This window comes from Rhinatrema bivittatum, chromosome 3 (genome assembly GCF_901001135.1).
Source record: "Rhinatrema bivittatum chromosome 3, aRhiBiv1.1, whole genome shotgun sequence".
NCBI lineage: Eukaryota > Metazoa > Chordata > Amphibia > Gymnophiona > Rhinatrematidae > Rhinatrema > Rhinatrema bivittatum.
Window position 1 is genome coordinate 364734646 of NC_042617.1, and position 144179 is coordinate 364878824.

Sequence of the window (144179 nt, forward strand, 5' to 3'; positions counted from 1 at the left end):
ATCAAACAACTTCCTCGCGCTCAACACTGCTAAAACAGAGCTCCTCCTTATCTCACCACACAACATTATCCCGACTCCCCCGCTGGTCAACACTCCTCCCTCTAACATCACATTTCATCAACACATACATAGCCTCGGCATCACCCTTGATAATCATTTTAACCTCAAAAAATTCATCAACGCCACATTAAAAGACTGTTTCTTCAAATTGCACACCTTAAAAAACTTAAACCCCTACTACACTTTAATGACTTTCGCACAATACTCCAAGCCATCATACTATCGAAAGTTGATTACTGCAATGCATTGCATCTGGGCTTACCCAAAAGTGCAATCCAACCTCTTCAATTGCTCCAAAATGCTGCCACTCATATCCTCACTAATACCCACAAAAATGACCACATTACCTCCGTCCTCAAGCATTTGCACTGGCTACCTGTTGCATCACGAATCATATACAAATCCCTCACTCTCATCCACAAATCTCTTCACAACCAAAATATGCACCTTTCGTACCCCTGCCAGACCCACTAGAAACCAATATCTAGCAACTATACACACACCTTCACCCAAATTCACAAAGCTATGTTCCACCAAAGAACATGCATTTTCCATAGCTGGTCCTGCCCTATGGAATAATCTACCATCTTCACTCCGCCAAGAATCATGCCCAAAAAAATTCAAGCAGAGCCTCAAGACATGGCTCTTTAAGCAGGTTTACACCTGACTGTACACTTCCACCACATTTATATCCAGGCAATGTTTACACCGATCTTCACCCACTAATGTTTACACCGCTCTTCACCCACCGATTCCCCAGCCTCGCCCCCCTGCACCCCGCCCCCTTAATGTATTACTCTCTCCACGTGAATACCATTTCTTACCCCTCCTTTTTTTCTATGCCTCTTTCTTCACCCTGTTACACTTGCTTCCCACGTTGTATTCGTCCTGCATAGACATCGCAACATTAATCTCCTTTGTAAGTGAACAGAAATTTGTATGTCAATTGTAACCTAAATTGTAAATAATTCATCCTTGCTAAAATTTGATTCTTAATTGTATGTTTCCTTTAGCCTTCAGATACTTAATCCTCTTCATTGTAATCAATCTTCCAAGATCACTTTCCATTGTCTCCCCCCTCTTTCTAGCTTTTATTCCCCACCCCCCAATACCTTCAGTACATCTGTGAGTTCCTTGTTCATTGTAAAGCCTGTTGCTGCTTTTTGTTTCTTGTTAACTGATGAGATGTTCACAATGACCACCGGTATATAAAAACAGTTAAATAAGTAAGGAAATAAATAAATAAATAAATAAATATAAGTGTAGGGTGGCTGATATAACCATGGACCTCTAACACTGTGTATGAGACTGTGTATTGTTGATAATATTTTATATTGAATTCTCCAATGCAGAGCTACCCGATGCAAAGTTAACAGGGTCAATGTAATATGTTCAAGTAGTTTTTTGCTAGTTATTAAATGAGTGGCTGCATTTTGTACCAATTGGAAAGGTCTAATGGTCATTTGGAGTAGACCAATATAAAGAGAATTACAATAATCAATTCCTGTAAGTATTAGTGATTGGAGTACAGTTCTGAAAGCAATTGGTTTGAGTAAAGGCTTGGGATGTTTCAAGAGACGTAACTTGTAGAGGATTTAGCTACTGATTTGATGTGAGTTTGAATATCCAGCTTGGTGTTGAAGATATTCCTAGAAAGTGCTTTCTCTTGTGAAGGACATTTCCCTGTCCCTGGGTGGGTAAAGCCCTACATGCATGCAATTGATTGCAACCAACACATTTGGTAGACTGGCAATGGTATAGAATTTCTTATTAAGGTCCAACTATTGTGATTCCGGGTTGAGAATTTGATGCAAATCTTAACTCATGGCTCATAGACCTTGGTTCAAACATCTGGAGAAGCTGGGTCACCACATTCCTCTGACTATTGCCACTATGGTTGGAAGAGAGTCCAAGGCTAAAAAAATGGACTGAGTTCAGGAGTTTGACAAGACCACGTATGGTATGAGGCCTGCCTCTCTGAGGACTGAGGTCATTTTTAAGACCCACCTATAAAGCCATAATGTCACAGAGCTCATGGCTCACGGTCTGAAATTACATTACAAACTTCAATACATGCAGCTATTTACATTGGTGATTTTAACAGCCACTATGACATGAGCACATATATCCTAACAGCATGTGAAGCCCTGGGATGAATTTAAAATCTTGAGATTAAACTATAATTTGCAATTATAATTTACAATGAAGATATCAGAAAAGCAGAAAGACTAACTGGATGATTAGGAATTATCCCTTTCCTATATTTATTAGAAATCTAAAGATAATCTATTATATGCCTTCTATCCAACAGGCTCATTTTTTCTAGCAATACCCAATGCTTTCCTGGCTTTCTCTGACACCAATATATAACATTTTAAGTCAATTGGCATAATAATATTTTTTTATGTTGGATAAATCCAGACCACCTATTCCTTTATCCTTAATGAGAACAGCACTAGCTATTCAAGGCTTCTACCCATTCCACATAAATCCAAAAATTGCTTTAATAAGCATCTTATAAAGTCACCAGTGCACTAAACAGGAAATATATTATGAAGAAATACAATGTGAAGGAGGATAATCATTTTTACTGCCATTATTATTCCAAATCGGATAATATGGAATGGAAACCAGCCCTCTAATTCCTGTTTAATTTTCCTTAAGACAGGAAGGAATTAGCTGAATAGGGTTCACACAAGTCACTAGACAGCCAGACTCCTAGATAGTTTAATACTTCAAATTCCCACTAAACGAAAATTGGGAAAATACAATTGGAGTAAGAATTTTGCAGGCATCATTTCAGTTTATTTTTCTTTATTAATCTCATGTTTACAAATTTGACCAGACTCAAAAAGCATAGAGGTAGGCTAGAGCTGGTCCAGAGAAGGGCAACCAAAATAGTGCTGGATCTGATGAAATGAGGGGAGAAATGATACAGACTTCTTAAATACCAGAAAGGTATTAAAATGCTCACGAAACAAACCTGTTTTTGAATGGAATGGAAAGGGACGCTGTTTCCATTAGGCAAACTAAGCAGTCACACAGAGCACCAAAATTTTGGGGGCTGCAAAATCTCGCCGGCATGAGGCCAAGAGAGATGCTGTGCTAGAGCCGATACTGCCAAACTAGGGAGCCTTGTGCTGGAGCTGCCGCCAATAGGTAAGTTGGGGGAGGGGATGCATGACCGAAGGTTTGCCTAAGTTGCCAAATGCTCTTGCATCAGCCATGGGAAAGTAGGTTGTAGAACTAGGGGTCATGATATGCAGTTCTAAGAAGACAGACTCTGGAACAGGGTCAGGAAATATTTTTTTTTTTTCACAAAATGGGCGGCAGATGCCTGGAATGCCCTATCAGAGGAGATGGTGGTGACAAAAATGAGAATGGAATTCACGAAGGTGTTAGATGAATACAGAGAATCTGTAGTGGTAAGAGAATGGAAATGAGGCATTGGGGTATTCTGTGGCATGTCAGAAGAGCATGCTTTTCTACTATAGAATTAAGCAGGTTGGGGAGTTGGTCCCAAAAGCATTAACTAAAACGTTTCAAATGTAAATTCTTTAAGGTGAATGGGTACCAAAGGCAGAATAGTGCATGCATTTTGGTATATAGTACCAATGTGGGATTCATTTGCATACCATTATATTATTACATCCAAGCAGGGCCACTGGGTTTTTACAGCAAGTGGTATTAAAAATTCAGCACTAAAAAATAGCAACGGTTTTGGTGCAGTTTTTATTATATCGGCCCCTTAGTTTGTCAAAAAAAAATTAATTTCCATGGACACTGGATAAAGTGTACTGCACCAGATGTACTACAATCAGTGCACCACTTTAAAGCTAAAGTTTGTCCTGCAATGGGTTGTGTCCATGTCATGCCTTGTAATGTAGTGGAAGATCATTTCTTATGCACAGAAAGATTTGATTTTTCTGCTGCATTTCATTGCTTTTTCATTCCTAGTGCCATACAAGATAAGTACAATTCCAGTGCTTGTTGAAAATTGAAAACTGATTTATTGACATATGAAAGAAAAATGCTAAAAAAATGGATTTGATTTAAGTAGCACTAAGGAACTTTACTTAGCACATTATTGAACTCACTTCTTCATATGGTTACTCATTTAACCACTATGTGATCGATGATTATAATTGTATGAGCACTAAAGTTGGGTTTAAACATAAATATTGTTGTGGACCCAGTGCGGTATGAAGGTCACAATTTATTATAAGATATAATCTCAGTGGAAACAAACCTTTTTGCTTTCTATTCTTAAGCGAAAATGAGATGGTTAGTGATTTGTAATGTAGTCTAGCACATCAAGCAATACCCACAGGATCTGTGGCCCATTGTGCCCTGGCCCCTCAATCAGCTTCTGGAGGTAACATGGATCTAACTGATATATATCACTCGCACTGCATCCTCTAGAGAAAGCTATCTGTAAGGGACACATAAAAATCTGATGTACCAACAAAACATGCCAGTGTTGTTAGATAATATTAGCCTCTTCCAGCTCCACTTTTATTAGTATATCAGAGTGGGGATTCATAGCAAGGGTTACACATGGACTGTCTCTTATGTGTTTTTCTATAGCACTGCATACATCGAGTAGTGCTACAGAAGTGATAAGTAGTAGTAGTAGTAGTAGTAGTAGTAGACGTAGTAGTAAAAATGCTTTCCTTAGAGTGGCCAAAACTACACATGGGCTTCTACAATGTGCATGCTTTAAATTGGTAAAAACGAAGCATTCCTAGGGGTACGTTTAGGTTAGGGAGTAAAACAGTGAGTGTACATAGGATTTTCTAAAGGCAGCATGCTGTTTTGCTCATGCCCCATCCTCCCTTGGCTACCCGCACAAAGAGCAGGCGCAAACTACATGGGCATTCTTAAAAGTGAATTTTAAAAGCCTGCTGTGCACATTAATTAGGGAATGTGTGAGTATGTTGGGCGCGTGTGCGCCGAGCGGATTTTAAAAGCTGCTTGGATACACGCGAAAATGCCACAGTGTGCACATCTCAGAAGTTTTCAAAAAGGGGCAGGGTGTGGGCATTTTAGGGCGTGAAGCTGAGATGTGTGCAGAAAGACTTATGCAAGAGGGTACATGCTGATGCCACCTGCCCCGTAACTATGGATGCCGGGTAAGTTATAAAACTAAGATAAATAGGCAGATCTGCGGGGTTTTAAGGGTTGGGGATAATTGGGGGGAGTGAAGGCTATTAAACTACGGGGGTTTTGGAGGACCTATCTCTTAACAGGATAAACTGGGGATGAACTGATAGAACTTGAAACGGCGTCAGTGTGCACCCCATTTAAAATCCCCTAATTTACATGGCAGAAGCGGCATTTGCGCACACTTGCCCACGCCCACTTAAAATTTGGCGCACATGCGCGCGCATCCAAGCTATTTTATAACGTGCACCGAAGTTATAAAATAGTCGCGTCTCTCGGCGCAGACCAATGAACGCGCTCACATGGGCACCAGCACACCAGTTTGAAAGTTACCGTCCGAGCATATGTACATTGCACTCGCAGGGACAGTATCTTTATAGTGAGCACGTGGGTGCCCATACATGTGTGTAGGGTGCGCGAGCAGACATACACAGGAAGTTTAAATCATGCACGCAGTTGAGCGCGTATGATTTAAAATAGGCCTACTGCGTGCATGTTTGCCCCTATTTTTAAGCTGTTATTCTGGCAAATGTACTTTGTGTATCTTCCTTAGGACTTTGTTGGCTTTAACACACACAGGTAAAGCGGATTTTAAAACGTGTTCGCACGAAGGACATTCTCAGTTTTGCCAAGTAGTCCACCAGCTTGCCCAGTCTATCTCGAGGTCATCCAAACCCCTCTGATTCTTCAGCCTGCACTCCCCCAGTTGAACCAAACCCCTCACCTTGGCGTGTTAGGACTAAAATGTGATTTCTGCAAACTTACACCTCATCAGGAGTAGCAGTAAATATACATGGCTAGCAAGCTGCTGTGTGCTGGGGCTTCTAGTTTTAAAATATGGATTTAGGCACATAACTCAGCTCAAAGTTTCAAAGAGAAATTACTAAACACTTTTAAAAACAAAGTATTAATTGGTAAACATGTCTGTGCACTTTGTAATTATGCTGCTCTTTGAAAATTACCCTTTCATTCTCTGAATGTGCAGGTATGGCCAAAGAGAACTGCTTGGTAAGTGTTTTTTAAGGTTTGTTCACTCTGTCATACACATGCCAGGGATATCTTTCCAGGCAAATCTGATATAAAAACCATCCTGCTTATCAGAAGCAAACTCTCAAGCCTGCATGCTGCATTGCACTGACATGTTAGGAATACCTTTAACCAGTTGGCATCCACAATAGGACATTGTCCTCTATCCCATGGCTTTCTAATTTCCTAAGCAGTCTCTCATGAGAGACTTTGTCAAATGCTTTCTGGAAATCCAGATACATTATATCAAGCAACTGACTCACCTTTATCCACATGCTTATTTACACCCTCAAAAAAAAAGTAGATAATTGGTGAGGCAAGACTTCCCTTGACTAAATCCATGTTGGCTTTGTCCCATTAAACTATGCTTATCTATATGTTCAGGAATTTTATTCTTTAGGATACTTTCTACCATTTTGCCTGGCATAGATGTCAGACTCACTGCTCTGTAGTTTCCTGGATCACCAATTGATCTCTTTTTAAAAACTGGCATTACATTGTCAATCCTCCAGTCTTCAGGTACCATAGATGTTGTTAATGATATTTTACAAATTTCCAATGCAGATCCATAATTTCAATACTCAATTCTTTCAGCAATCTGGGATGTATACCATCTGGTCCAGGTGGTTTGCTATTGTTTAGTTTGTCAATTTGCCCTAATACATCTTCAAATTTCACTGATATTTGTTTCAATTCCTCTGAATCATCACCTTTGAATATAATTTCTGGCATGGGTATCTCTCTTACATTTTCCTCAGTGAATACTGAAGCAAAGAATTAATTTACTCTCTGCTATGGCACTGCTGCAACTGCAATCTCCACACTGTCTCCCACATTGACTCACCCCCATTGAAGAAAAAAATCAAAATCAGCAGCAGTGCAATGCGTTGCTATCTGGCATAGTGAGTGTGTGACAACACTGCAGCACAGAGAAGAACAGAAGCAGCTCTTTATCAGTGCCAAATCCTAACGTTTGTAAGCTTTTATAAAACTTTGTGAGAGCTTCTAGTAGCATGTAGGAATGTGCAGCCAGAAAATATTTTTTATTTTCCTTTTGTTTTATTTTTACTCTTTTTTTTCTGTTTGTTTTTGTTTTAGTGCACACTAACTCAATTTAATGCACAATAAAATGAAATATAATAAAATGAAAGTGCATCCCTAAAAGCATGTTGTTCTCTGTAGCTAGAGAGGAGCTACAGAGTTTCTTTGACATACTCAGACTTTACAGTGGGTCAGCGTCACTTCATCCATATAGTTGCTGTAGGATAGTTAAAAAGATGCTGCACCTTCATTTGTCCTCTGGCTAGTTTTCTTGCCAACTTATCCTGCCTCAGCTCCGACAAGATGGTGAGGTCATACAGTCAAGAGCTGGTTGCTATAGTTATCAGGTTTTTTTTCTCTGCAGTACACAGCCATGGCTTCAATAGGGCATAGAAATGAATAGAAAACATAAATGGATGGAATGAATATTATTTATGGGGAGCTTGATGATAAAAATCATGAGTATTTTCTAGGAAATTGCATGTCCCCCTTGGATGTGAATTTTGATATATGAGTAAAGTAGACCTAGGAAGAAGATTACCTGCATAAAGAATTTCAAAGATAATCTTGGGGCATGAACCCTATTCCTGTCTAGAGTGTTGAGATGGGGTGTGGCAGTGTAAGCTGGGAGTGTGGTGCCTGTCCCATATGAGACAGGGAGGGTAATAGTATAAGAAACAGTACCTATCAAAATGAACATGGGAGAGATGTAATATGGGGAAAGCAAACAGTATGTTCCCGAGGACTGGTATTCGGGAAACCGGAGTGATTTTCATGTGAAGACTGAGCGACTAGTATTCTATGCCTTAGAAGTACCCTCAGTGACAAGAACACCACCAGTTACTGAGGTATGGCAGCAAGGAAGAGTTACAGAAAGACTCCCATGGTGTTGCATGAGGGTTATAGCAGCAAGGCAGAGTGGCATGAGAGATGTCTGTCTTCTGTTGAAAAACTTGTCATTTGTCAGAGTTAGTGCAAGAGAATGATATATCATCAGTATCACTTTTGTGACATAAACTTTTATTACATTTCCTCCTTGAAATTGATCTTGCAGCTGGGTGGAATTTTGGGTTTCTTGTGAAATTTGCTTTCCAGTTGAACCTTTGCTGTGTTGATTCCTCTCTTTGTGCTGCTTTGTCCGTTTATCAGTGCCTTGGGATTTTTCCTGCCATCTTTTCTGCTTCATTCCCTCTTCATGGTGCCTTAGGATGTTGATGCCACTCTTAGTGCCACTTTGCCTCTTATGCTACCTTCTGAAGCCTTGGGATGTTCTTCCCAATCTTGTTGCTGCTTTGCTTCTCCCGTGGTGCCTTGGAGAACTCCTGCCACCACTGGTACCCCTTTGCCCCTTTATGGTGCCTTAGGTTATTCATGCCACTTTCGATGTCATATTGACATAGTCTTGATGCATTGGCATTCCTTCACCCTTCTGATGATGTCCACCCATCATTTTCATTCAAATTAATGAGAAAACTCCAATTCTGAAACTCAAAATAGGCTCCAGTGATCCTCCCACTGACTTTAATAGTAAACAAATGAACAAACAGAACCAAGACATGAACATTTCAGGTTTTTTGTTTTTAACAAATGAACCGAATGAAGGTGCCTTCTGAGACAAATTAATGAACCCATACAAAAATGTCTCCTCTGCACACTCTACGGGATACCAAGAAAGCAAGTTATACAGTTCCTAATGAAAGATTCCTCAGGAAGTTAAGAGTTATGGGGTGGGAGGCAACGTCCTGTTGTGGATCGGTAACTTGTTAAAGGAAAGAAAACAAAGAGAAGGACTAAATAAAAAAGGTAAATAGTGAAGTGAACAGACAGAGCAGCTGCTGGACAAAATGGCGCACCAAGAAAGGTTTGGGTTTGGTGTGCCCCTGCTCTTTTGGGCTTGTGTGCTTGAGGTCTCTCAGACTGACTCAAAAAGGTGGTGTGGTACCCCTTCCCTCTCCCTCTCCCCCTCCCCAGCTTGGCACCCATGATGGTCACCCTTCGTGTCCACTCCTTGCGATGGCCCTGGTCCCAGGAATCTGTTGTAGGATCTGCGTGGCTTAACTTAGTCATTATCGATCAGGAAATAGGAGCAATGAGTAAGGTGCTCAGATTTGCAGATGACCCAAAATTATTCAAAGTAAACACAAGCAGACTATGAGGAACTGCAACAGACCGAGGCAGAGCTGGTATGCATATGTAATATATAAGTATATGTTATTTTGTTTTGTTTATATTTGCAGTTTGTGTCACATTTGTACCTTGTTCAAAACTATATTGTGTACTAGCAACTGTATCTGATGTACGCCTGGGCGGCGAGCCTTTTTATTAGCACTCTGCTCTTGTTTTGAGCAGAATTTCCCTAGAAATTCACTGTAAGAGTGTCCCTTCCAAATACACCTCATACAGGCTCCCTTACTCTCTGGCATATACACACATCCCCTCATATAGGCTCCCTCTCTGAAACCCACACTCAAGCATCCCACGCACTCCCCCTCTTACCAACCAAGCTGTCTCTCGCACTCCCCCACACCCTCTCTCCTCTCTCACACACACATTCTCCCTCACCGGCATCCCCCTCCCCTCATATAGGCTCCCTCTCTCTGAAACCCACACTAAAGCATCCCCCCCACTCATCCTCTCTTACCTCCCATGCTCTCTCTCACACCCTCCCCACCCCCTCTCACCAACCATGCTCTCTGTCACCCCTCCCTCTCTCACACACACATTCTCTCTCACCGCCACCCCCCCCAATGCTCTCTCTCACACCCTCCCCACCCCCTCTCACCAACCATGCTCTCTGTCACCCCTCCCTCTCTCACACACACATTCTCTCTCACCGCCACCCCCCCCCCCCCCATGCTCTCTCTCACACCCTCCTGCTCTCTCTCACCCTCCCCTCCCCGACACACATTCTCTCTCACCGGCATGCCATGGAACCCGTGCTGTACGCAGTGAAGATGAAGGCCTGGCGCGCCGTTCGCGGCACACGGGGGCCTTCCCTTTTCGCCGCAAACGGCATGCCGGGCCTTCATCCTGGCAGCAAACGGAGCGTGTGCCGCGGGACGTGCTCCGTTTGCAGCATGCCAGGGTCTCCTCTGCTATATTCTACCTGTCCCGTGATAGCCACTGTCCTTCGTACCTGTGGCGTGTTTGAGCCTCCAAGACGGCCAGGGAGCCACCTGCGCCATCTATCGGCGGACTGGGGAACATGCGCGAGCACTGACAGACATACTACCAAGCCCGATATATTATAGCGCCATCTATCGGCAGGCTGCGGAACATGAGTGAGCACTGATGGACACACTACCAAGCCCGATATATTATGGATTCTATGTTATATTTGTTCTCCACCCAAAGTTATGCGGCTGGGTGGACAATAAATTGAAGGTATAAATAAATAAATATTTGGTATATGGGTAGAGCTGTCACCTCAGCTTTGTTTTTGGGCTTCTGGTGTGATTGCTCTGTTCCTCCTCATAGTGAAAAAAAATTTAAAATCACAATTATTGCCTTATACTGGCAAAACAAACAAATGTTTAATACATGGAATGCTTAAGTTTATAACATAGAAATGGTCTAAAATCTAGCTCATTCCGTATTGACTTGGACATCTACAAACAAGTTTGGATCTCTTACTGGTCTTATTATAATGGCTTGCCTCTGATAGCTTGGCCTATGTGTACATGGTTGTAATTTGCTACTCTTGTTCTCTTACCTTGCGGTAAACATCTAAATGGCAGATGAAATTTAATGTGGACAAGTGCAAGGTGTTGCATATAGGGAAAAATAACCCTTGCTGTAGTTACACGATGTTAGATTCCATATTAGGAGCTACCATCCAGGAAAAAGATCTAGGCATCATAGTGGATAATACTTTAAAATTGTCGGCTTAGTGTGCTGCAGCAGTCAAAAAAGCAAACAGAATGTTAGGAATTATTAGGAAGGGAATGGTTAATAGAACGGAAAATATCATAATGCCTCTATATCGCTCCATGGTGAGACCGCACCTTGAACACTGTGTACAATTCTGGTCGGTGCATCTCAAAAAAAGATATAGTTGCGATGGAGAAGGTACAGAGAAGGGCAACCAAAATGATAAAGGGAATGGAACAGCTCCTCTGAGGAAAGGCTGAAGAGGTTAGGGCTGTTCAGCTTGGAGAAGAGATGGCTGAGGGGGGATATGATAGAGGTCTTTAAGATCAAGAGAGGTCTTGAACGAGTAGTTGTGACTCGGTTATTTACTCTTTCGAATAATAGGACTAGGAGGCATTCCATGAAGTTAGCAAGTACCGTGTTTCCCCGAAAGTAAGACAGCGTCTTACTTTCTTTTTACCCCAAAAAGTCCCACTATGTCTTACTTTCAGGGTATGTCTTATATTGGAAAAAACCTGTAAGACATCCCCCGAAAGTAAGACATAGTGTTCAAAAAAAAATAAAATTTTTTAAATACCTGTCGGAGGGCCGCGTGGGTCCAGGCGGCCGGCGGCGGGAGCCGGGTGGTCGCGTGTTAAATCTAGGCCGCGGGCGGGTGGGCGCTTGTTCCCGGGGGGGGGGGGGGGGGGCGTGTGGACGCGCGTTAGTTCGAGACGGCCGGCGGGCGGCGGGTGGTCGCGTGTTACATCTAGGCCGGGTCGCGCTGTGGGCCTGTGCGCGCATTCATTCACTGCCGGTGGGGGCTGCCGGGGGCTGCCGAGGCAGCCCCCACCGGCAGTGAATGAATGCGCGCCTGTGCGACCCGGCCTAGATGTAACACGCGACCACCCGCCGCCCGCCGGCCGTCTCGAACTAACGCGCGTCCCCCCGCCCCCCCCCCGGGAACAAGCGCCCACCCGCCCGCGGCCTAGATTTAACACGCGACTACCCGGCTCCCGCCGCCGGCCACCTGGACCCACGCGGCCCTCCGACAGGTATTTAAAAAATTTTATTTTTTTTTAACACTACGTCTTACTTTCGGGGGATGTCTTACATTAGCCGACCCCCCTAAAATTCCCACTACGTCTTACTATCAGGGGTGTCTTACTATCGGGGAAACACGGTAGTACATTTAAGACTAATTGGAGAAAATTCTTTTTCACTCAACACACAATAAAGCTCTGGAATTTGTTGCCAGAGGATGTGGTTAGTACAGTTAGTGTAGCTGGGTTCAAAAAAGGTTTGGATAAGTTCTCGGAGGAGAAGTCCATTAACGGCTATTAATCAAGTTTACTTAGGGGCGGATTTTCAGAGCCCTGCTCGCGTAAATCCGCCCAAAACCGGGCGGATTTACGCGAGCAGGGCCCTGCGCACCGGGAAGCCTATTTTACATAGGCCTCCCGGCGCGCGCAGAGCCCCGGGACTCGCGTAAGTCCCGGGGTTCTCTGAGGGGGGCGGGCCCGGTCGTCGCGGCGCTTCGGGGGCGTGTCGGCAGCGTTTTGGGGGCGGGTACGGGGGCGTGGCTATGGCCCGGGGCGGTCCGGGGGCGTGGCCGCACCCTCCGTACCCGCCCCCAGGTCACGGCCCGGCGCGCAGGAGGCCCGCTGGCGCGCGGGGATTTACGCCTCCCTCCGGGAGGCGTAAATCCCCCGACAAAGGTAAGGGGGGGGTTTAGACAGGGCCGGGCGGGTGGGTTAGGTAGGGGAAGGGAGGGGAAGGTGAGGGGAGGGCAAAGGAAAGTTCCCTCCGAGGCCGCTCCGATTTCGGAGCGGCCTTGGAGGGAACGGGGGTAGGCTGCGCGGCTCGGCGCGCGCCAGCTATACGAAATCGATAGCCTTGCGCGCGCCGATCCAGGATTTTAGCGGATACGCGCGGCTCCGTGCGTATCTACTAAAATCCAGCGTACTTTTGTTTGCGCCTGGAGCGCAAACAAAAGTAGGCTATTCGCGCTCGTTTTAAAATCCGCCCCTTAGGGAATAGCCACTGCTATTAATTGCATCAGTAGCATGGGATCTTCTTACTGTTTGGGTAATTGCCAGGTTCTTGTGGCCTTTTGGCCTCTGTTCGAAACAGGATGCTGGGCTTGATGGACCCTTGGTCTGACCCAGCATGGTAATGTCTTATGTTCTTATGTGTTTATGCCTTGGCTTACAAACTGGCATTACATGCTGTAAAATGCACACCTAACATTTTACTTTAAATAAAAAGGTTTTAAAAAAAAAGGGGGCTGCTCATGTAGAGAGGTATCCAGTCTCCTGCATTTTCTCTTATGCTGCAAAAACAATATTCTAATGGTTTGGGGCAAAGGAGGCTTGATGACATGGGAGTTTATTGCTGCACATAATCTTTTGCACATCTCCAAATTTTGACGAAGAAGCCAAAGTGTTGAGTACTCATAAATCATTTTTGGCAAGGAAGAAGAGGTTTTAATGGGGGATTTACTAACGTTTGAGAGAAATTCACAAAACAGCAAGCCCAAAGCTAATGTAGCAATACAAATACAAAGAAATTAAGCCAAAAAGGAACACTCACACTTAGATATCGTACCATCTGGCTGTGAGATAGACGGATACAAGCAGCCACCATCTGTACTTCTGGAAACAAATACAGAGCTCTGTCTAAAGTCTGATTCACAGCCAAATGAAAACAGCCCATCTAGTTTATGAAGGCCTTGGCAAAGAGAAATAAAGCATAATTGAGAAGTTAAAATAGAAGTTACTAAAGAAAAGGAGACAGTATTAGGAAAAATGGAAGGCACATGGCCCTGGGCATTGTAGTGCTGAAAACTGACCAGTCAGCATGAGCTAGCATTGTCCAGCGAAAATTACAAATGGCTACAGAGTTAACACAGGGTAAATTAAGAACTTACATTCTGAGCAGGGGCACAAAGAAAACTCAGTCCCTTCTTAAAGTAGCTATATATTGTAGCATATTCTATTGTAAGATAGCAATAAATAAATAAATAAATATATATATATATATCACACATCATACTCATACCCAAGGCCTCTTGTCTTTCCATGGCAGCTCAGGGGTAGATTCTTTTACAAGGGTTAAAAACAAAACAAAACAGTGGCACACTGTCAATTATCAGTATTTTTGTTTAAAATTAGTATAAGATTTGTTTTGGTTGATGTGCACCTGATAAAGCTACTTTTAATAAAGAATTTTTCAATTTTTTAAAATTTTAATTTAAACAACTGTTCACCCTTTCTGGTGTTGGAATAATGTTTTATTTAGATCTTTCCTTTCTAAATAATTTTTTCCTCCTTCTTTTCTATTTCCTCCTTCTTTTCATTGACTCACTTTTCTTGACCCATCCTCTCACTACAGCCTATTTTCTACCTGTCTTATCTCTCTCAAAAAGTTCTCCTCTCTCCATCTACTCGAGTCACTTTTCTTTCTCCTCAAACCACCTATCTAATCTCTTCCACTCTTTTTATATCTGTTCTCTTCCCTCCACATATCTTCTTTCCACCTTCCTCCCTTCTATCCTCCATTTGTCTATGGACCTCCCCCTCCCTCACTCCGTGTGCTCCCTTTATCCTCCTCTTTACATGTACCTCCGCTGTCCTCCACCCCTTGCACCACAATGTCTGCTACACCTCTTCCTCCCTCTCACCGTGAACATTCTGTCTCTTCTTCCCTGATCCTGGATCCCACCCCCTCAGCAGCTGCAGATCTGATCCCGCCATGTCTTTTGTTGTCTTCTCAATGGTTTATCATTCTTCTCTCCCACCCATCGTGGACTGTCCCAGCATCCTCCTCACCCAGCAGCCACAGGTCCATTTCTGCCATGTCTTATTCTCCTTCTTGTCTACCCGCCCTCTCCTAGTGGACACAGGCCCATCCTGCTTTTAGCTCTCCCTGCTAATGTGGCTGTCGGCAGCCCTCCTTCACTGATGCTGGCGGTGCCATTCTGCTGGTTCTGAGCCTCACAATCCAGCAATGCCGCCAGGCCGCCAGAAGTACTCAGAGTCATGTGAGGTCCATAGAGCAGTGCTGTAAGCAGCAGCCAGGGATGGTCGCTGGCAATCATAACATCGGAATAACAGGCTCTGCTCTTGCCTGGTTCAAATCATTCTTGGGAAACAGAGGATATAAAGTCAAAATACATAACAAAGAATCACAGTTTTACCCTTCCACGCTAGGTGTTCCACAGGGCTCCTCTCTCTCCCCCACGCTCTTTAACATCTACCTCCTACCCCTATGTCAACTATTAACCAATCTAAACCTCAAATACTTTCTATACGCAGATGACGTCCAGATTGTCATCCCCATCAAAGAATCCCTTACTAAAACTATCAAAATCTGGGAAAACTGCTTTCAAAATATTGACAACCTACTCTCCAGTCTAAATCTTATCTTAAATTCCGCAAAAACCGAACTCCTCATAATCTCCCCCGAAAACAGCAACCTCACCTCAAATCCACCAACCGGCTTTCAAACTTCACATGTAAGAGACCTAGGAGCCATTATTGACAATCGGCTAAATCTAAAATCTTTTATTAATCAAACCACAAAGGACTGCTTTTATAAATTACATGTCTTAAAAAGAATCAAACCACTTTTCCATTTCCACGATTACAGAACAGTTTTGCAATCGATAATCTTCTCTAAGTTAGATTATTGCAATTCTATTCTATTAGGTCTCCCGTCTTCTCATACTAAACCTCTTCAGATGGTTCAGAACACGGCGGCCAGAATTTTGACAAACACAAGAAGAAGAGACCACATATCTCCAATTCTCAAAGACTTACATTGGCTGCCAGTGCACTACAGAATCTTATATAAGTCCATTACTACCATCTACAAAGCATTCCATCAACTCTCTCCGCTTAACCTCCAAATCCCTTTCAAAAAGCATTCCTCAGCCAGACCTATCAGAGAGTCCTACAGAGACTCATTACAGGTTCCTCCTGCAAAAACCTTTCACCATATGACACTCAGAGACAGGGCTTTCTCTACAGCAGGACCTACCTTGTGGAACGCCATCCCACCAGAACTGAGACAGGAACCTTGCCTCCCTACATTCAGAAAAAGACTTAAAACCTGGCTTTTCATGAAAGCCTTTCCAGATACCAACTAAACCTACTCCCAACTCAAGCAATTAAGATCTCCCGTCAGGGTAATCAACAACCTTTGACAACTCCGTAATGTTCTTCTCATTTAAATTGGCAGGTTTTTATTTACCTTGGTTATTATCTTTTATCTCATTGTTAATCTTTCTCTCGCCTTCTCTACATTCCAAGTTTACATTTTATCCCTGTTTTATTGTAACTGCTACTTTATTCTTCTATCACATGTTAATGTTCTAAGTTTTTTAAAGTATTTATCCTTTTATCACACCCTGTTATTTGTAAACCGGCATGATGCGACTCCCATCGCGAATGCCGGTATATAAGAAATTCAAATAAATAAATAAATAAAATAGTAAGGAAGGAGAACCGAAAGAAGGAACAGAACCATGACTGTTGGGGGAGGAGTTAGCAGACAGGGAGGAGGAAAAAAACATGGGAAGAATGCACTTGTGTCTGCTGGAGTTGGGGGGATGTTAGGAAGCAGAGTGCAGCGGATGGAAAAAGGGGGGGGGGGGGGGGAACACTGCAGTGAAAAGAGCAAGGGAGAGAGCAGCAGAGGCCAGTTGGCAAAATTCAACATCAAAATGTCTAAAAAATCATAGCAAATCAGAAGCCCTGTTCATAACTACTGCTTTTACAGGCCAAGAAAATCTGTTATATAGAGCTCTAGTAATTAAATTAACCCAGCAAAAGTGAGAAAATCAACTCACCTGACTTCTCTAAGGGTTTGATTCCCATGAATGAATATAGGAGAAAAGGCAAATGAAGATTTTTAAAGGAATTTAGTGGGCAAAAAGTGCTTTACTCACGTTAAATGGCTGTCAGAAAACTGCTCTCCCTCCTTGAGAAGAGGCATTCCTGGCGCCATGTTTAGATCGATGAAGGAAAAGTATTGCATTGTGTAATGAGGCACAACCTGCCCGGAGGCAGAAAAAGCAGATATATATAAAAAAAAGAGGAAAAGCAACCTCAGGGTTGGACAGCAGGGGGCCTATTTCAGACCGTACAAGAATGTGCTGGGAGAGGGGCATCAGCCCACTCTCCCTACAAGGTGATAATGCAAGCAACTATCGGTACCCTGCATGCCGCAGGACACACAATGTGGCGAAATCAACTGTGTCCTGCATCCCGCAGGAAACACACAAAAACGACCTGAAGAGAAGTCACAGAGTCGTGACATGGCTGTCCAGAGGTGTCCTTTCAAGCCCAGAGCTTTGGGAAAGAAGGGGGGGGGGGGGGAGACACGACACGACCCCCGCCAGGTATGCACCCGTCAGGCTTCGTAGGGACACTCGGGAAGAAGGAAAGGGAACCGTAACCCTGGCGGGGGGGGGCTTCGGGGTTGCTCCCGTTTTGGACAGCAGGGGGCGGTAAAGGACAGGATTAAAAACTACAACTCCCAGGTTCCTTAGGCAGCTAAGAGAACCATGGGACCAGGAGGCGGTGGAGTCAGCAGCTGAATCGAGTGCTTGGGAATCAGATTCAGCTGAATCAATGCTGGTCAATGAAGAGGGCATGCCTGAGTTGGGGAAGGAGTATGAAAAGAGCAGTTCTTCTGAGACAGAGAAAGAGATGGATGGGGAGTTGCTAACAGAGGAAGCTGCCTTATCAAGCATGGAAACAGAGTGAGTGACCTTGATAAGGGACGGGAGGACTTAAAGCTAAGAAAGAAGGTGTTTTTCCTTAGCGCTGGTACAAGGTGTTTTATGTGTGTTTGGTAAGAGAAGACTGCTTCCTGTGGCACAACCAGAGGGGAGTAGGGGAGGGTTGTGCAAACTCCCCAGCAGGGCGGTGATTTAGGCTGAGAAGGCCTGGTGACAGAAGTCTGTTCCAAGAGGAGTTTTTTTTTTCTTCTAACACTAGAGACTGCAATTGAGAATTGGATTAATAGACTGACATGAACTATCATTGAACTGTTCTTCTATATTTATATCTGGGGGAACTTGATGGGGCATTAAGTCACGCAGTTCCTCGGTGAAAGGCCAGATCACTTGGACACTCAAGGAAGCGTAAAGAGTGCACAGCCTAGAAGGCAAAGGATAGCAGGAGTGCCTCATGGACTTCCAGGACCGAGTGTGCTGATTTAGCTGGAGATTTGATGCTGGAATGCCCATTCTGCAAGGACCTCGGAGGTGAACTGTGACAATTGTCATATCTACACATGCACTTTCCCCAGTAAAAGTCTTCCTGCAGAAAACCCAGCTGCAAGTTTGAAAGCAAAAGCACAGGCACACTTTCTCTTTGAAAATTAGCATCAAGCCTGTGGGTAAGTGCGTGTGGTCTTTGTCCTAATATGACAGCTGGAAAATCAGCCACTCTATAATCCTGTGATGGTTTCTGAAAAAAAACAAGCAGAAATATACATTTTAAAAAGGTGCTCCAAAATGTCATCACCATGGGGTACATTTTCAAAAGCTTAGTCGGGTACATTAAACAAAACGTTATGCGCATAAGTTGCTGGTATGTGCTTAGGAGGATTTTTAACTTCCTAAAAGAATGCACAGAATTGGGTTATGTGCATACTTTTATGCATGTAAAAGCCATGCAATTTTATAAAGAGCTGTAAACAGCTTTGAAAATGACCCTCATGATGCATTGCGATAGCACTAAAGCCTGCATGTCTGTCTTTAAATCAATGGTCTCTATGAAAGAGCTGAGCTGACGGACTAGTCATAGTTTTTGAGAATCTAATGTTGATGACAACATGAGATCCCATGTTCAAGGTTGATCCTAGTTGGATTCCTAAACTATGAACCTGAGACTGGGATGTCTGATCTAGCCCCTCAATGATAGGTGCGATCTTAAATTCTGGGGCTCTCTGAGACTGATCCGTGATGGTTTCACTTTATCAGGATTCAGCTTCAGCCTATGTATACTCATCTAGCTCTAAATTGCTGTCATGTCAACCAATTATTTACTGATTCTTCAGGTCTACGCGATGAGAGGTAAACTTGAATATTATCTGTCTATGAATAACAAGATGGTAAATCAAAGGCTTGATTATATGATCATGTCTTATACCTGGTGGAGTCTGGAAGCATAAAAGTTAAGGTCTGTCTAGGAGTTTTGATTTTTATTTTGTGTGGGAAAAAAATAGATATTTAACCAGCTCAGAATTTCTGCAGATTAATATCACTACCCAGCAAATATCACACTGGCTGCACCATCATTGGTCATTTTCTGAATGCCTTTCTACCACTAGAAGCATCAATTAGCATTTTCTGTGCTTTTAAAACCTCTATATTATTGTACCCAGTTGGCTTTTTTTTTTTTTTAAATAAATAAATAAAACAAACCAATATACATATAATTATTCTATCCATCTAATGGTGCAATTAGCAAACATTCTTAGAACAATAGCTCTGTTATTTATGGCGTGCAGCACTGTAACGGAATTCAATTTATTTCTAATGAGCAAAAAGATACGAAACTATAAATGAATCAAAGTTTAGTCATCAATGGTAGCAGAAAATCCTGCCCAGGAGCATCGTGAAATTTGATTGCAACCCCACTGCATACAAGAGAGAGAACTGGAATAATAATGATGCATGCCATCCACGCCACACTTTTTACATTTTTAGGCGAAAGTGGGCTCTTGATTCTGAATGGGTCACTACAAGGACAATTTTCAAAAGGGATTAAGCCTCCTAACCAAGGAGTTAAGGAGCTAGATTGTTTGTTAGAGACTACCCCATTCAGAATGGCTAAATATAGCCACCTAATTCACTAGAAGGGTAACTTTCAAGTCCTGCATGGAGCTAACAGGCCCATAGGCACGCTGTATGGTTGTATCACTTGGGACGTGTAAGCTCTTTTTCTAAGAGATACTCTACCAAGTACTTGCACAAAAGTACACCCTGCGGTTTCAAAATGAAATCTCCATGCGTACATTCCTTTGCCTGCCCCTACCCTGCACCCCCCCCCCCATGTAAACTTTAATTAAATTCCCCCCCCCCCAGTGGTTTATATTTAGCTACATTAAATGCAGGCACTCCTGGGGCCATAACTTAATAAAGGGGAGAAAAAGATGAGCATATATTGAATATTACAATCTACGTACATGGTCACCTTCCCCGACCTTAGCTCCATCTGCAGAAAGAGCAAATTTCATTGAGGATTTTCTGAAAGATAAGAGGACACAAAGGTACCTGCGTACTTTGCCACTATGCAGCTTTGTAGCTCTTGTGAAAATTACCTCCTTGTCGTGCCGTTGGCCATTCCTTTTGAGGATTTGAAAGAGAACTGAGTTACAAACCTGCATCAAAACCATTTTTATTTCTGCAAGGAGGTGATCTGCTTTCAACATTCATTTAGACAAGAATAAAACAGGGGAAAAGAGATGGCTGTGGAGTTGTGCCCATGGTTTAAAGAGGGGTTTTGGCGGGTCAAATGTTGTCTTAAGAGCACCGGTGCAATTCCGTACATATATTTTCTACCATTATTTGCCTCACAATCATTGCATCTTCCTTGCTAAGTAATGAAATTACAGCTTCCTTGCGGGCCGATACAGAAAAACCTGCGGGAGAGCCGGCGAGCGCCCGCTCTCCCAGTGCGCCCAGGCCACTCTCCTGGGCACACGTTTCATAAAAAAAAAAATGTAAATAATGGCCCGCGGTAAAGCCGCTGACAGCAGACGCTCAATTTTACCAGCATCGGTTCTCGAACCCGCTGACAGCTACGGGTTCAGAAAACGGACGCAGGCAAAATTGAGTGTCCGTCTTCCAACCCGTGGGCAGATTTTTAATTTTTTTTTTTTTTTAATTTTTGCAGCCTCTGGCTTAATATTGCTATGATATTAAGTCTGAAGGTGTACAGAAAAGCATTTTTTATTCTGCTTATCTGTACACGTTTCCGGTGCCGGCTGAAATTAACTCCTGCCTTTGGCAGGCGTTACTTTCTGTATCGCGCGGGAATGACTAATAGGCCCATCAACATGCATTTGCATGTTGTGGGTGCTATTAGTTTCAGGGGGGTTGACTGCGCGTTTTCCACGCGCTATTACCCCTTACTGTATAAGGGGTAAAAATAGCGAGTCAAAAATGCGCAGCCAAACGGGAGCTAACAGTGCGCTCAGCCTGAGCGCACTTTACTGCAACAGCCCGTTGGTAAGTAATGTGTTAATTGTTCCTGTGGAGGTACTTTTTAGCTTGTGAAAATAGCTATATTTTCTTTCTTAGGCTGAAAACAAAAAACTCATTTAATTCCTTTTGGTGACCTTATTTCTCTTATGGCCCTTATTCTGAAAGGACTTTATTCCATTCTGTTTCTATGGAAAATAATCTGTTTTTGCACAAGGCCCTATGAAGGCACATGGGACTAATACTCTTAAAATAAGATTACAGTATCTCTAGGAGCCACTACTCTAGTTTTGAAAACTTCAAGCAAGTGGAGATCACATGAAAGGGCATTAATAGAATAATTGTGAAAAACAGAAACGTCTTCCCTGTTTGTTAATTTATTTTAATATTTATCAAATCCTTCCAAGATTAAGTGCAGGTTACAGTAAAACATTAAAAAGCTAGCTTTTAACAGAAGTAGATGCACAAGACATAGGATGAACAGCAAGCAGCAGTAAATAAGTGTCATGACTCGGGTCCTGGCTTGTTACAGGGGACCCCGTCCTAGGAGTGTTGCAAGACTGCAGGGCAAAGCTTTGGCCGGTCTTCTGCCTAACCAGCCCCCTCCCCCACAAGTTGAGGCCTGCTGTGACTGTGTAACATGGTGAACCTAGAGCAAGGCTTGGACAGACTGGGACAGGACCACACAGAGACAGGACTGGACAAGTCAAGACAGGACAGGACCAGACAAAGACAAGGCAAAACAACACAGAACAAGGAACAGAGATGACTGAAGCAAGCAAAGCTGAAGGCCTGTAGGCCTCTAGGATTAGAGAAGCGCTGAAAGGCAAGGCCAGGAAAGGCCTAGATAGGCCACAGAGCAAGGTAAGGCAAGGAGCAAGAAGGTCCAGAGGCCACAAGGCAAGAGTAGGTCTGGGTAGGTCACAAAGTCGCAATTGGTAGTGGTCAGGACAAGGAGCCAAGGGTGACTCCATGCAAAGGCATCTTGGGTGTGGGCTTGACCTACTGAAAGCCCTAAAACAGCAATGTATTTCCTATTAGGAGAATATCTCGCCTCAGTCACACATGTAGAATATAAACAGGCTCTCACCAAAAACAGAATAAAGCAACCATAAAGTAGAAACACCAACGTGCAGACAAATCCTGAACTGGAAGCCACAAGAAGTCAGACGCTCTATGCAGTGCAATAATGGAAAAAACAGAGCCATCATCATTCCTCAAACATCAAATAATAAAATCAAGAAATAAAGTTATCCTCTTGTGGCTGTATAATTAGCTACTTACCCGGATATCTTCAGAGATGTCCAGGTAAGTGCACCAAGCCATGGGCCTCCCGGCCCTATATCAATCCCCCCACCACCTGTCTCAACCCTCCACTCTCCTCCGCTCACCAAAAAAATGGGCTCCAATATTTAAAAGGCACACTAAAGTGCAAGAAGTTGAATGCCGATGTCCTGGGCCTCCAGCCCCCCTGTTTCCCCCTCCGCTAAAAAATATTAACTTTATCCCTTCTATTCCCCCCCCCCCCCTCCAAACATCCACTCACCTCCCCTTCCAGCCAGACACCCTTCCACCCACCCAGTTATCTTGCAAATCGCCCCTTTTGATCTGCTGGAATCACTGTCCTAAGCGATCCCGGCGTATGCTTCCAGCTCTCTCTGAAGATATCCGGGTAAGTAGCTAGTTATTCGGCCACACAAGGATGGATAACTTTAAACCTGCTTCCAAGCAGGTCTTAAGTTATGTGGCTAACGTAGCTGGTTATACCCGATATTCAGCTAAAGTTAGGAGGATAACAGGACCGCTCCCCAATACGCCCCATAACGCCCCTTTTATATCTGGCTAAATTATAGCCAGATAACGACATATCCAGCTATAATTTTTTTGTTAAATTAAAGTTTTTTATTGGCGATAACAATCATAGCCAGAACATAATAAAACATAACAGCAGTCTACAGTGATAAGAAACACTGATCAATGTATAGAACCCATAATCAGCCAATATACATTTTACCCCCATTTAATCCCCTATCCCCCCCCCCTCTATTATACCGCAAGATGGAACATCCCACCTTACTGAGCACTATGGAACAAACCTATAAGTATTCCCAATCCCCAACGTCCAAAATCTCCCCTGTCGGGGTGCTCCCAATCACTTTCCATAATGACAGAAGTCGAAAAAGCCAAAAGTAAAGAGTCTCAGAAAGTTTTATACCAGCGTAGGAATGGTTCCCATATTCTAGTATGATGGGCTATCTTGTCTGTCTGCGCAACTCACAAGTAGTACCAGTAATTCACGGACCATAGCCTTTCTGCAACTGATTCCGCAGTGGTGGTAATTCCTTGCGCCAATGAGAGGCCAGTTCCTGCCGTGCTGCGCTCAGAATATGGTTGATCAGAATCCGCATATATGATGGCCAAGACACAGGATATGCCGACAGCGAGTAAATCTCAGGAGTGAAAGGTACCAACACCTCCAGCATCTTTACAAGAGTGTCCGCAATCCATTTCCAATAGGGTACCATGATAAGAGGCTGAATGTACCATATTAGCCATTTAGATGGATAACTTGTGAGTTATCCGTCTAAATGATTTTTTAATATCTACCCCATAATAATTACATAATCATAATAGTAAAAACATGCTGATAATATTTCAAAAATATCTGAATACAAGATCAAATAATTAAAAACTCATAAACATTTTTTTAATGTCCCAAACACCAATAAAATATTTCAAAACAGATACATAAAATAACACCCAAAAAAAAGCTAAAAAAGATTTAAAAATTCACATTCTCCATACCTGGGAACTTTTGATTTCCAGAAACATTGAGATTGTTGTGGATTAGTGGGAGTGGGGTGCACAAACTTTCTCCTCTCTTTTGTAAATATACACACACAAGCTCACACACACACACACACACACACACACACACACACACGCTCCCTCTCACACTCACATAAACTTATGCTCTCAAACACACCCAGGCATCTTCAGCTCGTTACTTGGTATGTTAGACCCCTGAGGCACTCCACTACTACATTTTCTTTATTTGGAAAACTGATCATTTAGCCCTACACTTCCTGTCTTTTATCCAGTTACCAATCCACAATAGGAAACTGCCTCCAATCCCAAGACCAGTGCCGGTACAAGGTCTGGTGCCATCCCAGGCAGTAATCATGTGACACACACTCTCTCTCTCTCCCCCCCCCTCCCCCACACTGACTTGCTCACTCATGTTCAAAAAGCTGAAACACAAATAGCGCATGCTTGCCATCAACACCTCCTCATCCACCACCCCTGCACCAAATACATCAGAAACGCACAAGAAAAATCTACCGTCCATTCCTTGCCAGCTTTTCCTCCCTCCTTACCTGCCCTCACATACAACTCCGCCACCCTGCCCACTTCTGGTGTCCTAGATGACCGCCTGCTCCACCTAATCCTCCCACCGGCCCTGCCCATGACAATCCAATTTCCTGAGGAGTCTCTCATGAGGGAGTTTGTCGAATACCGTCTCAAAATCCAAATATACACTCTCTCAATCGGCTCGCCTTTTGCACATGTTTACTTATATCCTTAAAGAAGTCTAGTAAATTTGTAAGGCAAGACTTCCTTTTGCTAAAAACTTGTTGACGCTCCCTCATTAAATCTTGTCTATTTCTTGGGTCAGTAATTTTAAGAATAGTTTCTATCATTTTGCCCAGCACTGGTCAGCCTTACCATCTATAGTTTCCCAGATCACCCTGGAACCCTTTTAAAAAAAATTGGCTTTATGTTGACCATGCTCCAGTCTTTTGGTACCTTAACTGTTTTAAATGAAAGGCTGCAAATCACCAGAAAAAAGGTCTGCAATTTTATGTTTGAGTTCCTTCAGAACTCTGGAGTAAATACCAACAGGTCCTAGTGATTTGTTCATCTTTAGTCTAACAATCTGAGTTATTACATTCTCCAGATTCATAGTGATTCCATCTAGCCTCTCAGAGTCGTCATCATCAAAAACTGTTGCCAATGTGGGTATGATTCCAACAACCTCCTCGGTAAAGACAGAGGCAAGGAATTCATTTACGGCCGAATTTTAAAACAGCCACGCGCGTAACGGTTGGCACTTACGTGCGTGGCCGGGCCCTGCATGTGCCATGTGCATTTTCAAAAGAGCCCGGCCACGCACGTAAGTGCCGATATGCACCCAAGTGCTGGTTCTGAAAAGGGGGAAGGCTGGGAGTGTGATCTGGGCGGGACAGAGGCCCACCGGGACAGCGGACTTTAGCCGCTATCCCGGGGAAGTACGTGCCGGCAGCTGGCCAGCACTGCTTCAACTCCCAAGAAGCAGTAAGTAAAAAAAATAAAAAATTTGAGGTAGCTAGATAGGCATTAGGGATCGGGGTGGAGAGGGGAAAGGGAAGGAAGGTTCGGTAGGGACGTTCCCTCCCAGTCTGCTTAATTGGAGCAGACTGGGAGGGAACTGGGGGAGGCCCGATTGCATTGCCACAAGTATTCATGCAAAATTCGGCCCCCGAGACATGCCACCTGCACGTGCACGTGCGGATTTTAAAATCCGGCGTGCATGTGCATGCGGCCATTGAATTTTATAACATGCACGCAGTGGCACGTGGGCCCGCGCATGTTATAAAATCAGCACATCCATGTGCGCGTGCTGGGAACCGCACACACCTTTTAAAATCTACCCCTTAGTTTTTCAGCTATTTCCTTGACCTCCCTCACCACCCCTTTTACCCTTCAGTCCTCTAGTGGCCCTAATGACTCCCTCACAGGCTCTTTACTTTGAATGTACTTGAAAACGGTTTTATTACTTGTTTTTCCCTCTATGGCAAGCTTCTTTTCACATTCTCCCTTAGCCTGCTTAATTTCTTTTTTACATCTAACTTGTCATTGCTTATGCTCCTCTCTACTTTACTCATTTGCATCTGCTTTCCATTTTTTGAATGATGCCCTTTTGGCTTTTATTGCCTCTTTCATCTCACTATTAAGCCACACCGGCATTCTTTAGGTTTTTCTTTGACCCTTATTAAGACCATTTTGTTTGGGTCTCAAGGATGGCAATTTTAAACAGCATCCATGCCTCCTGCAAGTTTTTAACCTTCTGGATTGCGCCTTTTGGTTTCTTTCTAATACATTTCTTCATTTTATCATAATCTCTTTTTACTAAGGGAACGTATTGTCAGGGTCAGTAAAACACTATGCAGAGGCTACGCTTTTCACTGAAGTTTAATGAAAGAAAAATGCAAAGATTAGAACATAGCATTAGTTCCCTGTCTTACAGATCGCAGGAAAACAACCCAGAAATAATTAAATGGGGGAGGGGGAAGGATTCAAGCAGCTAAATGTACTCCAGTCTTAGAGGTATGGAAGAGGCGCCAGTAGGGAACATCCTGCTGGTGAGCACCTAAAACAGCTGGGAGAACAGGGCAGGTCTACTTACAACCAAAGAATTCCGGGCCGCGCATAACCCAGCCCACCACACCTGGAAAGTTAACACTGCTAGATCTTCCTCCAATTCTCCATGGGTAGGGAAGCTCTCTGTTGCGCCCGTCAGTCGCAGGCGGCTGTGACCTTTGCTGCTCTCCTCCTTTCTCTATGCAGCTCTGAGTCTGGGGAGAATGGCGGCCTCCGCTTCCACACGCCGACCCTCATGGGTTGCCCGGGATGGCATGGGCACTCCCGGCAGCCATCTTACATCTGGGGTTACCTAGGCATGCGCGCGCACGCCTGCCCCCTTTTTGAACGCGTCACGGCGGGAACCTCGGGGGCGTCCCCACCGCATGACATCATCCGCTTACCATACTTAAGCTCAGCTGACTTCTTGCAATACGAGTTAGCAAGGATTCCCGTCCTGCTAGTTCCGCCTTGCTGGGACTTGCCTCACTGACTTCTGGGTGACCTAGGTACTCGCTCCTCGCGGGCCTTGCCACACTCGGGGCTATCTGCTCCTCGGAGAGCCATCTCTTTTTGGCTCTCTCTTCCAGTGAGTTCCTGCATCGTCCTCAGACGACCCTTGCTGTTCCTGTTCCAGACCCCCTCGGTGCCTGATCATCTATCTACTTCCACAGTGCCTGTGTGAGTATAGTATCTGCTCCTCTACCTTTGTGGCACGGATTCTCGGGTTACCCCACTTGCGGGCCACTACCGGATTCCTCCTGTTTTGTGAAACTATACCAACAGCTTCCGGCCTACCCAGAGCTGCGAACCACTACTGGAGTTGCCAGCACAAGCTACGCCTAGAGAAGGTATTCACCGGACTACTCTGCGCTGCTGATTACTACTGGACACCAGCTACAGGTCACTCTCTGGACTGACTCTATTGCTCCGCTCCTCGGATCACCCTTGGCTGTATAATAAAGTTATTTCCTCTGTTGTCTTATATTTCTGAGATCTTGCCTGTTGTGGTGAGTGCCCACAGGGCTCCTCCCTGTGGGCGGAGTCTTCACTCGCCATGACCCAGGGGCCCACTACACTGAACATAACACTCTCTCTCTGCAGAGCTTCAGCCCACCATTTCCAAGGCTGGTGGTTTGAATCCCTGGACACCGCCCAAGAATGTGCATGGTCTTGAAAACTCTGTTATGGGCCTGGTTTTCAGAAGGATTTATATGCAGAAACCCTGGTTTCTGTAAGTAAATCGCTGTTTGAAAATCAATTTGGGGTCTATCCAGCCAAATATGATTCCCTGCATGCTTGTATGTGCATGGGTTCCAGGGGTGAAGTTGGGAGTGGAGAGAGGATTTACATGCATACCTTTGATTTTCAAAAGGATGTGTGTAAATACACAAACGCAAAGTTATATCGACAAGTTTTGTAAATGGATTTATGTGCATAAATCCACTTTGAAAATGTGAGCTAAACTGTGTGTAAAAAATTCCTCTTGACCTGCACGGATCATTGGAAACTACCGTCCATAGGCATTAGGAGCATCCTAGGTTGTAATGCCTCCCATGTGGTGTCCTCTGCGTTTTGATTAAATCATGGAGTTTCTCATTTGTTGAACAGAAAATATGTCAACAACGTAATAGTTTTAACTTTGCTTTTATTATCATTTGTATACTTCCATCAATGTACAGAGTCCTGTACAAGAAAAGGAGATTGAGCGGATGAAATACAGTAGGTGCAAAAAACATTATTGACGGAAACACACACACAGAACTATCCTCCCTCGCTCCCTCAATATAAAGGATGCGCTAAGCCTATCGGCTTTCACGTTGAAAGAAATGGCATCCTGGAAGGTGTGGAAAACACGAGGAGAGGAATGGTGCAGAGTCTGGCAGCTAAGATTTCATGCTAAAAATGACAGAGTCGTGAATTCGGACTGCGGTACAATCGAGGGGATGAAATTCTTCTCTGCACGAAACAAAAGCAGGATCAGGGGGGGTGATCTCATCTGATGCTCTTAAGGAGTCCAAACAGTTAGACAAAGGGAAGGAAAAACGCAAGCAGAAAGTTTGGCTTGCTAGGGAAAGGAATAGCCAGCAGGAAAAAGGAGGTGGTGATATCCCCTGTATAAATCTCTGAGATTTCATTTGGAATGCCAGAAAGATATAAACTGAATAGAGTCAGGAGCTGTGGATGGGCAGACTGAATGGAGCGCATGGACTTTATCTGCGGTCACGTTCTCTGTTTCAATAAATCTAAGACACAGCGACATGTAAATAAGTAGCCCTCAATTTCAACTTTACAGTTCAGAACATTTGAGTCTTGTTCATTCCCACATGATGCCTGTGCAAATGAAGAAGTAAGCCACTAAAAGCTAGAGATTCTTAAAAATGAATTTTTTTTAAATTATTCTGACTTCAGCTGAGCACACAGAGAGAACAATGCAGAATTAAAATGAAAACATAAGGAGCTAGGGAGCCTGGAGCTGTTTCCTTAAGTTTCAGTGGAGCTAATCAGTAGCTAGGTTCCCCCCCCCAGCTATTTGTGATTTGTCACTTCCTAGTCAAAGAGCCACATTTCTTATATAATGATCTTTATGTACTTTATTTCAAAATTCAGTGCATTTCAATAAACCATAAATCAGTTCTAAGCCTGTGCCCTAGCCATGAACACTGCTTTTGAAGTTCTGAAGAGCCACATGGATCCTGCCTGCTCATTTTACTCCTGTTTTTGTTTTCTTTCGTTTTAAATTTCATACTGTGATATTTTTTTTTTCTTCTCCAAAGGCTGCTTGGGGTAGACACATGCAGGAATATGTTATTAAGTCAACCCCAGCTGTAATGATCAGAGATTTAAAATTAGATCAAGAACAGACCTGCCCACAGTATCATTTCTAGAAACAAAGGCACTGTTTAATCTTCAATGCTGGCTTCACTTACACCCACCGCTGCTCAGCAAGGAGGGAGAGGTAAAAAAATATCGCATTGCTTAGTATGCTCTGTGGGGTCAATTCGCCAACGTTCATATAAAATATGTTGGTCTCTTTTTTTTTTTAATTTCACTTTATTAGATTTTATTACATAGGTAAGGTAATATTTACTTATTTATTCTCTTTTTATATACAGATATTCGTAAAACTTCATATCGGTTTACATCATAAGACATATTAAAATCCAGAGTATAAAACATAAATCATAGGTAAAACAAACTAAAATAATAAGTAATACATTTTAAAATAAATTGCTATAAGTTTATTACAAGTTTATTGTCCTTGTTTAATGTAACTTACTGCTCTCTTCTGATTATTTTGTACTGTTCCATTTTCTGTTACAAGTTTCTCTATCCCCCGTTCGATGTAAACTGATCTGATATGGTATTTAACCATGAAGTTCGGTATAGAAAAATGCTAAATAAATAAATAATACAATCAGTAAAATTTAACAAAACTCTAACTGCCCATTAAACTAGTATTTAAATAGGTAAGTAATTACAGTAAGCTAAAATTATAAAAATTAGTAGACAACTTCAATGTGAAAATGCCTGTTCGAAAAAACATGTCTTAAGTTTTTTTTTTAAAGTGTGTGGATGTGGATACTCAGTACATAACACCAGTCATAGCGTGAAAATAAAAAAAGCACCAGTACGAATCGGAGCCAGAAAGAAAACAATCATAACTCTAAAATGAGCACTCACCCCCCCCCCCCCCCAAAGGCAGAGGGAAGGTGAGAGAAGGAACGCACACACAAGCGTAAAACACCAAATAACTGCTAGAGTGTGCAGAGCCAGATTGAAAAAAAGAAAATGCAAAAGAAAAGAAAATAATCAAGGAAATCTATGCTGTAAAATATTCCTCTAAAAAAAAAAATTAGGCAAAAGACAGTAAGTCTAGAATCTTCTGTTGTTCAGGACTTAGGTCAATCCAGGGGCTGGCTTCCGTAGATATTGTGCCATGCTTGGTAACAAGCTCTGAGAGTTGTACAGGTTTCCAAAAGAAATACTTATTTCTCCAATATATATATGACAATACACTTTGTGGGGTACTTTGTTGAAATGTGCTTCGTTTAAACATTTCGGTTTGGGCTTCGGATCGAGCGCTCCATGGGAAATTTCGGTTTCCCACAGTTCTTTTTTTTTTTTCCGGCAATTTTCAACAAAGTGCGTGCGCACTAATGGGCCTTACTGTGCACTATCTCTGCATTAGTGCGCAGTACACCGTCAGATAATGCGCATTAACATCTAGCTAGTGCTCACTAAGGCCCATTAGTGCGCATGTTAGTTAGTGTGCCCTAATAGAACTTTCAGTGCACTAAGTATGTAGTAGTGCGCTGTAACTAATGTTAGTGTGCATTAAAAAAATGCTACTTAAAAATTAAAAAGTATCAATTCATGAGGAGTTTGTTAGCTAGAAACAGTGCGCACTAATTGGTATTACTGTGTACTAAGAGATATGCAGTGCGTAGTAACTCCGTTAGTGCGAACTAACAGGAAATATGAATTTTGCCGAAATTTCGGCAAAAATTGCTTCGTATATCGGTGCTATTGAACCATGACGAATTAGACAATATCATTGACATTGTCTAATTCATGAAAAATGAATGCACATCCCTAGTACTTTGATAAAAAAAGGGACCCCCAAGCTTAATTACTTCAGTCCGTAGAGCCAGGAAAAAACCCTATCCTTTAGCCTGTCCTGGGTTACCTGGGTAACATCAAGGAAGAAATATCTAAGAAGGCTTTAGAATTGTTCTGAAAGAAAAATCTCCTAACAGTGCTCTAATCAACATCCTAAGATGTAAATAACCAAAAGCGTTCCTTTTTGAGTCGCATCGGACTCTGATGGCTGCAGCTCCTGGGCCGAAAGTACATCCTGAAAGAGGGCATATGATCTTGAAATAGAGAGAGCCTTAGATATAGGTGGCAATGCTTCCTTAGTAAAACCCACACAGTCAGGTTTTTTTTAAGGTCCACTCCAGAAAGGAAAAAGATCTTGAGGAAAATGTAATAAACCAAATATTTCTCTGACAAACATAATTTTGTAGTGTTTCAATTTTCCTACCAGTAGAAAAAGCTATCTTTCACCCCAGAAACTTTAAAACCCTCTATAAATTCCACTTCTTGATCCACTAATTAGACAGAATAAAATAACGATTTTACCCCAGACTGTTGAATGTCCATTTTATATCCCAATATTCCCAATTTAGATTATCTGGGACTCTGGTGACAAATCTGTGGGCAGTTCAGCAATAGCTCACCTAAGCCTTCCCAAAGTGACATTCTCGTGCAGAGCATCTGTGTGGTACGTACCCCATTAGTTGCTTGAAATCTTGCATGTGTTGATGCTCTTCCAACTGCTTCTTCAGATATAGCTTTAAGCAAGGCCAACCTCAACAGATGGGGGTTTTCTTCATGGCATTTTTTTGCTTCCTACTACCTTCCCCGCAAGTGTTTCTGAAATTGTCGCCATCAGTTCAACTGGAAGTCATTTACTCCCACGGCTGCTGGCGATATCGTGGCAAACTTGTCCATGGGCCCCTTTGCAGAGGGAAAGTCCTATGGAGTCTGCTTATGCTTAAGTAATATCACAATCAAATTAATTCCAATGAAGCAAGCAATAGGATATTGCTCCCCAATGTGCTCATCAAGGAGCAAACTCCTTGATCATGCCCTTTCGGCAGCAACCCACCATGGTCAGTGCCCCATCTCCCATGGTGCTGTCTCTGAAACATCAACCCCGAGTGCTGTCAAGATCTGGGGGCAAGGTCTATCTTTCCCTCCTTCAGCACCTGCTTGTGAGTGCTGGCTGTCTCCATGCTGAAAGGTTTTTTTTTTAATATATATGGTAAAATCACAGTTAACTTGGCAATTGACTAGGCTATGGATATGCAGATTGTGCGATTGCCAACACAAGGTGGTCAAATTTTGTATTGTGCACATTAAAAATTATGGAGTAGATTTTCCACTCTGTGCGCGCATACACATGGACGCGCCAATTTTCTAACATGCGTGCGTCGGCGTGTGCATGGTAGAAAATCCTTGGGCCGCATGCACATGGGCACTGGATTTTATAATTCATGCGCGTTTGTGTAGGCGGCGCGCGCAAGAGGGGGAACGTTTGTAATTTCCGGGTGGCGACGCATTCTGGCCTTCCCCAGTTCCCTACCTCCCTTCCCCTTCCCCTCTCCTCTCCATCCCCTAAACCCTACCTTTTTATTTGTTATTCTTTGTTTCTCAAATTACTTATTTTATTTATTTTATTTAAAGTCTTTTCTATACCGATAACCGTTCGCACATCGTATCTGTTTACATCAAACAATTAACTTTTGGCCGGGGCCCTTACAAGTAACAGTCGATTAACTGAGTAAATATGAATACATGGAACTATAATAAAATAAAATAACTACAATGTACAGTATATTTACAGCATTCTTAATCATATTCGGCGGATGGGTAACAGTTCAGCTACTTCAGCTCCCGACCGCCCACCCCTTCAAAGAGACGTTTATGAGCGTCGCCGGGCCTCTTTGAAAATTTGCCTGGTGCACTCAAGGCCTGGCCACATGCGTAAACGCCAAGATTTATGTGCGTGGGCCATTTAAAATCTACCCTTAAAATGTTCATGTTAAAAATTTAGCGAGATAATTTTCAAACTACCCACACTGCAAAGTTTGTGGGCAATTTTTACCCAAGCTTTGTGTGCTAATTTTCAAAGGAAAAGTATGCATGTATTTTTCCTTTGAAAATTACCTAGGGAAATATATTTGTACACAATTACACCTGCCATTTTATAGGTCTACCCTGCCATTTTGAGTGGCTAGTTTTCTGACTAAAAATACATGCATATTCTTGAAAATTCAAAAGTATGCATGTAATTGGAAATCCTGATCCAAAGCTGCCCCCAAGAAGACATTCACCTACTGGGGCTATAAGCCATGATGAGTGTACTTTGACCTGAATTGGGTGTAACCCCAAACTAGGGCACATACAATGATGGGAGTTTTTTTTTCCTATTGAGAGAAGGCTCTGTCTCCCAAATTTAGTGGGTTCCAATCTATGGTGAAGTGGACCCAAATGGAGACAACAGGGGTAGCTTACAAATTTCTAGACTGGTCAGGGAGAACCACTTCCTTCCTCCCATCCATGAAACCTGGCCCTTAAACAATCCCAAAGTGGTGGCAGCAATAAAGAATTAAGTGGAGTCACACCACTTTTAGACAATCACACCCTCTTAACTTTATTTCTGGTTTTGATCCAGCCTCTATTTACAGGAATAGACTCAGGGTAGACATATATAAATACGGAATACTCACTCAGAATACATCTTCCCCAAGGTCCTTCATATGGGAGTCCACAGGATGAGTGTACCAGTCACTCAGCCTACACTTGAACATCAGATAGATCTCTCAACTCCACTTTCCCAACATTTTACAGGAATATAAAGGTTACACTTCTCACAATACAGTTTTCTCATTTCCACAACTGAGCACTCTTACTTCTTTGTATCTCAAACTCCCTCTAAACCACAAGGGACATCTTAACATAGAAATAACAGCAGAAGAAGACCAAACGGCCCATCCAGTCTGCCCAGCAAGCTTTCACACTTTTTTTTCTCATACTTATCTGTTACTCTTGGCCCTTATTAGTAACGTTTTGGTTCTAGTTACCTTCCACCCCCGCCATTGATGTAGAGAGTAGTGCTGGAGCTGCATCTAAGTGAAGAATCTAGCTTAATTGGTTAGGGGTAGTAACCTGCGCAATAAGCAAGCTACTCCCACGCTTATTTGTTCACCCAGCCTATGCCATTCAGTCCTTGTTGGTTGTTGACTGAATATAGTTCCTCTTTTCCTCTTTCTTCCCTGCCGTTGAAGCAGAGAGCTATGGTGGATATGCATTGAAAGTGAAGTATAAGACTTATTTGGTTTGGGGTAGTAACCTCCGCAACAAGCCAGCTACTCCCTGGTTTTTTGTGAATGCAAATCCTTTTTACCACATTTCCTCTTGCCGTTGAAGCATAGAGCAATGCTGGAGTCGCATTGACAGTGAGAATGTTTATTAATAAGGGTATTAATCTCCAGGTAGTAGCTGTTATTCCCGCAAGCTACCGCCATGCCTCTTCTCTTCATTCACATCTACAACACTCCCGGATTCCTCTTCATTTTAAACACCAATTTCAAACCCCTGAGGGAAATGAGGTTCACCTTCTTAGGATTTACTCATGACTCCCTCTTCACTTGACATTTCACTCTCATTTCTTCACTCCTTTCCCGATATGTGCAGATGAAACCTCAGTTGTCAGTAGCCTGGACTGTAATGGTATTATCACTTTATTTCCACACCCTACCTGTTTATTCAACGTCTTCTCTTTGTTCTGTAAAAATTAATTGGTTAGACTATAAGGTGCCACCCGCCTCAAGTCATTTTTGCTACACCAGACGAACATGGCTATCCCTCTCAATATTATATGTTATATAAAACATTAAACAATAAGCTCCATGGATCTCCCCCATTCAAACTGTCTTGTGCTACTAAAATAGAGAATGATACACTTTAAGGGGGTCCCCCCTACACCATAATGGGCAACTGAAAAAATTCCATTTCTGTTGGTAATAGACCTTTTTACCTAGAGAAATTCTTTTGAAAATTACCCTCGTTATGTGCACACTAGCAAACAATGCATGTTCAATAATACCATCTGTGTGGCACACAATTTATTGTCTGAGTTCTATTTTGCAAATGCACAGTTGGGTTTTCCTGTCAGTTCCTTCTCCTTCCGCCAAATAGACATAAAAAGAAAGCTAGCACCCTCTCTCCTCTTGGGTACCTAGTCCACACAGAACTCGTCTCTGAAAGAGTTGCATTTGCAAAGCCATCAAATGCAGCTGATGCTAATTCCATGGACAATATGACATAGAAAATGAATCAATAATCTGATTGAGAGCAATGGACCATGGACAGACTGACAACAGCCATCTCCAACCTTTGCCTCACCCTCTTCTAGAGTTTTTTATTTACAGGTGCCTAACAAGAACACCTTTGCCTAGCACCTTCTCCAAGTCCAAAACAGCTACATCTAAGAAGTGAGTGCATGAGAAGGTAAATGATCAGAAGTAGATGGCCTGGAGCTTGCACATTGATTCTGTGGGGGAAAAAAGGTCACATACTGCACCCCATAGTAGAAGACTGAATGGAGCATGAGAGTGACCCATAATGTTTTACTACTATATGTCTGTATCTTTTGCATCATCTCAGTGTCCTTGACTGGCAAGATCCACCATGTATGTATTTATTTGATACTTCTGTTGTCTTGAAATTTTATTTGGTTTTTGGACAATTTTTTAAGTTTTTGCCAGATGTTTTGAAATAGTCATTTTCATTAGTATGGTTCACTATTATGAGTGATATTTCATATTTCTTGATTTTGTTTTATGAGGAAACAAAATGCTTCTGTTTTTCCATTGTTGCACTGCATATAGGGGCTGGCTTGTAGTTTCCAGTTCAGCTTTGCTCTGCATGTTTTCTATTTATACTTCTTGGTCTTTTGTTTTGTAGTTGGTGAGGGTCTATCTGTGTTCTGAATTTGTGACTGAGGTGACATATTTTGCTAGCATGTAGTTTCTGTGTAAGGATTTTTAGCAGCCTGGCTTGTTCTATTTTCCTAACAAGAAGTGTATTGGTGGTTTTGGGCCTGGTGTATTATCTGCAGTGTTGCTTTTTCAAAGGTAGGGTATTACTATTTGAGGGCTTGCAGTTAGTTCTATTTTGGTTTGGGAGGTTTACTATATTGTATTTTTGCTTTCTGAGGGCTAAGCCTATACCCAAATGCACCTTACAATAAGCCTAATACCATATAGATTCCAAGTGTCTTTTTTGCCTGATTTTCTGGTTTGGCATCACAGCAGTGCATGTAAATATAATACACATGTTGTAAGTGATGTTTTTTTTTTATTCCAGAAGACTGTAAACAACTTATTAATTGATAGGTGGCATATACATTTTTTAAATATTTTGAATGCCCTTTTTCATATAAAATCTCCTTTTTTGGGTAGGGGAAGTGGTTATGAAATTTTAAAATAAATGCATAATTTTGAATTGTGTGTGGGGAGAGCCAGAGAAGGAAATGGAGCAAAGCTATAAGGTTCACACACTTGCACCAGCCTTTAGAGGGCGCCACACACAAACTTCCACTATTCACTCATCTCCCACATCCGCAGGGGGTGGCTGCTGGGGAAGGGTGGGAGGCAGGTTGTAGGGTTCCTGGGAATGTGGCAGGGAGTATCTGCCACTCCTCTGGGGAAACCTGCAGCCTCTGTGTGTGTGTGTGCCTGTGCCTGTTTGTGCATGGGGGGGGGGGGGGGGGGCATGTTCCTGTGTGTGAATGACGGTGCCTATGTCTGTGTGTGTGTGTGTGTCTGCCTATGCATGTTTGTATCTGTGTCTTTGCATGTAGAGATTTCAACTCACATGTTATAACTACTACATGGTGGTCTGACATCTCATTCTCTGCTTTTGGTATCTTTGGAAGGTCCAGCTGACTGGGTCTGGTGAACAAAGGTCCAGGACTGCAAGAGGCAGAGGAAGTGGCATAGCCACAGGTGGGCCATGGCCTGCACACTTTTCACTCGGGTTCACCCAATTATTTTTAAGGGGGTAACAGGAAGCTGCCTGAAGCTACTCACAGTTTTGAAGGAGTCTATGGAGGTGGGAAGAATAAACGAGGGGAACTGGGCTGGTGGAAGAAAGGGAGCACCTTGCTGATTGTCTCTGGCTGCAGGAGATAGGAAGATCTCAGCATAGCTGCAGCAGCCTAGGCCAGGAAGGGTTAAGTGGTGGTGGCGCGGAGGAGTCTGCGCAGAGGCGTTTCAGTGGCAACACATGGCAGGCCCTAGAGGAAGCGAGGATCAGCAACCAGCTGGGCACAGCACTGCGCCCTTGCACCACTGCGCTGCCCAAGAAGCTGTGGAGGCACTTTCAGTGGTGGCACTGCAGCAGGGCCGGAAGGGAGTGAGAATTAGGGTTGGTGTGACTCATTGAGTGGAGGACCGAGACTGAGGATGGAGTCAGACTGACACAGAGGTAGAGGTACAAATAAGGCAGAGTGAGCATGAGGCTATTTATCAAAATTGTCATTATTACTGTCTTAGTCTACTGTAGTAGTCTTTAGTTTGCCAGCATGTATGAGGAGACTGGGGCTTTGGGGGGAGAGGGGGGAAGTGAGTGTGAGAAGGCAAGGGCTTAGGGGGAATGAGTGTGAAGAGGCTGGGGATAGGGTGGGGGGGGGGGGGGTGAGTGTTAATTGGCTGCATGTGGGCAGAGGGCTGGGGAGCAGGGCCAGGCTTGGAGTTGAGGGATTAGTGTGAGGGGATTGGGGGCCAGATTTGGGCTTGGGAGTGGAAATGACCGAGGGGGCTGGAGGCCTGAACTGGGCTTAGAGGAGGAGAGAATGAGTGTGAGGAGCTGTGGCTGTGGCCAGGCTTGGAGTGGGGTGAGGGTGATGAATGTGAGGGGGCTGTGGGCCAGAGCCAAGTGAGAGTGAGATTGTTTGGGACGGGTGGAGGGCCATAGAGGGGATGAAACTCTTATCCCCTTGCTCCTCCTCATCCAGAGCAGTTTCTCAAGTCTCAACACTGGTCCCATTCCCCCCCTGCCCCCCTGCCACTAGTTTTGTGCACGCTCTCTCCCTCTTATCATGGGTAGGAGAGACATTGAGAGAGAGAGACTCCTGCTAAAAGCGGTTACATTTTGAAAGAGATTCAGGAAACCTGATTGGCATGGCAATTTGTACATACATTGCCAAAGCAATCCAAAAATTAATATTTGTGAAAAAAAATACATAAGTAACAGTAGTATAATAAAATTACAAGTTAAAGAAAGGTCAATAATGAGTTCTTTATCGCATCTATCCAGGCTGCATTTATAGCCTGGTGGCAGGATGCAGCATATTTTGTTGCTATAATTGGTCTCTCCTGCAGTAGAGGATGGATACACTCTTGGATTAAAGATTGTATTTTGTAGAGTTATTTTGCTGATGTATTTTTAGATATTTTATGTTTATTATTGCATTAGGTCTGCTTCAGGTGAGAAAGGTGGTATATAAAAGTGAATATCATGCTCTCCCAGGAGTTTTTCTGCTCATTCTTCTGTGGGAAGTGTTTCATTTTCTCTCTCAGTTTTGGAAACCGGCATCTCTTGATACCGTTGCATTTTGCACTGTACAGGAGGAAATGCATTTCTTTTTTCTCTGGTGTTGCACTGCAGGCAAAGTCTGGCTTTTCGGGACTTCCAGTTCAGCTTTTGCCTGCATATTTCTAATTTGTGGTATCTTTTTCTGTGTTTGGTAGGGTCTCTCTTTGTTTTGCATGTGCGATCTTTTTCTGTGTTTGGTAGGGTCTCTCTTTGTTTTGCATGTGCGACCAACATTAGGTGATCTGTTTATGCGTAGGGATCTGTAGCAGTCCAGTTTGTTCTGTTTTTCCAATCTGCTTCTCCCAACAGGAGGGTGTATTGTCTTTTAGGGTGTTGGTTCTTTCCTATTCCAAAATGTGTGTTGAGTGTTAATACTCCAAAACCCGCACTATTTAGTGCAGGCCCCATTATTTTCAGTGGGCCCTATTTACTAATAAAGCACATGTTGGTGTGGTAGCACTAGGGGCCTCTATCTTTACATTATAGTGTAATATTTGGGATTGTATGCTTAGTGCCCACCCCTGTTAACCTTAGGCCCATCCAAAAAATCAGTTCTGGCTTTGCTTGAATGCTGCGCAGAATCGTGCAATGTGCTTCGCACGTGACTCTGCTTGAGTTTGTGCAGCATCTGTTCGATATAATTGAGTCTGCAACATTTGCTGGTGCAAACAGCTGTTAATAATAAAAAAAAAAGTGTAAGACTGTTTCAACACGGCTTAGAACAGAAATGGGTCAGACAGATTTTCCCCCCTTCCTTGACAGTTACAATGTTATTATGGTATTTTTATGATTGTACACCACCATGGTCATCCCTATGGGTTTGGAAGAGCAGATTATAACTAAATAAATAGATGATTATTATTCTTTTTCTTATAACCAGCCCCATCATAAGTATGCCCATGCAAAGGTAATAATTTAGCTACCAGTGGCAAAATATCAGCCACTTGGAACTTAAAAAAACTTAATTACAGAGTCTGCAAGTTTTGTTCTGATCAGGCAGGGCACCCAAGGGTCTCACCCTGGTTTGGGTCAGAAACTTGCATAGGGAGCCGTCAGCTGGGTTCCGGTCTCATCACTGCCCTTCTCAGACAAGAGACTACCAATGATTTCTTTCTGTCTCTTATGACTGGGGTTAAACACAAAGGGCAGCATTACAATTGTTTCCTGTCCCCAATAGGCTCACAGTCTAAGGCCTAGATTCCCAAAGCCATGACATAACTACAACGCGCATTAAACAGCGTGATAATTATTGTAAATTGTGCAATACCTCGGTGATATTGCATGATTTTTCACCATGAAACCGTTCCTATTACAGTGATATTCTTTGCATGGTAGTTGCATGCATGAATTTTGCAAACCCGTAAAGCAGCTCATGCATACCTAATTTTATGCAAATAAAATAACAGTTGACTTACAATAACAGGGTTGATTTTTTTTCTATCACGTTTGAGGAAGGTGGTGTTTTACCACAGGATCATTGGGACACTAAGGCGATCCCCGATTGTCCCATGGTAAAATTTAAAGAAGCAAAACGGCTTGAAATTCACTCTTCCAAACCATAGCAAGTATCCCCTGTGGCTTGTGCTCTTCCTTTCTTCAGCCGCCGCCAGCTTAGGCTCCGGCGGCAGCTCGCGGCCCCTTCTGCCATTTTTTTTTCAGCCACCGCCAGCTTGGGCTCCAATGGTGGCTCGCGGCCCCTCTTCCTTTCTTCAGCCACTGCAGGCCAGGATGGGCTCTGCCACAGCCCTGCAGGCCTCTCTTCCGGCCCTGCACGGCTGTCTTCTGGCTGTGGCGGGATGGGTTAGCTGCAGCCCCGCAGGCTTCTCTTCAGGCCGCAGCACCAGCAGCCCCTCTTCTTCTCTTCGCCCGGGAAGTAAAAAAAAATGTAAAAAAAATCACATGATGGGGTGACCTGCCCACTGGGGGAAGCTCGATCCCCCGATAGGGCAATCCGACCCCGGCCAAAGGTGCTTAAGATGCTACGGCATGAGCAGAATTACAGTTCCTGTCAATAATTCTAACAGGGTTGCCCCTCTTCAAACTCTAAGAGCAGGGATAATAAAGTCAGGTTGAGGCGGCTGTGGCAGGAAGGTTTCAGGGGGTAATTTTGCCACTCAAAAAATCTTGCTGCATGCCTTACCCTGTCTCATTATAGAACCTCCCCTGGTGGGAGGGAGGGAGGGAGAGCGAGGTTGCACTGTCAACAATTATTAGTCTTTAGGTAGTAAACAGTGTAGTCTGGCTTTTATTTTTATGCTTAGCAACTACCTTTTCTATCAACAGAAACCAGCTTGCCTGGTTCTTCCTTTCTTAACTGTTCTTGGACTACTATAAGTGGAAAAAATACCAGTGGTTCATGTTCTGGTCATGTCCTCGGTCACACGGCCCGTCATCAGCCCTCCCCACCTCTGTGTGTATCTCTGCGACCTGTTCCGTGATGGCTGTCAGCCTGACAGTTACCATTTCTTCATCCAGATGGCTCTCGGGATCAGTTTCTCTAGCATTAATTACTACAGAAAACATCAATTATAGTGTGCAGGGCACAATAAGTGTAATCCAGGTCTATTTTGCACACCACGGATTAATTACGTGGATCTCATCAGCCCAGCTCCGCGCTGTCCTGAGGCCAGCAAAGCCTTGCTGTTTTTAACTTGAACGCAATGCAGTCCCATAGACTGGCAGCACCACTATATTTATAACACTTGGGAACAAAACTCAAACTGATTTTTGTATTTCTTTCATTCTCTTTGTACACCGGTCCAGTCGTATCCCGCTGGAGTAAGTCCATGACACTGTTGTGGGATATGGATTTCCTCCTACTTTTTCAGAGAACCGGTCAGGTCCGCCTCTTGCTTATTGCGCGGACCTGCGGCTCTCTGCTGCTTTTCCTTCCGTTTCTCCTTTCAGATTGTGACCACTGGTTTCTACAATTCTCCAGTCGGGCAATTTATTTTATTCATCTTCCCAACCCATAGCTGGCTACCCTATTTTTTTTTTTTTCTGCTTTAAAGATTAGCTTTGAAGAAAGATGTCCCATAAAGGGTTTACTTTCGTTCTTAGTTCTTGCGCCATAATTTCTAATTTAGCCCATGAAAAACTGATTTCATAGCAATGTTCCTGCGCTCCTTGCATGGGGAATGCAGAAATGCATCATCAATAAGCGCTTTTTTTTTTTTTTTTTTAATTGCCCCTCATTTGCTGTAAGTAATTTTGCATCCGCGTTGAATGCTGCGCAGAATAGTGCAATGTGCTTCGCACGTGACTCTGCTTGAGTTTGCGCAGCATCTGTTCGATATAATTGAGTCTGCAACATTTGCTGGTGCAAACAGCTGTTAATAATAAAAAAAAAAGTGTAAGACTGTTTCAACACGGCTTAGAACAGAAATGGGTCAGACGGTTTAAAAGTAAAGGTTATTCTGCACCCCCAGTGTATAAAAATCATTTTTATTTATTTCAAAATTGTATATTCTGCCTTATTCAGCTATTTGCTGTTCTAAGCAGATTACAATTGAACATACACAATAAAAACCTGGATAAATCAAGAAATTGTCCTCATGAATATCTCATGCATATAAACTTACTTGGCACAAATTCATAGACCATATGAAGAAAAAACCTGCTTAACATTTATTGTCATAAGCTTTTTAAAATTTATTTTTATGAATGTTGAACTAGCATAAAAAAAATAAATTAGTAGGAGGTCTGCCAGTCTCTCTAACGTAACAAAGGCTGCTTCACTAAAGCGCAGTAACCTGAGTTACTGTTGATGTGGTTAGGGTGCACATTAATCATTGTGGGTAGGATTGCAAACTGGCTCCAGATTTTCAGGAAAGATTGATTCAGTCCTGGTTTTACTCCCCTGCATGCAAGTACTTATAGTCTTTTGTTTTTCATAGGGAAATCAGAACAAGTCCCAGCATGCAGTAGGATAAAGTCAGGACTGGATCAACCTGTCCTGAAAACCTGGAGCCAGTTGGCAACCCTAATTGTGGGTCCCATTATTTCCAATGGGTCCAAGTCACTAAATAGCATGCTGCAACGGTAGCACAGGTTACTGTCTGTTAGTCAATCACTTCCATAGTAACGTAGTAGATGATGGCAGAAAAAAAGATCAGTTTTCCCATCCAGTCTGCCCAGATATTCCTCTCCACACTGCAAGGGTACATCCCAGCTGCCAGCCGTAGAAGCATGACCACTTGTAGGCTATTCTTCATCCTTGGTTCTCTAGCTTTCTCGGTGGATGAGCATACAGGACCCCATACTTAATTCAAACACCCAGGCCCCCTTCCATGTATTACATTCAAGTTTTGTAATGATCTAAACTCTTCCTAAAACTAGAGGGACTGTTGCCTGAACATTCAGCCTCCTAGGTATATTTTATTTATTTTATTTTTTGGTGGGAGGACTAAGAGAGGGAGAGAGAAGGGAGACAAGCTGGCTCTGTCTCAGCTGGAAGACATCTACTAATCTTTGCAGGGATCCTGACAGCCAGTCTCCTGCTTAAGTTGGACAGTTAAGAAAAAAACAGACAGCCTAAGAGGACCTGCAGAAGGAATTGCTGAGTCTCTGAGGTAATACGCTGCATCTCTGGAGGCACAAAGCCTGAGAGAAAGGCTCTAGGATTCTAGAGTGGAAATCCAAAAGGTTTCCAGTAGTACTTGGGAGCATAAGTACTCTTCTGACACAAAGGAATAGACTTTGGTACAGGGCTCTGTGCTGAAATCTGAGCAGTTATTTCACTATTGTAACATTCAGCAGTATTTAAAAAATAATCATCTGCATCTAAAAGCCTGTGGATTACAAGTAGATCTAGTTCTGCATTGCATAAATGTTAACCTTTGAACCCTCGGCTCTAAGGGTTGAAGGGGCATTTTCTTTTGCTCATCCCAGCTGCACCAGCATTGTGCTTTTATATTGTCAGTCACCCTCAGGCCACTTCACGTGGCTGCTAACTCCTGTGGGTGAAGGAGGGCCTGGGGGGCATTTGAGCATGAGTAATACTGGGCCCAGTGATTTAGCGTAGTGATTTTTATTTACTTATGTAAACAGATGTCTATCCCGCTTCTTCAAAGTTCGAAGCGGGTTACAATAAAAGCAATCATAAAAATCACTTAAAACATCAGTACAAAATTATCATACAACTCAGCGAGTCATACTTCACATGTATACATAATTAGGCTCACATGCTGTTTTTTTTCTGTAACCCTTACTGGGGGGGGTTAAGTCCCATAGGAACACAGACTTATTTTTCTTTTTGGGGGCATGCCTCCAGCTAGCACTTCTCCCATGCTTAACTCCATATCCTAGGGTGGATTCTTTCTGTGGGGGGAAGCTCTCACTTATGGCCCAGACAGTGGTGGTGTTATTATTCCCCATGTGTTGTAAGTAGTGGCATCCTAAGGGGTGAGATGCTGGGATAAACCAGGCAGGACCAGGCTCTAGGTGTTAAAATTGTTGTGGCCCGCAGCCATCCGCGGGCGCGGCCCCCTACCTCTTCTGCCGACCAGGCCAGCGGCAGCGTCTGGGCCGACTACCCTGCTCCGAGCTTGGTGCGGCGGCGCAGGCCTTCGGGCTGGCTGCCGGGATTGGAGCCGTCCCTGCTCCTCCCTCGCGGCCGCTGCTGCTCTCCTCCGCGGCCCAGATCCAAGATGGCCGACGCCATCCTTGGGCACGAGGCTGCGCTTCTTCACTAGATTTAAAGGGACCAGCTGATTCCTATCCAAAGCTTATGGAATGATCTTGAGTCTGGCAGCTAAGATTTAATGCTAAAACATGCAGAGTTATGCATTTAAGATCCAAAAAAGCAAATAGAGAGATATAATATAGGGGGTAAAATTCATCTAAGCATGAAAAAGGAGCAGGATATGAGTGTGATTCTATCTGATGATCTTAAGTTGGTCAAACACAAGCATAAGGTGATGGTAAAACCAGGAAAGATGCTTGGCTGCATAGGGAGAGGAATGGTCAACAGAAAGAGAGGTGATATTGCCCCTGAATAGGTTCCTTGTGACATGAGACCTCATTTGGAATACTGTGTATAATTCTGGAGACCACACCTTCAAAAGGTTATAAACCAGTTGGAGTAGCTACTAAAATGTTCTGTAATCTTCATTCTAAAGTATATAGAGACAGACTGAAATATCTAAACATGTATACTCTAGAAGAAAGGCGAGAGAGGGGAGATAAAATAGAGACATTTAAATACCTCCAAGGTTTCCATACATGGGCCTCTTTCAATGGAAAAGAGACTCTAGAGCAGTGGTTCCCAACTCTGCCCCGGGGACCCCCCAGCCAGTCGGGTTTTCAGGATATTTGCACATGCAAATTCTCTCTCATGCATATTCATTGTGGATATTCTGAAAACCCGACTGGCTGGGGGGTCCCCGGGGCAGGGTTGGGAACCACTGCTCTAGAGTCTCTTTTCCATTGAAAGAGGCCCATGTATGGAAACCTTGGAGGTATTTAAATGTCTCTATTTTATCTCCCCTCTCTCGCCTTTCTTCTAGAGTATGTATAGACTAGAGGTCAAATGGTCTTTTTCTGCTGTCATGTGTCTTATATATAAAACCCCTGGACAAGTGTCCTCCTGAGGGACTCCAAAGACCACACCTCAGATAAAGGTGTAGTTAACAAAGTTCTCTCCTGATGTAATTATTCTCTAAAAATCCAAAATTCCCTATTGGGGGGGGGGGGGGGGGGGAGAGATTACTTCTTAGGCCCTGAACATTATTCAAAAGTCTAATTCAGTATTAAAGTCTCTTGTATACAGCACTAATAATCACACTGGAACCAATTTGTGGTTTCCAACTTAACTTTTACTAATTAATGATGAAAATGTTCAGTTTCAAGTTCTTGTTCTTTATAATCCATTTACTTTCCTTTTTCAGCTTTGGATTTCTATTGAGTTTGTGACTTTCAGCATCCAGTTAATGTATTCTGTTACTGATGTAAATTGATATATTTTATTCTTATTCCTAATCCATTCCAATGAATAGGAAAGTTTTGGAGCTTCCTCCCAGAATTTGGTGGCTAGGATACTTTATTCCCAATTTAGAGGTTCTAAGTCAAAGCCCGTATTTCATACCTTGGTCCAGTCTTTCTCCTTACTTCCCTGAATGGTACTTCTTTACTCTTCACTTCAACATGTTGGTAGTTAACTCCAGATGGATGCTAAAGATATTCTTCTCCTTCTCTCCCCCAGGAATAGACCCAGATCTATTACTCCACTAGGACTAGCTATAGTCCTGCCATGCTTCCTGATTGAGAGACACCGCTCCTCTCGATGGCATACAATGGAGACCCTAGAGCCTAAGGTACTCAGACCTGTTAAAAAAAGAATTCTTACAAGAGGGAAAACAAAAATAGAGAAATGAAGGGTGGAACAACTTCCTCCTCCACAAATAAACAGTTTCCGAGGAATCATCTCAAGGTTAGGTAAAGGCATCCTTTCCATATTTCTTTGCCCAAACCTTAGCCATAGAGGCCCAAGGATCCTTCATTAAGTAAATTAATCAAAACTGGCATCTGAAGAAAATAGGATAAAACATAAGCATTGTCAAGTTAAGTGTAAAACATTGATAAGACAGGCGAAGAGAGAATTTGAAATGAAGTTGGCCATAGAGGCAAAAACTCATTATAGAAACGTTTAAAAATATATCCGAAGCAAGAAACCTGTGAGGAAGTTGGTTAGACCATTAGATGACCGAGGGGTTAAAGGGGCTCTTAGGGAAGATAAGGCCATTGCAGAAAGACAAATGAATTCTTTGCTTCCATGTTTACTAATGAGGATGTTGGGGAGATACCAGTTCCGGAGATGGTTTTCAAGGGTGATGAGTCAGACGAACTGAACGAAATCACTGTGAACCTGGAAGATGTAGTAGGCCAGATTGACAAACTAAAGAGTAGCAAATCACCTGGACCAGATGGTATGCGGCCTAGGGTACTGAAGGAACTCAAAAATGAAATTTCTGATCTATTAGTTAAAATTTGTAACCTGTCAGTAAAATCATCCATTGTACCTGACGACTGGAGGGTGGCCAATATAACCCCAATATTTAAAAAAGGCTCCAGGGGCGATCCTGGTAACTATAGACCAATGAGCCTGACTTCAGTGCCGGGAAAAATAGTGGAAACTATTCTCAAGATCAAAATCGTAGAGCATATAGAAATACATGATTTAATGGAACACAGTCAATATGGATTTACCCAAGGAAAGTCCTGCCTAACAAATCTGCTTCAAGGGGTTAATAAACATGTGGATAAAGGTGAACTGGTAGATGTAGTGTATTTGGATTTTCAGAAGGCATTTGACAAAGTCCCTCATGAGAGGCTTCTAAGAAAACAACTAAAAAGTCATGGGATAGGAGGTGATGTCCTTTCGTGGATTACAAATTGGTTAAAAGACAGGAAACAGAGAGTAGGATTAAATGGTCAATTTTCTCAGTGGAAAAGGGTAAACAGTGGAGTGCCTCGGGGATCTGTACTTGGACCGGTGCTTTTCAATATAATTATAAATGATCTGGAAAGTAATATGATGAGTGAGGTTATCAAATTTGCGGACGATACAAAATTATTCAGAGTAGTTAAATCACAAGCGGATTGTGATACATTACAGGAGGACCTTGCAAGACTGGAAAATTGGGCATCCAAATGGCAGATGAAATTTAATGTGGACAGGTGCAAGGTGTTGCATATAGGGAAAAATAACCCTTGCTGTAGTTACACAATGTTAGGTTCCATATTAGGAGCTACCACCCAGGAAAAAGATCTAGGCATCATAATGGATAATACTTTATAATCGTCAGCTCAGTGTGCTGAAGCAGTCAAAAAGCAAATAGAATGTTAGGAATTATTAGGAAGGTAATGGTTAATAAAACGGAAAATGTCGTCATAATGCCTCTATATCGCTCCATGGTGAGACCACACCTTAAATTCTGTGAACAATTCTGGTCGCCGCATCTCAAAAAAGATATAGTTGTGATGGAGAAGAAACAGAGAAGGGAACCAAAATGATAAAGGGGATGGAACAGCTCCCCTATGAGGAAAGGCTGAAGAGGTTAGGGCTGTTCAGCTTGGAGAATAGATGGCTGAGGGGGGATATGTAGAGGTCTTTAAGATCATGAGAGGTCTTGAATGAGTAGATGTTAATCGGTTATTTACACTTTCAAATAATAGAAGGACTAGGGGGCATTCCATGAAGTTAGCAAGTAGCACATTTAAGACTAATCAGAGAAAATTCTTTTTCACTCAACGCACAATAAAGCTCTGGAATTTGTTGCCAGAGGATGTGGTTAGTGCAGTTAGTGTACCTGGGTTCAAAAAAGGTTTGGATAAGTTCTTGGAGGAGAACTCCATTAACTGCTATTAATCAAGTTTTCTTAGGGAAAAGCCACTGCTATTAATTGCATCAGTAGCATGGGATCTTCTTAGTGTTTGGGTAATTGCCAGGTTCTTATAGCCTGGTTTGGTCTCTGTTGGAAACAGGATGCTGGGCTTGAGGGACCCTTGGTCTGACCCAGCATGGCAATTTCTTATGTTCTTGTATAGTGACATGCTGCCCCTTCAAGGGATAACGAAAAAGTCCTTAAACTAAGATGATGGCAGGGGTTGATATACTCTGGAAGCTCACCATCTCAGGCTCCCATAGAGGGGAGCTATAACCCATAATAAGCTACTTCCGTTCCCTCTGTGAACAACAGAACAATCCTCTTTGCAGAGAGATCCTTTACTCTTTCTCTCTCTCTCCCTCTCTCTCTATATATTTATATGTGTGTGTGTGTGAATATATGTATGTATGAATACATATAGGATTGCTAAAGTACTTTTTTTCTGAGTCAGACATGAAAAGTAAACAATCTCTTATTTTTGTTGTCAGACTGTACCATCTTTTCAAAAGTGTAAATAGAGGACAAAATCAAGCATATCAGCTTATTTGCAGAATCTCCCTTTAAACATTTCTGATTTCCCATAGATTCTATTGAAATAAAGAAAGAAGGTATGGTTTCATGGTTGGGGGACTGTGCTAGAATTCCTAAAGCTATCCCAGATCATGAGTTCACCTCTGCTACTAACTTTTTGGGTGAACTTGGGTAAGTCACTTTTCTGGCCTTTGCTGCAAGATTCAGTTGCAAATAATTTGTTTTAATCACACAGTGAAAAACTTGGGCAGGCAGAGGAGTTTTGCCTCAGATTTCAGTCCAGACTTCCACCAAATGGAGAAAGAATAGGAAAAAGTTAAAATACGATAGAATGACTTTTAGCGCTGTAAAGATGTTACATGCACATTAGCAATATTTACAGCGTGCAAGGGACTATCAGAGTGGATTTATGGCTGCCTTAGGCCGGTGCAAAGTATTGTTTCATTTCTGGCTAAAACAATGGACATTCATTTACATGTCCAATGGAAATGTTTGTACCAGAAAAATGTAAACACAATTTCTATTCAGTTAACCTCACAGTATGAAACACATGGATATGTTTGGCATAAAAATGAGAAAACAACCACAATGAATAGGATCACATTACAAACCCCCCCCCCCCCCCCCCCCCCCACAGACTTGATAACCTGTATTAGTCTAGATAGAAAGGATCTAATTTAAATTTAACACCGAATGCAAGTGAATTTGAATTTGTCGCAAAATCTCCCAATTTTTTTTTATTTTGCATATTGCAATTTAGATAATTGCTCTGTTTAATACTGATGTCACATTAGCATATTATAGCCGGGATCTTTGATACTAGCTGGAGCACACGGGGAACTGCTTGCCTGGATATTTGACGGCTGTATTTTTAGTCTCTGCAGCTGCACCTTGTTAAGATGCTTTTCTGGTGCTCTCAAGTTGTTCTGTTGAACTCCTGCATCATTCAGCTCATAATTACAGCTGCTGTGGTTTGACTGATTTCCTACCCTCATAATCATTCACTTCCTTCGTGTTACCTTTGGTTCTTTTCTTTCTGGGTTTTTTTTTTTTATTTTATTTTATTTTCCAGGGTATCGCATACGTGGCATAATGACCAAAAATTCAAAATTTAAATCACTGTACTATTTTTTTAGCAGCTTTTCAGACAACGTTCACTACATTTTATCTTGCGGATTCATTAGGACCCCTCCATTCCCCTAAAGTAATAATATTGCCCATCATTATCTTTTATATACTAGAGTTTTACAAATAATGCTTTTTAGGTGCTTTATATATTCCTGTGTGGGCTCCTTATTAACTTGCTTGTTGTATGTGCAGTTTGAAAAATGACTGAATTCAAGAAACGGGTTATACTAAGAAAATGATCAAATGCAGACAAAGGGAACTTTTGGTTATTATTGGCATACAAGAAACCCTCAGAAGAATATGCAGCTGAAACCCTAACCAACATATTTCCAGATCACCCACACAGTCTAAATTGGAAATCCTGCTACTATTCTGCCCTTCCATTAAAGCCTTCTTTATGCTACCCCAGATCCACAGACCTGAAAATCCTGGCAGACCAAGTTTATCAAATATTGGTAGACTCTCAGGAATATCTGGATTAGCACATTCTCAAAGCCTAACAGCTTTATTTTATATAGGTAGCTAGATAATAGATAGATAGATAGAGATATCTTTATTTAGAGAGATAGATATGTAGGGATCCTGTTAACTCCTTACTAGGATTTAGCTAGCAGACTATACCATTAGTGTGGGGAGAAGATATAAAATTAATTTTGTGGGTGCGTAGCTTCCCCATGTGGAAGCTGGTAAATGGTAAGCTCCTCTGGTTCGTAGAGTATTGCCACTTTCTTACTGTGTGGATTCCCTGTTTTCTTTTGTAGAGGTAGCATGTCTTGGTTGTCATCTGATCTTTTATATTGAGTTGATGTCTCCCTTGAGCCTTTTGTTTGGAGCCTTTTGTTTGGGAATTTCCTTCAATACTTCCAATCCACTTTCTATTTGCAAATTGATTTATTTAAGTTTGGAGTTCCCAATAACTTGGGACTCAGTTAAGGTAGTTTGATTTATAATTTACAATCAAATGGGAGAGGTTCCCTTCATGTAAGAGGGATCTGAGATCATCAAAATCCAAGGAGAAGGATTACTTTCAGCTATCCTGATAAGAAGAAGGAGAGAGAGGAGAAAAGGAATTGTATGGATCCACAGAAGGGCCCAGGAAAAAGTACTGGATATTTAGAGAAGAGGAACAAAAGGTATCATGCTGATACTGAAAAGGAGATTAGGAGAAGGACTTGTGCCATTCGGGTATTATCAAGAAATTAAGGAGAGTGAGGAGACAGCATGGAGGAGGTAGGAGATAAATGATTGTATGTATAATATGAATTCCATCTTTGATACTTCACCTTCATTGGGAGGGAAGAAATCATCAGCTTAAAGACTAAATCAATTGGCTTTATCACCTTAAACTTTAAACAAGAACGTGAGAAGTCTCAAATTTAATTAGAAGCACTGTATCATCTAAAATTGAATCAATCAGCTATAAAGAATTGTATTTCATCATCTTATAGTATTGGTGGAAACCATTTGAGCCTTCACCTCCAGAGTATTTCCTTGATATGGTTAATGACTTTAATGCTTATTTATGTTGTAATCATCACTACTGCATCCAAGAACTTTGAATTGGGAATTAAGAGTTGCAATGTGAAGGGCCTTGAAAGAGATTTTTCCCCATTCAGGGAACTCTGCAATAATGCTTTAACCATTAGCAAATGAATTGCTTAAAACTGTGATTTGAGATATGGCCTCTGGTTCTAATAACTGGGTTCAACTATTACAGTGGTAGAGCACTGCTATAAAATCTCTGAAGTGGGATGTCCATTCCAGCACCCTCAAGAGGAGGGGCTGCACATAAATGGCTCCTCCCCTTATTATTTCCTCACTAACTGCACTACCAAGATACGTCCCAGGGCCTACTGGTAACCTGACAGAATGGTTGGGTTACAAATATATTTAGGAGATGATAAACAAGCATTAAATACCCTCATTGTCACTATGCAAGTTGAATTGTTATACCGAAATATTGTTAGTGGCACAGTTGTATGTCATACATTTCTGAGAATATACATTTTGGATCATTTATATAGCAACATACACCAGAAACTATCACAGAATGAATTCAGCTCTTCCTGACTCAAAATTACTTTAGTTTCAAAAATGAAATCAATTTGCAGATTATGGGAACTGCTTTAGGCACTACAGAATGTCAAAATTCATGAATGCATATACTTTTGGCAAGCTAATATCATTTTGATGACAGTCTGAAAAGAAAGACAGAATGTCTGAATTTAATTTACATATCTAGTAAAGAGTTCCCTCTACCGATCAAATTCAGTTATTGATAGGAGAAACTAAATTGCAGGATACTACGATCTCACCGATAACAGACATACACAAATGTAAGGTTCCCATAGGGATCCCTAGTAAGCTGTGGCCTGAAGAAAGGCTAGGCATTTAAAGAATGAAAGAGGAAAATACCATCTATGACACAGCAACCCCATGTGGAGCTGCTGCAATGCTTGTTTCTTGTGTTTCTATAAGACAGAGACCCCTAGAGGAGTTGTGGATTTTTGAGTTGAAATAAGGGAGAGTAGTGTATTTTCAGTTCCCTTCTTCCTGGAGAAATCCTAGGCCCAATTCAGTGGGACATGGATTTGTAGAGATATAAGAGACTTTCTGATTGACTTTACCTTTTGAGGTTAAGGAAGAGTTCATTTTGAAAGAAACATTTTTCACCCTTCCTTTCTCTTTTTTGGTTGGGAGCTTGCTTATTTCCCATCTGGTTTTCTCAGCCCAGTTGGAAAAAATCTTGGAGAAAGTGAGGATACTCATCTAGTATCCAACAAAGCAGAGAAAGCAGGAAATAGGAGAACTGCTACCCACAAGGTGCTTACTCACAGCCTTTACCCATCTCGTATACACTAGGGATGTGCAGCCCTCAATTTTTCACTAAAGCTGTATAGACATCTGGCAATAATTTTACTGGTGCATGGATAGGAACTCGAGTTGATGAGGGAGCTGATGAGGAGTTCACCGGTGACAGAGCTGACACTAGAGCTGTAGAGAGAGCCGGTGCTGACTTCACCTCCGCCAGAGCAGTGCCGAACTGTAAAATAAAATGGTGCCATCCACTCTGGAGGAAAGCACTGCAATAATGTCACTGTGGCACAGCCTACAGGTATGGAACATCATTGTTACTCAACAAATCAAGAAAGAAGATCAGGCCTACTACTCCTGGGTTTCTGAATCTAGGCCTCAGACCTGGGCCTAGCTTAAGCTCTGGGAACTGGGACCCAGCCTCTGCTAAGCCCTGGTGTTGGGCCCAGGCTTCAATGACCAGAATAGTCCTCAGTCAGGCTCTGGCATCAGACCAGAGCCTGAACTTTAGGCCTAGGCCTCGGTGACTGCGACCTAGGTCCCAGTGTCTGGCACAGGCCTCTGTCTCCTGTCAGTATTTGTATCCTGTTTTTCTGGAATAAACTTGTCATTCACTTACAACGTTGGGACATTTTTGACAAGTTATATTCTATACCACATCTCCCCTTTGATTTTCCTATGACTTGATGGTGTGGTCTTTCTCCTTTTTGATTTTGTGCTTTGGCTGATATTCATCTTTTTCTGCAGAAAGAAAATATGAGCTGAGTTTTTCAGATATTTGCCATGGGGTTAGTTTTCAAAGAGTTTAGGAATGTAATTTACAACCTAATTTAGTCAGAGAAAATATTTTATAAGTGAAAATATATTTGTACTCAATACATATTTAAGCTCTGGAATTCATTAATAGAGGATGTGGTGAAAGCCATTAGTGTAGCTGTGTTTAAAAAAGGTTCAGACATGCTCCTGGAGGAAAAGTCCATTAACCATTATTAAAGTGGAGTTGCAGAAATCCACTGCTTATTCTTGGGATAAGCAGCTTGGAATCTATTTACCCCTTGGGATCCTGCCAGGTAATTGTGACCAGCTTGGCCATTGTTGGAAACAGGATACTGGGCTTGATGGACCTTTGGTCTGACCCAGTATGGCAAGTCTTATGTTTTTATGTTCTAAGACTTTTTTCCCATTCTCTGTCTATGGGGAGAATGCTTAAAGGCTGATATAAAAAAAATGAGCAGACAATATCTAAAAAAACCCAACCCTAAAATGGCTAACTTTATCCAGCTAAAGTTAGATGAATAATTTATCCTGGATATTCAGCACTGAATATCAGGATAACCAAATATCCCACTGAGCAACCCTGAATAAAGTTATCCAGCTACCTTTAGCTGGATAATTTTAAACCTAACTGGATATCTTTGAATATTAGTAGTTAGGTTTAACGTTATCCAGGTAACTTGAGGCTTAACTGGCTGTATTCAAAGGAATATAGCTAGTTAAGTGGCTATAATGTAAGCAAAAAAAAAAAGTGCTACGCAGGCCTACAGCTCGATTCCCTGACTCCCTTCTAATACATGAAAAGGAGCTCTGCTGGGCTGAGCCACTCCCCACTCCCGTCTCAATAATTCCCTTCAAGTAAACTTTAACAGTTGCAAATTCCTAGGACCGGTCACTGGCCTCAGTTCCCCTTCCCCCCCCCCCCCCCCCCCCCTGCTCCCAGAATGGCAAAAATTACATTTGAAAGACCCCTCTTCTCCCTTCCCCAGCAATCCCCCCCCAGAATACGAACCCTGCTATCCATCCGGTACCTCTAGAAAACCCTTCCAGCCGCCAGGATCACAGTACGCTATGACTATCCCCAGGAGCATTCAGCTTTGCTCCGACAACAGCGCAGGAACTAGCGTAGTATCTGTTGACAGAGTAGTATCCCTCATGCTATTACTTACTATAGCATTTTCCTTCAACAAAAGTTTGACCCAAAGCAATTCTACAACAAACAAAATAATACAGTAATCAAATACATCATAATAGTAATCCCACTAATAAAATACAATTATCTGTGAGTCATTTATCTCCTTGCTTCCATTCTCACAACAATTCTTTTGTAATTATACTTTTCAAGCTGGTATATATTTATTTATGAATATTTTTATCCTGCCTGTCCAAACCACTTTCTCCTGGCGGGTTGTACATTTTAGGGACATGAAAATGTTTTTGGTTTGGTTTCTTTTATGTATACTGTGTATGTAAAGTAGCTGAACCCCGAGTGTTCTTTATTGTCTGCTAATCAGAATACTAGATATCTACACACGATAATCTTCTGCAAGTGCATGGCTGAATAATTCCTTTCATTCTGCCTTCTCTTTGCCTGTTGATGAGCTGGAAATACATAATGGTGTTGCTCTTCTTTGTCACATCTGTCACCGAAGGAGAAGGCTTTAATCATTGTCAAATTTAATAAACTTGCTTTATTTCACTATTTTTCATTCTGATGTTCAACATAACTTTTTAAAACTTTAATTGCCAAAGAAACCATGGTAGCATATACTAATTTTTTTTTTTTTATCACCATGTCCTGTGATTTCTTCTGGTTTGAGGTTGCGAGTGAAATTGTCTGGCACTTGAATGCCGATCGGGATGGTCAATATTGTGGCAGCTGGGGAAAAGGGGCAGCCCAGCTTCTTTTAAACAGCTCATTAATTGGACCACATATGTTAACGTTGGCCGTGGCGCTGTAAATTTCCTGCACGCCTAATGTAACACCCGAGCATACAGAAGCACTATTCTGCACTGCACCCGGCACCCTTTAGCACCAGTATTTTATATATAAGCTCTGAGATTTACACGGAAGAGAATTCAAGGTAACATCCTGGGCTATTTTATTTAGGGAGTCATTTTAAAAGGCTTATTGCGTGAGATAGCATGCTGGGGCGGAGTAGGGGTGGAGCGGAGAGGAGTCGGGGCGGCGAGGAGGCATACTCTGCGGTGTCTTCGCTGGCAGTGATAAGGTTAGTAACGTTATCGTCGCCAGTGGTATGCCCAATAGCACCACCTTTCACAGTGGCACTATTGGGTGTGAAAACCGGCAGCGAAAACACCGCGGTGGTGCGAAGGCTGCCGGCTTTCACAGACCCGCCCGCCCCCTGTTTTCGCTGGATTCCCCATTCTGTGATAGAATGGTGAATCCAGGCCTTAGAGAGTAATTTACAAAGGCAGTTCCATGGGACAAAACAGTGTTTTACGGGCAGAAATGGGCTCCTGGAAAATTGCTTACCATCTCCGTGCGTAAAAGCATGTGCAGAGTGCCAGTACGCGCAATCCCTTCTGCACAGGGAGGGGAGACGTTCCTGAGGCTGGAGTGAGGGGAGGGGACAACGTTTGTGTACTGTTCTGCATGTGGCAACCCCTACTGAGTCTGGCCACTAATTGCCACTATCCCTGACCTTAGAACACACTTAGAAAGGGAGCCATCCATGCCTCCAGTCCCTCCCACCTGGAGTTTCTGATTGGATGACTCAGTGTCATTTAGCCCAGCCAATTTAAGACGCAGGGGGTGGAGTTAGAGAGAGCAGCCTCAGAGTAAACATGGTTTTTTTACTACACTCTGGTAGGTCTTCCCGGCCTTGCCCAAAAGAGTTTTCTTTTAGAAGAGCTATCTCACCGTGCACTCCCTGCCTGAGTGCCCTTCTTATAATTTTCAGCGAGATAGACTTTTAAGCCTGATACCTCTTTGGGGAAAAGGGCTCTCACCGGGGGACCAGAGACCTGTGAGCCTACTCTACTCCCTAGGTAGGCAAGCACCAGTGATGGATCCTGCTGCCAGAGACGTTGAGGGCAGAAAAGCTATCCAGATTAAGACCTGAAGCATTTTTTTGGAACTACAGAGTAGCGGGAGGTTTTTGGATCCCCCTTCCCCGCTGGGATTTCAGTGCTGTGAATAGCTCTGTCCCCAGATTTTTCCACCAGAGAAAGTAACAACTAAGGAGAATGAGCAACTGAATCGAAGGAAGGAAGAGCAAGAGAAGGAGATCCCATCCGGATTTCCACCCAAGGAATCAGGACAGGCTGGGTGTCCACGGGAAAGAAGATGTCTAAAGGTAGGATTTTTGCAAAGCAAAGGGGTCCCCTCCATTAGGATTCCCATAGCACAGTCCCTGGGAGAGTAAGCGCATTTAAAATCACCATGGGCTCTACCCAGAGGTCTGTAATAAGGACACCTACCTACATAGAGAGAAAATCCTGTAACTACAGTCAGATGTACACTCATCAGTTTGGACAAAAAGACTTTAATAAAGTTAAATAATCAGTAAACTTTAATTTCCCTCAAGATTGCTCATCTCACCTGCACGAGGGAGCGAGCTCTCTCAGTTGCTGGACCCACCTGTTGGAATGCTCTTCCCACCGATCTCCTCACAGAGCCCTGCCAGTACAAATTTAGGAAAAAGCTTAAGACCTGGCTCTTTTTAAGCAGGCATTCCCAGCGTAGATCTTCCAGCTTCTCCCTTGATCACCCTCCCACGTTTATTATTATCAAGCTAATTTATTTTATGTCATCTCATTGTTATCTTCCATGTGATTATCGTTATGCTTACTACCTCATGTTTCTTTTATATTATGTTATGTTTGTTATTATTATTATAACTTTCATTATATAACATTATTTCTCTTGTTAGTTGCATCCATTACTTTTCTTCTGTTATGCCTTTACCCTGTTATACCCCCATTTCTTCCACTCCCCTCCCCCTCCACCCCCGTTCACTGTATTTCTCTTAGTTCCATGTAAACCGATATGATGTACCCACGAATGTCAGCATAATAAAGTTGTCAAATAAATAAATTGATTTAACACCCAGACTTGGTCCTGTCTAATTATTGCTACAGCCTCTCACCTCATGGGAATCACCTAAAGTACAGTGCACACACTGCCGGCCTTCTTTCATCGTCTGAGCCATAAGTGAGAGCTTCCCCTCAGGGATTAAGAGATAGCGTGGGAGTGAATGGCTATCCGGAGCAGCCCCAGAAGATATAAATAAGATTATGTGCCCTTGGGACTTAAAACACCCCACTAAGGGCCGGATTTTCAATGAGTTACGCAAGCCGGGCCTATTTTCAAAAGGCCCGGCGATGCACGTAAAGCCCGGGGATGCGTGTAAGTCCTGGGTCTTTACTAAAGGGGCAGGAAGGGGGCGGGGAAGTCCAGGGGCAGAGTGGGGGCGGGGCCAGTGGCCTCCGACACAGCGGCCATTTGCCACTGTGTCGGAGGATCATGTGTCGGCAGGCTGCCGGCGTGCACAACTTGCACCTGCCCAGAGGCAGGCGCAAAAGGTAAGACAAAGGTCGGGGAGGGGGAGGGTTAGAGTAGGACTGGGGGGGGGGGAAAGGTTAGGGGAAGGGGTGGGAAGGTCAGGCTAGGGGGAAGGGAAGTTTCCTCACAGGGAGGGAACAGGGGAAGGTAGTGTGGCTCAGCGCATGCAAGGGGGTGCACAATTGTGCACCCCCTTGCGTGCACCGACCCCTGATTTTATAACATACGCACGCCTGTTATAAAATTGGGCGTGCATGTGTGCGCGCCGGGTAGCGCGCGCAACTTTTAAAATCTACCCCTCAGTGTTACATGCGCAATCGCACAAAATTTCACTGGGAAAAAAAAGTAACTGCTCAAATAGCAGGTGCAGGCCTGCGTGCGTACTTTATCTAACACAATTCTCAGTGGAAAAGTTTGCCCTTTGAAAAAAAACACCTGCATACTTTGCACTTCTACACACAGTCTGAACGTTGACCCTCCTTTAAAGAACAGCTTTCAAACCGTGTGGGGAGATCTAACGTCTTTGGCTACTTTTGAACTGCAGACTTCACATCAGTTTTCCAAAGGAACAATTGACTTGGAGAACGTGCCCACATCAGACTTGCAGCCGCTGTTGGCGCTGGCACCTTTTCTGGTGGAATTTATAAACATGTTTTTGGAAAAGTTATAAAGTGTGCAAGTAAGTCCTGACTCTGCCTCCGGACCTCCTCTCCTGATGCGCGAGTATATTTGCGTGCATAATCAACGCGTGCCCACAAGTGGGGCAGTTTCCAAAGCTGGGCGCAGCTCTGTTTTGCCTGCCTAAATGCCTTTGAACGACGTGCTCCCCCATAAGACTCCTGTAATTCATGGGCCTTGCTTCAAGATCTTGCACCGTTCTTCAGTAGCTTTTCCGTAAAGTGCCTTCAGCGGTTCCAAACCATGCTGTGGTACTGAGTTTCAAAAGTTAGCCATGATCTGTGTGATGAATAAATGCAAGTAGCCATGTAAACATAAATATCTACCTATATTTGCCCCCTTCCAGCCAAAATTACATTGGGTGGCTCCAGCTCTGTTTTATTTTGCAAACTAATACATTATTCAGTGGTTCATTATTCATAATATAGAAACACTAAATACAGCAGAGCAACTTTTATCAGGAATTGTCAGGATCCAGGCCATTACGCATATCAGGTTTTTCTGGATAATGAGAGTCACACACCCCCACTCCCACAGGTTGACCAACACTCCCTTCGCTCAGCTTCGTGGCGGATATGACTTGGTTGGGGGCCCTGGGCTTATCAAACCTGCTCCTCCAGTGCTTTCCCTCCTGCAGGAGTCACTGGCTTAGCTCAACTGTTTGAACCACACAATGCTCCATAGATGAACTGCAGAATGCCACTCAGTGCAAATTATGGGCCCAATTTACTAAGGTTTTTTTTTCCTCATTCCAAATGTAATATTAGAACACGACATGTATCAGTAAAGACTACGTAATGCCAACAGGTACAAACTGAGCCCTTTCAGATACAAACAACCTCCTTGACTGTCCATAATTCAGTAAAACCCCTCTCTTGTCTAATCCAAACCTTTGAAAGTAATTGGTTGCATACTGAATGATGTAAATGGCAGCAGGTGGATAAGTAGCCATTGTAGAGTTTCTAAAGCTAGACACAATGAACAACCTAATTTAAAATGTAAAGTTTGTTACTAGAAAAATGCCAATTTTGCTACTGTTTAGCTTTCTGTACCCCTTAGTAAGATTGCTGTGAAAAAATAATATATACATATACTTTTAGCTATTCCCATTCTCAAGCTGCAAAGAGGTTTTGTTTATTTTATTTTTATAAGCAACACTTCTATACCTTCCTCACATTCTGATGTTAATATCACACACAAAGTCTACAGGTCACTGCTGGACTCAGCAAAAGTTCTCCTTTATTATTCCTGGCTCTTCTTATTTTAAAATTAAAATATTTTTCCCAAGAATGTAGTGCTTAGAACAAAGTTGTTTCATCTAACCACAAAACAGACATAACACGAGTAATGGCTTTGCAATGCCATAGGAGGGAGCACTTATGGGTAAGAGAGGTTAAGTTCAGTGTCTGATCCCTCTACCGTGTGATATGGGTGTGTGTGTTGAGACTTGTTGTGCACTCTTTCTAATTTGGAGGTATTAACTTAAAGGTGAATCTAAAACCCAAATCCATGTACGGTAAATGTTTCTAGCATATCCTCTCATTCTTGTCTCCTCCAGGGTACAAGGAGAGGCAAGAGAAGGGGATATGATAGAGACATTAAAATACCTGAAAGGTATAAATAATGCACGGCATGAAATGATGGCAGAAAAAGATCAATCGGCCCATTCAGTCTGCCCAGCAAGCTCCCACACTTATTTTCTCATACTTATCTGTTTCACCGACCACCAAGTTCTGCATTAGGCTTAATGGTTGCAGGTAGTAACCGCCGCATCAAGCAAGTTACCCCAATGCTTATTTACCCAGACTGCACAGATCCATGCCTTGTTGGATGTTGCTGAATGTAAATCCTCTTTTCCACATTTCTCCCTGCCGTTGAAGCAGAGAGCAACGCTAAAAGAAGTATCAGGCTTAATTGGTTTAGTGTAGTAACCGCTGCAATAAGCAAGCTAACCCCATGCTTATTTGTTTACACAGACTGTGTAGTTCAGTCCTTGTTGGTTGTTGTCTGAATGCAAATCTTCTTTTCCACATTTCCCCCTACCGTTGAAGCAGAGAGCAAAGCTGTATATGCATTCAAAGTGATGTATCACGCTTAATTGGTTTAGGTTAATAACCACCACAATAAGCAAGCTGCCCCCACGCTTATTTGTTTATCCAGACTGTGTAGTTCAGTCCTTGTTGGTTGTTGTCTGAATGCAGATCCTCTTTTCCACATTGCTCTCTGCTTCAACGGCAAGTGGAAATGTTTGAGTTGCATTAACCGTGTGAAGACTTATTGAGTAAGGGTAGTAATGACCAGGTAGTAGCCTCCATTCCAGCAAGCCACCCCCATGGCTCTTCTCTTCATTCCCATCTTCTAGCCTTTAAGGATCCACAGTGTTTATCCCATGCCCTTTTGAAATCCTTCACAGTTTTAGTCTTCACCACTTCCTCTGGAAGGGCATTCCAGGCATCCACCACCCTCTCCGTGAAGAAATACTTCCTGACATTGGTTCTGAGTCTTCCTCCCTGGAGTTTCAAATCGTGACCCTTAGTTCTACTTACTTTTTTCCAATGGAAAAGGTTTGTTGTTGACCATTGATCATTAAAACCTTTCAAGTATCTGAAATTCTGTATCATATCACCCCTGCTCCTCCTCTCTTCCAGTGTATACATATTTAGGTTTTTCAATCTCTCCTCATAAGTCATTTTATGAAGACCATACACTTTTTTGTTTGCCCTTCTCTGGACTGCCTCCATCCTGTCTCTGTTCCTTTGGAGATATGGTCTCCAGAACTGAACACAGTACTCCAGGTGAGGCATCACCAAGGCCCTATACAAGGGGATCATCACTTCCTTTCTCTTACTAGATAGATATTTCTCTCTATGTAGCCCAGGATTCTTCGGGCTTTAGCTATCGCCTTGTCACATTGTTTCGCTGACTTCAGATCATAAGACACTATCACCCTAAGGTCTCTCTCCTGCTCCGTGCACATCAGCCCTTCACCCCCCATCAAATACAGTTCTTTCGGTTTTCCACACCCTATATGCATGACTCTGCACTTCTTGGCATTGAATCTCAGCTGTCATATCTGCGACCACTCTTCCAGCTTCCTTAAATACCATCTCATTCTCTCCACTCCTTCCGGCGTGTCCACTCTGCTGCAGATCTTAGTATCATCTGCAAAAAGGCAAACCTTATCTTCTATCCCATCCGCAATGTCGCTCACAAAGATATTGAATAGGACCGGTCCCAACACTGATCCTTGCAGCACTATGCTTAACACCTCTCTCTCTTCAGAGTAAGTTCCATTTACCATCACACATTGTCTTCTGTCTGTCAACCAGTTTGCAATCCAGGCCACCACCTCAGCACTCACTCCTAAGCTTCTCATTTTACTCACAAGCCTCCTATGCAGGACCGTATCAAAAGCTTTGCTGAAATCCAAGTAGATGGCATTGAGTGCTCTTCCTCGATCCAATTCCCTAGTCACCCAATCAAAAAAGTCAATCTGATTTGTCTGACAGGACCTTCACCTGGTGAATCTATTTTCAATGGGAATGAACTTGAGGCTCAAAGTGGGTAGACAGGCATAACAAAAAAAAAAATATTTCCTTATGGAAAGGGAGGTGGGATCATGCAACAGTCTCCCGGTAACAGAAACAGTAACAGAATTAGGGATGTGAATCGTTTATCTGACGATTGAAAATATTGTCCGATATTTTCAATATCGTCAGATATCGGAGGGTCCCCAATAGCGATAGGAAACCCCACGATTAATTTAGTGGGTTTTCTTATCGATAAGGGGGGGGTGGGAAGAAAGGACACAACCTAAAAACACAGCCTGACCCTTTAAAATGAGTTTGTTAGTATCCCCCCCACCCTCCAGGACACCCCCCCCCCCACCAAATTTTTAAATACCTGGTGGTCCAGCAGGGGTTCTGGGAGCATTCTCCCATGCTCGGGCTGTCGGCTGCCACTAATCAAAATGGCGCCAATGGCCCTTTGCTCTTACCATGTGACAGGGGCTATCGGTGCCATTGGTCGGCCCCTGTCACATGGTAGGTGCACTGGATGGCCCGCGCCATTTTTAAAGATGGTGCCGGCCGTCCATTGCTCCTACCATGTGACAGGGACCGGCCAATGGCACGGATACCCTGTCACATGCTAAGGGCAAAGGGCCATTGGTGCCATTTTGTTTACTGGTAGCCAACGGCCCGAGTGTGGGGGAATGCTCCCGGGACCCCCACTGGACCACCAGGTATTTAAAACATTTTTGGGGGGGTCCGGAGGGTGGGGGGATACTAACAAACTCATTTTAAAGAGTCGGCTGTATTTTTTTGGTTATTGGCTCGGGCACAGCCGATTAAAAAAAAAAAAAAAAACCCGATCGAACTGCAAGATAAAAATTTCACTATGTGAATCGGAATCAGAACTGATACCAGTTCCGATTCACATCTCTAAACAGAATTCAAGAAAGAATGGGGTAAGCTTAAAGGATCTCTAGTTAAGAACATAAGAAATGCCCTGATCCATCGAGCTCCAGCATCTGGTCTCTGACAATGGATGGTCCGGGACACTTGGAAGGACCCAGCAGATCAATTCCCTTTTGCTCACTCCCAGAAGGAAGTGGTGGCAATCCCCCCCCCCCCCCCCCACCCATCTGTCTTGCTAATAAGTTGTCAATGTCCCTGTCCTCTAGAAACACGTCCAAACCTACTTTAAACTCATCTATGCTGTTAGCCTTTGACAACATCCTCTGGCGACAAATTCCTCGGCTTAACTGTGTATTGGCTGAAAAAAAAAATACTGAAATAATTTGTTTTAAATCTGCTACCAGTTAAGTTTCATGGACTGACCCCTAGTCCTACGGTAGTACTATCTGAAAAGGTAAATAACTATTCCCTATTTACTTGGTCCAAAGCGCTCATAATTTTATATACCTCTAGCATATTCCCTCTCAATTCTCTTTTCTCCAAGCTGACAAGCCCTAACCTGCTAAGTCTTCCTTCATAAAGATCCATTTCATAATCTTTATTATTTCTGCTGTCCTTCTCTGCACCTTCCCTAGTTCTCCTTTATATATTTTGAGAAGGGGGTGGCCAGAGCTGCACACACATTACTCAAGGTGTGATCGCACCATGCATTTGTGCAGACGCAATATGATATTCACAGTTTTTATTCTCTATTTCTTTCTAAATAATTCCTAATTCTTTTTTTTGCTTTTTGACTACCGCTGAACACTGAGCTGAGGATTTCAAGCTATTCTCCACAGTGACTCCAAGGTCCTTTTCCTGGGTGGTAACCAGGGCTTAATTTGTAGGTAAAAGGAAGTGGAACTGTAGAGTTTGCGGGGAAAGGGGTCCGGACAGGTTGTGACATGTGCGATGGGAGTGGGGTCCGGACTGGTTGTGAATTCTCTCTCTCTCTCCCAAAAATACACACCCACACTTTCACACTCTCTCTTCCTCCTTCTTACCCTAGTGATCCTCCATCCTCAGTCCCCACCAGTGCTCAACCCCTGGCTGTTCGTTACTCACCAGAACTGATTTACACTGTCAGTTCTGCTCTATTTTCTCAGGACCAGGAAAAAAAGGTGGCAGAACACCATTCTAGATTGTTCTTTCAGAAATTAAGCCATGGTAACAGACACAAAAAGGCGTTGAATTAGCACAAGTTTGAAATGTGTGAAGCCTTGATGACTGGCATTACTGCTCACAAGCTTCAAAACTAGCGCTAATTCAAACCCTTCTTGTATCTGTTCTTTAGGCTGCGGTGTCTGCTACAGGATCACACCCTCCCCCTCCTGGGATGGGAGGGGGCAGAATAGCAGGAGAGGAATGGCCAAATTAGGCAACAGAATGGCTGTTCTTTGTTCTGCTAGCTCCAGGCTCACCTCCATCTTCCCTGCAGGTTGCCTGGGAGGGGCTGGAACCCCTGCTCTTCTGCTTCTTAAATCTGGAAAGATGTGGTGGGACTCAACTCCAGGTTTTGCATTCGTGGACCCCTTTGGACAGAGGCAGGTTGGATGCAACCTGTGGGGAGGAGCCCTGCAGGTCCCCACCGACAGCAGGTGAACCCGGATGAAGCGGAGGCCCAGCTGGAGCTTCACCTTTACCGGTCTACGCCCCCTGCCCGTCCGGGGTGTATTCGTAGTGACCCTCCCGCTGCGGTGGCAGAGGCAGCGTTGGAACAGCAATGGGGGTTTCAGGTGGTATCAGAGGAGTCCCAATTGTGATTGCCCAGAGGGAGGAAAGGATAGAAAGGTAATTCTCCCGATATTAGGAACAGGGGTCCGGAACCCACCCAGCAAGTCTCCCAGGGAAAGAGAGAGAAGGCAGAACCCGAATAGAAAAAAAAAAACTTGAATGCAAGCAGATAAAAAAAAAATTTACAAATTCTGTGCTATGACTCAGATTTATTATCACAAGTTTAAATAGTGAGAAATAAGTAATGAAAATATTATAAAGATACCATAACTTTTTCACCGTTAACACAACTTGGTTTTCTCTTCATTCCCAGTTAACAAGTATTTTAAATGAAGAGAACTGGTTCTCCTAACTTTGCCATGAAATAAATTAAATAATCAGATAAGTATGGTTTGAGTATTAACTGCTACACTTTCTATATCAAGAATTTAGTAATTAATGCTAACATGAAGAAAATTAATCTTTGTGTCCCAATTCTGTCTTGCAGGTGCAGCAGGACACAGGCAACCCTCTAATTGCAGGTAAGTAGAAAAATGTTTTGTGTTGTCTGACTCTGTATATCTATTTAACCCCTTTTTTTCTTTCTCTGTCTCTTTCCAGTGAACTCTCCGATCCCTGTGAATTTTGAAGCTTTTGTACTGCGTGTTCTTCACTTATTTCTCTGGCACAATTACTTATGACAGCTGCTGCAGTGATTCTGTACTCTCTTTCTTTGTGGTGTTAAAAAGTTTCAGTCTAGCTAGACTTTGTGGCAAGTATACATTTAGCTGACTTTCTTTAGGATGAATCTTCGAACCCTCTGTCGCTGATAGGGGGCATGGCTTGCTGCAGTACTGCTCATGGGCGTCGCTTGAGTGCAGAGGGTCCCGGATGTCACTTCCTGACTGTGATCCTCATGCTGTATTGGGAATGTTGTCTCTGGAGCAGTCAGAAACCTATCTATACTCTTTAAATAACAAAATAGCGTGTTCCTCCACTACACTAACCTCATTTATCTTCTGGAGTGTACTAGGAGTACTCCCTCAATGTTTATTTGTGGAAACTAACAGGAACTGGGCTAGCTGATTGTGAAAAACAAAAAATAATTAAATATCCTTGTTCTGAGGTCCAGGGAGAGAGACAGAAGCATTGAGAATACGAACTAGAGCCTCCAAGATGGCCGCCGAATAGGAAACACTGCAAGAGGTCTCCCGCTGTGTTTTTTCCTGTTTTGAAGATTCTTCATAAAAAATAATACCTCATACTAAAAGGAAGGCAAGATTAAGAGGCGTGACATCAAGCTCACCCTCTTTGGATCCCTCCCAACTTCGCATCAAGGGATTTTTTGCAGAAAATCCAACATCAAGGGATGGTCGCTGAGGGGACGGTGGAAGAGCGAACACAGTCCCCCCGACCCTTGACATCACGCTGAGCCCTGACACACCGAACAAGCCTGTTCCTCCTTGCCATGCAGATTTGGTGGGCCTGATACCGGCAATGGCAGCAATCCCCCTGGAGATGAGTTGGGGAGAGTCGGAGGCAGAGCGACGGGCAGTGACCCCGGAAGAGATCTTGAGGACTCGGGCATTTGATGGGATGATGCCCGGGAGAGGAGAGGGAGGAGCAGGTCGAGCTCTCTCTGAAGTGGCGGGTCCTACCAAAGTTTTATCATCACTGCAAGGTATAGTTTTGGATACAGACACTGCTGTGGATGTAGGTGGGGCTCAGCCATATGCTTTGGAGTCCGGACTTAAATTGCAACATCCAGTAGCTATGACCTTGGAAGGAATATGGACAGTCTTAAAATCTATTGAGTCATCTATAGCTTCTTTGTCCCAAGTGACTTTGGGTAGAAGATATGGAACAGCAGATTTCTTCTACATAAAAGATACAAACAAATTTGATTCAGTCTGAGATAATTAATAATATAGAAAATATCTTGAGATCTCACATCTAAGAGTATTGAATTTCCCAGTAATAAATCTAATCTCTCCACTTGACCTTTTTAAAACATATTCTCCAGGTACTAAAAATTCCTGAATCTGCAATGCTAGTGATAACAAAAGTATATTATCTTCCTCAAGTTGCACCGGCTGGTGAAGAGGAATCAAGGCAATTGCCATCGCTTGATGTATCAGAGATATCGGAATTATCCCAAGAAACTGAGGTTACAAGGAGAAGACCATTATTGCTTTCATTTGCTTTTTTGATGGACTGTAACAATGTGCCGAGGCTCTTTTTCAGAATAGGCAGTCCTTATTCTATGGATGGAAGCTTTGGATCTATCCTGATATGATTAAGTCTACTCAGACTCGTAGAAAAAACTTTCAACGTGTGCGGAGGCACTTCATTTGGGCACACGATTTATACTTCGTTATCCATGCAAGTGCTGCATCAGACATCAGAATGCTAACTATGTCTTTTTTGAGCCCACTCAACTCAGAGCATTTTTGGACACGCACACCCAATTAGCATCCACTATTGGTTCGGTATAAGAATAATATGTCGTGAGCCTACTCGACGACGTCTTTAGGTCGATTTTGGTATTGTTTCCTGATTGATTTATACTGAGTCAGATATATTTTAAATCGTCAAAAATCATTAGAGCCGCGATACAATAACAATTCCCCCGATTTATCGTCAAAAAATCATAAATCGGGGGAGGGGGAGGGCGGGAAAACCGGCACACCAAAACAACTCTAAAACCCACCCCGAACCTTTAAAACAAATCCCCCACCCTCCCGAACCCCCCCCCAAAATGTTTTAAATTACCTGGGGTCCAGTGGGGGGGTCCCGGCGTGATCTCCTGCTCTCTGGCCACGGCTGCGTTAAGAGAAATAGTGCCGGTGGCCCTTTGCCCTTATCATGTGACAGGGCAAAGGTAGCGCCGGCACCATTTTGAATATTGGCAATACGGCCCGCGTGCAGGAGGTCGCTCCCGGACCCCCGCTGGACTTTTGGCAAGTCTTGTGGGGGTCAGGAGGCCCCCCCAAGCTGGCCAAAAGTCCCTGGGGGTCCAGCGGGGGTCCGGGAGCGATCTCCTGCACGCATGACGTCGGGAGCCAGGAACCAAAATGGCGCCGGCGCTACCTTTGCCCTGTCACATAAGGGCAAAGGGCCACCGGCGCCATTTCTCTTAACGCAGCCGTGGCCAGAGAGTGGGAGATCGCGCCGGGACCCCCCCAACTGGACCCCAGGTAATTTAAAACATTTGGCGGGGGTTCGGGAGGGTGGGGGATTTGTTTTAAAGGTTCGGGGTGGGTTTTGGTGTGCCAGTTTTCCCGCCCTCCCCCGATTTACGATTTTTAATGATTTAAATACAAAACAAAACATGACGATCAGATTTCCCTCCCCCCCCAGCCCTGAGAAGCGGGTACCCGAGAGTGGCTCACACCACAGGAAGCAGGAACCAACATCCATAGACAGCGTAGCAGGATTCAGCAAGGAGGGAACTTGTTGCCAAGTCGATTAGAAGCAGGCCCCGATCGTGCTTAAGAGTCCAGGGCTAGTGATGTCATCAAGGGGAGACGGCCCTGAGGTTCCCGCCCTGGCATCCATAAGGAAGGGCCCTGGAGCCCGTGCGTGCCTAGGGAGGTCCAGGAGAAACATGGCAGTCAGCGGCGTCCTCACCGCCCAGAGGAAGCCTGAAACGGAGCCATGAGAGTCGGAGGTGGCAAGCTGCAGCCGCGTGTCTCCCTGGAGGAGAGAGAGCAGTGAGGCACGAAGTGAGTAGTAGCAGCCGCAGCCATCTGCGGCCGACGGTCATAACACTGCTTTTTCCCTTCTGCAGCATTTCAAATCACTGAACGGGCCAGACTCCCCCTCCCTTTGACCCTCTCAATGATTTGACCTGTGCTGTGCCTATCTCATCTCCCACCTGCTATTAATTGCATCAGTAGCATGGGTTCTTCTTAGTGTTTGGGTAATTGCCAGGTTCTTGTGCCCTGGTTTTGGCCTCTGTTGGAAACAGGATGCTGGGCTTGATGGACCCGTGGCAATTTCTTATGTTCTTATAGCAGATTGCTTTGAGCTATCCCTGCCCATTGGTGAGTTCCCCTGACAATGTCCTCCATGGTCCATGAAACTTACAGAATAGGGATGGTGCATAGGGAACACAATTTTATAGCAGCATTTAGGGCTGACGTCCACGTGTACAAAGTCTGCTTTGAAAATGTTCATGTACGCACGAACCCTTTGAACGGCAGCACGGGAGCAGATATAAATGTTCATGTAAAGGGGTTGCCCCTTTTAGCTGAGGAACGCGCCACGGTCTTTTACAAGCAATGCAGCATGTGGGACAGAGGCCTCGCCACCCCGCTGCCTTCTGGTGAGTTAAGGAGCAGCACCTCTCCCCTCTGGAAGGGGGTGAGTGGTATAAAAACCCCTGCTTCCACATGAGTAGGAGGATGGCATTGGGATTAGGTTTCTGGAAGGAATGGACTGAGGAGTAGGATTCTAAGCTCTAGAGTCCTGAGTTAGGACTGTGAGCCATTTCCCCCAGAAGGGCTCCATAGGGCTGTCTCCACCAGAGAGGTCCCTGGGAAATTTGAGTGGTGGAAGTGCCTGGGAGTCCAGAAGAAAGAGACAAAGCTCTTGCAGAGCTGGCGGAGCAGCGTACTGGGAGGTGCCAAGGGAAAAGAGCGTCCTGCCTAGAAAAGTTCACAGAGTCAGAGATTAATTTTATCAAAATCAGTCAGGGATTCTAGAACTGAGAGAGAAAGAGGAAGGAACTTTAGAGAAGGTGTTTACAGGTAGTGGGAGGGCCCAGGGTGGAGGAGGGTGCCTGCCCCAAAGAGCTGAGAATTTGAAAGAGACTGTGATTTTTGTTTTAGGTGCTGTGGACTTTCATTACAGTATTGGTGTATTATTCTATGTGTGCTGATTTTGGATTCGTGTTCCTGCCACCAGTTGCAATGAAAAGAGACTTTTCTTGAAGCGTGAAGAATTTTTTTTTTTTTTTTTTGTGACTAACTGGCGTGCAGAAAAGCACCCATGGAGAGCCCAAATGAAAATTAGTTTCTCCTCCTCCCACCCAGGAACCCCAGGAGAGTCATTGAGCCTTGCCTAGTCGATGGTCCTCCTTGTGTGCCCCCGTGCCAGAAGAGGATGTGGAAGGGGGCTCATTCACATGAACCTTTCCACGCATATTTTCGATTTTAGAAAGTATGCGTGTAAATGATAACCCCGCCCTAACTCTGCTCCCAGGGAATGCCTCTTTCAAGTGCAAATAAAAGTACACACAAAACTTTTTCTGCGTATACTTTTAACTGTACAGCCCTGGAGGTCATTTTCAAAAGGCCTATATACTGTATATGTGTACAATGGCATTTTACCTATTATGGTAATTCATATCTCCTCCTCTTTCTTAGTGCAGTAAGATAAGACACTATCAGACCGATGCAATAATTGGCATGTGTTAATAAACGACCCACTCCCTTAACGAGCGCCGATCCACTTCTCCGTGGTGCCCAATGCAAAATGCAGTCTGCCGCGGTAAAAAGGAGGCACTAGGGGGCGCGCAGCGGGTGCCCGAGAGAGATGGCTGTCAGCCTGTTAGGAAAATGAACGCTCAATCTGAGCGTCCCTTTTCCTAACCTGACCACCGAGACACCTTTTTTTTTTGAGGGGGGGGACGGGACATTTCTAATTTTTTTAGTTCCTCTGACTTAACATCGCCATGATATAAAGTCGTAGGAAGTACAGAAAAGAACTATTTTTTGCTTTTCTGTACACTTTTTGGGCTCCTCCAAAATTAACACCTGCTTGGGGCAGGCGTTAATTTTGGCGAGTAAAAATGTGCATGTCAGGTGCATTTTTTTTTTTTTTTTGCATCGGGGGGAATAGATAATAGCCTCATCAACATGCATTTGCATGTGATGAGTGCTATTGCCTATGCGTGCTATTGGATGCGATAACCCCCATTTTGCATCGGGGGTTATGGACGCACATCCAATCGCGGGTTGAGCTGTGCACTGTAGCCAGTGCACAGTATGGCATCGGCCTGTATGTGATCTCCAGCTTTACCCTTGCTTCTGAGCTTTTGTCCTGTGCTTTCTTGAATTCCATTTTTGCTTTTCATTCAGGTTTTTTCAATATATTTTTGTATTCAAAGTAAATACATAAAAATAGCAAAGCTGAATAAAGTTGAAATTAATAACCAGAACCCTATCAAATACAATTCAGCCTACACTGTGCAGCATTTCTCAGTTCCAAGATCTTCAAATAAATATAAGTGATATGGCTCATCAGGGATATGAAGGGGTAAACAATTTTCACATTTTTGCTCTGCATGAATCTCTTAATTCTCTCTTCATTTCCCCTAATACATATGTGCGCACACATACTCACACACACTTTACACCACACACACACACACACTCACACTCTCTCTCACACACATTCACACCCACCCACCAGGTCCCTTCAGAGGAATGCACAGTGTAAGAAAAGCTCTCGAATTCTGTACTATCCAGGCTGTATTGCTTTTTTTTTTTCTCCCTACTAGTAACAGTGGATGAAATGACAGACTATAAAACATCTGACGAGTTATTTTTTTTATTTTACCTCAGGAGGCAAGATGATTTCTGCCTCAGTGATTTTCTCAGCAGGTTGAAGAGCCCTGGCAAGCAATAATTAAAACAGACTGCTACATCTTTCCCCTGATCAAAAGACATATATAAGAACTTGTCACTTGGTAGAACCCAGAGGATGTCTGTGCCCGCATTTATGTGGGACATACAGGTATAATGAATTCCTGCCTCCATTCCTCCATTGTATTAAACACTGAAAAGGTGATACAGGTTTTGTGGAATAGCACTCTAGCCCCTTTTTGGGGTACATAAAATGAGGGAAAAGATTTCCATGTTCAGTAAGGGTCATCTTCCCCAAATTCAATTGGTGAGCCTTCAAATTAGGTCCTGTAGGTGGTGAAGTGACCTGTATAGAGACAGCAGGGATGGTGGCAAACCTCGCTGACTAGAAATGGAGAGCACCCCTTATCTCCCCTAAATGAATTCTGGCCCCCATGCTCCCCCTCAGTGCTGGCTAAAATAGAGCATAGAAGACACCCCCTCCAAATTTCAACCCTTAACTTTATTTCTAGTTGTTCCATCTAGTAACTATGTACAATGATTTGCAGAGGGTAAAAGTTGTCCATACTGAATACATCGGAACTCATGGGAAGCATATAGTCAGAATCACATCTTATCCCCAAATAGGGGTAGGTTTTAAAAGATGTGCGCGCGTCCATGTGTGCTCGGTTCCCAGAGTGCGCACATGGACATGCCGATTTTCTAAAATCAGGTGGCCACGCGCGCGTGGGGGGTGTACATGTTTGCAAATGATGCTCGGCGACTCAAATCGGTCCTTCCCCAGTTCCCTCCAATTAAGGAGCAGACTGGGAGGGAACTTCCATATACCCCTACTGAAACCCCCTCCCTCTTCCCCTCTCCTCCCACCCCATAAACCCGTCCCAGCGACTTACATTTCTTTTTGTTTTACTACTTACTGCTCCATCCCTCCCCACCCAGAACATGCCCCCTGGCCTGCCCCTTTCTCAAGGCCTGGCACTTGTGCTCATATCACCACTTACACATGTGGCCGGGCCCTTTTGAAAATGCGTGCAGTGCGCACAGGGCCCAGCCATGTGCGTAAGTGGCAATTTTTATGTGCGTGGCCGATTTAAAATTCATCCATTATTGTATAAGGTACTTATGAGGCACACAGGGAGAGCCTCTCAGCTTTCATGTGAAAGTCTTCTAGATCTCCCCACATATTAACTATTTGGAACACAATGGTTACATTCCCCAATTTACACTTTTTCATTTATCACCACCATAGGTACTCGTTTCTTCTTCTGTCAACCCACCCCATCCAACAAGGGTTAGGCTAAACTTGCAGATTCCTCTTCAAGGTGACCTCAGTCCCAACACTCTTATAAAGGAATGGGGTTCACGTCTTTGAACTATCCCAGACATTTCTTATTAAAATTCACCTTCAAAGGGGACAGTGCAATTTCTGTTCTCAGAACTACTCACAACTTCTTGGTCAATCTCCCACTCAAATTTCATACCTCTCCAGTCCCATAGCATGTACGCTTTCCCCATCATCCTCCACAGATCTCTTGGGGTATTCTTCATTTCAGAATCACCCCAGACTCCTAATCTCCTGTCCTTATTCCTCAATGGGAGAAACAGCTACCATATCACCCTGGTTCTGGTCAGTTCCTCAGGAGGAGGATGAAACTTCTCCACTCCATGGCCTCAGGCCTTCCTTTGAGAGAGAAAGAACCCCTGCAGGGCACTCTCTCACTGGGAGGGTTCCTGGGCCCATTAGCTGGTTACTTCAGGTGACTCCATCCCTTTTACCAACCCATCCTAAGAAGAGCAGTTACAAAAGGAGAAGGACAGGAACAAAATGGCCAAACCTGCCAAAAACCCCACATTTTTTTACCTCCTGCTAAACCTTTATCACCCAATCAGCAATCCCCCACACTCTTAAGGGAACGCACATACCCTTAACCCAAACCACATGACCACATTAAACTCAATGTTCACAGTTCTAAAAACAAAAACTGAAAAAACTGGAAATTATATGGCAATTATAAATTTACAATTATAAAATAGCCGTATAAATCAAGAAATAATTAATTGCCAAATTGTTAGATCTCATATGAATTCGGGTAATCAAAGTCACTTATCAAGATGAGTCATGTTGACAATGAAGGGTAAGATCAGAGTACGCCCTCTGACAACCTAAGACAGTCGCATGGCCCTGAGGGTGATGATTGTCACAATTATCAAGAGGGAAATGAGGATTTAGGTTAGTTATTAATCGCTGCTTTAAGAAAACTGCCCCATGTTGACTAGTAACTGAAATAAAAATGTCATGGTCAAGCCCAGAGACAGAAAAATAGGCTGTGCAATAGTGTGGAAAATAATGAGACTGCAGAGCAAATGTGTGAGATAAGGAGCTGCCTGGGAAGCAACTACAAGAACAAAAGAATTACTGAGTAAGCATGATATCTAACATCTGAGGAGCACATGAAGGAAAATTACCAGCAAATGTAGGGATGAGAAAGAGGGGGGCTATGCAAGCCATGTTACTGTTATGGTTTTGAGGTGTTTGAGTGGATTCTTGGGTACTGTGGAGATGGCCACTCCTACGGGGAAGAGCCCCGTGAGGAACCGCAGTACTAGGCTATCCTCTATACATGCAGACACGGAGAATACATATTTATTATACAGCTTGGTGGTACTGCCCAGGGGTCGCAGCAGTGAGGTAACCCAGTAGAAGTAGTCCAGTGGTCCTCAGCAGAGGAGACCAGTCCCACGCTCAGGTAGATGGTAGGCTGCACAAGGTTAATTCCTCACTGAAGTAGATAGCTGTATTGATGAAGATCCTGGCAGGCAGAAGTAGTTGAACTGTAGGCACCAAGGTAGGGAGAGCAGGCCTTCGAGGAGCGAGTACCCAAGTTAGTGATGAATGGCACCGAAGGGCAGAGAGAGCTTCCAGCAGCAGCAAGGAAGTGGCAGAGCAGCTTAGACTGGAGGCATTCCAATCCTTTCTCGATCCTTGCTAACTCAGTTTGTTAGCAAATGAAGGGCAGGCTAAATACCCGGATGGCATGACGTCACTCGGAGGGGATGCCCCCGAGTTTCCCGCCATGACGTGGATAAAGACGTGGGTGGCGTGCAAGCATGCACCCTAGGAGGCCCTCAGGAGAAACATGGTGAACACCGTTCCCGCTGCCGCCCCGGGGACACCGGAGACAGCGGCACGAAGACGCAGCAGCAGCCACCCCACCCCCTACCCCCACCCCCAAAGGCCTGAGGAGAGAGAAGGAAGAAAGGTGAGGCACAGAGGTCGAAGCCGTCTGAGACCGGACACAACAGTTACCAGTGCATAAAAGACAAAGACAAATTTAAAACTATGAGTAGTCTGGCACTGCCTGGTGAGCAGTTAATTCTGTGATTCCTTAAGGGAGTAAACGAAACTAGGTAACACAATCTTGATTTCCTTACAGTTTCCTCTATTTTAACTTTTGTATGCATGCATGAAATAAACAAACCTGCCAGCAATTATAGATCTCTAAGCTACTTAATAAATGTTATGTTTGAAACTGAAAAGCAGTCCCATCTTTGGCTTTGTGCACTGTCTGGAGAGGAGTCCAGACAGGGCTAGGTTTCAACAATACATGATCTCAGAAGGTCAGAAGCATGCTGGGCAGGGAAGGGGGGAAAGAGGAGAGAACCAGGGCTGTCAGAAGAGGCAAGCAACTGCCCAGGGTACCAGGCCCAGGGGGCACTAAAGCATCTCATCAGTGGGCTGGCCACCATCACTATGTGGCATGTATGTGACGTGAGAGCATTCGTGTCAGTGAGCATGTATGCAAGTGTGTGTGAGTCAGTGAGCATCTGTGTGAGCTTGAGAAAGTGTAATTGTGAGGGCGCATATGATGGAGTATGTATGAAAATGAACATGTGTATTAAGACAGTAAGGGGGTCATTTTCAAAGGAGTTACGCATGTAAATGTGACATACTATCGTAGCAATTTTCAAAAGCTATTTACTCGAGTAAAGTGCACTTACTTGAGTAAATCCTATGGACAATTCAATGGCATATATTGTAGCAATTTTGAAAAGCCCACTTACTTGAGTAAAGTGTATTTACTCGAGCAAAAACCAGTTTTGCTCGAGTAAATGCTTTTTAAAATCTACCCCTGTGTGTATATATAAGAGAGAGAACAGAATTTGTGTGCAGCCCTACCCTTCACTGATCCATGATCATTTCAGGTTGATAGAATTAAAAAATTCTCAAGTATAAAGTATGTGGAATTTTTTTATCATTATTAATTTAAATTATTGGGTGTTAATAGATGTGTCTTCTATTTTAAAATGTGTTGGTGTTTGGGACATTTGAAAAAAAATTTGAGTATGTAATTAGATGTTCTATTTGTCAGCTGTTTTGAAATATTATTCTTTTATTAGTATGGTTTTACTATTATGATTGAAGTTTAATATTTTTTTAATTTATTGTTTGATATTTAATTGGGAATGATGATGATTCTGTTTTTTCCATTGTTGCACTACATACTGGATCTGGTTCTGGTTTCCAATTCAGTTTTTCTCTGCACATTTCTGTTTATACCTTATGGTCTCTTTATTCTGTGTTCTGCATGTGTGACCAAGGTGATGTATTCTGCTAGCATGTCGTTTCTGTTTAGGGATCTATAGTAGCCTGGCTTGTTCTCTTTTCTTCTAAGTTTTATTGGTATTTTAGGGCCTGGTATAATGTTTACAGTATTCTCTTTTCATAGGTAGGGTTGTTGCTGTTGTTGTGGTCATCCCAATCTATATTCCAGGGGTCGCCATTTTGAAATCATTAGCTGTCAGAAAGAGAACAACTTTTATCCCTGATTCATTTGCAGCAGAGCATAATGTCAACAATGTTAGCTTACAAACAGTTGAGAGGCAATCATCCAGCTCTGACTTTGGTTCCTCTCCCAGAGATATAAAAATGAGTGGAAAGCAGATAATGTAATTTTTAATGATAAGCTCCCTATAGGAACAAGTGTATTTTTTCCAAACAATTTTATCTCTGAGCAACTTGGGTTATCTCCCAGATTTCGCTCGCGGCCCAGATAGCAGGGTAATACAAGATACGATGTTAGCCACTAATCAGGAATGTTGTGTTCATTTCAAAGGTAAACAATAAGTTCTGTACTGTAAAGGCCACAGACTCAGTGCAAATTAAGCTCCCTAAAAATGTAGCTACACAGGTACTAGGAAATTATAAGGTGTTGAATATAAACAATCAATAAAAGGTAGTCTTAGATGGTTTTGTTTAAAATTCTCAGATATTATAAGCTCTTTATCTATGTATCAGTTTTTCTTAAATTCTTAGATATTTTAAGCAATGTTTATTAAATATCTGAAAAATTGTTATTATAAGGAATCTTCTGTAAACAAATAAAAGGTGAATCAATGTTATGATTGCTAAACTCATGGCTGCTCATCCAAAATGCATTGGCAAGATTCAGCCACAGCTTTTAACCCATTGGTAAGAATAACAACTTTTTTTTAATCTTCTGCATCTATATACATCAATAGCAGGGGTGGAAGGAAATTAGAACCAAAAAGTTACCAATAAGGGCCCTGATCTCAGCAGTCGGATAAGTATGAGAAAAATAACTGTGAAAGCTTGCTGGGCAGACTGGATGGGCCGTTTGGTCTTCTTCTACCGTCATTTCTATGTTTCTATGTTTATCTTTATAAAGGCTTAAGAACATAAGAAATTACCATGCTGGGTCAGACTAAGGGTTCATCAAGCCCAGCATCCTGTTTCCAACAGAGGCCAAACCAGGCCACAAGAACCTGGCAATTACCCAAATACCAAGAAGATCCCATGCTACTGATGCAATTAATAGCAGTGGCTATTCCCTAAGTAAACTTTATTAATAGCCGTTAATGGACTTCTCCAAGAACTTATCCAAATCTTTTTTGAACCCAGCTACACTAACTGCACTAACCATATCCTCTGGCAACAAATTCCAGAGCTTTATTGTGCGTTGAGTGAAAAACAATTTTCTCTGATTAGTCTTAAATGTACTACTTGCTAACTTCATGGAATGCCCCCTAGTCCTTCTATTATTCGAAAGTGTAAATAACCGATTCACATCTACTCATTCAAGACCTCTCATGATCTTAAAGACCTCTATCATATCCCCCCTCAGCCGTCTCTTTTCCAAGTTGAACAGCCCTAACCTCTTCAGCCTTTCCTCATAGGGGAGCTGTTCCATCCCCTTTATCATTTTGGTTGCCCTTCTCTGTACATTCTCCATCACAACTATATCTTTTTTGAGATGCGGCAACCAGAATTGTACACAGTATTCAAGGTGCAGTCTCACCATGGAGAGATTTAGAGGCATTATGACATTTTCCGTTTTATTAACCATTCCCTTCCTAATAATTCCTAACATTCTGTTTGCTTTTTTGACTGCTGCAGCACACTGAGCCGACAATTTTAAAGTATTATCCACTATGATGCCTAGATCTTTTTCCTGGTTGGAAGCTCCTAGTATGGAACCTAACATCGTGTAACTACAGCAAGGGTTATTTTTCCCTATATGCAACACCTTGCACTTGTCCACATTAAATTTCATCTGCTATTTGAATGCCCAATCTTCCAGTCTTGCAAGGTCCTCCTGTAATGTATCACAAACCGCTTGTGATTTAACTACTCTGAATAATTGTGTATCATCCGCAAATTTGATAACCTCACTCATCGTATTCCATTCCAGATCATTTATATATATATTGAAAAGCACCGGTCCAAGTACAGATCCCTGAGGCACTCCACTGTTTACCCTTTTCCACTGAGAAAATTGACCATTTAATCCTACTCACTGTTTCCTGATTTTAACCAGTTTGTAATCCACGAAAGGACATCGCCTCCTATCCCATGACTTTTTAGTTTTCTTAGAAGCCTCTCATGAGGGACTATGTCAAACGCCTTCTGAAAATCTAAATACACTACATCTACTGGTTCATCTTTATCCACATGTTTATTAACCCTTTCAAAAAAATGAAGCAGATTTGTTAGGCAAGACTTCCCTTGAGTAAATCCATGTTGACTGAATTCCATTAAACCATATCTTTCTATATGCTCTACGATTTTGATCTTGAGAATAGTTTCCACTATTTTTCCCAGTACTGAAGTCAGGCTCACTGGTCTATAGTTACCCGGATTGCCCCTGGAGCCTTTTTTAAATATTGGCTTGATCAATCTACTCATCTATAATAAATAAGCATATATTTTTACTGAATACTTTGATTTTACTGAGTTGCTCCATCTTTATAAATATTTATTGCTCTTACCAATACATTATCTCTTAGGAGCAATGATGTGTTAAACTTACATGACAAGGGGTACTAAGGAGAGAGAGTGAACTATAAAGAAACTCCTTATTAAACATTTTCTCCCTTAGCGCTACCTGATGGTGTTATGAACCCAAGACACTGTTTTTGTGCTACAACACCAAAACACCACACAAACCCCAGTAAAATTCAAAATACAAATAAAAAACCAGGTTGCAATTTGGCATAGCGCCAGTGCCTAATTAAAGAGATCATCATATTTAGGGGCTATAAATGTACGCTAAATCGCTGTTCCATATGGAAGCATAGGAATGCTTAGCATAAACAATAATTCCCCATTTAAAAAAAAAAAATCATTGATCTCCAAAATGTCCAGAATTTTTATATGTTTTTTTATATTTGCTGATATAAATATTGTGCAAAAAACAACCACTTATCTTAGTAGAATAGAGTGTTGACTTGTGGTAGAAGCTTCCAGATGCAAAACCTAAAAAAACAGCCTGCCACTGGCTCTATGTGAAATTACACCTTGAGTTTTGCTTCTATTCTAAGAACATAAGATTTGCCATACTGTTTCCAACAGTGGCCAAGACAGGTCACAAGTACCTGGCAGGTTCCCAAGGGATAGATAGATTCCAAGCTACTTCTCCCAAGAATAAGCAGTGGATTTCTGCAACTCTACCTTAATAATGGTTTATGGACTTTTCCACCAGGACCTTGTCTAAACCTTTTTTAAATGCAGCTACACTACTAGCTTTCTCTACTTCCTCTGGCAATGAACTCCTCAACTTAATTATGCATTGAGTAAAAAAAATATTGTCTCTTAGTTTTAAATGTATTGCTTAGTAACTTCATTGTGTGTCCCCTTGCCTTTGTACTTTTCAAAAGAGTAAACAACTGATTAACGTTTACTCATTCCATTCCACTCATTATTTTATAGACCTCTATCATATCCCCCCTCAGTGATCTATTCTCCAAGCTGAAGAATCCTAACCTTTGTATGCTGGCAGTTAGTGCTGTTTTGATGTGGAGGTTTACTGTTTTGTAATTGTATTTAAACACCCAGGTAGGGAACTATGTTCCTTGCACTGTCATGTATACAGCCAATAGGGTAGATTTTAAAAACATACACTCACGCCTCCATGTATGCGCGCTACCCAGCGCACGCACATGGATGTGCAAATTTATAACATGCGCATGCCAGCACATGCATGTTATCAAATCCAGGCCGGTGTATGCAGGGGGGGTAGATTTGGCCAGTTTATGCATGGTGACGAGATCGGGCCTCCGCCAGTTCTCTCCCAATCCACTCCAATTAAGGAGTGGACTGGGAGGGAATTTTCCTACCCCCCTATCTACCCTCCCTACCTCTTCCCCCCTCTCTTCCCCGACCCTTGTCAGGGCCTACCTTTTTTTATTTTCTTTATTTCAGAACTTACTCCAGCTCCTGAGCTGGTATAAGTTGCTCCCGCCAGCAGGTTGCCGGCGCGTGATCCCCCAGCACAGTGGCAAATGGCTGCTGTACCAGCCGCATCCAGCTTCACCGCTTCCCACTCCCCAGACCACCACCCTTCCTGCCCCTTTTCTTGGGCCCGGCACTTCTGTGCGTAACAGCATGTGGCATTGATTGATGAAGCCATGGCATTCTTTGGGATCCCCATAATAGTGTGGTGGTGGGGAAAGCTGAGGAATCAGTCTATGTGGAGATGCAGGGTGGGGTGGAGGCATAAACACTGGAAGAGGAACCGGTGCTGGTGTCAGGGCATCCATATGGAGCACGAGTCTTTCAATCAGAGCAGTTACCTGGTTAAGAATCCTCTGCTGGTCTTGAACACGTTGGACCAGGCCTGGTATGGCCTGGAGTAAGATCAGGTCCACCAAATCCATGGCCTCAGCAATCTGTAAGATCTGCGGACCCCTGATGCTGTGGTGAGATTGGCTCAACCTATGGGATAGGTCCCATAGGTTCTCACCTACAGCTGGTGGCGCTATGCAGAAGAGAGACTGAATAGGAGCTTCACCTATACAAACCTCTTTCCCCTTGGGTTGAGCCCTCAAGTTCCGTAAGGTGGCAGATTTTAGGAAAGAGTCTCTGCAGCAATGACATAATCATTGATCCAGGGCCAGGCTAGAGTGAGAGGCAGGTGGCACACAAGAATGGTCAATGTCCAGGCAAAGTTCAGAGGCAGGCTGCAAACAAGGATAGTCAATGTCCAGGCAAGGTCAGATCCAGAAGTCAGTCCAAGGAAAGGCAGGGAGACGAGGCAAGGCTAGGCTGGCGAGACAAGGCAGGAAGCAAGAACAAGAATGCAGGAAACAGGAGCAGCAACACATACTACAGACAATGATGCAAGCCAGCCATTGCTGAGGCATCCTCTGGAAGTCTGAGGTATCCTTAAGTTGTGGGAGAATGGGACATCATCAGTAGACACTGGGTCTGGATTTCTTGCCTTTGGTTCTTTAAGAGTCACCATGCACTTGTGCCTAGAGAGACCCCAAGAATGAGCAGGATCTGCCGTTATGGCTGGGGCCTGCATCATTTGAGCAGCAGCAGAGGTGAGAGCCGCAGCTTGCGGAGTCTGCCTGTGAACCGCAAAACATAACAATAAGTCTTCCGATACAGACACCACATCATTTTGGTCACCTTTCTCTGGACGGTCTCTGTCCCGTCTCTATCCTTTTTGAAATATGGGCACCAGAACTGAACACGGTACTCGGGGTGAGGCCTCATCAAGGACCTGTATAAGGCCTCACCTCCTTTCAACTTTTGGTTATTCCTTTCTCTATGCAGCCCAGCTAACTTTAGCTATCACATTGTCACATTGCTGTTCTGCCTTCAGATCACCAGACGCTATCACCCAAAAGTCAATCTCCCAGTTCGTGCATATTAATCATTCACCCCATCACATACAGCTCTTTTGAATTAAATGCATGACTCTAAACTTCTTGGTACTGAATCCCAGCTGTCAAATCTTCAACCACTCTTCAAGTTTTTTTTAAATCACTTTTCATTCTCTCTACTCCTTCAGGCGTGTCCATTCTGTTGCAGATCTAAGTATCATCCGCAAATAGACAAAATTTACCTTCTATGCCTTCCGCAATGTCGCTTATAAAGACATTGAAAAAATTTGATCCCAAAACTGATCCTTCTGGCACTCCACTTAACACCATTATCTCTTCAGAATCAGTTGCATTTACCATTACAGTATGTCTTGTGTCAGTCAACCACTTTGCAATCCACTCCACCACCTTAGCACCCCCTCCCAAACTTCTCATTTTATTCATAAGCCTCCTATTTGGGACCATATCAAAAGCTTTCTGAAATCCAATTAAATTACATTGAGTGCTCTTCCTTGACCCAGTTCTCTAGTTAGACTTGGGTCCAGCAATTTACTGGACTGTAGATAGTTCACTATCATTTCTTTCTCCATTAATTTTCCCACCACAGAGATGAGACTAACCAGCCTGTAGTTTCCAGCCTCATCTCTGCTATCACTCTTGTGAAGCAGGACCACAGCTGCTCTTCTCCAATGTGGCACCATTCCCATTTCCAGGGATCTATTGAACAGGTCTTACAGCAGACCTGCCAGGACATCATTGAGTTCCCGAGGTATCCTGGTATGTACCTCATCAGGCCCCATGCCCTTGTCATTTTTCCTAGATCGTCCCATATATTCTCTTCTGTAAAAAGAATTGTGTCTACTCCATTCCCATCTATGGTCTTCTCAACTAACAACAGTTTTTCTCCAGCATCATCTTTAATGAACACTGAACTGAAATATTTATTTATTTTTTCTGCCACTTCTTCGTCTGTTTTCACACATTGCTCCTTGTCACCTTTCAATTTCACTATACCACTTTGGGCCTTCCTTTTTTCTCTGATAGATCTGAAAAATGTTTTTTCACCTCGCTTTACCTCTTTGGCAATTCCTTCTTCCACTTGACCTTTTGCTTTCCTGATTTCTTTCTTCATCTCCCTCAGTTTCACCAGATATTTTTCCCTGTATTCCTCTATTTGGAGTCCTTTATATTTTTTTAACACTGTTCTTTTTGCCTTTGTTTTTTCAGCCACTTCCTTTGAGAACCAAATCCGTTTTTTTTCTTGTACTTTTGTTTACTTTTCCACCATATAGCTTTGTTGCCTTTGTAGTAGCTCCTTTTGATTTGGCTCACTGTTGCCCATTTTCTCCCAGTCTTCTAGTTCTTCCTCCAGGTATATCCCCATTTTGTCAAAGTCTGTATTTTTTAAATTAAAAATTCTGGTCTTTGTGTGACTTCTCTGTATCTTATTTGTGATATTAAACTGTACCATATGATGATCACTGGTGCTCAGGTGGGCACCTATCGGACATTAGAGACATTTATCCTCATTAGTGGTCTCTACAAGATAGCATGTGACTGATCTTGTGCTAGGATCTCCTTTACTGTGGGAGGATGTTTCCAACTGTTGTGTGTATAGCCTGTCAGGAGAGCCCCATCTGTGGTGGACACGGGTGGGGGTAGAAGGGTAGTGGATAAAGATGGGAGAAAGAAGTGATAGCTGACAGGGTGCTGCTCATGCTGACACTACTGAGTGGGGTGCCCACACTTTCCTGTGCTACATCCCAACTCTCCCTCTGCCTCTGGCACTCCTGTTTCTGTACCCTAGTCATCATCATCGCCTATCAATGAATCAGAGTATAGGACCAAAGGCTTATACACCCTTTCAATCATGGGTCACACAGTATGGCTAGCATGCTTCTTAGTGAGAGTTTCAACCTATGCTGCACCTGCTGCTGCAAGGATTCCATGAACACTACCTCTGGTACCAGTCCCTGTTTCTGATAGAAACCCTGTAACTTCTCCAGGATGTAGACTATGGGGGATGACCTCATCCAGAGTGGCTTTGGTGGAAATGAGATCCTCCCTGGCATCGTTGAAGGAATTCAGGACTCATATCATCTGTAGCCAATCATGATGCTCCAGGGGTCAATCTACACTAATCTCACTTTTCAGAGACAAGTCATGACGGGATGTCCATTGCTCCACTACCCTCTGCAGAATTAGATATGTGAAATTCCATCTGATGTCTAATAACCTGGTCAGAGGCACCTCCACTAATTCTGTTTCATGTTACGTTTGGCAACCTGCCGAATGTTCCCACAGGCCACAGCACTTACTCCCAATGCCACGAAATGCCGGACCTCCCCTCTATGGAATGATCCACTGGAGCTGTTGGGCATGGCAGGAAGCCACCAGGACCGCTGCATTGGCCCTTCCTCTTAAGTGTGCATGTGCCTGACATCAGCTCATTTAAAGGGCTCATAGAGGGAAAGGCTGCAGCGCCCTTAGATGACATCACCAGCCACTGCCCTATAAAAGGGCCCCTGGGATGTCCCTACTTCACCTCAGTAATGGGTCTCCTGCATCCTGTGTAGTGTGTGTTGCTTCTCTTTCATTACTGCTTCATTCTCTTGTCCAGCCTTGCCTGGCCTTCCAGTCCAGCCTCATCCAGTCTTGCCTTGCCTTCTAGTTCAGCCTCATGCAGCCTTGCCTTACCTTTCAGTCCAGTCTCATCCAGCCTAGTCCATCCAGCTTGTCTTCCTTATTCTCTCCTTCAGTGTGTTCTGTGTGTCTACATCCACCCTCGGCTTGCTGCTCCAGATCTTATTCTCTTGCTTGGACCTGAAGACAATTGTCTGCCGCACAGATCTTGACTTCCTGCCTGGATCCAATTATGAGTGCCTACCACCTGGATCGTACCCCTTGCCTGAATCCAATTATTCTTGCTCACTGCCTGCCCTGACCTTGGCTCTCTGATTTCTGTAAGCCTGCTGTCTAATCTGTCTCTGGTGTATCACTGGACTCTAACTACCACCTCTGCCCTAGGGACCCATCTGAGTCCTGCCAGCTGCCAGAATCCAAAGGCTCAATCTGTTTAGGAAGCGACTGGTAAAGGTGAAGTTCCAGACTGTCCCACTACAGGAGTGTTCCCCAGCTGCCAACGTAGACCTCGGGAGCTTGCCCTCAAGGCTGTGTCAACTACGACGTAGCACTAAGGGCTCTCACACCCACTCTTACACTTCACACAGAGCTGCTGCCTATCCTTCATGTGCCGGTGAAAATGATCTGCTATTTTCTTGCATGACTCTATCATTTCCTTCTGTATTAAGCTACTGAATTGTTCCTTGGTCCCCAGGGAGTTCTTTACTGTCAGATTCTTTCATAGCCCCTATAATCAATTGCATTTTTCAAGTTTGCATCACTGGCTGTAACATAAAAACCAAAAAAAATAGTCCTTTGATATTCTGTGAGATCTCTTCTCCCTCTCTGGATGCCTAGGTGCTATTACTGGGGTTGGAGTTGAGAGTGGACCAAAAGGCATGGGGCTATGGGTACCTCTCACGCTGTACATTACCTGCACTTCCTGGAGGGTGATCTTTGCCCCAGCAATATCACTTTATGTTTCCTGTAGCTATTCACTAAAGGATAGCATGCTAGTAACTAGACTCCCCAGATTCTCCTGAGCTACTAGAAGTTCTATATGCTCTGCATCTGCAAAGCCCTCTCAGGATGCATCCAAATGAGTACTTTCTCCAAATATCTACTGTAGACACATTGCTAAGGGAGAATCAGAGAGACATACTGAGCTGCTTTTGGATGCTCTGCTCCTAATACCCCACCCCTCCATAACTGATACCATCCTCTGCACCATAGCAACAGAACTGACAATGGGAGCAGGTGTCAGATGCTCTTCCAGCCTGAGCTTCTTCTACCCAAACCTACCTCTGGTTTCCCCTGCCAAACAAATCTTTCTTTAGCTTGGGTGAGGGCGTCCTGATCTTCTTATGACTGTCAGTAGTGTTACTAGTACTTGTACTTGCCTTAGGTCCTCTTTGCAGGAAAAGCCTTTTCTCTCCTGTTCACATTGATATTGCTACTAATACATCAACCTCTTGCTCCTTGTGGCATGATAGAATCTGACCCAGTCAGACAATTTCTAAGAATGGATAGGGATTTTGTTCTTACAGTAAATGCAGTGTATTCTTCCTCTAGTACTCAGTACTCACACACACACATACACCACCAGCACTAGCATCATATAGAGAGTGGAAAGTCATACAGATAGAGAATACAACAGATAATAGCACACACAATCTACTGTTTGCTGACTGTCTATGTAGACTAACTTCCATGACTAACACAGTTTATGGGAAAAAAGTAACATACACATTGGTAGTCCACATATAATACTGCTACTGCGCTCAGCACTTTACCTCTCGCTAAACGTTTCTGTTGTTCCTGCTGTCAAGAGTCAGAGCCAGGTAGCTTGGCCCACCCTCAGTGCTTCATCAGCTGCAGGCCTTTGGGCCACTAAAAGGAGCTCAACTGTGAACTGGTACATTCTATGCTGCTAGTGCACTCAGCACTTTAACTTTCACTGAAAGTTTCTGCTGTTCCTGCTGTCGAGAGTCAAAGCCAAGTAGCTCCCTCCATCCTCACCACATCATCAGCTGCAGGCCATCAGGTAACTAAAAGGAGCGATCCACAGATAGGCCTGCCAGCAGTGGGCTGACAGCAAGGGGCCATGGCAAAGGGCCCTGTTCCTTTGCTTGTCCCTTCTTTTGGACTTTCGATGAGACAGATTATATGCGTCATGATGTCTTTTGCTATTCAAAATATATCTATTATCTATGGTCGAGGTCATTATAGTGAGGTAGAGAAGGTAACCTCTTTTAAATCTTCTTTATATCCTCGATATTCTGAGTTAGCCGCTTAAACCATGCATCTAACTCTGGTTGGGCCATCAGGATGGTTGTATTCAGTGGCGCAACTGCACCGCTGAATATAGCCTGCTAGTTAGCCGGATATGTTTATATGACTCACTAGCCGAGCCGCATAGCAGCTGAAAATGGACCCTATTAAGTTTTAGTAGAGAGTGCTAAATCTTCACTGACCTCTTACAATTCTTTCTTCCTCTTGTGCGCTCTCTTCCTGCCATGTTCAAATTTCCTAAGCATGCATGGTATTTTATCCTTCCTTCTTTTTATCACCTTCTATCTTTTCTTTTTCCCAATTCATACTACATTTATACCCTCTTTGTCTGAATAGATCACGCTGTACTTTTTCTCCTTCTTGTATCAGTCAATCACAGATTTTAACATCCCTAACCAAGATGCATTTTTTTCTATCCCTATCTGATGACATAGATCTCTTGCTAGGTAGAAATGGAATCAAGCTTATTTATTCATTTGTTTATTTGTTTTATATTCCTCTGTATTCACCTGGAGATTCAACTGCTTCCTGTGTATTCTTTTTTGACTTGGAAGAAGGGGTTCGCAGTTGCTGGTGGTTGATGACTTGCTGTTGCTCCTGATTTGAACTTGCCCGCAAAGACAGCTCACCACTTTCTCAACCCATTATCTAGGGCAGTGGTTCTCAACCCTGTCCTGGGGACCCCCCCCAGCCAGTCAGGTTTTCAGGATATCCACAATGAATATGCATGAGAGAAAATTTGCATATACTGCCTCCATAACATGCAAATTTTCTCTCATGCATATTCATTGTGGATATCATGAAAACCCGACTGGCTGAGGGGGTCCCCAGGACAGGGTTGAGAACCACTGATCTAGGGAAACTGCTGGCGTAACCAGTCCATTCTATAATGGCATCTGAATGACTGGGACCACAAATTTCTCAGCTGGTGCATTTCTTATTCAGGTGCTTTTACTATCTGTGTTGCTTATCTTCTGGAGCAGTGCTTTAGTTCTGACCTAAGTTTCTTAGAGGGGATCTAGGTCTTCCAGCATCAAAGACAGCCTTGATGTTGGAGCATCCCTAGCTAGCACCCCATCCTGTATTTTAGGAGACAGAGGCATCAGGATGGCATGAGCAAGAAAAACAGCCCCAACAACAATGGGATTTTATTTCCTTGTCTTTTGGGAAATGAACAGTACGGCTTCCTGTCCTGAAGGAGAGACACCTCCAAAGCCCCTTAATAACATTTATATGTGACCCTCTGCATTACCATAATATTTAAACAGCCAACACTTAAGTGTCATTAGCCATGACAAAGAATTTGACTTTTTTTAGTTGGAAATTCTATAATAACTAACGTTTGATAAAGAGTTATTTCTAAGGAGCAATTAGTAGTGAGAGGGATGAATCATAGTTTCTTAAATTAGTCTGAATAATGTATACCCTATTACAAAGCAAATTTCCATCACTTTGAGCATTTGGCTATGTAATTTAATAGAAATACCTATAATTAGAAATGGAATTTGCAGAGATGGGAATGTCATAGTTTGTGACTGGCACATAGTGCTAGACAGTGTTAAATGGACACAGGGAGACAGCTCTGAGGAGTGGATGATAGTACTACTCACTGATGGTGTCTGTAGCGAATTCTTCCAAGTAGTAGAGGAGATAGATGCAGGCAGCGGGTCAGGGAACATGGGCCCTCGAGGAGCGAGGAGCTTGAATTCTATCTATCAGGGCAGGAGCAAGGAGCTTGAATTCTCTCTATCAGGGCAGTAATTGTACCAAGTAGAAAGGATAGATAAATCTGTTCCTTAGTTTAACTATGGAGAGAAAATAATCCTCCTTTATATATAAAATATGTGTAACCCAGACACCTTTCTGGGTTACCAGTAAGCCCTGAGATCAGATAGAGTAGTGCAGTTAGAAAGATAATTAAGGAGAGGATCCATTCATTGGCACTCTCTCCCATTGAGGGACTGTAATGGATGTCCCTTGCAGGAGGTTTTATAGCAGAGCTCCACAAAGGGCTCTGGGGGCAGTCTTAGTTAAAGGTTTAAGAGGAAGGTTTGAGTTTTCCCTGTGTTACATTTTGGGCCTATCTGGAGCCTTTGGAAGTCATCTGAGATGCTCCAGAGTGGGTCTTGGCATTTCTGCTGTGGTCTCCTACAGAGGTACAGAGAGCGCCCAGGGAATAATTTGGGTCTTTGGACAATTTACTTGGTAGAAGCCCTGCTGAATCCCTGGGCCTTTCCGAGACTCAGAAATTGGGGAACCCTGTATTGAAAATTTGCACATCCAAGGTGGTGACCCACTGCAAGGGAGATCCAGTGTTATTTACTTTTTGGGACAGAAGAAAGTTTATTTCCAAGATCTGGGAGGAAACATTTTCTGCCCCTCTTCCTATCCATCGGTGGACCTGTGAAACCCGCAGTTCCATCCATGATCCCTTCCACCAGATATCCCATCAATATCCAGTACTGTAAGTAAGAAATCATCTTTAATAAGAGAAAACACCAATCGGAGTTTTCACAAAACCATGGTGAGAGATAAATTCACTCTGTGTGCAGAGACAGATTTTTGCCATCTGGAAAGGGTTTCCTGCCCAATCAAGGGGACCTAACTAAAGGGGACCACTGCTCAGTCTAATCTAAGAGGGTGGCTGGATTCCTGGCCTTGTTAAGAGACTCTTGCACAGATAAGAGGATACAGAATTGTAAATAAAGAAAGAGAGAAAGAACTATGGAGCATGGTTGCTTACAGTAAAGTATTATTTTTGGACACTAAACCATTTGTCTTTGCGTCTGTTATGCGTGCTGTCCAAGGCAGACCCGCAGCATGGTCCCCTCACCTTCTTACACAGACTCCAGCTTCTGGTTCCTCCTCACAAGCGGCGGTGGGCCGCCAGCTCCGACCTTGAGCTGCCCCCAGTGCCTCCGGCTCTGCCATGGTCCCCAGTGTTGCAGGTATTATAGTTAGTGAGGCTTGGGTGGACCCTTGGACACTGTGGCAGCTGACCATGCCCACCGGGGGAAGACCCGTGAGGGGCCACAGGTCAGGCTCAGCTCTGGACACACAAACACAGATAGTTCTTTATTTAGACAGTTTGAGAAGTCACCAGAGGCGGCAGTAGTGAGTAGAAGATGTAGCCCGGCTGGGCTAGTATTCCCCAGGGCGCTGGAACAGCTGTTCCTCCGGTAGCAGTGCTGTAGTGGAGAGAACTGAGAAAGTGAGTACAATAGAAAATTCACAGAGTCCCAAATATGGAGGAGCCCCAAGATAGGGAGAGCTGGCCCTCGAGGAGCGAGTACCAGATCTCTGGGAGCAGAGAGACTTGTTGGCAAAGTACTCACACAGCGGTTCCACGTAAGAGATTGCACTGGCGCTGGAATGGAGGCAGGCCCTCGAGGAGCGAGTACCTGGTTCCAGGGAGACAGCTCTGAGGAGTGGATGATAGTACTACTCACTGATGGTGTCTGTAGCGAATTCTTCCAAGTAGTAGAGGAGATAGATGCAGGTAGCGGGTCAGGAAACATGGGCCCTCGAGGAGCGAGTACCGGTTACCTGATAGCGACCTGAAAGAAGCAAAGAGGCCCCTGAGGAGCAGGTACCCCATTAGCAGAAAGAGTCCAATGGAAGTTGGAAGGCAGAGTAGCTGGGTACGGAGAGCGAATCCCATCCGTAAGAACACCCTTGCTAATTCAACAGCTAGCAATAAACAGTAGACTTAAATATCCGGGCAGCGTGACATCATCACAGGGGGACGCCAATGAGGAAATAAGAATGAGGATCGCGCGGTGCACGTGCCCTAAGACACCTGGAGAACATGGCGGGAGGCAGCACCCAAGCCGGTCCGGGGACGCTGGAGAGGATGGCAGGCGGACGCCGCGGCAGCCAGGCATCCATGAAGAGCAGGAGGAGTCACAAAAAAGGAAAGGTATGTGGAGTGAAGCTGTTGGGAAGCAACGGTCACAACAGCAGGTCAAGATGCCATTGCTCGTCGGGCCTCTCCGCGTGGTCCGCAGAGAGACGCCACTACCCGCGCCGTGTCCTTCCCTAGGCACACGCGCGTGCGCATCACTGATCCTTATGAAGGGCCCACGGCGGGAACCTGGCCGCAGCCTCGGATGATGACGTCAAACTCTTCAATGTATTTAAGCTCAGGCCTCGCTCCAAAGCTTTACCTTTGCAAGAGGTCTCCTCTCTACTTGAGTAGTCGTTGCTGCTAGAGAATCCTCTCTACTCTTCATTCCTGACCTTCGTTGTTCCCAGTTCCTGTCTTCTTCGTTCCTGCCCTGTCTATGTTTTGGACTGACTCTACGGATATCGACTTTGCTTTGCTTGACTATGCTTCAGCCTGTCTCCAGGCTTAAGCGTTAGTGAGGCTTGGGTGGACCTCTGCTACGCCTGACGACGCTACTGCCTATCTCCAGACCCAGACCTCAGCTATGCCTGACTAGGCTACTGCCTATCTCCAGACCTAGAACTCTGCTACGCCTGTCGACGCTACTGCCTATCTCCAGACCCATACCTCTGCTACACCTGAGTACGCTATTGACTTCTCCGTGATCAGACCATTGCCTTGATTGACTAATGCTATTGACTTCTCCATCATCAGAACTCAGCATTGCTTGCCACGACCTCCGCTTTGCCACCGGCCTTGATCCAAGCCTGTCATTAACGCCTCTCCTAGCCTACTGTTACGATTCCTCCTGCTGTGCCACAAGAGGTCTCTCACCTTTCTCTGGAGGCCACTCCAAAGCCTGAGCAATTGTCCAGATCCTGCTCCACGGCCTGGGAGGCCTTCGGTGTTGTTCTGGGCCTACTCGAGGCCTGCTCCACTGCAGCCTGGACGTTCTGGTTTGGGCCACGCCCTTCTCCCTAAGGGGCAGGCCCACGGCGTCTCTCCATTCTTATAGGACCAGTGAGGGGCGGCCCATCTGGACTCCTCCCAGGGAGTTGCCTGCATACAGTAGTATAAAAGGATCTTTAATTCAGTTCCTGTTTGTCTTCGGATCGGATGCCATGCTTGTCCAGGTTCTCCTGTGCCGATCCAGGTCTCCACTGGTTTCTTTTATTATGATGGTTCCATGTCCTGTGTCTGCTTGTTCCTGGTGTTTCAAGATTCTGCTCCTGCTTCAGTTGTTCCTGCTCCTGAGTTTTCTGAGTCCGCCAGATGACTTTCTGAGGGTAAATCCGCGAGGTCGGTTCCTGTTCCCGTCATTGGATTCTCGTCAGACTGGGTTCCTTCCTGCACTGGTCCCGCTCCTGCGGGTGTAGAACAGAGTGGTCCGTGACCAGACTAGTGATACTGGCTGTGTAGGGCGCCCTGAGGGACAGTGCCAATGTCTAATCCTCCCAAGTCCTCGTCCTGACCCTAGCCTATGTCTACAGTACCTTGTTCCAGAGTCTACGTCTACAGTACCTTGTTCCAGAGTCTACGTCTTCAGTGCCTTGTTTCAGAGTCTTCTATGTTTTAAGGTCTTTGTCTGCCCTCATCTTCTATCTGATCTGCCGCCTATTGCTGTTACCCAGCGGCAGGTCCAAAAGGGCTTGGAATGGTCGGAGGTCTGTTCATTGACCAACTCTATGTTGCTGGTCATCCTGAGGCAGGCAGATTCGGTTGAGAGTTGAACCTTCAGTTCTTGTATTTTACCTTGACCTGCTCCTGGCTACCCATACTTGCACCAGCTTACCTCCCATGGTGTGTCATGGGGCTCCTCCCTGAGTCACGCTGTGGCTCAAAGGCTCACAACACCTGCTTTAGAGGTGACTGCGCTCCTCATGCTCGTAACACCTACTCCCTGGATGTAGACTTATTAGGCTTCGGCCTACCTTTGCTTGAGCGCCCCCAGCTAATTTCTATTCCATTGGTGCCCGGGTTCCAGTACCGTACCCAGTCCAGGGTAGGACTACGCAACCTACTGTCTGCTGTCCCTTGGCTGAACCAACCTCTCTTGCTAACCAACCTCGAGGCCCACCTAAGTCCTGCCGGCCCCGGCACCCAAAGGCTCAACCCACGGGGAATATGGGCTGGTATAGGTGAAGCTCCAGCAGCCTCTGTCGTCAGCCCACTCCACCTGCCGATGGTGGGGACCCGTAGGTCCTCACCTCGGCCCAAGGGTCACCTCCAACGCAACAGGTTGCAAAGACCATGGACTCGGTGGAGCCACGTGTCCTCCAGGCCATCCCAGGCCTGGCATCCAAGATACAAAAACAGCAACAGTTTCTCGAGGCATTGGCCTCCTCCATGGATCATGTTCACGCCTGACTCGATGCCCTCACTATTAATCCAGTTCCTCTTCCAGCTCCTCCTCATCCACAGCCACCTCCATCGATGCATCGAGCCTTGTTGGCACTCCTAGCGCCCCCACACTTCAACGGTAACTCCAGACTCTGCAGAGGGTTTATTAACCAATGTTATATGCAATTCGCTCTGCAGCCCTCCGTCTTCCAGGACGAACTGACGAAGGTCACCTACATCTTATCCCGCCTTGAGGGGAAGGCGCTGGCTTGGGCTTCCCCCCTGTGGGAATGCTAGGATTCCTTGTTGAAAGAACTAACTCAGTTTGTGGCTGTGTTTCAACGGACCTTCAATGATCCTGGGCAACATGCTGTGGTAAGCACCAGCTTACTACATCTCCATCAAGGTCAAAGAAGTCTTTTCGACTAAACCATCGAGTTTTCGGACTTTGGCTACTGAGCTCGCTTGGCAGGAAGGCTGCCTCCGAACTATCTCCCTGGATGGACTCTCCCCGCAGCTGAAGGATGAGTTGACTTCCTCTCTTGTCGACCTTATAGACCTGGCAGGCCGAATCAACCATCGTTTCCAAGAGCATCACCGCGAGAGTTAGATGCCCAAGAAGCCTTAGTGGGTTCGCTCCTATTAACCACCTATTACTAACCCTGCTCTCAGCAGTGATACTAAGGTGTTCAATACGGAAGAGCCTATGCAGTTGGGTTGTGGGCAGCTGACAGTGGAAGAGCGCCTCCGGCGGAGACAAACCGGTCTGTGTCTGTATTGCGGAGCACCTGGCCACTATCTACAGACTTGCCCTAACCATCTGGGAAACTCCCTGGCCTGAGTTCAGTAGGGGTCCTGAACTTGGGCGCAACCTCTCCGGCCCCTCAGTTATCTATACCAATTACCCTGATCTGAGATTCCCGGTCCTTTCCAGTCCTTGCTCTGGTAGATTCTGGTGCAGGAGGTAATTTTATTCTCAAGGACCTTGTTCAACTTTTTGGCATAAAGACCCACTCACTTGAAACTTCTCTATGTATAGCTTCTATCTACGGAGAGCCATTACCCAGCCAAATTTCCTTGACTACGGAACCTGTCCAGTTACACACTGGCACCTTACATACCAAGGAGCTCGAATTGCTAGTGTTGGAGAAATCCATCCATCCCGTAGTTCTTGGACTCCCTTGGCTACAGAAGCATTCTTCCCAATTCAACTGGGGTTCATTGCAACTGGTGGAGTGGGGTCCCGCCTGCCACCAGTCCTGTCTCCAGAAAGTGATACCGCCATCTGTGGTTCCTCTGGCTACTACGTCCTCTGGCATACCTGCTCCCTATGCAGCCTTTGAGGACATGTTCTCCAAGCAAAAAGCCGACCTCCTTCCGCCTCTTCGAAGGTTTAATTGTCCAATCGATCTCCTTCCAGGAACCACACCTCCTCGAGGATGCACCTACCCTCTGTCTCGTCCCGAGACGAAGGCTATGATGGAATATATCCAAGAAAATCTCGCGAAGGGATTCATCCCCCTGCCTACTTCTCCTGCTGGGGCTGGATTCTTTTTTGTGACCAAGAAAGATGGGACACTTAGGCCGTGTATTGACTACCATGGCCTAAATGCCATCACACGTAAGGATAAATATCTCTTGCCATCAATTTCCGAATTATTTGATCGCCTCCAGAGTGCCTCCATATTTACAAAGCTGGACCTACGCGGAGCATAAAACCTGGTAAGAATCCGTCCCGACGATATTTGGAAAACTGCCTTTAACACCTGGGACGGGCACTACAAATACCTGGTGATGCCCTTTGGCCTCTGTAACGCGCCCGCAGTATTCCACCGAATAATGAACAAAATCTTCAGAGATCTACTGTACACCAAAGTTGTGCCTTACCTGGACGATATCCTCGTCTTTTCCAAAGACTTTGATACCCATCATGCTGACGTCCGAACCGTCCTTCAGTGCCTTCGTGAGAACCATCTGTTTGCGAAATTGGATAAATGCTTGTTCAAGAAATCCAGCCTAACTTTCCTTGGTTATATCATCTCCTGGCAAGGGTTCTCCATGGATCCAGCTAAACTAAAGGGAATCCGGGATTGGCCACAGCCAGTGGGCCTCTTTTGGGATTCCTGAACTACTATCGACATTTCATCCCACACTATTCTACCCTGGCTGCTCCATTGATGGCCTTGACTCGTAAAGATCAAGACACGCGAAATTATCCTCCTGAGGCAATCGCAGTCTTCCATCGTCTGAAGAAAGCCTTCCAGAACGGATCCTGTCTGCACCATCCTGACCCAAATTGTCCTTTCCAAGTGGAAGTTGACGCTTCCGCCATTGGGGCTGAGGCAGTCCTGAGTCAACGCACCACCTCTGGTACAATAGTTCCTTGCTCTTTTTATTCCTGTAAATTTTCATCCGCAGAGCAAAATTATAGCATCGGGGATCGTGAGCTGCTCGCCATAAAACTGGCTCTAGAAGAATGGCGCCCGTGGCTAGAGGGTGCACAACACAAATTCACTGTGTTCACCGATCATAAGAATCTGGAACATTTGAGTCAAGCACAACGTCTCAATGCCCGTCAAGCTCGATGGGCCTTGTTTTTTCCAGATTCGATTTTGAACTTTGCTATCGCCCAGCTGACAAAAATCTCTGGACAGATGTCCTATCACGATCCTTCGAGCCTGAAGACACTCCGGAAGAACCTACTCATATAATAGACCCAGCCTATATTTGTTTATCTGCCACTCATCCAGTTCCTGCTGGAAAGATGGTCGTGCATCGACGACTCTGAGAAAGAGTTCTCCGCTGGGCACATGATTCCAAATTCACTGGTCACTGAGGACGAGAATGAACCTTGGCACTGCTCCAATGGTTCTTCTGGTGGCCCACCATGGTCTCCGACGCGAAAGCATACGTCAAATCCTATAATATCTGTGCACAGGAAAAACCTCCGGTTGGTCAACCTTGAGGTCTTCTACTACCACTTCCAGCACCCGAAGAACCGTGGACTCACTTGTCTATGGATTTCATCGTGGATTTGCCGCCTTCAAAGGGTCACATCATAATATGGGTAACCATAGACTGATTTTCAAAAATGGCCCATTTCATCCCTCTACCAGGCCTACCATCTGCTCCAGAGCTAGCACGTTTATTCTTCCACCATATCTTTAGACTGCATGGCCTACCCATGGACATTGTTTCAGATAGAGGTCCTCAATCGTTGCCATGTACTGGCACGCCCTCTGCCGCAAATTAGATATTAACATCAGCTTAATGACTGCCTATCATCCCCAAGCCAATGGGCAAGCTGAGCGAATGAATCACTCCTTAAAGGCCTTCCTGTGCGCTTACATCAATGACCGACAAGACAATTGGTCTGACCTCCTATCCTGGGCAGAGTTTTCTCACAACTCTCACATCGCCACTGCTACTGGAACATCACCATTCTCAGTTGTCTATGGGAAACAACCACGACCACCATTGCCCATACCTCTATCAGTGCCGTTAGGGGATGTTATGGGAGCAGACAAATCTCCGCTTGCGTCAGGTTTCCTGGCCAAGAGAACTGCTGACAGTCGATGTCGCTCAGCTCCTGAATTCCTCCCTGGCCAGAAAGCCTGGTTAAGTACTCAGTATATCCATCTTCGAATACCATCCCAGAGATTCGCTCCTAGATATATTGGTCCTTTCTCTGTTACCCGACGCATTGGACCCATTACATACCAGTTTCGGCTGCCTCCTACGCTGGGAATACATAATACATTTTATGTATCACTCTTAAAACCTGTGATTCTATCTTGGCCTGCCCGGAAAGCCCCTGAGCCACCTCCATTGGTGGCAGAAACTGATACGACGTGAAGTCCTAGATGCCGATACGACATGAAGTCCTAGACGTCCGCCATCGGGGCCACCAGTGGGAATACCTCCTTTCTTGGGAGGGTTATGGACCTGAAGAGAATTTGTGGGAACCAGCTCAGAACATCCTGGACAAAACTCTCCTCCTGAATTACCATCGTGCCGATCCGGGCAAACCCCGACCTCCAAGAGGGGGGCGTAAAGAGAGGGTACTGTTACGCGTGCCGTCCGCAGCAGATCCACGGCACGGCCCCCTCAACTTCTTACATAGACTCCAGCTCCTGGTTCCTCCTTGCTAGTGGCAGTGTGCCACCGACTCCAACCTCGGGCCGCCCCCGATGACCTCGGCTCTGCCATGGTCCCCAGTGTTGCAGGTCAAGATGCCATTGGTCATCGGGCCTCTCCACATGGTCCGCAGAGAGATGCCACTACCCGCGCCATGCCTCTCAATAGGCATGCGCGTGCTCATCACTGATCCTTATGAAGGGCCCGCGGCGGGAACCTGGTCGCAGTCTCGGATGATGACGTCAAACTCTTCAGTATATTTAAGCTCAGGCCTCGCTCCATAGCGTTGCCTTTGCAACAGGTCTCCTCGCTACTCATGTACTCGTTGCTGCTAGAGAATCTTCTCTACTCTTTGTTCCTGACCTTCGCTGTTCCCGGTTCCTGTCTTCTTCAATCCTGCCCTGTCTATGTTTTGGACTGACTCTACGGATATCACTTTACTTTGCTTGACTACACTTCAGCCTATCTCCAAACCCAGACCTCCACTATGCCTGACTACGCTACTGCCTGTATCCAGACCTAGACCTCTGTTATGCCTGTCTACGCTACTGCCTATCTCCAGACCCAGACCTCTGCTATGCCTGACTACGTTACTGCCTATCTCCAGACCCAGACCTCTGCTATGCCTGACTACGCTATTGACTTCTCCGTGACCAGACCATTGCCTTGATTGACTACGCTATTGACTTCTCCGTGATCAGACCATTGCCTTGATTGACTAACGCTATTGACTTCTCCATCATCAGAACTCAGCATTGCTTGCCACAACTTCCGCTTTGCAGCCGGCCTTGATCCAAGCCTGTCATTGACGCCTCTCCTAGCCTACTCCCTGGACGTGGACTTATTAGGCTTTGACCTACCTTTGCTCGAGCGCTGCCAGCTAATCTCTGTTCCATTGGCGCCTAAGTTCCAGTACCGTACCCAGTCCAGGGTAGGACTACTCCACCTACCATCTGCTGTCTCTGGGCTGAACCAACCTCTCTTGCTAACCAACTTTGAATTCCACCTAAGTCCTGCCGGCCCCGGCACCCAAAGGCTCAACCCACGGGAAATGAGGGCTGCTATAGGTGAAGCTCCAGCAGCCTCTGCCTTCAGCCCACTCCACCTGCCGACAGTGGGGACCTGTAGGTCCTCACCTACAGGTTGCATCAACCCCACCTTGGTCCAAAGGTTTACCTCTAATGCAACAGCATCTTATTTGAGCCCACAGCATACTGTCTATGAATTCATCTTACCCAGGGAATTTAGGAGAGGAAGTCAGTCACCCAGCACCAGAACCTGAGAGAACTCCTTTCTTCCCCCACTCAAAAGAATCCACACCTTGGGAAGTAAGGGAGACAGAAGAGCTAGCCAGGGTCCCTGCCCCAAAGAGACTATACATATTTTTATGGCCGTATTAGATAGTAATCCACACCTAGGGATGGGGTTACATATAAATATATTGATGCGAATGTGGAGGCATAGTCACTTGCTCAGAGAGATGTGAGCCCTTGAGCCACGACACGGCTCAGGGAGGAGCCCCAAGATACACAGCGTGGGAGGTGAGTCTGGACTAGGATCAAGACTTGGAACATCAGGAACTGGAGCAAGGAAGGCTCAGCCCTCCACTGGACCTGCACGCACTGGTGAGATCCAGCAATGCTATGCTGGTCTCAAGAGTAGCCCTCTGGCCACTCGGTAGCCCTTCTGGACCTGCCGCTTGGGAACGACGAGTGCGTGAGGCCAGACGGAGGCTGAGGGCAGGAAAAAGATGAGACATGGAACTCAGGAACTTGGAAACTCAGATGAAGATACGTGGAACTTGGAAGACTCAGGCCAGGTTTCAGGATACTTGGAAGACTTGGACAAGGACTCAAGGAACTCGGAAAACTCAGACAAGGTTGCAGGATGCTTGGAAGACTCAGATAATGTTTCATGCTACTTGGAAGACTCGGACAAGGATCCAGGATACTTGGAAGACACAGGCAAGGATTCAGGCATTCATGCTGGGTGAGTAGTGCACCGCAGTGCACCCTACACAGCTTCCCATGGCTGGTTGCAGACCACGCTGAAGCGGAGAAGGTTCTGGCTTGAGTCTTGGGCATGGACAGAAACAAGCACAAGATACTCTGAAGACCGGAAACAGGATTCAAGACTCAGGATTCAAGACTCAGAACTCGGATTCAGGATCAGACCTCGGAATTAAAAACAAGGAGCCTTCCAGAGACTTGCGCTGCAGACGTGAAGACAGGCCTGGTGCCATGAAGCACACTACACAGCCTCCCATGGGCTGGTCACGGATCATGATGATGGCACACCAGGAAAGGTGGACAAGCAGGGAACCTGGAAGCAGGACGAAGAACTGGAGACAAGGCCATCAGGACTGGAACACGGAGCATCAGGAACATCTGGAACTTCAGGAACATGGAACATCAGGACTTCAGGACAAGGAACATCAGAACACCAAAGAGACAATCAAGGAGCTCTAACGAAGAACAGGACCAGGAACATCAGGATGAAGGAGACCAAGAACATCTAACATGGAGCTATCAAGATACAGAAAGACCACGGAAGACTTTGACCAGAATGAAGACCACAGACCACTATGAAATCCGGGTTCAAAGTCCCCAAGGGAGTGGAAAAGAGCCCTTTATAGGGCTGGACTATGTGCAGCCTGATGATGTCATCCGGTGGGGCTGCGGGCTTTTCCCTCTGCTGGCCCTTTAAATATAGAAGTGAGGAGCGTGTGTCTATGCAGGACCCGGGGAGTGAAGAAGGTAGAAAGACAGCGGCTTCCCTTGCCGCGCGGAGAGGGAGGCAGTGGCGGCACCAGGGCCGCAAAGAAACAGCGGCAGCCCCTCCTGCCATGTCCAGCGGCGTCGGATCGCGATGGAGCGGCAGAGGCGGTCTGGGGCGGCATAGGCCACGTCATTGGGGATCAGCAGCGTCAGGATGGTGGAGGAACAACGGCGGCTAGAGGTGAGAGGCTGCTTGCAGGATGGGCTCCGCGAGCAGCATCGTAACATATATGGCAGACCTTTAAGATGTATAGCTGGTATTTTTGAATATACAATAGATTATATACTTTTACTTCAGTACAAAGGAAAAAAAGAAAAATATCTAATCCCATTTTGTAAATTTTAAGTAACTTTTCTTTTGGAATCACTTGCATTTCATTTTAACATGTTTTCTTTTATTTCACTTTAAAAACTTACTTCATAATAGCTCTTAAAAAGGGTTTTATCCATCAATAATGCATTTTCTGTGGCTTTCTATTGCCATCATAGGAACCTATCTAGCATGAAGGCCCTATTACTGTCAGCCTTGCAGTATTGCGGAAATGTAGTCATCTGGTGCACCTTACATAATAAAACAGAACGTCTCATGAAGTCTTTCTAGTTGGCATCTGTCAGTGATAGAAATAAATGAGAAACATTTTCTTCCAAGTTTGTCTGCTTTGTTTTTTTACAACTGAGAAGGCACATAACAATGAACACACCTGTTTAGACATAATAACCTAGCTCCTGGGACAGACTGGCAGATGGAATATTTTTGCATGAAGCATTCAGTTATTCTTTGGAAATTCTGATCCTGTAATTTCTTCTAGATAAGGACTAATCATAATTAGGAAAAAGCAAGTGACTTGATATAGAATCTTTTTAAGTATTTTTCTTACTTTCTTTTTTTTTTTGCAAACAATATGCTGCCATGCACTTGCCAGTCATCAACCCATGCTGAATACCCCCATAGCCCATATTAATGAAGATGGAAGGAGTTCATTCACCCTTAACGGTTTTAGCCTCCAGTGGCCAAATATCAGTGGAACCCCCTTTTCAGTGGGTATCCTGAATACAGGAATACATGGTTGTACCAGGGCCACAAACCCCATTCCCTTACTCTTTCTCTTTCTGCTCAGTCCACTGCTCCGGGTGCCAGGGTTATTTCTGATAGGGAGGAGGATTCAATTTCCAGGGCTCAAGGCACATGAGGGTGGCACTTCTCACTGCCTCTCAGTCTCTTTCTGACTCAGGTGTACTACTCACAATTAAGATGTCCTTCTGTAACACCCAGAAGTGACACAGGGAAATGGTTATGGTTTATTTATTTATTTTATTTATTTATAGTTTTTTATATACCGCGGCACGTAATGCACATCACCTCGGTTTACAGCAAACAGTAATTCAGCCATAGGCTTTACAATGAACATAAGTGGAAAAAGCAAGATGCTTATTTAACAGAAAAACTAGGAGTATACATATCAAATACATATGTGTAACAATGTTAACTAAAGTCTGTCTTGAAAATATTTCTAGGGAATAAAGCAGGTAGGGAAAGGGGGAATCATAGAGGTGGGAAGGGAGCAAGACCCACCCCGCTGGTCTGAATCCCTTACCCCCCCCCCCCCCACCCCACAATGTCAGAGGGGGAAGGGAGTTCGGTGGGGAAGGGAAAGGGAAGGTAGAGTGGAGGAATCAGGAGTAGGTTGAGCAGCGACGTATGTAATTTGCATGAGTCCCATCCTTCAATGGAAGGCTTTTCTAAACAGCCATGTTTTTAGGTCATGTTTAAATTTTCGGTGGCAGGGTTCCTGGCGCAGTTCCGCAGACATACTGTTCCACATTTTGGTTCCTGCTATGATGAGCGAACGTTCTTTAGTGGATGCAAGTTTAGTTAGTTTAGGAGAAGGGATCGGCAGTCTGGCCTGATGTTGGGATCTGATTGGACGGTTTGTTTTTTTGAAAGACAGGTGCTCAGAGAACCATTGCATGTTTTGGTTATAGATAGCCTTATGTATCAGCGTAATCGATTTGTATATGATCCTTGATGCTACGGGTAGCCAGTGAAGGGATTGAAGCACAGGAGTGATGTGATCGTGGCGGTGTGTGTTGGTGATGATGCGCGCTGCTGCATTTTGAAGCATTTGTAATGGTTGCAACGTGTTTTTTGGTAGGCCTAATAGCAAAGCGTTGCAGTAGTCATATGGTTGTTATACTGAGAGTTTTCCTGAGGTGAATTCTCTTGCTGGCTGCCACAAAAAAAGAACTTTTTTTTCCCTATCAGGTTCTGTAGATGAAAGGGGTCCATTTGATCTAGTTTCTAGGAGATAGGAAGGGGAAACAAGAGCCAAGTAAATTTTGGTTGGAAGAAATGACAATTTGATATTGCAACACTTCAAATATATTTTTATTTTATTTTAAAATGAAGCAATTTTAATAAAACAGACTCTAGCAATTGACACAAAATACTTCATAGCATTTGAAACACATATCACAATGAATAAACAGAAATCAAACAAAGCAAGACATCAGTTATACTACTGAGTTATACCAAAAAGTCTTTTTTGACTTTGGTTCAAGACTTTCAAAGAGCACAACAAATCCAAAGTATGTCACCATAGAACCATAAAACAAGTACTTATCTTATTTCTTAACTGTTACAAAATTTAAGATACTTAGGCTCAACCATTCTAGAGTATGACTTTCTGTCTTTTTTTTTTTTATTGGCCAGGATTTTTTGCTTCGTGCAAACTCACCCAAATAAGTATAAGTTTGACAAACAAAATGTTTTAGTTCATCCAGTCAATGTATCTTGTCTGTGTCACTAGTCAGTATAGACTATGGGTGGATTTTCAGAGCCCTGCTCGCCTAAATCCGCCCAAAAACCGGGCGGATTTAGGCGAGCAGGGCCCTGCGCGCCGGTGAGCCTATTTTACATAGGCCCACCGGCGCGCGCAGAGCCCCGGGACTCGCGTAAGTCCCGGGGTTCTCCGAGGGGGGCGTGTCGGGGGCATGTGGGGGGTGGGCCCGGTCGTCGCGGCGTTTCGGGGGCGTGTCGGCAGCGTTTTGGGGGCGGGTACGGGGCGTGGCTACGGCCCGGAGCGGTCCGGGTGCGTGGCCGCGCCCTCCGTACCCGCCCCCAGGTCACGTCCCGGCGCGCAGGAGGCCCGCTGACGCGCGGGGATTTATGCCTCCCTCCGGGAGGCGTAAATCCCCGCGTGTCAGCCTCCGGGAGACGTAAATTCCCCGACAAAGGTAAGGTGGGGGCTTAGACAGGGCCGGGTGGGTGGGTTAGGTAGGGGAAGGGAGGGGAAGGTGAGGGGAGGGCAAAAGGAAGTTCCCTCCAAGGCCGCTCCGATTTCGGAGCGGCCTCGGAGGGAACGGGGGTAGGCTGCGCGGCTCGGCGCACACCGGTATACAAAATCGATAGCCTTGCGTGCGCCGATGCAGGTTTTTAGCAGATACGCGCGGCTCCGCGCGTATCTACTAAAATCCAGCGTACTTTTGTTTGCGCCTGGAGCGCAAACAAAAGTAGGCCTATTCGCGGAGTATGAAAATCCGCCCCTATGCTTTCTGTAGAACATAATCTGTAGAATTAGTGCTATTAGACTGTTTCTCTAGTCTGGACAGACAAAAAAATATATAGTCAGGTGAACACACACTTACCCTCTGTCCTGTTTCTCTCTCTCTACAGCTCCTTTGCCTCCTCTGGATGCAGTGATCTTTGGAATGCAGCTGTTATCCCAGTAGAATTTTCTGTTTTCTTCTCTTTATGGTACCTACTCCCTAACTATAAAGAAACAATAGAAGGCAAATTCTGCTACGCTATCCACACCAACCTGCCACATGAAAGCTTGGTATGAATGTTGCTAACATAAATCTGGAACCTTGTTGAATTATGAGGTCAACTAGCTAGATGCAAAATAAACAATAAAAGCAGTGAAATTCCTTTCTTCTTTTTTTCTGGTATTTCCCAGTTAAACTGCATATACACTCTTGAAGATTTTCTCTAAAATAAAAAAAAAGATATTAGTGGTGCAACTTGTACAGGCACTCTCTCATTTAAATCCCTCTGCTTCTTTATATCACTCTGTCATATGACCATTCACAACCCCAGGCTTCTCTTATTTTTCTAGAAGCACTGATAGATAATGATTTCTATCCGTTCTCTACAAACTAACTGCAGTCTGAAACTGCTACAAGGATATGTAGACTGTATATTCAGTGTATAGAAAAAAATTTTGCTACAAGGCAGCAGGCACTACAAATGACCTCCCAGAATTCTCACTTCCAAAGGGAACAAAACTGACACTGTTCAGCCTGTCTTTCCTAGAATATACACTTTTTTGTTTTTAGTAAACTAAGGGGCAGATTTTCAAAGCCCTTCGCGCATAAATCCGGGAGGATTAACGCGAGTAGGGAGGTTACGGGCGCTGGGCCTATTTTCAAAAGGCCCAGTGGCGCACGTAAAGCCCCGGGATGCGTGTAAGTCCCAGGGCTTGATAAAAGGGGCGGGGTGTGGGTGGGGTGGGGGGCAGGGCATTCCTGGGACAGGGCCAGAGCCTACAGGCACAGTAGCTGTTGGCCGGCACACACAACCTATGCCTGCCTGGAGGCAGGCACAACTTATAAAATAAAGGTTAGGGGGCATTAGGTAGGGCTGGGGGGCAGGTTAGGGAGGGGAAGGGAGGGGGAAGGTGGGGGCGGAAGGAAAGTTCCCTCCAATTTCGGAGCAGCCTTGGAGGGAACGGGAAAAGCCAGCAGGGCGTAGGTATTAAAATCCGCCCCTAAGGCTTTTCTGCTGTAGCCAACAATAATTCCCAAAGAGTTGTACAAAATAATCACTATGAACTTATCTTCAAATGGATTTACCAATATTTATCTGGTCAGCTTCCCACTTTGACTTTTCTTACCGCCAAAGGATATTCTTTAGCCTTCACACTCTTTGCCAAACAAAACTCTAACAGGTAGATTTTAAAAGCATTGCTCATGCAAAAATGGGCCCCATACATGTCTGTGTGGGCTGCGTGTGAGCAATGGGAATTTTAATAAGCCGATAAGGAGGCAGAAAAGGGGCGTTCCAGGATGGGATCAAGACATACGTGCGTAATCCCTGAATTTTGCAAAGCTGACCATGACAATGCATGCCAAGTTATGCAGGTAACTTTACTACTGGTCCTGATGAGGTGCAAATCTTTGGAGGGGGGGGGGAGAAAAAGAAAGAACAAGAGAGCAAAAAGAGAGAGAGAGAGAGACTTTAAAGGGCAAATCTGACTCTATCTATATATCCCACTATAAGGGGGGGAGGCACTTTCATCTCAGGGTGGGTTTGGGGGGGGGGGGCAGTATTACAAGAGTCTACAGACCCTTGCACCCTAGGCAGACCAATGTAACACTGCCCCCCCAAACCCACCCTGAGTTGAAAGTACCCCGCTTATAGTGGAATATATAGAGAGTGTCAAATTGGTTCTTTAAAAGAATCTCTCTCTCTCCCTCTCTCTCTCTCTCCTCCAATACATATGCGCAGTAGGGATATTTAAATGGTTCATGCACAATATAAAATTGAGCATATTTTGCTCATGTGCCCAATACGCGCGTTTATGAGCGCATGCATGCATCTTTTAAAATGTACTTGTAATGGAGCAAGGATTTCTTCCCACGTGCAGGTTAATTTATCTACTCTATCCATAACTTGTTAGAAGCCCAACTTCACATGTAGTCATCTACACATTCAAACCCAGCTTTTGAATTAACACACAATTCTCTTTCTCCAGAAAATCCAAATAGCACTTTTTCACCAAACAGCATCTTAATAGACTACTCAGACAATTTATATTCGAACCTGAGGAACTCTGTAGGCTCTGAGCACATGAAGTGGACATATATGTTGTTCTCTCTGTTCCTGTAGCCCACCACAAACTACAAAAAAAACCTCTCTGTTTCAGTTTCCCCAGTAGGAGGTCCTCCTGTTTGTTTTTCCTCATAGCACGAGGATCTCCTAAAGGCAAACACTGTTGCTATGAAAATCTTGGTTTCAATTAGATGCTATAAATAAGCTTCTGTGCTGGAAGCTTGGTTTGTTTTCTTTTTTCTCTGTGTGGTGAACACCACCCCAAACAGTGCCCAGCGTACAAAATTGTATTAAATCTCAAAACATTATCTCTTGAGAGGATAAATAAAAACAATTCAGGGCATCCAAACTTTACTCAGCACCATTTCTTTTATTCACAAAAAAACCCAGTCACTTTGCCTAAGGTGCTCAGACTTCTCCAGGATTTCAAACACTTTTTTTCTCTGCTCTTTTTTTGAGTAATTTATATTTGTTTTCAGTAACCATGTTGCACTTGCTTTAGGGGCTCATTCTCACAAATGACACTGACCATGCTGGTGAGGTGTTCTAACAAACATTTATTTCAACCAAGAATACCTTCAATCCAATTAGCAACAAAAATCTCCAAATGATCTTCACAAACTCCAAAAATGTACTTCTTATCTCAATCTGCACAGCTGAGTTAATGTCCCTTCAGGTGGCAGGCACTAGGCAAACACTCAGCACTCCCAGTGATGGAGAGTGGGCTCCCAGTAGGAACTGGGAACTCCTGATCTCTTTCTCTGATATTTCTCTGGACCTCTGGATTAGAAAGTTCCAAAACAACAAAATCCAATATCTTCTCTCTTTCTCATAGGGAAGAACTGGTGCAAACATCCTCCCAAACCAACAGGAGCAAAGCTATTCTCCAAAACTGCAACTCACTTCTCCACTGACAAGACACTGCTACCCCTCCTTTGTATGGCAGAGAGGAAATCACAGTCAAAGGTGGCTCAAGGCAATCTGCTGTCTGAGGCTAGGAACAAAATGGCACACCGCCCTGTCCCCTCCAAAAGCAAGGCACAGGTCATATCACCAAGATGGCCAAGGTGGGGGGAAGATCCCCTTTGAGTCTAGCCTTTCTGATGATTGAGATGCTGGGAAAGTGGGCAGGCAGAGGTCAGAGTTCCCAGAGGAGTAGCAGAGAAGAATATCAATGATAATATTTCTAGGAAGCTAACAACTCTGATAACCCTACCATCTGCTTTCCCAGCCTTCCCTAGCATTTACATCCTAGAGCTGTGAGAGATGAGTGAATGGTGAGGATCTGTGCATAATGCTCTCACTCTGGGCTAGGATAAGGGTATTAGGTGCTTAATCAATCTTACAACCTTATACCCCTCTCCCTAAGCCCTCACCATGCACGCAATTAAAAACTATGCATTTATAATAGATTTTATATGAAAATAAGACATCCAAAATACAGTGTTCTGTTATAAAAATTTCACTTACAATAACATAGATATTTTATTTACATGCACTGCTGTGGTGACAGTGAGGAAACCCTGGAGCCCTATTGTAAAGTGAGTTTAGTTTGGGATTGGCCCTCAGAAAGCCATGAATAAACTGAACTACAATTACAATATACCATACCAAAATGGCACTAAATGCCAGCACTCAAACGACAAGAACCCTACCCATGAAAATGCAATAATGCAAATATTGCATTAGGCCCTAAAACACCAGTACACCTCCTAGTAAGAAAACAGAACAAGACAGGCTGCTATAGATCCTAACACAGAAAACTACAAAGCAGCAAATACCTCACCTCCATCGCCACACCAGAACACAGATCCTCACCAAATACAGAATAATGTGACCATAAAGTTCAGCTCCCTCCATCAATCCATGTTTTTAAAAACTGACACCCCCCCCCCCCATGGAACCCATGGTCAAGAGGGGGGTATGAGGTACCCTAGGCAAAGCTTACAGCCTTGCACACATGCTCCCCCCCCACTCACGCACACACCCTCTACAGACACACAGAATCAGGGGTGGATTGAGGGAAAATAGTGGCCCGGGGGATTTTTCTCCATACTGGCCCCTATATTTCGGCATGGTCCTCCCATATCAACACAGTACTATTTGCCAAAACTCAAAGAATAACAACCCCACCTACGAAAAAGAATACCACAAATATTACACCAGAATCTAAAATATCAATACACCTCCTATCAGGAAAACAGAACAGGCCAAGCTACTATAGATCCCTACAGAGAAGCCACATGCTAAAAGAATACTTCATCTCAGTCTTTGCATGTAGAACACAAACTCTCACCAAATACAGAATAAAGCCACATAAAGTATAAATAGAAATGTGCAGACAAAAACTAAACTGTAAAAGTATCATGCCAGACTCTATACAGTGCAACAATGGAAAAACAAAAATGTCACCATTCCTCATGAAACAATCAATAAAATCAAGATATATAAATCATGAATCATAATTATAAAATCATACTAATAAAATAATTTCAAAACAGCTGATGAATAGAATATCCAGTAATTAGACTCAAGCAAATTTTGAAACCTTTACAAACACCAATAAAATATTTCAAACAGCAGACACAGCACATACTACCCAATAATTAAAATGGTAGTCAATCAAGAAAAATGAACTTAAAAAGCCACCTTTACTTACCCTCTCCAGCAGTTCTCCTACTCCTTTCCCTTGCAGGCCACACCAGAAGCAGCAGTAGCAGCTGAAGCTGTCCTCACGGTCTTCTTCCTTAGGGGCCACAACCAGTCTCTTTTCTCTCTGTCTCACACACACACACCAGTCATACCCTCAAGACCAGTTTCTGTCTCTCACACACCAATCATCTCCCCAACCAGTCTCTCTCTCTCTCTCTCACACACACATACCAGTCATCTCCCTGATCAGTCTCACACATACACACGTCACCTCTCTGGCCAGTCTCTCTCAATCACACAATGCTCTCGCTCCCTCTTACACACAGGATTTCAATCACACACATGCTCTCTCTATTTCACTTACACACAAGCTCTCAATCACACACATGTTCTATCTCACTTACAAACAGGCTCAATTACACACATGCCCTCTCTCATAGCCACAAGCCAGCCAAAAACATGCTCCATCTCTCTCGCACACACACATTGATACACACAAGCACCCTCCCTGACTCACATATACACCACACACATACAGAAGCACCCTCCCTGTCTCACATATACACCACACACATACAGAAGCATCCTCCCTGTCTCACATACACATTACACTCTCACAGAAGCACCTTGCTTTCAGACTTGCAGCATTTTTCACTTTTACAAAAAGTGAAAGTGATGATCCCAACCATTAAATAAGAAAACTACATTCCTATCAGAAGGCAAAATGACACTCTTCCTTCAGGTTCTGTCCTCCCAAGGGACAGCCACCCACACCGTACAGCTTCTCTTGTTTTACGCTTTCAGGCAATAAAGCAAGTATCTTTCTTCAAACTATCAGTCATATGTTATTCATGTGGGAGATATGGAACCGAAAGATTCCAGTCTTAGTCATTTAAAAATATACATTTTCTAAAGGCTTAAAAAAAATAGCAAAACTGTTTCAGATTGGAACTATTCTAGTCTTCATGCTTTAAATTATGCTTCAAAAAAACCCAAACCCCACCTGGCATCAGTATCTTAAATTTGTGATTTTGCTGAGATGAACATTTTAAATATTTTAATTTTTTTTTTTTGCTTTAGTATTTGTCTCTACCCACTTTTCTAAATTTTATTTTCCAGAAGAGGGATGCTTAAAATTCAGTAATTTCATCTTTCATCCAACTTTTCAAAAGTTGCGCTACCAGCACAAAAGTTGAGGTTTATGTATTATCACATTTCATGTTTTTTTAAACTGGCAGATTCCTTTCTCACATACACACACACACACACACACAACACACACAGAAGCACCATTCCTTTCTCACATACACACATACACACACAGAAGCACCATTCCTTTCTCACACACACAACACACACACCACACACACACACACACAAGCACCGTTCCTTTCTCACACACAGAAGCACCCTTCTGATCTAAGGCCCCCCGCTGAACAGCTGGTCTCCAGTGGCGGTTAGCAGCAACGGTGTTCACTTCTTTGGCCCCCTCCGGCCTTGATTTTAATTTCTTTGGCCCCCCAGCTTGGTCTCCGGCGGGGGCCAAAGAAATTAAAATCGAGGCCAGTGGCGGTGGCGGTGAAGGCCGAAGAAAGAAGATGGGTGCCTCCCAGCCAGCCTCAAGTGGGGGCTGGCTGGGCGGTGCCCATCTTCTTTTCTTCGGCCTCCGCTGGCCTCGATTTTAATTTATTCAGGCCCCCTGATCCTTGGCCTCCGCCGGAGACCAAGTCGGGGGGCCGAAGAAATTAAAATCGAGGCCGGCGGAGGCTGAAGAAAAGAAGATGGGCGCCGCCCAGCCAGCCCTGGCTTGAGGCTGGCTGAAAGGCACCCATCTTCTTTTCTTCAGCCGCCGCTGCCACCGGCCTTGATTTTAATTTATTCGGCCCCCACCGGCTTGGTCTCCCGTGGGGGCTGGCTGATCTTCTTTTCTTCGGCCTCCGCCGGCCTCGATTTTTATTTCTTCGGCCCGGGCTGGCTTGGTCTCAGGCGGGGGCTAGCTGGGAGGCACTGAGGCTGGGCCGTGGAAGAGCCACGCGGTTGAGACCATGTGACAAGCTAGACCTGCCCACCGGGGGAAGCCCGATCCCCCGATAGGCCAATCCGCCCCTGCACAGAATTAAATTATGCATTTTTAACAAATTTTACATGAAAAAGAACATTCAAAAGAACTGAGGCAAAAATACCAACTTGCATATTATATTTACATGCACTCCTGTGGTGCCAACTGGAAAATTCTGCAAAAAAGATCCTTAGAGGTCCTATGGAATTAGACGTTTTGTAATACATTACAATATAGTAAACCTCCCATACCAGAATAATCCTAACTGCCAGCACTGAAACAGTAACAGTCTTATCTATGAAAAGGCAACACTGCACTTATTACACCAGGCCCTTGAACACCAATACACCTCCTATTAGGAAAATAGAACAAATCAGACTGCTATGGATTCTTACACAGAAACTACATGCCAGCAAAATACCTCACCTCTGTCACGCAAGCAAAACACAGATAGACCTTGACCAAATACAGAATTAAGAGACCAGAAAGTATAAATAGAAACATACCGTGAAGAACTGAACTGGAACCTACAATAAGCCAGCCTCTACATGCAGAGCAACAATGGAAAAACAAAAACATTACCATTCTTCATAAAACATTACATAATAAACTCAAGAAATATAAAACATCAGTCACAATAGTAAAATCATATTCATAAAAAGAATAAATATTTCAAACCACTTAATGAATAGAATATCCAAAATTTCCCAACTACCTGTAATATAGGTATTAAAAATAATTAATAAACAACTAAAAATAAATAAATATGTACTTGGAACTGGAGCAGGTGCAAGGCTTCAGGGGAGGCGAGTTGTTTTTTTTTTTTGGGGGGGGGGGAGTTGAGCTGTCACTGAGTTTCCTTTTGGCAGTGGCTGCTACATTGTGTGAAGAGAAGACAGTGAGAAAAAAACTGGAAGAGGGCTGTGTTTGTCTCAGTACAAACTGAGACATGCTCCTTTTTGTTTATTGCCCCAGTGTCCAAGGCTTAATGGGAAAGCCAGCAGGGTGATGTCTGCTTCAATGCAGACAAGAGAAAGAGTTTTTTTTGTTTTGTTTTGCTTTTTGTTCGTATTAAACGCCCTCTAGCAGGGTAGAAGGCCTGCGTGAAGCAGGTTGGTATGGAGGAAGGAGCCCGTTCGAGGCTGCACAGCCATGAAGGGATGATTTTTTTAAATTAGTTTATTTCGTCTCCCGCACCAGATCTCTCTCCAGCTATTGGCAATTTGGGATGTGAATCATTTTTTGACGATTTAAAATATTGTCCGATATTTTTTAAATCGTCATTAATCGTTAAAGACTGCGATACAATAGAAATTCCACCGATTTATCGTGAAAAAATTGTTAATCGGGTTAGTGCACACTAACGGGAGTTAGGACACAACCTAAAAACCCACCCCGACTCTTTAAAACGTTTTAAAATTACCTGGTGGTCCAGTGGGCCCTGGGAGCGATCTCCCGCTCTCGGGCCGTCAGCTGCCACTAATAAAAATGGCACCGATGGCCCTTTGCCCTTACCATGTGACAGGGTAACCGAGTCATTGGCTGGCCCCTGTGACATGGTAGGAGTACTGGATGGCCGGCGTCATCTTTAAAAATGGCACGGGCCATCCAGTGGGCGGCTGGCGTCATCTGGATGGCCCACAAATGTGAACCCCCTTGCGCACGCCGACCCTGGATTTTATAAGATAAGGGGCGGATTTTAAGAGCCCTGCTCGCGTAAATCCGCTCGGATTTACGTGAGCAGGGCCTTGCGCGCCGGCGCGCCTATTTTCCATAGGCCTGCCGGCGCGCACAGAGTCCCGGGATTCGCGTAAGTCCCGGGGTTTTTTCGAGGGGGGTGTGTCGGGGGCGTGTCGGGGGTGGGGCCGATCGGCACGGCGTTTTGGGGCGGGGCGCGGCGTTTCGGGGGCGGGCCCGGGGGCGTGGTTTCGGCCCAGGGCGGTCCGGGGGCGTGGCTGCGCCCTCCGGAACCGCCCCCAGGTCGCGTCTCGGCGCGCTAGCAGCCCGCTGGCGCGCGGGGATTTACTTCTCCCTCCGGGAGGCGTAAATCCCCCAACAAAGGTAGGGGGGGGGTTTAGATAGGGCCGGGGGGGTGGGTTAGATAGAGGAAGGGAGGGGAAGGTGAGGGGAGGGCGAAAGCGAGTTCCCTCCGAGGCCGCTCCGATTTCAGAGCGGCCTTGGAGGGAACGGAGGCAGGCTGCGTGGCTTGGCGCGCGCCGGCTGCACAAAATCGGCAGCCTTGCGCGCGCCGATCCTGGATTTTAGCAGATACACGTGGCTACGCGCTTATCTACTAAAATCCAGCGTATTTTTGTTGGCGCCTGGTGCGCCAACAAAAGTACGCGAAGGTGCACTTTTTAAAAATCTACCCCTAAGCGCGTATCTTATAAAATCCAGCGTACTTTTGTTTGCGCCTGATGTGTAAACAAAAGTACACGCGCACACTGTTTTTTAAAATGTACCCCTTTATCTTCTCTCTCTCTCTCTCTCTCTGTCTCACACACATATGTTCATTCTCTCACTTATACCCACTCTCACACATACACAGACCTTCTCTTCCTCACACATTATGTGTGTATGGGTGCATGTCTGTGAGATCCTATAAGTGACACCCAGGCTCTTACAGGCCCATACACAAGCAGGCACACATGCACTCACAGATATTCATACAGGGTGCTTCTCAATAGTATAATAGAAATTATTGCCGATCTTTGTATGTTGTTTCATGTTATCTTGTTGTATTGACAATACTGTTTTGCTGCTCCTATGTGAACCACTCAATAAACATTGTGTTTACAAAAAAAAAAAAAAAAGTGTGCGCGGGAATAGATTTGTTCGCGCAACCCGGCGCGAACAAATCTACTCCCAATTTTATAACATGCATGCGCTGCCGCGCGCATGTTATAAAATATAGGGTTGGCACGCGCAAGGCTATGCAAAATCGGCAGCCTGCGCACGTCGAGCCGCACAGCCATCCTCCGTTCCCTCGAGGGAACTTTCCTTCCGGCCCCCCCCCCCTCCTTCCCCTCCCTTCCCCATCTAACCCACCCCCCAGCCCTAACTAATTCCCCCCCAACCTTTATTTTACAAGTTATGCCTGCCCGAGGCATATGTACACAGGCTCTCACACAGACACATACGCAGGCTCTCATATAGACACTCACAAACTAACACACAGACACACATATGCACAGACTCTCTCACACACACACACAGGATCTCACACTCATACCAGCTCTCATGCAGACACCACAAACTCACACACACACACATATACACATGCGCACATGGGGCCAGATTTTAGTAGCTACGTGTAGGCGTAGATTTGTGCGCGCAACCCGGCGCGCACAAATCTACGCCCAATTTTATAACATGCGCATGCAGCCACGCACATGTTATAAAATCCAGGGTTGGCGCGTGCAAGGGGTGCACACTTGTGCACCTTGCACGCACCAAGCCTAGGGGAGCCCCGATGGCTTTCCCTGTTCCCTCCACCCCCCACCTTCCCATCCCTTCCCCTATCTATCCCACCCCCCAGCCCTATCTAAACCCCCTCCCCGACCTTTGTTAAATAAGTTGCGCCTGCCTCTGGGCAGGCATAGGTTGCGCGCACCAGCCAAGTGCCGCGCGCGATCTCCCGGCACGGCCGCTGTGCCAGAGGCCTTGGTCCCACCCCACCCCACCCCACCCCGCCCCACCCCGCCCACTCCCCACCCCTTTTTTCAAGTCCCGGAACATACACGCATCCCGGGGCTTGTGCGCATCTCTGGGCCTATGCAAAATAGGCTCGGCGCGCGCAGGAGCGGGTTTTCGCGGTTACGCACGTAATATACGCATGTAACCCCTTTTAAAATCCACCCCATGGTCTCCTCTTCTCTTTGGGCTGTGATGAGATGAGCTCCACCACTGCCCCACAAGCCTCCTCTTCACTTCAGACTGTGGTGGGATGAACTCCACCATGGCTCGCTGCCTTTCCTGTTCTGCGGGGGTGTGCGCAGATCTGGAGCAGAAGCTGTGTGTGCACATGTGAAACGTTATATGCAGGCATGCACACACATAAGAGGGAACACCATGGTCTCCTTATTTTTGGCTGCCGGTGGGTTGCACTCCACCGGTGGCCCCACAGCCTCATCTGTTACCGCCGTCACCCACCAGGTGAGCCGCCCTGTGCAAATGCACAGTGGGCTAGATTTTAAAAGCCCTGCGTGCGTAAATCCTCCCGGGGGCGGGCCGGAAGGGCGGTCTCGAGTCCCCCGGCACTGCAGCCTGTGCCGGGGGATGCGAGGCGGCGTGCGCAAGTTACGCCTGCTTCAAGCAGGCGTAACTTGCCCAACAAACGGGCCAATACAGTAAGAGGCGGTAGAAAGAGGTGCGTTAGTGCCCGGTGCACCCGCGTTTGCCGCACGCACAGTTTGGATCACCTACCACCCGTTCATATGCTTTTGCTGGCTTGAGCACCCAAATTGACGGGCGCCCAAGTCAGCGAAAGCGTATGAACGTACGCCGTGACGTCACGCACGCCCGTTCACGCGCCTTTGCTGACGAGCGCCCGTGCACTACGGGCGTGCGTTCATCCATCTTCACCGCTGGATGAAGATGGATGAACGCACGCACGCACGCACGCACGCACGGGAAGCGGGGGCCCCCGGGAAGTGGCTTCCAGCGGCCCCCGCTTCCCGGGGGCCGCTGGAAGCCGCTTTCGCCGCCGACTGCCCCCGGGAAGCAGGGGAGCCGCGGTGCGCGCCTCCGGAGGAGGGCAGAGAGGACTGTAAGAAAAAGTAAGTTTACTTTGGTTACACTTTCTTTACAATATTTTAATAGCATGTCGCGTCGCTTTTCGCCCTGCACTTTGCTTCGCGAGGAGGGGAGAGAGGACTGGGGCTGCCCCGGAGACCGGCGGCCAGGGCAGGTGAGCGGAGGGTGGGGGAAAGTTTGCCACCTATCCTTACCCCTGCCTCTAACGCAGGGGTAAGGGTAGGCGGTAATTTAGCAGGTTAAAGACGCGGCTAAACTGCAGGTTAAAAAGGCGATAGTCGGGCGCACGTTACTGAATGGGAGGGAATAGCTAATCCGATCGTTTACATATCATATACATGCCGCGGGCGGAAAGGGTTACCCGTTGATTTAAAGAGGCGGTAAGGATGGGTTAAAAGGGATAGTGAATCGCGGGTTGGACTTACACGGCCAAATTGTGAGTAAACAGCGGGTTAGAAACGGGGTAACTGGGCCGCGCTTTACTGTATCGGCCCGAAAGGTAGGGGGGGATTTAGGTAGGGCCGGGGGGTGGGTTAGGTAGGGGAAGGGAGGGGAAGGTGGGGGGACGTGGAAGGAAAGTTCCCTCCGAGGCCGCTCCGATTTCGGAGCGGCCTCGGAGGGAACGAAGGCAGGCTGCACGGCTCGGTGCATGCAGGCTGCCGATTTTGCGCAGCCTTGTGCGCGCCGACCCCGGATTTTATAAGAGATGTGTGGCTACGCGCGTATCTTATAAAATCCGGCGTACTTTTGTTCGTGCGCGTGTACTTTTTAAAGATCTACCTCAGTGTGTACACCTGGTTGTGCCAGGCCTGTTCCAGTCCCTCTCCTTCAATTGGGCTGCCAGGCAGGATAGGATCTCTTAGCAGCCATGGGCCTCCTACACTTCTGCCGTTGGGTGGGTTGGGATTCCCCGGCAGCCACAAGGCCTTTTCTTCATTTGGCGGGATGGGATCCTTGCCTCTGGGTGCTCCCTACAGCCTGGCTCCTGGGAGCCTTGGCCCCTCCACCCCCTCGCTACAAGACTGCTATTGGGATGACCACAATACACATGCACTCACACACACCACTGAGCCTAGGAAAAATCGCAAAGGATACCAAGTGTGAAACAGAAAAAAAAGCAATATTTATTATTAGCAAAGGCAATGTTAAAAATCTATATTTTAGCCATTCCCAGAGAGCCAAAGACTATTGTGAGGCCTGGTGCTTTACCAACTCCAACTTTCTGCCTTTATGCTACTCCTAAAGGCAGAAAATGAGCATGTCCGGAAAAGGCTGAAAGAAAAAATTAAAAAACAATCACTCAGAATGTCTTGCAGACAAAATCAGAAAGCAGCAGGTGCAAAGCAGGAAAAAAGATGCCATATATATATAGTACCTTCAATAGGGGGACATCGCTTCTTTTCTAGAGTAACCTCCAGGAAATAAACTCGTGCATGCATCCACTGAGTTGCAGGACACTGAGCCTTCAGAGAGACTGCTATTATACACTTTAAATAGTGATGAAAATAGAGACGTGGAGAAATTGGATACAAGGGGATAAAAGTAACACTAAGAAGAATGAGCAAATAATGCAAGGGCATGGTGCACAGAAGAAAGAAGCCATAAAATGTAATCAAGAAACACAAAGATAAACGATATGACACTACAGAAACAGTATATGCCTTTCCAATGCATGCAACAGCAAGGAAAAACTGCGGCAGAGGGCACTTGAGGATGGAAGGAGGGAGCAGGGAGTTAGAGTTGAATCATCCTACTGATGTAGTTCCCTTTTCTTCAGTGACTGAATAAAATACATTAATGTTAATAAAGATCTTAAGAATGTCACCACAATGCAGTGATTTAACTAAATTTTGAAGGAGAGCCTACCTCCCCGGAGGAGATGCTGGAACAGAAGTTTCTTAAGGATACATTCCCAAGTAAATTGGGTCTATATATAAGTATTTGTAACAATGCACACTTAATATCAAACTTCTTAGTACAAAGACAATAAATAGGTTTCACAATATTTTATTTTTCAGGAAATTTCCAGGAGCCATCTCCTACAATACATTTTTTAGAGTTAATACAAAAGAAAATGTTCTTTTGCAGTAATATATCCCCTCTTTATCCTGCTAGGCTTTTTTTAAAGTTTAATTTCAATTAGAATTCTTAGAATTATTTTCTACTTACTGAGCTCACAGGTCCAGAATAAGAAAAGCTCTCCAGTAATGATCCGTGTGAGATGTACAGAGAGGAGTGGCCAAGGTGATAAGGGGGATGAAACGGCTCCCCTCTGAGGAAAGGTTAGAGAGGTTGGGGCTGTTCAGCTTGGAGAAGAGACAGCTGAGGGGGGATATGACAGAGGCCTATAAAATCATGAGAGGTCTAGAGCAGGTAAATGTGAATCAGTTGTTTACTTTTTCAGATAATAGAAGGACTAGGGGGCACTCCATGAAGTTAGCAAGTAGCACATTTAAAACTAATTGGAGAAAATTCCTTTTCACTCAATACACAATTAAGCTCTGGAATTTGTTGCCAGAGGATATGGTTAGTACAGTTAGTGTAACTGGGTTTAAAAAGGTTTGGATAAGTTCATGGAAGAGAAGTCCATTAACTGCTATTAATCAAGTTCTCTTAGAGAATACCCACTGCTATTACTGACATCAGTAGCATGGGATAGACTTAGTTTTTGGGTACTTGCCAGGTTCTTATGGCCTGGATTGGCCACTGTTGGAAACAGAATGCTGGGCTTGATGGACCATTGGTCTGACCCAGTATGGCATGTTCTTATGCTCTTATATATATGTTCTTTGAACGCCAGGGTGCGAAAGGTATTCCGCACTCCCATGGCAGCCTTGCTCAGGCCGTCTGGGCCTATAAAGACCAGATTATGACACCTGTACTGTGGTTCAATATTTCCCTAAGCTCTTTGACACTGAATACTAACTTACACCTAGAATCTCACTAAGAAAGAAAGCAAAACCTTTCATGCCCTCAAAACTCAAAACCCCACAATTTCTTAAATGTAGCTGTTCACCTCTGTAGATAGCAAATGATTTCCACCACTTTGTGCATTTATAATATGCCAGCATTGCTCTGTACTGTAAATAAAACCCTTTGTACTATATTATCTTTTCCTTTTAAACAATAGCATTAAGGGGATTCTTTTAAATTTGCTGGCCACTACAGAGAGAGAGAGAGACTACCTAGTAACTGGAGGTGAGGTTTAGATAGTAGTGTAGGGGTTAGGGGCCACTTTGACATGCAGAGTGAGATGTACGAATAGAACAGTACACTGTTATGAAGATTTGACGTCCTTCGGAGTGAGGAAATGTGATGTTACCCAGGTAGAGAGTCCATCAAGCTAGTTTGAGAGAACATTGTACAAATCTCCGAAGGATGTTAAATCTTCACAAGAGTGTACTGTTCTGTTCATACGTCTCACGTTGAATGTCAAAGTGGCCCCTAATCCCTACACTTCTACCTAAACCTCACCTCTAGTTACTAGGTGGGCCTCCTATAGTAGCATAAATAGCTTACTATGGTGCCACCCCCAGAGGTGCTCCCCCCCCCCCCCCCCCCGGGAGTCATCCTTCCCAAGCCTAAAAATGCCCAAAACACAATTTGCGTTATGGGCATATCGCACAGCTTAACAGCAATGAAAAAGGAGTAGTTATTTTGGGCATTAAAATTGTGCAATATGGCTTCACGAAACCAGCCCACTTTTCCCAAAATCCCACCCTCAACTCCTCCTCTTTAAAAAATTTGCATCGCACCATGCGTTAAGGCGTTTTTCGCATGCGAAAAGGTCATAAAGTGAGTTGGAAAATAACCCCCTAAGTTAGCTGGATAAGTTTATCCGGCAAATTAGCTGAACTGCACAGTAGCTGACGAGATCTCTAAATATTGCAGAGCATTCTGTTTTTATTGCCCTGAACTAATTCCAGCCATTGGTACGAAGAGATTTTCATTTTTTTTAAACTTTCTGTTTATTGATTTTTAAAGTTATACAAAGTTAAAAAAAAAAAGCTTTGCACAGTAATATGAGAGAAATATGATAGGCAACACAAAACAAAAAATATCTATAATAAACAATCAATTATTCTCTCTAATTTGAAACATAAAATAAAAGGGAGGATGGAAACAAAGAGGAGAAGAATACAAACAGCACAAGGAAAACTAACTCATGCGCCCTCAAAGCTTTAAAAACTGGAGAAAAAGTGCAAGGTCATGGCTGATATTCTAGGCCCTCCTGTCTTTATCAGGCCTGGTCTTGAACTCCTAGGTAGGTGGACCAGCTCTACAATACCCGTAAAAAGCAGGTCGTTGGTTGGGCAGCTGTTGTTAGCTGCTCGATCCACGATTGCTAAATTTTGGACAGTCAATCCGAATTTAGATTACTGGCGTGCCCAAGTTCAGGATATTGCTGACATCGAACTTTTGCATTTTGATCCAATGAATACTCACTCCAAGTTTCAGCACATATGGGGGGCCTTACGTGGAATAGTGCAAACTTTAATGGGGTATCACTATGTAACCTATCATGCAATACTTGTTCAAAGTGTTATGCTCAGATTGTGAACCCTTGGGCCGACGGGAGGATGGAGTACCTTAGGAAGTTGATCCATAGGTTCTCCCATCGGGTGGCGAGGCAGGTCAGAGGATGCGACCAGCTAACCCTCGGCACTGGAGACGAGGCAACCGTGGAGGTAGACGAAGAGTCGTGACGTCGAGGAGCGGAACTGTGTCTTTGCCACTGGAAGTCTGCGGTCCCCCCAGGAGGAGCCCATAGGGACCCGGACCACTGGGACTTAGGTGGACCTTTGAGAGGTCAAGGAGTCGAGAATTCGGTGTAAGGGCTAACTGGAGTTTCACCCCTGGAAGCCCGCGGTCCCCCCGGGAGGAGCCCGTAGGGACCTGGGCCGCTGGGACTTAGGTGGGCCCTTGGAGATGATGGTTCAGAAGACGTCCGAGATCAAGTGCCAGAGGGTCGCCGCTTACCAGTCCGAGGTCTTATACCAAGGGATCGCCGCTTGCCAGTCCGAAGTCACACACCAGGAATCACCGCTTGTCAGTCCAAAGTCACACACCAGGAACACCAAGACGAGACAGGAACAAGGATCTTAAGTACAAGAACTCACCGAAGCAAGCAGACCTGACTACATGGGACATTGCCAAGTCAATGAATGACTGAGGAGAGCCTCCTTATATACTTCCCTGTACCTGACCCATCAGGCACAGGTGAAGTTAATTTAAAGGACAAGGCCCCTTTAAATTCAGTGAGGGGGCATGGCCTCGTGCCTATGGCGGCCATCTTGGATCCTGCCGCAGGGGAAGGGCAGCCTGACGCCGCGAGGGGAAAGCAGGGTGCTTCCTCTGCAGGCAGCCACCACGGAGGCCCGCGCCAGTGTAAGGGGGAGATGGACCTGACTTCCCCGGCACTTGTCCGTGCCCTTTAATATATGTAGGCAAAACTACAAGAATGGTTAAAACACGTATTATTGAGCATTGCTCTAACATCCGGCACGCAAGAGAGAACGAACCCTTGGTAGACCACTGGGTAAACAAATCTCATAACCTCGCTGATCTCAAGTTCAGTGTTATCGAAGTGTTCCCACGTCCCGCTCGAGGGGGCTGTTATGCAGAACAGCTAGGACGCATTGAACAGCGGTGGATATTTATTTTAGATTCAGTAACCCCCAAGGGACTCAATCGGGAGATAGAATGGTTCTTGTTTACATAAGATTTCTCACAGTAAGGGCTGGTCACATACTATGCTGCTAGGGCACCCTACAGGAACGGGAACCAATGAACGGGGACAATTTACCCACGTCATTGGTTCACCTGTGATTTTGGCGCCACTGCTATCCTTGAAATACCTGACAGCGTTTAGGGTAAGTGCGCTCCCTGTCAGAATTCAGCACATCAAGCTGTCAGGTAAGAGTTATGGTGAATTATCATTGCTTGTATTTTTAGTCGGCGTAAGTCCTATATAGCATCCTGACGTTTTGTTTAATTTGTTTTAGCTTTCCTATTGAGAAACCCTGTTGGCGCTACCCTCCCGATGCAGCCCTAGGCGAAACACGGGACCGTGTCGGGGGCCGCCATAAAGCATTGCTTGGGATTTAAATCAGTGGAGTTGCCTAATAAATGAATAAAAATCCTTATTAACTTTGAAATCCATTTGGAGTCTTTCGTCAGGATTGACCCTCCACCTGCACTTTCTGTCTGATGTGAGATTATTTCAAAGTGCAGTCTGCTCTGATATATTTTTGGTTCTAGATTTCAATTACCCCAATATTGACAAAGGTAAATGTAACATCAGGACTTGCTAGAGATATAAAGTTCCTGGATGTAATAAATGACTGCTTCATGGAGCAATTGGTTCAGGAACCAACAAGAGAGGGAGCTGTTTTAGATTTAATTCTTAGTGGAAGGCAGGATTTAGCAAGAGAGGTAACGGTGGTGGGGCCACTTGGCAACAGTGATCATAACACGATCAAATTTAAACTAATAACTGGAAAGGGGACAATAAATAAATCTGCAGCTCTAACACTAAACTTTCAAAAGGGAAAACTTTGATAAAATGAGGAAAATAGAAAAAAACTGATAGGTGCAGCTGCAAAGGTTAAAAGTGTTCAACAGGCTTGGACATTGTTTAAAAATACAATCCTAGCGGTGCAGTGGAAGGAAGGCAAAATGATTACCGTCATGGTTAAAAGGTGAGGTGAAAGAGGCTATTTTAGCCAAAAAAAACATCCTTCAAAAATTGGAAGAAGGATCCATCTGAAGGAAATAGGATAAAACATAAGCATTGTCAAGTTAAGTGTAAAATATTGATAAGAAAGGCAAAGAGAGAATTTGAAATGAAGTTGACTATAGAGGCAAAAACTCATAATAAAAACTTTTATAATTATATCCGAAGCAAGAAACCTGTGAGGGAGTCGGTTGGACCATTAGATGACTGAGGGGTTAAAGAGGCTCTTAAGGAAGATAAGGCCATTGCAGAAAGACTAAATGAATTCTTTGCTTCCGTGTTTACTAATGAGGATGTTGGGGAGATACCAGTTCCGGAGATGGTTTTCAGGGGTGATGAGTCAGACGAACTAAACAAAATCACTGTGAACCTGGAAGATGTAGTAGGCCAGATTGACAAACTAAAGAGTAGCAAATCACCTGGACTGGGTGGTATGCATCCTAGGGTACTGAAGGAACTAAAAAATGAAATTTCTGATCTATTAGTTAAAATTTGTAACCAATCATTAAAATCATCCATTGTACCAGCGCGCGCATGTTATACAATCGCGCGTCCATGTGTGTGCGCTGGGTAGCGCACACACATGGACACACGCGAAACGTTTGAAAATCTACCCAAAAATTCTTTACTTTATAATTCAAAGTTAATAATTTTCTATGAGATGACACTAGCAAAATTACACATAAGGATAAATATGCATCCTGTCCCTAAATTTCCATAACAATATGACTTAGAGCCAGCTGATAATGCTTTTGTGCATTGCTATGCAGAAGCTCCTTGCTAAAGCTCCTGAGTTGGTACTTCCTTTCTCTGGGTCAGCAGGGGATGCTTGGGAGGCAGCCTCCATATTCCCTGGGGGCAAGAGTCTCATGGTCATCACCTAAGGGTGACACCTATTGACTAGATTCAGAACTTATAATTGCAAGGATCCAGAAGGAACCCTGGTGCATAGCCCTCTACAGTGACTAAACTAAGCATATTAGGGGATCATCTAAAACGGGGGATGAAAATCTCTGGGAAGTTATGAATGAATGCTCATGACACCAGGATCCCAGTCTTGATTCCAATTGCTCTGGAGACCCAAATTGTTTTTTATTGTTGCACAACTGCTAAGAAAATGTATAACGTTCACATTGTTTTTTCTGTTACACAACTGCTAAGAAAAATGTATATTTTTGTAAACCGTATGATGGCTCTACCGAATGACAGTATATAAAACTCAACAAATAAATAAATAAATAAATAAATAAAAGAACAAAAAGAAACTGCCAGGTCCGAAAAAATCCCAATAGGAGATTTTCTATATTAAAAAGACATTTTAAAAAGTGAAGTTAAGGAAAATGCGAAAATAATTGATAGAAAGGCAGGAACTGGGAAAAATGATTTTCAGAAGAAACATAATAGGAGCCTAGTGCTTCAAGCAGTGAGCTAAGAACCAGGGAAGTCAGCCTTCAAATCCCACTTCTCCCACCAACACTCATTGCGATCGTGGAAAAGTCACTTCACTCTCCATCGTTTCAGATACAAAATTAGGGCCCTATTTACTAAGCATTTTTCCCCCATAGGCATACAATTGAAGAAAACCTTTGGTAAATAGGCCCCTTGGATTTTTAAGCAAGGAAATACCTGTAGCACCTGAAATGTGTCTCGCCTTCACCCTGAATTTGGAAAAGGTGAACAATCATATCTAAAACAAGAATAGTCTGGCTAGCATCAACTAGAAATGAGAGACAACTGTGGCCTTATATTCTACTACTACTGCTTATATTACTTCTTTAGCACTACTCTCTCAATGTACACAAGCGCTATACAAAATCACACAAGAGACATTCCCTGTTCAGTATTTACATATTTATTTATTTATTTAACATTTTTATATACCGAACATTTTGTTTATCGCTTCATGTTGGTTTACATTGTGACTAAGACCATATATTCAGCAGCTCTCTTACAGTTCTGCTGATGGAAAAACCTCCCTCTAATTTATTGTTCTTTTTTTTTTTTTTTTTCATTTTTCTTAGGGTATTTTTGTTTGTTTGTTTGTTTTGGTAGTTAATACTCGCTATTCACCCTTCCCAGAGAATTAATGTTCCAATGAATTTTATTGAATTTTCACTCTGGCGCGGACTTGTCTCCTATATCAAAACATTTCTGTTGGCAAAAAAGCTAATCTTCTTTATGATCTGTAAAATACATTCTACTATTTTCTTTTTATTTCAGTAGTTACTCACAATTCACCCAAATTACTTTGTCTCGCAGACCTGTGAATTCCCAAAGACAAGGTCTGCAATAAAGTCGCAAACGACGAGTGCATTTAAAAAAAAAAAAAAAAAAAAAGAACAGCCTGAGACTCACCAACAAAGGACATTTTGCCAACAAATTGTTTCTAGTAGGGTATTTTTGGGGGGCAAATTATTATACTATTTAGGAAATTCTAAAAGAAATGTATACCTCGGTAAAGCCTTATGAATATCAATTCCCATTTTAAATATTTAATCTTATATTAATCAATTGGGCTGCTCTTCTTTTAAATGTATTTTACATGGATCCACTCTTTTATTCCTTTAACTTTCATTTCTACTGTCCCTCAGATATAATATAAGACCTTAACTAAACCATCCATGTATTTAGAATCTGTCTTGCCACAAATGATGCCACATACCATATTATTTTCTCTAGAGACTTAACATCTCATGCGCTGGGGACACAAAAGCCATCTGCCTGCTATTTATGTGAAATTTCTTTGAAAAGAAAGTCTGTACATTGCCTTTTACCTATATAATGAAAGCCGGCGGGGACAATTTTAATGGGACCCCTGACACTACGGGAAGAATACCCACCCTGTCATCCCAGGCACCAATTTGAAGGGCTCCTTGTGTTTTTTCAAAAAAAAATAAAAAAAATTACCAATTTTATCTTTCATGGGCATTCTTGTCAGGAGTCTCTGGTGATTAAAGATCCTGTAGCCCATTGTATTGACAGCAACTATGATTCCACTATGTAGAGAAAGGGGGCTGACACTGCCAGCTGACGATGTCAGATCCACGTGATGTTCGATATCATTAGCCCATGCCCATAGTTAATGCTGGAGCCTTTCCCCACTGCTGCAGCAGCCGATGTTAATGTGACTCCCCCTCTTGGTTTCGGGTCACAGCAGAGTTCCAGGGCCGTCTTCATTCTCCCAAATCCCCAAAACGTTCTTTCACCAAACTTCAGCCCTGGCGGCCAGGGTTCACCAGTGGGGAGGAGGCCTGAGCCTCCAGGGTCCTAGGCGCCATGATGGGGTAACCAGGCTGCGCAGTCTCTCTCACACATACCTCAGTACTCATAGTGAGGGGGGTCTGATGGTCCACTTGAATAAAAAGGCTCAGAGTCCAGAGGTGACGTTAAAAAAAAGAAAAACCTTTACTGAAGCTTAAAAAATGAAATCCAGGCAATGATTTCAAAAATCATAAGAAGAAAATTTTTTTTTTAAAATAAAGGTTTCTCTGCCCAGAGTGCCTCTGTTCGTGACCCTCCTGCTCTTAACTGTCCCGGTCCAAAATGCCTTCCCCAATAAGGGTAGGCAAATTCTCCTCCAACTCCAATATGTACCAGGGAAGCTGGAAAAACTTTCCCCAGTTTCAAATTAGGTTGATTTTCAAAAAAAACTTCTGAAACCTATCAAAATACTTCAATCTCTCAAAAAAATCAGTCTGTCTTCCACCTCACTGTTAATTGGGCGCAACATGCAAAAATAGGGATTCATTGCTTTCCTCCAGGGGGTCCTCCCTCTCAGTGAGGACTAGAGCTGATCCAAATATCCAAAAATCCTCTCTCAAAACCTAAAAAAACCTCTTAATCTCAAAAGCTTCTTCACTTGATTAGGCCTTGAGGACTTACCCAAGTCTTCTGTAGGGGTCAATCCTGAATTTGCACTACTATATATGCAGCCAAAATGGATTATCTGATATCAGCAAATGGATCCTTGGCCTGCTTTTTCATCTGACGCCAGATGCAGAGAAGATGAACTTTTCTGACACATGCAGCATACACGCAGAGCTTATTTGATCTGTCAGGATACACTGTTTTCCAAGGCTTCTTGCAAAGAAAGAAGTCTCTTATCTGTAAATGCAGAGAAAACAGAAGACAATGCTAGGCCTGTGTGTGTTTGGAAAACAGACTTTCGGATACCTTAAGAATTACTTAGGTTTATAGATGGCAGCCAAGTCATCAAATCCTTAGCAGAGGATTTATCAATGAAGGTATGGACCCGGAACTCAGCTCAGTGTTTGACAGATGACCCTCCAAATGAAGAACCAATCACACCCCTAATCGTGCACCTACTTTATTATGCATTATCTCACTGAATAATGAATATCACGGCCCTTAAAACAGCAGGGAGAGAAGTAAACAGGGCTCGGCCACCAATATTATTTAGCTTTTTTTTTTTTTTTATTTAGCATTTTGTTGTCATCAAGAAGACAACACTGAGTCACTGCTCAGCCCCTCCCTGCATTCAGAGTGATGGAGGGCACAGCACGTAAGAAAGTCTCTTTCCCTGCTACCTCGTAGCCAAGAGCCAGACCTGCCTAGTTCCTCTCATGGGACCACGTGAGTCCTCTCCAGGCTCAGCAAAGTGGGATGACAAGTAGCGCGTGTGCTTCCCAGTGACAGAGACAGCCTTCGTGACTTCTAGCATCTCTCAAAGACCAGAGACAAAGAGAATCTGTAACCGCAGTTAGAGTGGGGGTTCTTCTCCTGGGTCTGGTCCAGGCCAGTTAGCTAGGCTTATTTAGCAATTCTAAACGCAAGTTCAGGCTAAAATGATGAGTTATTGTTCTGCTAATTTTTAAGGTCTTCTAAGTTATAATCATCAAAGCATATTCTATGGTAAAGATTTGTGTTCAAATACTAGTCTGAGATTGCGAAATTGTTTACTCCTAGTGATCAATTTTTAAAAATTACTTACAATATAATTTCTTATTTGCTCGTATGAATAGCACACACAAACAAGACATGAGTGCACAGCAGGTGCTATACCAGCACGTCAGACAGAGACTGACACCACATGAATGCACATACACAGATACCAGATTCCGTGATTGTTAATGGCAGACACAGACATGGAAATACTCACAGGGTGTGTGTGTTAATTTCAATCAACGACAGCTAATCTGCCAGACCTTTGTGCCCCTGAGAGTCCCTTCTGAGGAACTGGAGCAGCTAGTAATCTTGGAAGCAGAATGTCATGCTCCAACCCTTGGGTCAGGAACATATATCTTGTGGGGTCAGGAGCAATCTGGAAAACATCCAGACAAAAGAAGCCACTCCTTAGTGGACTGCGTCCAATAAGTGCAAAGCAAAACACTAGTCTGGAGGGAAGACTCATATTCAGCCCAGCAGTCCATAGTTGTAGTCTTTACAATGGACTGCAGAATCTTTACGTACCAATGACTCATGACAAGAATGCCCAAGAAAGATAAAATTAGTATTAGGCCCATCAGGAATGTGTGCAGCCCCGCCCTGAAAGACAGGAGACAAGACATCCTAGAAAAACCAGAAGTTTGTAGAAAGAGCCATCAGTGCTCTGCTTCTCATCTTAAAATCAGTCCTGGTGGACCAGCTGCATGAAGGTAAGTGGGCATGGGCTGGGGGGTGGAGACTGAGGTGCTTAGTCAAGCAGTGAGCATGATCTGGTGATTCCTAGTATTTTTGTCCTGTGTTTATCATCACCAATAAGGCAGCACTACACCAGCATTTAAAACGGGTTGATTTTAAAAGCCTTGCTCACGCAAAAACGGTCACATACACGGGCTGCGCATAAGCAATGTGAATTTTAAGAAGTCTCGAAGTACGCGCCTACATATCTATGTGTGCATCAATAGGAAGGCGGTGGAAAGGGGGCGGGACATAGACGTTCCGGAGCGGGGACAAGACTTATGTGCGTAAGTCCACATTTTAAAAAAGCTGATTATGGCGCGCATTGGCTTGTTATTTGCATACATTTACTTCTGGACCTTTAGCACAGTGTGAGGGTTCAGGGGGTCAAGAGGGGGGCTTGCAGGATGAAGAACCAGAGGGGTTTTGTAGACCTACAATGTGAACTGGGCAAACTGGTGGACAACTTGGAAAAAAAAACCAACATTTTTTTCCCTCCCGCGAGCACGTTTTAAAATCCGCCTGCACCCGCAAGGAAATGCCGCTAAAGCACAAAATACATGCGGGAGGGGTCCTTGAAATGATACGCGCGTACTTGTGAGCACAATTTTAAATTGCAGCAGCTCTCGGCTCGTGCGCCAATACCTTTGTTGGTGGGCGCACGCGCGTTCCTTTAAAATTACTCTGTATGCCTGTCTGTGCTGCCTAGCCACGTTTGGAAAATACCCTGTGTGCCTGGTCAAGCTGAACAGAAGTCTTGTCCAGCAGGAACAAGCAGAGGGAGTGACAACAGTCACCCTCTAGCCTCCAGAGATGTCTGTTCCTTTGCATGGTTACCTCCATGCGCACCGACATGAATGCCTGTTCAGAGCTAGCAGTACAGCAGGAGGAGGGGTACCTGGCCTCCAAGCCTAGAATGTATTATGCCAGCCTTTATGTTTGATAGCTTATGTTGTAGAAGGTGGCAGGGTATTTGCAGGAGTGGATGGATGGAAGCAGAACTATGCATGTTCCTCTTTGTATGGCATGACTGCTGGGGATACAAGATAGATGGTACTGTGTGTGACAGATAATGTTCCAGTAGCCAGTGCACCTAGTGAAGACAGCTGTGAGATTGTAAGATGATGATAGAAATAAAGAGATTGAGGATTGCATGTTTATTGTAAGGGAAAGGTGCACAGGCAATATCCTCTGAATGTTATCACTTAAGTTTATGTAAAGGACAGATGTGAGGGAAGGTTTCGGAACGTGCAAATGTTTTTATTTTACTTGACACATGTTGACCTTGCAGTTCCATTTGTCTGCAGACGACTAAGGCATTGGTTTGTATTATGCTCGCCGACCACAGGAACCCGCAGTCGGCCTCACTCACCCCAGGCCTCCTGGTAACGGTGGGGAGCCACTACTGCCTTTCTCCTCAGCCCTGAGCCATCAGCTGTTGCTGCCGTCTCCATGGCCCTTAGTCACCGGCTCCTCATCGCGGCCTCCTCCTTCTCGGCTGTGCGCCTCTGCTGCCGCCGTGCTGCCTCACAGCTGGGACGCTGCCAACTCTCCTGCACCCAGGCTTCCTCTTAGGCACACGCGCATGCCTCTCCTCTGGATTTAAAGGGTCCATGGTGGGAAAATGCCCGCGGCCCTTCCCTCTGAAATCACCGCTGAGGGACTATATAAGTCGGGTTCCTGCCTCCAGCAGACGCCTTGGCAATAGGTCTCCTCGCTCCTGCAAAGTGTATTGCCTCTCTAGCATTCCTGAGCTCCTGTATTCCTGCCCTTTCCTCTGACTGATTCTGGCTTTGAATTGGACTGGACCTGACCATGAGATATGCCACCTGCCACGATCCTTGCCTGAAACTCGACCTCATGCTTCTCTGCCTGTTCCTTAACCAAGCCTTCTCCTCAGCATCTCCTCTCCTCCGGGATCTGGTGCCCTCCCAGCACTCAAATATACTGCTTCCAGTGCGCTTACATCAATGACTGACAAGATAATTGGTCAGACCTCTTATCCTGGGCAGAGTTTTCTCACAACTCTCACATCGCCACTACTACTGGAACATCTCCATTTTCAGTTGTCTATGGGAAACAACCACGACCACCTTTACCCATACCTCTATCAGTGCCATCCCCTGCAGCACAGGCTACTGCGGATGCCCTTAAAACATGGGAGCAGACAAATCTCCACTTGCATCAGGCCGCCTCCCGGGCCAAGAGAAGTGCTGACAATCGACGTCACTCAGCTCCTGAATTTCTCCCTGGCCAGAAAGTCTGGTTAAGTACTCGATATATCCAACATCGAATTCCATCTCAGAGATTCGCTCCTAGATACATCGGTCCCTTCGCTGTTACCCTACGCATTGGACCTGTTACATACTGTATAATTTCTCTGGACTCACAGCTAGGGCAACAAGAACATTTCAAATCCACAAGAGGTTTTCAAATTTAGTTTATTTGGCTTCTTGAAAAGTCAAATGTTCCTGTGAGATGCAATATAACTGCCCTCTATCTGTAATAACTTGCATCTCAGTAAATCTCTGACCTGCCCTGACTTATATAATCAAAATACAACATTCCCGAAGCTTCCAGAATGAATGACGTAACTGGCCAAAGACTTCCTTACAAAAAATACCGTATACTGTTGTCATGACAATCTATCCTGTATAGGAAATGCTTGTGAGGACCCTCCCTCAACTAAGAATTCTTCTAACCCTGTTCCTCCTCCCACTGTAAACAAGTTCCTTTATCAATGACTTTGATGCAAGTATTCTCTTCTGTTCTTCTTTTGTTCTTCTTTGTTTATGTAAACAACTCGCAGTCTGGGTTTTGAATAGAGCTAGACTTGGATTCCACTTCTTGGCACCAGGATTCATTCAAAACTATCACCTCACAAGATCTCCTTTTCACATTGGTTTCAGATCATTGAAACCAGCATCTGCAAGATAAAAGCTTGCATCCAAGACTCAGTTTCTCTGCATTGTAAAGCAAATGTTGTCATTGATGCCTTCCTGGCCTGTAATTATAGGCTTTGCAGAGCTTACAAGTTTCCCAAATCTTCTGCATCCTTTGAATCTGTGATAGTCAGAAAGTCTCTCAAAGTTCATTCACCTCTGACAGGCTAGTACAGCAGAGGCGTCTGGGTATTCTTAATCAGACATATTCTTCATTTCCCTCTATGGGACACCTTTAATGGACAGGTGTCACATCAATCAGTCTTCGATGCTAAGCCATGACAGAGGAACTTAAAAGTGTAACCTAACCCCTAACCTTGGTATTTATCAGGTGTAGTGCATAGGTGTATGTCCCTCTAGATTCCTAATTAATATGAATGATACTCCCACAAGCATTCACTAGTTAATCAAAAAATAACATCAAAACTAATTTTCACTAGGTAGCTATTAGCTCTATAATGGAGCTATACAGATACCTGCATTATAAAAAGGACCTACTTCATAACAACATGATCACATATGTTATCTTTCAGAATCAAGTAAGTACATAATAGTGGTATAACATGTAAAGATAAGTACACAGAGAGACTAGTATGAAAGTACTGTGTTTCTCATATAATACTAGGTATACTGGGCAAATCTTTTCAATGAATACTGTTGTTGTGAACAACTACCCAGGATAATATTCATTAAAATGGCAACCAGGGATATAATCAATGCACCTTACCAGAAAAATAAAGAAACCAATAACATAGAAGAAATCCAAGAATCTATAGAAAAACTCATACTGTGTTGTGCATACTTGATGTAAAAGTGTTGCAAAGCATAAGACATATTCTAGTCATATGCTGTAGTGATGGAAGATCAAATACAAAAGCATATGCATGATAGGCAAAGGCATAGCAAAAGTCTAAAACATCATACTAATTCTGTAGGGTATGTATAGTGCTATCCAGTATTATGACAATAAACTGTAGCAGTGAAAGCACTCACTGTATGGACTGTCCTAATTCACTTGTGGCAGTCATATGTCCAAGAGATAATACGGCTGTGTAGGGCAAGTATTAATTATTAAGGTAGATGATGGCTAGTAATACTGCTTCGTCTTCAGATACTTCTAGGGGAAATGGGGCTAATACCCTTCTCAAATGATGGTAAGTCTAAATATATTGGGGATATTCATAAAAATAAATGAAAGCTAACTCTGTGAGAAAGTCTTTAACATATTATGTGAACTACTTTGCAGAATTGATAAACCATCAGTGTAAGATTTTACACAGGGCAGGAAGGAATGTCATATAAATAAAAGACAGAAATAAGGAAAATTATATCTTCCCCTTTGGAATCCTAAATAGAAACCAACTAGCTTATAAGTCACAGATAGAGTTTATAGTGAAAGGGCCAAGATAAGAAGAAAAGAACAATGAGCAATTAATATGCCGAAAGATATAGTAATAGAATGTTGCAGATCCCTATAGCAGAGCTCCTCATGTGTAAGGTCTGTATTTGTTTCAAGGAGAACAGTCTCATAATAAGCATCACAGGCTACACTAGTAAGAAATCTTTGTGTAGAAAGTAAAACAGTCATTAGGTAAAATCTAGTAAATAATGTCATAAGAAAAAATATTCAAAGAAGGGTTCAGCGAAAACATTAGAATAAGAGATAGAATATTGAGATATTAAAGATCAGCAAAGTGATTATCCTAAGTGCAAGCTGCAAAACAAAAGAATAGAAATAGCTTATAACTTAAGCTGGTGTGGAAGAGCAATATAAAAAGATCTCCCTCTTGAACCCTGAATTATCATATTTGAATCACAATGAAACACATCACCCTCTATGTGATCAAAGCAGCGTCCATAGATAAAGATAGAAAAACCTAGTACATACACATTTAACTGATTCAGCATATAAGTATTATAAAATCTAAGACTGGAAAATATTACTTAACTTGGAACATACAAACTAATAAAAACAGCATCACTTCAAATAATATTATTAACTTGAACACCTAAGTGCTGACAGAGAATGAAAAAACCTAAATTCTGCATAAAGTCATTCCCACAAAACATAGAAAAAAGCAAATATCAGGTATAAATTGTAAGCCTTGCAGTCCATATAATATGTAAGAACGTCTGTGACCAAGAATAATTCCTGCATTCAGGGCGTATATAGTTCTTTTAGTAGGATTCAGTGATGATGTCAAGGCAGAATCTCTTAGCTCCTTAGATTAGATGCATGTGCATGACCTAAATAAAAGTGCAACAAATCCGATTAAGTAGTAAGAAAATACTTTTATGTCACGTACTCCCTATATTTAATTTGCCAAATAATCCCCACATTATTTCAAAACATCATGCAATGGTCCAGACCACAACCATACATACTCAGACTGTACATTAAAACATATATGTCACAACACTGACCACATAATGCATGCATTCATTCATTCCTCCTAGTACACATGTAACATAGAACAGACAACATGACAAACTTTTGAGCTCAAAAAAGAAAAACGTATTTTAAAATATAAAAGAATTGGATCGATCCACAAAAGAAAACAAAAACTCAGGATTAAAAATAGAATAGATCTATTCAAAAATTGAAAAGGAATCAAACTGGAATAAACTGCATTCTTCATCTCCCATAGATCAGAGACAGATGCGCTTTGTGCTTTGGTACCCTGGAAAGAAATCTAATATATAACAGTTAATATAATGATTAAAATTAAATTTAAAAATGACATTACAGGTTCCTTAAAAGTCAAACTGCTATTATACCTTAATTCAGCAAAAAGCAGTCATAAAGCTACTTTCCTTTCTATGATGGTCCACCCCTAGGAGGCGCTGTCCCCTGTGATAAGAGCTACTTCCTTTTACAAATCTAAAACCTTTTTGTTTTCCTATGCTTGTAAACTCCTAACTCACCTTCTAAATAAAAAACTTAAAACAAACAACTTTGCACTTAATTAGAAGTCATTCTATTTCATCCAATATGCATATGTTCCACAAAGTTCTTACTACCAAATCCTGTAAATACCCTAAATAGAAATACGAATCATTTCCAAAAGCACAGACCTATCAGCTAGGAGTCTGGAAGTCTGCAAAATAAAAGGATGGCACATACTAATATGCATTAACCAAAAGTTTTTCTTACTGGCACATAAATAGATAATAGACATTGCTGCTTATTTCTCTGCTGTTCACCGTCTCACAATCTTTCTCCTTTACATATCATCTAACCAGTCCACAATACAAACATGTAATACCTGAACTCCCATCAAAATAAACCACCTAATTCATTCCCTTACATCTAAAAGTTAGCAGCTAGTGAGATATAATCAAAACTGAGAACTAACGTAATTAACACATACTGCCATAGCACTTTACCTACCTACACCAACATAAAAGAATTCTCTTCCCTCTTTAACATTACGTCATCTCTCATCACTAATATTCACTTTCCCCATACTTTCAACACAAATTTCTGTTTTCACATTAAACAGATCAATTCATTAGTCCCTCTTCTATCACCTGTGCACTCAGTCCTATAACATACTTAAACCTCAAACCTCTCAGCAGAACTGTAAAATCCATTTTAAAAGTGACTCACTCCCAGATTTTTTTTTTTCTTTCTTCTCAAACACATTCCTAAGGGGGGGTTCACCTCCTCTCCCGCCAAACAACTGTTACACTCAATGAATAGGTTTGTTAAGTGATAAAACACTTAAACAGATCATTTCATTAAAATGGAGTCGCTCTCTTGTAGTATATCTATAGATTGTTTTCCTGTTCTATCTCTCTGCCTATACCCCTGACCAAAGAAAAAACAATACATCCCTCTCCAATGATACATCAAATCTAATTATGAATGGCTTTAAATAAACACAGGTTCATGCTTTCGTTCTCCTTTCTCTGTTTAATGAACTGCAGCAATTAATTCAAATGTCCCTATATACCACACTGCCAGCAGTTCACTAATGTCCAGATTTAAGTTCAACTACAATCACTAAACTTTTCTTATAAGGAACCATTTTACACAAAATCTTAACTTATATAAATAGATGCACACAGACAAAAATAGGCTTCCTTGTTAAAGTTAATCAAAGAAGGAAAAGAAAGAAATTAACCACATGTAACCTGCTGTAAAAGATTAAAGCCATTAGCACCTTCCTGTAAGAACAACAACCAGATTTTGGAAAATATTCCACTAAACAAAAACTCCTTCTCATACTAATTATAACTTTCAACTTACCAATTGTAACTTATTCCCTCTTTCTCCTTCTGAATCTACAACTGCTCTACTCAGCCGTTCACCAGGTGTAAAGTGAAAGTGAAACTGCTTGAGCCCAAGCCATGCGGTCTGAGGACAAAAGACCCCAGACTGACTAGTGCTGGGTACCCCTCTGTTTTGTTTTTTTTCAACTGTTCAATCTGATTTTAATTAAATCATCAACTCATGTCCTGTCTCCCTAACATATATTAAAGAACATTTTGCAAAAAGTATTCTAACCCCGATGTAACACACAATCTATATACACTATACAACAAATAAAATAAAATAAAATAAAAACATTGATACTTACAGATTTTTCCTTTTTTTTTTTTTTTTTTTTTCTTGTTACATACTCACAAAATGGATCCAACTTCATTCCACATCTGCTCTGAACTCATAATTCTCCGGGATAACCTCCCCGCATGGGGGCAACTCAATCTTTGAACGGCAAGCCAAATTTACCCTTCAAGAACCTAGTGCTAGGTTGTCCACCAACCATAACACTACAGCTTATTAATAATTAATAATTATAATAACAACAGCTATTAGAGTCCCATCTGGGGTGCCAAATGTATAATTTCTCTGGACTCACAGCTAGGGCAACAAGAACATTTCAAATCCACAAGAGGTTTTCAAATTTAGTTTATTTGGCTTCTTGAAAAGTCAAATGTTCCTGTGAGATGCAATATAACTGCCCTCTATCTGTAATAACTTGCATCTCAGTAAATCTCTGACCTGCCCTGACTTATATAATCAAAATACAACATTCCCGAAGCTTCCAGAATGAATGACGTAACTGGCCAAAGACTTCCTTACAAAAAATACCGTATACTGTTGTCATGACAATCTATCCTGTATAGGAAATGCTTGTGAGGACCTCCCTCAACTAAGAATTCTTCTAACCCTGTTCCTCCTCCCACTGTAAACAAGTTCCTTTATCAATGACTTTGATGCAAGTATTCTCTTCTGTTCTTCTTTTGTTCTTCTTTGTTTATGTAAACAACTCGCAGTCTGGGTTTTGAATAGAGCTAGACTTGGATTCCACTTCTTGGCACCAGGATTCATTCAAAACTATCACCTCACAAGATCTCCTTTTCACATTGGTTTCAGATCATTGAAACCAGCATCTGCAAGATAAAAGCTTGCATCCAAGACTCAGTTTCTCTGCATTGTAAAGCAAATGTTGTCATTGATGCCTTCCTGGCCTGTAATTATAGGCTTTGCAGAGCTTACAAGTTTCCCAAATCTTCTGCATCCTTTGAATCTGTGATAGTCAGAAAGTCTCTCAAAGTTCATTCACCTCTGACAGGCTAGTACAGCAGAGGCGTCTGGGTATTCTTAATCAGACATATTCTTCAATACCAGCTTTGGCTGCCTCCTACGCTGGGAATACATAACACATTCCATGTATCGCTCTTAAAACCTGTGATCTTATCTTGGCTTCCCGGAAAGCCCCTGAGCCACCTCCTTTGGTGGCAGAAACCGATACGACGTACAAGGTCCAAGAAGTCCTAGACGTCCGCCATAGGGGCCGCCTGTGGGAATACCTCCTTTCTTGGGAGGGGTACGGACCTGAAGAGAATTCGTGGGAACCAGCTCAAAACATCCTGGACAAGACTCTCCTCTTAAATTACCATCGTGCACATCCGGGCAAACGCCGACCTCCAAGAGGGGGGGCGTAAAGGGGGGTGGGTACTGTTACGTGTGCTGCCCATGGCAGACCTGCAGCGCGGCCCTCTCACCTTCTTACACGGACTCCAGCTCCTGGTTCCTCTTCACTGGCGGTGATGGGCCACCAGCTCCGACCTCGTGTCGCATCCGGTGCCTCTGGCTCTGCCATGGTCCCCAGTGTGCCAGCTAAGATGCCCTTGCTCGTCAGGCCTCTCCTTGTGGGCACCGCACCCCTCCCTAGGTGTGCGAACGCGCATCACTAATCCTTTTAAAGGGCCTGCAGTGGGAACCTGGCCGCGGCCCCGGATGTTGACGTCAGACACCTATGTATATAAGCTGAGGCCTCGCTCCATAGCGTTGCCTTTGCAACAGGTCTCCTCATACTCCGAGTACTCATTGCTGATAGAGAATCCTTTCTACTTCGTGTTCCTGACTCCCGTGGTTCCCAGTTCCTGTCTTCCTCATTCCTGCCCTGTCTATGTGTTGGACTGAATCTCTGGATTTTGACTCTGCTACGCCTGACTACTCTTCAGCTTATGTCCAGCCCCGGACCTCTAATATGCCTGCCTTCTCCGTGCCCTGACCACTGCCTTGATTGACTACGCCTGCCTTCTCTGTGCCCTGACCATTGCCTTGATTGACTACGCTACAGACTTTTCCATGTCTAGGATTCTACATTGCTTGTCACAACCTCCGCTTGCCGCCGACCCTGATCCAAGCCTGTCAGTGATGTCTTCTCTAGCCTTTCTCTGGACGTGGACTTACAAGGCTCCGGCCTTTCTTTGCTTGAGCACCTCTAGTTACTCTCTGTTCCATTGGCGCCTGAGTCCCTGTACTGAACCTAGTCCAGGGTAGGACTACGCCACATATCGACTGCTGTCTCTGGGCTGAACTACTTCTCTTCTCAAACAAACCTCGAGGCCCACCTAAGTCCTGCCGGCCCCGGCACCCAAAGGCTCAACCCACGGGGAACGAGGACTGGTATAGGTGAAGCTCCAGCGGCCTCTACCTTCAGCCCACTCCACCAGCCGACGGTGGGGACCCATAGGTCCCTACCTACGGGTTGCGTCAACCCCACCTCGGCCCAAGGGTCCACCTCCGTTGCAACGTAAATCACTTCAAAATCCTTTCCAAACTATTTGGAAGAGAAAAAATTTGGCTTCCCAAGCTATTTTTCTCAGAAAAAAAAATCAGACTCCATTTTGTAAGTGGAATTCTGAGCAAAGTGTGTCTGTGTTTATGTAAATGACCTAGTGACACCATTTTGTGAGCCAATGTTGGAAGGAAACGTTGCAAAGGAGCTGGCAGACTTATACATATAAGTTATCACTTATAAAAAAAAATCAGATTCCTTCTCAGCCTCAAACTATTTCTCAAAATGCCCAAATTGTCTTTTCTACAACTTCATACAAAGATGGGGTTGTCCATAGGTCAAAAGTATATTACAACTGGTGCTAAAATTCCTCTTAGAACTATTTTTTTCTGAGGTCATCACAAGAGCACTGATCTTCCTGGGTGTGGCACTTGGAGAGTTCAGTTAGTCTGGGTTTGACTAAGTGAGAGAGCAGAAGGCACCTGGCCGGTTCTCTTCAGAGACTGCTCTGAAATCCCAGAAATGCACCACAGTGGAGCACTGAGAGGAAGGCACACATCTCTAGTATGGTTGTTTGAAGTATGCGTGACTGTGTTAGTGTGATATTTGTTTTAAAAATAAGGTAAATTCCAGGTAAGGTTCAGGGTAGGCAGTTTAATTGTTAATATTAAATTGACCTGGTGGTATCATGGTGAATTTTATTAGCCATTGATAGCATTATAAGACTTGACTGGAAATTTAGCAAAGGTAATGGGGATGGAGTGAGTGATTTCCCAATCACTATACATATGAATCCATATGACTGTATATGCCACTGTTATGGCTAATAATAAGTGACCTTGGCTTTACCTAGCAAGAAGAGGGCTATAGCTCTTATAATATAGGAGAATACACATATCTTCTAAAGAAGTACTATTTCTCCAATTGAATTAATTTATGAGTAAGAGAGTCTGACCCAGGAGTTTACTGTAGTGGGGTGCCGTGGTGAGAGACCAGCTGGAAATATGAAACTGTAAGCTTGCTTATAGCAAAGCTTATAACAGAACCCACTGAGAAAACTAAAAGAAAAGAAAGGGGTGACAAACAGCAGAGCTGCTTCTAAAGTGAGAGAAACCATTTTGTTATTTATCTTGGGTGGAAATAGTCTAACACTATGAGTCATCGCTTTGCACCAGGTTGAGAATACAGGCAGAGTACCAGAAGTACATAGAAGTGCTTTAGTACTCGTAACATCCCCAGTTAGAAAACACTTGGTGGCACCTTCTCAGACTGCGTACATAAATATACAGCCACTGGTCTTGACTACATGTTGATGAGCACCTGAAACTGTACTCAGTGCACTGAAGTAATTGTGTGAGAGGAGAGTGAAAGTAAGTGTGAAAATAATCCTCACCATACTCGAGCGAGCATCTGAATTTAATTCCTCTGTGCCAGTTAGAATAAGATAAGAACATAAGATCATGCCATACTGGGTCAGACCAAGGGTCCATCAAGCCCAGCATCCTGTTTCCAACGGTGGCCAGAGATGTGCAGGGAAAAAAAATTCATTTTTGTTATTCAGTTCATTTTCGAGAGGTTTTCCCCCCCATGAATTTCGGTTCCTGGATTGCTTGATTCTTTTGATTCATGTGAAAAAAATAAATTTTAAGAAATTTAAGAAAGAACTGAAAACTTGGCTATTTGATAATGCCTACTCTCTGACTGATATAACCAAGTCCCCCTTTCTCTGATAACCAACTATTTCCTGCACATTACCCCATATTCTCATCCTCCCCCGTAATGATTACAAATGCATCTTATATGTCTGTCTTTGAAGTACACCCTTAGGGGCGGATTTTAAGAGCCCTGCTCGCGTAAATCCGCCCGGATTTACGCGAGCAGGGCCCTGCGCGCCGGTAAGCCTATTTTACATAGGCCTAACGGCGCGCGCAGACCCCGGGACTCGCGTACGTCCCGGGGTTTTCGGAGGGGGGCGTGTTGGGGGCGTGTCGGGGGGCGGGCCCGGTCGTCGCGGTGTTTCGGGGGCGTGTCGGGAGCGTTTTGGGGGCTGGTACGGAGGCGTGGCTACGGCCCGGGGCGGTCCGGGGGCGTGGCCGCGCCCTCCGTACCCGCCCCCAGGTCGCGGCCCGGCGCACAGGAGGCCCGCTGGCGCGCGGGGATTTACGTCTCCCTCCGGGAGGCGTAAATCCCCCGACAAAGGTAAGGGGGGGGTTTAGACAGGGCCGGGCGGGTGGGTTAGGTAGGGGAAGGGAGGGGAAGGTGAGGGGAGGGCAAAGGAAAGTTCCCTCCGAGGCCGCTCCGATTTCGGAGCGGCCTTGGAGGGAACGGGTTAGGCAGCGCGGCTCGGCGCGCGCCGGCTATACAAAATCCATAGCCTTGCGCGCGCCGATCCAGGGATTTTAGTGGATACGCGCGGCTCCGCGCGTATCCACTAAAATCCAGCGTACTTTTGCTTGAGTCTGATGCGCAAGCAAAAGTAGGCTGATCGCGCTTCTTTTAAAATCTACCCCTTAGATTTGGAACGTTTACCTTGAATGTTTACCTGCCTGCCTGCCTGCCTTTGTAACTCTTCCTTTGCCTGTGAGTGTTAAACCTGTACACTGTTTTGATCTAGTGATTCTCACATGGAATGATGGTGTATATATAAAACACTCAAATAAATAAATAAAATCAAGCAGTTAAAATAAAAATCTCAAAACAGCCAAAAAAATGAAAACTAGGCCTCCCTTCCACCCATCCCCGCCCCGGAAAAATGCCGGGGCCAGGATCCCGCTCATCCCACACTTACCCAGTCTGGTGGGGATCTGCTGGCCACAACTAGGCTGAAGCCTAGGCGTAGATCGAGGCCGTGGGAAGTCACCTCAGCCCACTCAAGGCCAACACCTTGGCCTAGGCCAGAGCCCAAACCCAGGCCCGACATCTGCAGCCAGGCTGAGATGCCGGGATCTCAGCCTGAACCCAAGCCCGACACCGCAACTGACCGGAGGTCAGGCCCCCCAACACTGGGGCCTCAGCCTAGGCCGGGGTCTGAGCCCATGCCTGATGCCGCAACCCAACCAAGAGGCCAGGTCCCAAGGCCAGGGCCTCAGCCGAGGCTGGGGCCCAAGCTCAGGCCCGATGCTGCGACCCAACCCGGAGGCCGGGTCCTGATGCTGGGGCCCCGGTCCAGACCCAAGCCAGAATTGTTTTTGTTTTCAAAAACTTTTTACCTAAATCTGCTTTCTTTGGTTCCCTCCCTCCCTCCCTCCACCTTCCCTCCCTCCACCTTTCCTCCACTAGCTGCATAGGATGCCAGCGACGTTGATCAGCACCTGCCTCTTCTGCAAAACGGGAACAGCAGGCAGGCTGCAGCTACCGAAGGAGGAAAAACAGCAGAGCAAAAGCAGGGAGAGGCCATACAAGAACATTACTTCACGCTCCCCCCCCCCCCCCCCCCCCCCCCCCACCTTCTGTGTCTCCCAATCCCAGGTGAGCGAATCAAGTCCTGACTCCACGCAGGACTGAATTAAGCCAGTACAGCCCACAGGTCTGCCTGAGCCCGGGCTGGAGGGCCCGATCCCAGGGCTCACTCCATGGAGTGCTTGGGGGTGTAGGGAGCATCTTCAGTGCACACTAACATAGAAACATAGAAATGACGGCAGAAGAAGACCAAACGGCCCATCCAGTCAGCCCAGCAAGCTTCACACATTTTTTCTCTCATACTTATCTGTTTCTCTTAGCTCTTGGTTCTATTCCCCTTCCACCCCCACCATTAATGTAGAGAGCAGTGATGGAGCTGCATCCAAGTGAAATATCTAGCTTGATTAGTTAGGAGTAGTAGGGGTAGTAACCACCGCAATAAGCAAGCTACACCCATGCTTGTTTTACCCAGACTATGTTATACAGCCCTTATTGGTTGTTTTTCTTCTCCCCTGCCGTTGAAGCAGAGAGCTATGCTGGATATGCGTAATGTATCAGTCTTCTCCCATGCCGCACTAACGCTGCCCCAGAATGAAACATGTTGGCCATAAGAGGGGCATCTGTCTCAGGTGTAACGTCTCGAAGGGAGTCATAAGAACATCAGGCCAGTCCCCCCAATCTGCTGTTTCAACCCCCACCATCATCACCATTGCCTTGATCTAGCCCAGGCCCATCGGCCGCTGCTGCTCCAAGTTCTACCCCTCCCCCACCACACACCTGAGGCCCACTAGGGCCATAGGGTCGCCAGCTTTTCCACAGACCAGGACTGCACTCTTGAGGATGGGAGGGGGAGTATAAATTTGCTCCCACTGCCTCTGAAACTGCATCCAGCATCCATACTGAGCGAGGACCCTCCAATTCCAATTTTTTTTTTTTTAGAAGTTGGCTTTTTACCTGACCAGGTGCTGCACTTTCCTTCTCAGCTGCTCCTTGAACTTATCCCACGTCCCAAGGGCCGCAAGTGCAGGAAGAAGGGGCCGTGTTACCGGTGGGGCTGGCCACGCGATGTGAGCCATAGGGCGTGGAAGAAAGAGGCAGCGGTGGTGGCTGGCAGTGCGAGCCCTGGTCAGGAAGGGGCAGAGGTGGTGGCCTGTTGCGCAGCTAGCAGTGACTAAGTCCTTGGCAGAGAAATGAAGATGGGGCCCCCCCTTGTGCCCTTCTCCCCACCCCCACCCTCACAGCCCTTTCCACTCGCAATTAAAAAATTAGACATTTATGACATATTTTATAAGGAAAGGGACGTTCAAAAAGAAGTCTTCTGAGGTAAAGATATCATAACATGTTTATTAATATTTACACGCACCACTGTGGTGCCAGCCAGAACACTCTGAGCAAAACACACTTGGTGCCCCATGGCATTAGACCTATTATTTATCAAAAGACAGTAAATTCAGAAAGCAAGAGGTCCATATTCAGACACTGTCTGGATACCAAAGTTAGCTGGATAAACTTTGGAGGCATATTCAATAGTGCAGCCGTACTAACTATAGCCAGCTAATTTTAGGACAGCTGTTTGGCTCAACCAGACTTAGTCATCTGGCTAACTCTGAATATTGTTGTTAGCCGGTTAACTTAACCAGCTAACTCACCTCCTCCCAGTTATGCCCCCGGAATGCCTTTAACTTATCCGGCTAGATTCCAGCCACCTGACTTAGCTGGCTGGAATTTAGCCAGTTTATATGCCGAAATAATAATTTCGCCTGCTAACTTCTGCCTCACACTGGCAGGATATTGCTCCCCCCCAAATTGTGGCACTCTAGACAATAACCTACTTTGCCTAATGAAAGCACCTGCCCTGCTAACCACAGAAAACGAGTGTGCAAATATCTGTGCCGTCAGAACATTTAACAATAAAGAGATTCAGAGAGAATTCAGCCCTGCTTCTCTCTACACGTTGTCCTGAAATTGGATCTCCCCCTGCAGGAAGCTAGACTATAAAAGGGCAGAGGGGCATGGCTAGATCCACTGACGCTAACTCTGTTTCCTTGTAAACGTTTATAGATGCCTCTCTTCTGCTTGCAGTGGAAGCATCCTCTCTCCAATCTCTGGGACACAGGAACCTGGACCTCACCCCCATTGTGGAAGATGGGGACTCAGGTTGTAAAGCTCACTCTGGAAGCATTTTTTTTTTTCCTGTAATTACTGCTTAATCAAAGATATTCAGATCTAGCTGGTTAGGTTTCAAAGTTATCAGGAAGGATTACCTAGATAACGTTATTCAAGGATGTGCGGCAGGACATTTATCCCGCTGAATATCCAGGATAACTTATCCAGCTAACTTTAGCTGGATACGTTTTTTGTTATACTGTTTTTTTAAATATTGGCCTCTCTGTGAGCTGCTTGGATTTGTTTTACTGCCATCAATGCCAGTAAAGAAGAATTTATTTTTTTTTTTTTACAACATCCTGTGTGCAATGTGTTTTCTGGCTGACCTATGCCTGCACTGGTTTGTAGAAGAGCCCCTGAAGAGAGAAAACCCTAAGGCAGGACTCCCCAAACCTGTCCTGGGGAGCCTCACAGCCAGTCGGGTTTTCAGGATATCCACAATGAATATGCATGAGATAAATTTGCATATCAAGAGGCTCAGTGTGTGCAAATTTGTCTCATGCATATTCATTATGGATATCCCAGACTGGCGGTTGGGGTCCCCAGGACAGGTTTGGGAGGCCCTGCTCTATGGGCCTTGAAAGAGACTTCTTTCCCCCCCTCTGCAAGAATCCCAGGGGGTCATGGAGCCTGCATCGGGCCATAAGCCTCCCCGTGATCCCCTATGCTCGAAACCAGATCGGGACAGGGGTGTCACATATTTCACAAAGACACCGGCCTCCGGTCATCCAGCACCGTTTGTAAAATACTGTACTAAAGGGGCACAAGTGACTGAGGATTGGTCCTGCCCATGTTTATTTATTTATTTAGGGTTTTTATATACCGACATTCTCGATATACATATCAAATCAAGTCGGTTTCCATAGAAGAAAACTGTCGCCGGTAAGGCGTTACATTAAACAATAAACAGAGTATTGAACAAAAGAACGTACAGCATTACATTAAACAATAAACAGAGTATTGAACAAAAGAAGGTAAATCCATAAATATTAAAAATTAAATATAAAAATATAAAAATAGACGACAAAAATTCGTCAAATAACATGAATAAATGATACGATTAACTGCAAATAAATGGTGGGTAAGGTTGAAATGTACTGGTTAGGGTATACTGGTGACAGTGAGCACTGTTGTGGGGCATAACTATAGGAAGAGCATGAGTTAGTGGGCTAATGCATCAAGAAAGGGTCATTCATAACAAGTGGACTATCCAGTTAAGGCGTATTCGGGTCCTGAGGGTATAAGGGCGGTCG

The 144179-nt window shown here is 44.3% G+C and overlaps 1 long non-coding RNA gene across 1 annotated transcript; it reads left to right on the forward strand.

Annotated features, from left to right (window-relative positions):
* Nucleotides 1-17834: 17834 nt before the first annotated feature.
* On the forward strand, nucleotides 17835-103592 carry LOC115088793. The gene is made up of 3 exons (XR_003855884.1): nucleotides 17835-17905; nucleotides 65447-65480; nucleotides 103384-103592. It is a non-coding gene; the product is annotated as an uncharacterized LOC115088793 (long non-coding RNA).
* The last annotated feature ends 40587 nt before the right edge of the window (nucleotides 103593-144179 follow it).